Here is a 140,675-nt window from a genome sequence, read left to right as displayed (position 1 = left end):
GAGGTCTCTTCCTGAAAGGAAGTCTCCTTGGTGCCTGGAGGCACCATCACCCTTGACTCTGTCTATACCACTCTGGACAGGAAGGGGCTGTGGCTGAGGGCCAAGCTACAAGTGACGAATGACACTTGAATGGCAAGTGAACAGACTCACATCTGGCAAGTGGAGGGCAAGTGAACAGGGAGGAATACATGTGAGGGCCAAGCTACAAGTGACAAATGACACTTGAACGGCAAGTGAACAGACTCACATCTGGCAAGTGGAGGGCAAGTGAACAGGGAGGAATACATGTGAGGGCCAAGCTACAAGTGACAAATGACACTTGAACGGCAAGTGGATCGAGTGGAGGGCAAGTGAACGGAGGAATACCCTTGCTGTTCAAGTGTCATTCGTCACTTGTAGTTTGGCCCTGAGTCTGTTCACTTGCCGTTCAAGTGTCATTCGTCACTTGTAGCTTGGCCCTCAGTGGAACAGCCTCTGCTTTGCATGCAGAAGGTCCCAGGTTTATTTCTTGGCATCTTCAGCTGTTCCACCAGGCGTTCGGTGGTTGAAGGGGGCGGCGCCATGTCGGCCTCCCACCTTGGGGGGGTGGGGTTCTCCCCACCATTGCACTTGGTTAATTTATTTCATTATTGTTTTGTATATTGATTTTAGTATTGTTGTTTTCTTGTTTTTATTGATTTTAAACTGTTCACTGCCCAGAGCCCCTGGGGATGGGCGGTATATAAATTGAAATATAAATAAAAAAATAAAATAAATAAAAGAGTGGACAATACTGATCTCGATGGCTTGATTCGGTATAAGGCAGTTTTGTGTGTATGTGCATGTGAATTCCTGGCTCTCTTGTGCCTATGACAGCTTGCATGGTTGGCTCCCGAAGTAAATCAGAATTCCTGTCGCCAGTAAATCATTCTGAGGATAGTGATCTTTGTTACCCAGCATTGCAAGATGTGCTACGCTCAAAAGGTCTGGTCTGCTTCACAGCCGTGAGATGAATACTGAGTTTTGGCAGCAGCTCTGCAGGCCGGCGAACAGGTGCCGTGGCACCTGCATCTGTCGAGACATTGCCGAAGTTAGCAGGCTGAGCCTTTTTTTTTTAAATAGGCTCAAAGCATTCTTCCAGAGTAATAAATTACAAGTCCACGTCACCTGATGAAAATGGCAGGTTTTATGGACTCAGCAGCATTCTGAGGCATTCTGCCTTCTGCCTTTCCAGGTGTGCTCAACAGTGCCCACTACCTACAAAGATCTCTCCTTGGATGACGACGAAGACCTGCTGCTAGGGAATTGAGTATACTCCTGCCTGGGCAATTAGACTATATAGTGAAAGTGATAAGAGGAAGAGGCGGTGGTGGTCTTCGGGCTACTTAATGTTTTGCAAACCATAGCTCCATGCTCTGGATGCTCAGCAACTGGAGAGCCTTTTCTCTGAAGCAACCAAGAGCGTTCACAGCCGCAAACTGCCTTGCTCACAGAGAATGAGGCTGTTTTTACCTGGAGGGGCGGCCAGGACTCCGTCTCCTGGCATCATGCCACGTTCATGCAGCAATTGAATGGCTCTTCTGCTGGTCGTAGGTGGTCCAAGTGATCCATTGGCAGAAGGGGGCATAAATGAGACTACACATATAGAGGCATTTGCACGAGCGGTGGAGTATCTACACGTACATTCTGTACACACTTTCCTTCATCAGCTGCCATTTCCCCTGTATTTCCCCCTCTCCCATTGCACCACTGGGAGGGTTGGGGAGGGGGCTTTTAAAGTCAGTAATTACTATTTTGCTATAACACAATAGCAATATATTGAAAGCAATATATTTAAGAAAAAACTACGTCTTTAACCCTTTTCCTTGCAAAGACCTCCTTATATCTCAACAACTGGAAGGGCTGCAGACTTGCATTTTTTTTCTCAAAAAAAAATGAAAGTTGGGAATTCGAACTAGTAGATTGTAGCAACAGATGGTTATTGTTAGCTTGAGCTGGCTGTGCACAAGGGGAGGGGGGGCTGCCTTAAGATAAAGTCCGCATGAAGCTTGTTGCCTGAAGAAAGGAGAGGATATTCTTCATTAGTAAAGAAATCTATCTAGTAGTAGGAAAGGTGAGGGATGCCTTTGAATTACCTGTCTAATTAGAGATGCAGAAAGCACATGTTGGTGATGGGAAGGGAGGAGAGAAGAGCAGCAGCAGCTGGACTCGAGTTGCCCACATCCAGGCAGGGCATGGTGAGCTGGAACTGCAACTGCTTTCCAGACTACAGAACACAGTTTCCCTGAAGACGGCGGATTTGGAGGGTGGACTCAGTGGTGTTTCACTCTGCTGATGTCCTTCCCCAAATCTCCAGGAGTGTCATAGCCTGCAGTTGGCAGCCATAGAGCTGCACCAGTCAAGAGAATCACCAGTCAAAGTTGTGCAACTCTTTCTTGGGAGCAACCCTCCCCCTGGTATTAGCATGGCACCAGTTATTTGTTCCCTGGATCATTATTTCAGCGGCTGGCTAAAAATAAAATCTCCTCCTCCTGGCAGGCCTGAGGCCCTCCTACCCCCTCCTCAAGCATCTCTACCCCCAGGATCTTGCCGCTCAAGCTTTGCCCCGTGTCCTGCTGCTCTCTAATGACGATGAAGGTCAAATATAGGCAGCGCTTTGCCGGTTCTGGAAAGGGATGAAAACAGGTGAGATCTGGTCCCCATGCAGCCCTCATATTCTAAATAAATGAAACTGCATTGCTTGATGTTTTATTAGTTACAGGGGGTGGGGGGAGAGCCAGGCCAATAAAGACCTTATTTTCCAAAGTATTGCATTACATGAAATATTTCTCATTTAAGAGGAATGCTGCAGCTCTTCCCTCTAATCTCACCACCACTGCTTGCTGTGCCCCGGGCACTGTGGCCTCTACTTTTTCGGCTTTGGTCGAGGAACTTGGAAGGCTCCGATGCTGCTTTTCTCTTCCTCTGAGATCTTTGCCCCCTTATTAGAATCTAACAGTTTCAGGATACAAGAGGCGAAGGGAGGGGAATTGGCTTTTGCACATTCATAGTGAGATCTGGAACACACAAGTGAGAGAAAACATGGAAAGTGTCAGCTGAAAGGAGAAAGAAGCCGTGGCACTCCCTATTGCCCAAAGCAGGGGGTAGCTCAGCTTTTTTGGGGGGGGGGGTGCAAGTTGCCTCTTGTTGCGAAATAGATAAACCCAGACACTGGTGAATAAAGCTGGCGTCTATAGAACTAGTATGTTCCCCTACATGCTTTGGGAGCTTCACCATCTCTTTTCCTCTGAGAGCTTTGTTCTTTCTGGCTTGTGCATGGAGTTCTCACCAAGAATGTGCAATAGCCCAATTCCCCACTCCTTGTATCCTGCAACTGGCAGATTCTAAGGGGACAAAGAGAATTAGACAGCTTCAGTTTGTGATACAAACAGCATTTTCTCCACTGGGTTCTTGGGCAGGGTCAACAGAACACTGTAGTACACAAACACTCTTAAAGCCCTCACTATGGCGCACCAACAAAGCCAGCTACAAACAGAAACCATGCAGAAGCCAGGACAGTCAGTCCAAACACGAAGGGATTGACTTGCTGGCAAGATTAATTTTTGGATGTCAAAGTGACCAGGACGGGGCGGGGGAGGGGGGATGCGGTTTGCACAGTTGGGACCTTTTCTCAGCCGCAGCTGATATTTTGAGGACAGCTCACAACTCCTGAATGGAAACAAATGTAAAAAATTATAGGTACATTTGTAACTTATTACTGCCCTGCTTTTATGAAACCCTAAACGTCCTGGCAGGAGAAGGGAGAGGGCAGCTGCCCAACTATTTCCTTTTAAACGAGAGGACGTCAATTCAGATCCATTCCATGCTTATGCAGCTGCCTCTTCCACTGAAATTGAAAACAAAGCTTGCGCTGCCCACAAACTGATCTCATCACTCTCACGCCAGGCAGAGGCCAGCCTCTCTGCCAGAAAAGCGGCAGCCGCGTCTTCCTGAAAATGTCAGGGCATGGGGTGTGCCCCGAGAGGGGAGGGGTGTCATCTTCTCACATTTGGCCAAAGTGACCTGTTAGCAAACAAACAAGGGGCAGAACTGGTTGGCCAACATAAAGGGGGCTTGGGGGGGGCTGCCTGTTACCCTTCTCCTGCTGAACACTGCCTTCCCAGCCCTGGTTGCTAGGGAGGCTGCCCAGGGATTGTGTCTGCCAAGCTGCAACGCTAACCACCCACCCAGTGCCATGCTACATGGTGACGCATGGAGTGGAGGGAGCACGGGGCAGTGAAATATGTTGAACTTGTGGGCCATGTTTGTATTGTTGGCCCTCCTACAGGATCTAAGGTCAGCTGACGAGGAAGTGCCTCTTCAGCCTGTCTTGGACCCCCTGAAAGCAGCAGCATGGCAGGTAACAGCAGGCACAGCTCACATCAGCCTTCACCTCCCATGTTACTGCTCCCTGCCACTTGGCTACCTCAAGTGGTCACTTGGGTCAGAGTCAAAGCTCCCTTCATCAGATACAAACAGAAATGGAGAAAGCTGAGCCTTTATATCCCACCCAGAAGGTGGGAGATGTATTGCAGAGAAGAGAGTCAGGGTGCAAAGGTATAATGTAGCTTGATTAGGTGGGAGGCTGTGTTATACCTTTGTAGCCTAGCACCCTTCCTTGCAACACACACAAACAAGGCTGGGATAAAAAGGCTCATTTATCTCCATTCCTACTTGCATCTGATGAAGGAAACTTGACTTTCAAAAGTTTCTATGCTGGAAATCTTGTTGGTCTTTAAGGTGCTACTGGACTTGAATCTTGCTGTTCTACTGCAGACCAACACTACCTGTCTGAAAATATATTTAGTGTCCTTTCAGAAATAAAATGCAATTGTCTTGTTACCTAACTCAGGGGCTCTTTACAGGTGCACTGAACACTAGTTGGATTGGGGGAAAGCCCAACTCAACTCGCTTTTAACATCTGCACCAAAGCTCACCTTTTAAAACAGGTGTATGGGGGGGGGTGCAAACTGGCTCCTGTGAACACACAGAGGCAGAAGTATCACCTTCATTCCCTCTTTCCCACCCCATGCGCTTTAACTAGCAGAGTAGGGCCCTGGGGGGAGGGCTGTTTGTCTCACTGTCGGTTCTGCGCGTCTGCCCAGGGAGATTAGACTCTGCGGGCAGATCCTGAGCAGATGCGTGGAAACGACAGTCATAGTACCCTTTTGTCGGCCAGCCATGGTACGCGACCTTCTTCCAGGCTGCAGGCTCCACCCTTCTACCTGATCAGGAGCACATGCAAGGCTATGCCAATGGGGCCATTTTCACTTCCCAGGCTGCCCCTGGAGATGACTTTATTAACATACCTCCTTGCACCCCCTCCCGCCCCCGCTGGATCCCCTGGGGCGTGCTCAAGACAGCCCAGCTTGAGTGTCTTGCAAGAGTTCTGATGAAAGGCGTATTTATTGTACTCCATTGCGGCAAGTAGTTTCAGATGTTTCCAATTCGTTGACTGGTTTGGACATCTGTTCCTGGTTGGATCAAAAAAGGCTTAACTTGCAGGGAAAAGTGTTTATTTTGGAAACATTTAAGACCTTCTCCATAATCTTAATAACTTGTCCGTTATCGCTAGTGGGCAGGTGGGCGACAGTGAAAGCCTAGGAATATTACGACGAGGGTCCTAATTTTAAGCTGTTTTTGATCTGCATCCTCTTCCAGCTGAAGGGGAAACTGCCTTGGCCTTTGTTACCTATCACCCCAGAAGCATCAGTAACATTGGTAGGGTTTCCAATATTTGTATTTATTTAATCGACATAAAGCTTTTGTTTGCAGCTTTTCTGCTAATTAGGGCCTTCAAAGCAGCAAAGAATCAAAGAGACTTTTTAAAATCAACTTTTAAAAATAGCATATAACGAACAATTAAAAGCAAACAAGAAGGAGGTTCCATGAAGGAATGCCAGATGAAATAATAATAATAATAATAATAATAATAATAATAATAATAATTGATTTATATACTGCTCTTCAGGACAACTTAACACCCACTCAGAGCGGTTTACAAAGTGTGTTATTATCATCCCCACAACAATCACCTTGAGAGGTGGGTGGGGGCTGAGAGAGCTTTAAGAGAACTGTGATGGACCCACGGTCATCCAGCTGGCTTCAAGCGGAGGAGTGGGGAATCAAACCTGCTTGTCCAGATTAGAGCCCTGCCGCTCTTAATCACTATACCAAACTGGTGTAGAAATAACAAAGCCTTCATCTGCTGGTGTGAGACAGTGATGGAAGGGGCCAAACGATTCTCCCTGGGGACGGATTCCATAATTTTGGTGCCTTTCTAGAGTTGACACTAGGGTTACCATCTCTGGGTTGGAAAATTCCTGGAGATTTTGGGAGTGGAGCCTGGGGAAGGTGGGGTTTGGGGAGGGGAGGAACCTCCGCAGGGTATAATGCCATAGAGCCCACCCTCCAAAGCAGCCCTTTACTTTGTTGCATGGAGATCAGTTGTAAATCCTGGAGATTTCCAGCTCCCACCGGGAGGTTGCCATACAGGGACAGAATCACTGTAAAAGGCTAAACCAACAAAGATATATGTATCCACTGTGATAATCTAATTTAAATGATGAATGAAAAGAACACCTGTCCAAACAAATATGCACAATTTATGTATACATACAAAGAGTTAAAGTTATCAACGACTTTCCAATAACTTTAACTCTGTATTTTTTCCATAAATTGTGCATATATTTTTTGACAGATTTTTTTTCATTTATCATTTAGTTAGGTTATCACAATGGGTACATATATCATTGTTTGTTCTTACCGCCTAGAAGTTGGCAACGCTAATATTCTATTCACCTTTCTAGCCTCAGGTGATGGAGGTGCCGAAAGCAGGGCTGCAGGGGGTAACTGTAGCAATTTGTACAGGAGTGGGTGGTCTCGATGGTAGCACATGGCCCCTCTATACATTGATAAAACTTGTGGGGATGGAGTGCAGGAGCAAGAACCCGTATCACCTCTGCCTCCAAATAAGCACTGGAACATCTGCACAGTGTGACAGCACTGAGGAAGTGTCCACAAATATTCTCCCTCCCCATTATTGAGGGTGCAGCTTTCCAGTCACTGCTGATCGCGGACAGGGACTGTGCACACAGTCACTGCATCCATACAGAGGCGACGTTTTCCTGAGCCAGAGATCATGCGGGGCTGGGGAGGGGGGAAACATTCATGTCCATTGTCCCTCACCATATGTTCAGTCAATGCACAGAAAGGCAGTATATACAGGTCTATTTTCTCCCCGTATCTTCATAAGCCAAACCTAGGCTTGCCAATCTCTAGATGAGGCCTTGAAGTCTCCCAGAATCACAACTGATCTCCAGATGACAAAGACCAGTTCCCCTGGAGAAAATAGCTGTGTTGGAGGGTGCTTTCTATGGCATTATGTGTAGCTGAGGTTCCTTCCCTCCCTAAACCCTACTGCCCCCAGGCTCTGCCCCTGTATCCCCAGGTATTTCCCAAACTTGACTTGGCAACCCTAGACAAAGTCCTGCTTTGCTTACCATTTACCTAGGCAATCTGAACCTCTGTTGCTAAAGCAGAGCCTTAACAGCTCTGGTTCTGAGGCTGTGGAATAAGCTCCCTTGGAACTGAGGAAGTGCTCTGCTGTGCCTTCATCCGGGAAAAGCTGCAAATCTTCCCCACCCCCGCCATTGGGCATTTGGGATTTCCTTTCCAGAGACTTTTGACTAACACATTTTTAGTTATTTTATTACATTTTTAATTCTGTTCTTTCGATTTTATACAGCAGTATGTCCATTTTATTTATTTATTTCATTTATACATTGCCTTTCTCCCCAAAGCAGCTTACATCGTTCTCCTCTTCTTCATTTTAACTTTACAACAACTCTGTGAGGTAGGTTAAGCTGAGAGTGTGACTGGCCCAAGGTCACCCAGCAAACTTCTAGGGAAGAGTGGGGATTTGAACCTGGATCTCCCAGATCTTAGTCCAGCACTCTTAACAATTACTTTCTGGTTGTAATCCATTTTGAACAGATGATAGGGAAACATACATTTACCCAGTACTTAAGCTTAAAATAAATAAGGAAATATGTTGGGGAAGGGAGTGAGGTTGAGGTCTGTCACTCACACTTTTCATTTTGCACCTGTGTCCGGGCTCCAGCCTTTTGGAGCAGACACGGCTCGGGCATTGCAGAATCCTCCTGGCTCCACTTCCTGCCCCTCTCAAGCATCCCGGCACTTGCTGTAGCTGCCGTGTTGCTTCCAATTAGTGCACATCTGTTACAGTTCCAGTGCCCCCCCAGCACCCCTCCCGCAGAGAGCTCAGCCGCCTGCAAGTGATTTCATGTGGCAATAACGGGAATCACGAAACCCAAAAAGAATCTAAACAAGAGAATCCATTCCAATTAACCTTAACCTTTGAAAAGCTGGGCCACACCCACTGCTAATTAGGCTGCAGGATGATTTCAAGGAGCTACAGGGATGGGAGTCTGGCACGTGAAGGTATCTGATCCCAAATTGCTGTCCACACCATCACCCCTCAAAGCATCACGGGCAGATTGTGAAACTGAAGTGGTTGCAAAACCAAAACCAAACTGCCATGACAGATGGGCCAAACGGCCACAATCCCCTTCCGCTCTTTCCCATAGCCCAGATGTTCCTCCAATTAGAAGAGCCAGCGTTCACCGCAGATTCTTGAAGGATACCCAGGCGCCCTGCTTTAGGTTACATGAGGAACTAGTGACACATTGAGCGTTTCCAAAGATTCCTCGTTGTTTTGCAAACAATGTTCTTTCTTGAGAAAATAAGGACACAAAAAAGTTTATGAAAATTCCAGTGAGAACTGGTTTTTGGGGGGGGGGAATGTTTCATGTTTTGGATCAGTAGAAGTGCTGATTTTAAAAAATGGCAAATCCAAACTTCTGTCCAAGCCCAGCCAGATTTCAAAGGACAGGAGCTACTTCTTGTCATCATTTACTCCTCTTTCTCCCTCAATCTGATGGCAAATACTGGGAGTTCTGTGTCCAGACGGCTCCCAACATTTTGCAAAATGCAATGATCAAATATTCAGGGCCCTGGCTGGGGTTTGGACCATACTGAGAAGGAAGGGGGTGTTATTCCTTCCCCCCCTTGCCATTTTGCTGATTCAAATGTCCCCAGAGAGCTAGTAAACATACAGCATGGACTGTAAATGAGCTTGTGTGTCAAAATGGTCGAGATGCACCTCATAGGTATTTACAGCTGTTCACCTGTAGAAATAATGGAGTCTGCTCAGAGCCGCTAGGCAAGCTAGAGAGGATGCTGGGGCTTGCTGTTGCCACGCCTCTCCCCTGACACAGGGTGCAGAGGCCACACTGGGTAATGCAGAAATGTGGCAGGACATGCAACATTTCCCTTCAACTCTGTCACAGCCCATAGCAGCAGACAACACACTCTGCAGCATCAGAAGCCTCAAGAAATTTGGCTTCTGGCAGAAGTAATGGAAGTGCAGGGTAGTTCACATAATAATAATAGTAATAATAATAACAATTGTGCTTATATACCACTCTTCTGGACAGATTAGTGCTCCACCCAGAGTGGTGAATAAAGTCAGTGTTGTGATCCCCGCAATACAGCAATACAGCTGGGGCTGACAGGAGTGGCTTACCCAAGGCCACCTGCTGAGCTCATGGCAGTAGTGGGATTCGAACCAGCAGACTGCTAATTTGCAACCCAGCCACATAACCTCTATGCAATAAAGTTGGACTAAGAGCCAAGCTATAAGTAACGAATGACAGACTCATGTGTATTCCTCCCTGTTCACTTGCCATTCACTTGCGCTCCACTTGATCAAGGCTGTTTCTGCACGGCTTACCTGAACCCAGAACGCTGCACAACATGCTGAAAAAACATGGAAGATCGCGTTTTCTCACGCAAGTTTTGCGCGATGTGCAACATCGCGCAAAACTCACGTGAGAAAACGCGATATTCTGCGTTTTTTTCGGCATGTTGCGCAGTGTTCAGGGTTTAGGTAAGCCGTGCAGAAACGGCCCAAGTGGAGAGCAAGTGACTGGCAAGTGAACAAGGAGGAATACACGTGAGTCTGTTTACTTGCCAGGCAAGTGTCATTTGTCACTTGTAGCTTGGCTCTAAGAAAGAATCTTCTTTAGAGATCTGCAAGAGCCAACATCAGCAGCATTAGGCTAGAGGATGTGGGAGCCAGACACCCATTTCTGTTTCTTTCATCCACCTGAATTGCATTTGCCTGTTGATGGATTTATATTGTGCTTCATTTGGGACTAAAAGTAAACTCCACTTCAATGTGGGATCTGTTGTGGACATACCTAAATAATTGTAGTTCATCCCTCCATTTGTCAATGAGTGGCTTTTAAGTATCCTCCGATACTCCTAGCCATATCCACATCCAAAGTCAGACAAAGAAACCAATTTGCCTTTGAGCAGCCATCGCCGATACTTCCAGTTATATCTGCAAGGAGTTCATGCACGAACACTCTTCAGTACTGTAGGAAAGGTTGTGTTTTGCCTTTCCGTGGCATAAATTAAAAATAGCGTTTGAGTATTTCTTGATGATATGTTAATAAAATGTTAATTGAATGGTGCAGGGAACAAAAAAGAGGGGGGAAACCTCATTGAAACAGATGTGGTGAAGAAAAACAAACAAAAGCACACCCATGTGTTTCTTGTCAGCCACAAGGCTCATCAAATTGAAACATCACTAGCAAGGAGAATGCAGATATTGACTAATCATTCCATGTGATGAGCCGCCAGAGGGAACCCACCTGACTGCTGGCAGCAATGAGGAATTTGGGGACACTCCCAGTAGCAGCCATGGAGGAGCCAGGTAATCAGGGGCCAGGTGTGGGCCAGGCAGGCCTGCACCATTGCCAGCTGGCTCGGGGGTGGGGGGGGCAGCATTGGTCAGTCACTCCATTCAGCTCCAGCTCCACACAGATGGGGCTACAAGGTCAGCTTCAGGGGGTAGCAGAGTTGGTCTGCAGCAGAAGAGTAAGATTCCAGTCCAGCAGCACCTTAAAGTCCAAGATTTCCAAGGTATAAGCTGCTGAGAGTCAAAGTTCCCTTCATCAGATACAAGTAGGATGGAGATCCCTGAGCCCAGTGAGAAGGCGAGAAGGGTGTTGCAAAGAAGGGAGTCAGGATGCAAAGATACAATGCAAAAGGTATTCAGCTTGGTGACAATGGAGAGAGCAAAGACAAGGGATTTCAGAAGACAGAGGGAGAAAGGGGAGAAGACCGAGGGAGAAGGAGAGGAGAAGCAGAAAGGGGAGAAGAAATACTGAAAGAGGGCTAGAGGTAGACTGCAGCCAGATGGCCACAGCGGGAGGTAGCACTGGAAAGCGATGGGGAAAGAAAAGAGGAGGATGCAGAAGCCGCAGTCCAGGGCAAGGCAGAAGGCAACAAGGGGGACATCTGCAAGGAAATTCCTTAGGGGGAGTTCTAGTGGTCAGGAATGAAGGGCCTCGCTGCCTTGAGCAGAGGAGGAAAGAATCAGCTGAATATGAAGCCCTGAAGAAATCATGTGCTGGACTGAAACAAATGTCTTAGGTGGGCGTGGTTGGTGGAGCAGCAAATGAGGCTGCTGCTAAGCTGGGCCTTTTCTTCGGCCTCCTCATGGTTGTCTATTTTATGAATATCATTCATATTCATGTTGTTCGATGCTGTTTTTATGCCCCTGGCTTATTTTTATGTCTTATTTTTTTATTACCAATAATTCCCTCCTAGACTCAGCTGATTCATGCTTCCCTAATGCCTTAAATAGACTTCTGTAACACATTGTATGTGGATCTTCCCCTAGCAGACAATTCAGAAGCATCAGTGAACATGAACACATGAAACTGCCTTATACTGAACCAGGCCATCAGTCCACCTGTCTTCTCAGATGCCAGGGTCTCAGGCAGAGGACTTTCACATCACCTGCTACCCGATCCTTTTAACTGGAGATGCGGGGGATTGAACCTGGGACCTTCTGCATGCCAAGCAGATACTCCACCACAGAGCCACAGCCCCTGCCCAGTGCAAAACCAATACTTTACCATTTGGCAGGTATTAGGTGGTATGTGCACAGTTCATGCTGAAACTGTGGAATTGTCCTCTGATTTGTTTTGGGGTTCAGTTAGAGATTATAGTTGTTACCTCTAAAGACTTTCACAGCTCAGGATGTGCCTCTCACAATAAGGGGAAGTCAGATGCCACCTGAGTTCATCCCAGAAGGGGATCTGCTAGGGAGAATCACCCAGCCTCAATGAGAAAGGAAGCATTCCCCAGGAATCCCCTTCTGTGGAACACCGTCCCTGAGGAAGCTTGCAGAGATGCTGCTTAGCATTTTAGAGGCCCGTAAAACAGCTTCACTTTCAATGGCCTTTTTTCATCTGGCATGGTGTGGATTATTTGGAGTTTTGCTGTACTGGGAGGACAAGAAGTTTCAGGTATAGGACAATTTGTGTGTGATTTTCCGCTATAGCAATTGGTAGTTTTGTATTCCTTTGTTTTTAAGGTTATTGTTGTGCACCCCCATTAGCAGATGCTGGAAAGTCAGGATATCCTTTTAAAGGAAGTAAGTAAACACATGCCCTAGCCAGGATGGCCCAGGCTAGCCTGATCTCACAGATCTCAGAAACTAAACAGGGTCAGCCCTGGTAAGTACTTGGATAGGAGACCACCAAGGAAGTTTAAGGTTGCTACGCAAATGCAGGCAATGGCAAACTACTTCTGTTTGTCTCTTGTGTTGAAAACCCTGTGAGGACACCATAAGACAAGGCAAGCAATAGCAGACCTCCTCCATTTGTCTCTTGCCTTTAAAACCCTATGGAGCGTTTTTTTGCAGATGAGCAATTCCTGGTGGTTCCCAGCCCGATGGACATCCGTCTGGCCTCAACCACAGCCAGGGCTTTTTCTGCCCTGGCCTGGTGGAACACTTTCCTGCTGGAAATCTGGGCCCTGCGGGACTTGCTACAGTTCTGCAGGGCCTGTAAAATGGAGATGTTCCGCTGGGCCTTTGGCTGAGGACCAGCGGGTATCCCCTTCCCTTCCACCTAAGACCACCACTTTTTCTGTGACTGCCGTCGGCCATGTGTTATGCCCATATGTTATGGCCCATATGCAGACTTGCTATATATAAAGCGCCTGGACGATTTTAATGACTGTTTTAAGATTGCTACTGATTTTATAGTTTTTATAATTAATTTATTGTATTGTATGCATGTTGTCAGCCACCCCGAGCCCGTTCGTGGGGAGGGCGGGATATAAATAAAATAATAAATAAAATAAATAAATAAGTCTGCTGCGATTTGACGGCACTTTACACACACAAGTAAGTGCATAAATAAACCTTTAAAATAGTTTATTTTACCCTGACTGGTTGATTTATGGTGTGCTGGGCAGGGAGGAGGGCTGGATTCCTTTTAATGTTGATTCTGGCTTCCCATTTTTATATTTTATCTGCAATCTCACTCTCTTCATTAAAGAGATTTTTGGGAGTTGAGGTATAATTCTTCACATTGGCATTGTTAGATTGCTATTTCTCTAGTGTTTCTCTTAATGATTTGTTGTATTTTTAAATTATTATTGTAAACTGCCTCAAAACATTTTTAGCCTGAGAGGCAGGATATAATTTTTTTAAACTCAATAAATAAAGGAACCGATCAATAAGTAAATGTTCATTGCGTGAACAGGAATTGTGTTAGAACCTGAAATCCCTCACAGCAGCCAAGCAATGTTCCCTTTTTGTTCCTACTAAAAAACCTTGGGCGAGAAAGGGAGTCAGCTCTATAAAATAAACAAATGAATAAAAGGCGATTTTTTCTACAATACAAAACTGATCAAAGTACCTCATAGGTCATAAGTCATTTATAATATCGCAAAGCTTTCCCGGCTATCTGGTGTCTTTGTAGAAATCCAGTAGAAATAGTTATCCTAAGAACAACAAAAATACCATTATTGTGTTTTCCAGCTGTGAGGACCTAAAATTTGGATGTCTGGGGGAAAAAAATTTAAGCCACAGTGGATGCACAAGGAGAAGATATCTGGGCCTCTTGCAATAGATGCACACTTTTGGAAGACGCTGTCTGAACTCTGTGTAAGGAATGGCTGCTCGCCATGATAGCTAAGTAGAACCTCCATGTTCAGAGGCAGTATGTCCCTGAGAAAACAGATGCTGGGAATAAACAACAGAAAAGAACTGTTGCCTTCACTCTCTGCTTCCCAAAAGCATCTGGTTGACCAGTGAGAGGAAACAGGATGCTGTCAGATCCAACAGGGCTCATTTTATGTTCCTTGTACATTCCAAATCCCAAAAAGGAGAGGCTAGTTTATTTTAATGTAAAATCACTTTTATTTGTACTATATATTTTTCTCCCAGGCACTTATGTTTTTTGAATCTGTAGGTGTCACTTGTAGGTATGCCAACAGGGTTGGAGAAAATGCCGTATCCCTGTGATGGAGGCCTACAATATAGAAATGGGCCACTAAAGACAGTGAAGTAAAGAATATCACTTGGTAAATAACATCCACTAAGCCTTATTAAAGGGACTGGACTTACTTTCTTTCTTTCTTTCTTTCTTTCTTTCTTTCTTTCTTTCTTTCTTTCTTTCTTTCTTTCTTTCTTTCTTTCTTTCTTTCTTTCTTTCTTTCTTTCGTTCGTTCGTTCGTTCGTTCGTTCGTTCGTTCGTTCGTTCTTTCCCTGCCTGCCTGCCTGCCTGCCTGCCTGCCTGCCTGCCTGCAATCCTAGGCACTTGGGATCGATCTGCTACAGAAAAGAACTTTGCATTTATTTTTGTGCTGCTGCCACACTAACAGTTGCTTTGAAATTATTTGTTTGCTCTGTTGAATCCAGGCAACATGCCACTGTTTCCCTTGTTATTCCTCCCTCTTCTTAAAGACTCGGTTGGTGGCGATGTTTCTGACTTTAAATGCAATTGCAGCACCTTGCTTTCCAGTGCAGACTGGTAAAGTACCTCTGATGCGTATGGTGGGAGGAGTAGTCCAAAAGGCAGGTGGGATCGCTATGGCTGCAAAGAGGGAACTAATTAAAAAGCCAATCAGTGTTTGAGTTGAACATCGTGGATGTTTCTTGAACCTGTTCAGGAGCACAGACAATAAGCAATTAATAGGCTGGTTTTGGGCATGGTTAGTAGAGGAGACAGATTGAAGGCTATGGTCATATGGTACTTATTTCTGAGTAAACATATACACAATGAGGAGACCATTTTGACACAGCCAGTGTTTTTTTTTTGTTTTTTAAAAAAGGGCTGGTACTCATATATAAGGTTTCATTAATTTCTACCAATTCTCCCAACAGGGAGAGCACCCCTGCAAAGGTGCCAGTACCGGTGAGTAGCACCACCATTACCACCACCCCGAAAAAAGCTCTGGTTATGGGACATATCCTGCTATGATGTAAATTCTGCTTCTAGTAGATTGAAGAATAGCAATGCTCAGCGGCAGTATGGAAGCATCTACGCAGAAAGAACCTCTGCCTCGCTGGACTGGGAAACGGGAAATGCAGAAGCTCAGTATGTTTATTGTTCACTCTTTGTTTCTATGCTGCCAACCAGCAGCCAGAACTGGAGAATTCAGTGCTTCTCAGGGGTGGATATTGGCCCAGGCTGGGCAAGTTAGTTAAGATTCAGGCTTCCGCTTCCAGCCCTTAGGCAAAGCACCTGACATTGATTAAGTTGCCATTCTGTTCCTTTTAATGTTGTCAGAAGGCGCAGATTTGTACGCAGGGTGAGAACTTGAAGAGTGATCTGGGACCATCCCTGTCCCAGCCAGGCTTGGTAGATGTAGAACGGCATACTTCAAATCATCATGGCCAAGGCGCAGGGGATGGTTAGAGGCTGCAGTTCAGAACCAGACTTAAGTGGAAGCTCTGGGTTCAGGGTTGACCATTTACGGACTTATCCTGAGTGTATTTACTCACAAATAATGTTAACTGAGTTCAGTGCAATTTACTCTGCAGTAAGTGAGTTTAGGACTGCAGCCTTTCAGTGCAGTCGTATGAAGGATTACTCAGAATTAAGTCCCACTGAATTCAGTGGGGCTTATTCCAGGTAAATGCACCTGGAATTCCAGGTAAATGCGCTGCTGGGCCCTTTCAAGGAGCGGAGGCCAAGTTCTTCAGGCAAAACTGAAATTGGACCACACAGGCATATCCAATAGAACAGTCAGTGCAATTCTAACCAGTGTTATGCTCTTGTAAGGCTATTGGAATCAATGGGGTGAGAAGGGTGTAAGTTAGCCAAGGGGGGAGGCTAAAATACTTGAAGGAAAAATCTGTTTATTTTTTTTAAAGGGAGTTGTAAACATATGTCCAACATCTTAAAAATAAGGAGAACATATGAATACATTCCAAAACCATATCATTCTGTTTTCCACATAGGGTTACCAGTCTCCAAGTGGGTTCTGGAGATCTCCTGGAATTACAACTGATTTCCAAAAATCAGTTCCTTTGGATAAAATGGCTGCTTTGGAGGGTGAACTGTATGTCACTGTACCTCACTCAGGTCTCTCCATCCCACAAATACTGCCCTCCTCAGGCTCCACCCCCAAATCTCCAGGAATTCCCAACCCAGAGTTGGCAACTCTATTTCCATGTCCTCCATGACCTGGATGTTGGCAAACAAAACTAGCACAAACACTAAAAAGACAGGTTTCTGTAATGTTGTTTTAAGCTGTGTTAAGGAACTTAAACAGAGCAAAAAAATAAACTGTAGTATACGATTTTGTAGATAATGATCTTAATGAGTCCCAGGCTCTAATGAAATCTTGCCTGCAGGAGATGCACAAGTTCAGATGTGGATGAGTCCCTAGAAGGAAGGACCCCCACCCCACCTAGGGTTGCCAGGTCCAGGTTGGGAAATTCCTGGAGGTTTGGGGGGCGTAGCCTGAAGTGGGTGGGGTTTAGGGAGGGGAGGGGCCTCGGTGGGGTATAATTCCATAGAGTTCACCCTTCAAAGCAGCCATTTGCTCCAGGGGAACTGGTCTCTGTTGCCTGGAGATCAGTTGTAATTCTGGGAGATCTCCAGCTATCACCTGGAGGTGTTGCCAAGTAGGCCCCCTCTCCTGCTTTAATATGGCCTGCCATGGACTGTGTTAAAGTTTCCTGCGTTGCTGTTTCACTGTTGCACCAAAGATTGCCCTGCACCTGTGTGCTCTGATACACGTGTCAGTTTCCTGACTGCGTGTTAATTACCTTGCTGCTCCAATAGACTGTGTTAGTTTCCTGACACCATGCCTGGATAACTGCACAAAGGACTCTCTTCCTGGGCAGCCCTGCCTAGACCTATATCTGGACCTCCCAGTGTGTGTTTGGACTTTATTACAAGTGTGCCCCGTGCCTACCTTGCCATCTGCCACGGACTGCGCCTGTTCCCTGCTATGGACTGTGATTTACGTGCTGTTCCCCCTGCCTCCATGGAAGCTTGCCTCATCTGGGCCCAAGCCGCTGCTAGCAGCCGGGCGCCTGCCGGGGAAACCTCCAGCGAGCCTGGCCAGGCGCTCCCTAGTCAGTTCCTTCTTGGAGCCTCCCGCGGGTCGGTCCCCGAGCTTGCCCCCGCTACCGGGCAACCTGCAAACCAGCCTCCGCCATGCCCAGCCGGCGACCATGTTCTTAGGCAGCCAGAAGACCGAGGGAAGAAGCCTGCTTTGAGAAGCCATTTCGGCGAAGCGGACACACCACGTCTGCAGCGAGAGTACCTCGCCCCTCTCTGCATATCTTAGGAGCTGCCCCGGAGAAGAAGCTAAGTGCCGACCATCCCAGGCACTTAGAGAATGCATCTCAAAGAAACCTCCGCATTCCAGGGCTGATGACATCAGGGCAAGCCCTGTCCGCTGGAACATCCATTCAGCCCACTTGGATTTCCCCCTCCCTCCTTTGTCCCCTCTTCCTGAGGTGTCACTATAACACAATCAGATTCCTAAAGTGGCCCATCCAAGGCATTCAGTAACCCATTGAAGCCTTTGTTTTAATCTGTGAGAACCACCAAGTACAGCACCAGCCCCAAGGTACGTTTTGGGGTATTTAAGCTGGTCCCTCAGACCACATGGTGCGTACGCCATTCCTATCCAGACCCCCTTGCTGTCCCTTTGTGGATCCATTGCTGGCATTGGACCACCTCGCTGTCGTGTCTCTGCTCCACTTCAGGATTGTGAGTATTTCCCTTATCATCGTGGGTACCTGCTCAAGCGACCGTCTCTGTATTTCTTACTCTGTATTTCCTAGTCCTTGTATGCTCTCTTGTGTGTATGTGCAAGTTCAGGCTTACGCCACACTATTAGTAAATACACGTGTTTATTGAACCTATTTGTAGTCTGCCTCTGTCACTAGAGTGTCTGGAATCGGGACCTCCGTAAACGTTGGTTAAGATCCGCGCTAATTTTAGTTCCTGGCTGCTAAGCTAATTTCCCCATTATAAAAAGCAGTTCTGGTAACAGAGGCTGGCAAGCCTAGCCCCAGCCCAGAATTCACCTCTGTGTTCCTGAAACCACTCAGGGTTTTCCTGATCAACTGTAGACAGAAAAGAGGCAGGAATAGGCCCCCTATGGCAAAACAGTATTTTGCCCAGCAGGTGGAAGGCATCTGTCAGCATGAGTGAGATACTCTTCATGCCGAACAGCCGTTGATCATGGATTCCAGAGCTTCTTCTGGATTCAGCTCTGCTCAGTGCCTGAAGTTAGCCAGGGACGTGTGTAGGGTTGCCATCCTCCATGTGGAGCCTGGAGATCTCCCAGAATTACAACTAATAAGTTTTCCCAGACAAAATGGCAGTTTTGGAGGGTAGACTTTATGGCATTATACCTGGCAGAGGTGTCTCCTCTCCCCTAATCCTGTGCTCGCCAGGATCCACCCCCAAATATCCAGGAATTTCTCAGTCCAGAGTTGGCATCCTTTGATGTGTAGATGTCGATTCTTTTAATGCTCCATCATCTGTATACTTTTCAGGTGGCTTGCCAAAGCCGCCTCCTATGCACAGTGGGACCAGCTCACCATAGGCTGGGATTCAACATGCACAGAGATTTCAAGGGGACTTCCACTAAAGGTTTTCAGCAGTTAAGGTAGGCCCAGAGGCTCTTTAAACTGGGCCCTAGGAATGCCAGTTCAGTCCGAAACGTGACTCTAGGGCAGCAGTTCCCAACATGGTGCCCATGGGCACCATAGCACCTGTCAACACCTTTCCTGGCACTTGCCAAGCATTTTTAGAAAGTGGGTGGGCCAGGGGGCTTTCCCCCCCTCAAAGTTTCTGATTAGAGTTCCCAGGTGCCTGCCAGTGGTGGGCAAACTCCCGGGGGTTTGCCACCTTGGCTGTCAACCAGCCAGTGTTCGGTGGGAGGTGGCAAACTCCCAGAGATTTCCTGCCACTGGCAGGCACCCCAGGAACACACCCCATGCGTGTGCACTCCCAAGAGGTGTGAGAGCATTCCCGCTCTTCGTTTGGAGCCAATTTGGGCCCCAAACAGGCTGAAGGCCCTGCATGGAGCATGGGAGCACTCCCGTGGGCAGCATGACGATGTCACTTCCGGCAGTGACATCATTGTGCAGGCATCAGAGACTTCACTGCCAGCACGAGATAAGTGACAGGTCTCCCCCCTCAGTGAAAGGACAAAGGGACCTGGCAACCCTATTTCTGATAGGCCATTGGAAATTTGATTGGCTGTTTTTAAAACTTTGCTTTGGCAGCAGCTGCCACCACGGCACAAGGATCTTCGCTATGTGACTGAAGGTAAGTTTCACTACTCACCACCAGCCATTTTGTGGCGGGCTCCACCTCCTAAGACAGCCATTTTATGGCAGCCATTTTGTGGCTGGCTTCACCTCCTAAGGCAGCCATTTTATGACAGTCATTTTGTGGCTAGCTCCACTTCCTGAGGCAGCACTCACCAAGGTGTGTCAGAATTTCAAAGGCTCGGGGTCTCACCACACGGGACAAAATACACTCAAATTACATGGGTAATTCGAGTGTATTTTGCATCTCAAGTATATTTGAGTGTAATTTAAGTTTATTTTGTCTTGTGTGGTTTGATCCTCAGAAAGGTTGGGGATCCCTGTACGATTGCCATGTTTCCTGTTGCTTGTTGGATATAGAGAGCCACTGATGATCCTGCCACCCTCCTGTTCTAATTCCTCAGGCCCCAAAGCTTCGTCTTTGTGGTTACCACAATGTGGTATGAATGATTTTTTAAAAAATGACTGCCTTACCTGCTGCATTTCTTTCCTTGAAATAATCTGTCACAGGCACTGAAACGGTCTGAAGAACAATTTAGATTCCAAAGTGGTACCAATTTAGGGTGTCACTACTGAGGCGATGTCTCAGACGGTTGTTCCAAAAGCTGTTTGCTCCAGAACTGAAAAGCTGAATGAAACTGATACAGTCTTTCCTACCCAGAAAAGGGTGGTTTGTGCACTTTGTGCTGTGCCTGTGGGCAAGACCTGGTTAAGCCTGAGAGGTGGTGCCTGCCTCAGCAACAGACCAGAAAGCAGCATTCTGTGCCTGGCACCAGTAGGGTGTCCTCCACGAACAGCAGCGATTTCAGCTCGCAGCCTGGAAGTTACACACCCCACGAAAGCCTTAAGGAGCTTTTCAAGCACAGAGGCCAGTGCTTGGGAATTTGATTCCTAAGGTAGAACAGCCGTTGTGCTTTAATAGCCCTTGGATACAACCTGAAACCGGCTCTGTACCAAATGTGGTTTGTCAGCGTAAGACCTTCTGACTGCATCTTAGGGCTACAAACAAACTGCAAACTGTAATAACCCTCGGTTTCAGCATTTACTGTCGTAAGTGATGGAGGGATTCTAGAAGGACAGAGCCTGAAATGAGGAATGAGGGGAAAGACAACTGGAGAAAGATAGGAGGAAAGAGAAGTCGATACGAAGGAGTAAGATGAAGAGAGCTGTGGTTCTCAACAGCTTACGCTATAAATTTGGTTAGTCTTAAAGGTGCTACTGGACTCTACTATTTTGCAAGTTCAGACTAACATGGCTAACTCCTCTGGATTTATGCTTAATTGTATTCTTGCTGATGTTATGTTAAATGTTTAACATCAAAAGTACCATCCAGGATGCCTCTGCCTTCTCTACGTATTCACACACACTGTGCAAATTCTGAACCTTGGCAGGCATTCCTATCAAATTGCCTATAATTGTGTGGAGGTTTTAGGATTACGCTAGTGTTGCTTTTAAATTTGTTTCCAACGGCCTACCACTGCTGCCAGTGGTGTCAGTGTGGAAGTCCTTCAGAAGATGTGATAAACTAGTTGTGCAGACTCCACAGTGAGGGGGAAATACTTTGCATAGAACAGAATATCTTCATTCCTGTTCGACATGCTGAAACTGAACTGAAAACTGGGTCTGGGACTATGACCATTCTAAAGGGAGTCCACTGGTCTACCAGTGAGTCACTGGCCAATTCCTCCTGTTTCCTGAGATTCTTGCACAGAATTCTGGGCTGTTTCCACATGGCTTATCTTGTTCGGGAAAACAGCGAAATCTCGCAAGAAGACGCTGTTATCGCATCTTATCGTGCGATAACAGCATCTTCTCGCGAGATTTTGCTGTTTTCCGGAACAAGGTAAGCCATGTGGAAATGGCCCTAGAATAGGAACAGGGCCGGCCCGCCCATTGAGGCCGGTGAGGCAGCCGCCTCAGGGCGCTAAGGTACTGGAGGGGCGCCAGCCCGGGGGCAGGGGTGCACACCATGGAGCTGCCGCCCCTGCCACCAGCCAGGAGCACGTGCTGGCGGAGGCAGTGTGGGGCAGCTGAGTGGGCAGCCTCCCGTACAGTTGCTCTGCAGGCCAGGCACAGCCGGTGGCCAGGACAGCCAGCTGCACCTGCCCTGCAGAGCAACTGAATGGGAGGGCTGGAAGGCCCCCCCCCCGTGCGCGCATCCAGCCCTGCGTTACGACGTCACATGCAGTGGCATGATCATGCAGTCTGGTGTGCGCGTGTGCGTGCGCATGTGCGCACACAGAGGCAGCCCTTAAGCTGCCTCAGGTGCTGGCGACTCTGAAGCCGACCCTGACTAGGAAGTGGACCAAGAACTGATCCTTCACAGCACTTCTTGTGTTTTTAAGCAAGAGTACGGGCAGTGGACTACTTAATACTGCTGATCCAGACTACTCTTACTTTCTAAATTTGAAATGTATCACTGTTCTGTGGGGATTTTACTTTTTTAAAAAAGATTATGTAAGAACCCTTGGATTAACATAGTTCTAGAGGGCTTGAGGTTTACCTCAAAAATTTGGCAGTTGTCATAGCTGAGGACATTTTCTCTCTGCTTGTAGAGTTAGGCTCTACTTTCTCCCTATTTATAGTGACCCTCTAACCCCCCCCCCCCCACTGTTATGGCCTGAGCCTTGCCCCTTCAGTCCTTGAATTCCTCTACCACTGGCACTTGCCAAAGGTCTACTCGCAAACAAGAGCAGCAGAAAGGGAGGCAACTTCACTAGGAAGCCAGTCTTAGATTTTGACCAGCTTTTTCTTCTGCATGGCTGATGCCTCCTTGGTCTTTCTGCCCAGCAGCTGCGAAATGTGGCAGCCATATGTTGGCAGAGACTGAATCCTGGGCACGTTTTTTTCCCTCCACACAGCCTTTAAGCTGTGGGAAGCATTTCAAAGGAAACCATTCCCCCCATAACATGCTTGTGATCTGAAGATGGCTATTTAGAAGGCAGCCCGGCATTAATTTAGCAATCCACTACAAAGTTTGGCGTGAGGTTGAAAGCACTAAAATAAATTGTGGTGAAGTTGTTTCCCTCAAACCAGATTGTGTGGTTTACATTATTTGTCAAAGTTAAGTACAACTGGCAGGTTTGTATCATTCATCTGCAGCAGAAAAGCCTGGGGCCAGGTAGGACGTTGGAATCGTCAACGCTCCCCTTGAGACGTGGCTTGCTGGAATACTGTATGCAGTGGGGTCATCTGGGGGCCAGCTCCATGTGTCTTTAGCTCACATAAGAGCAAACATCCACCTCCTGGGATTAAGTCACCATTTTGGTTTTGAAAAGAAGGAGTCCAGTGATGGTGGTGCACACAGACACTCCATCAGAACGACGCTGGAGGGTGCTAAGAGGGAACTCAAGAATGCAGGGCGCTCCCCTAGTCATACCCATGCACACATATAAAATCAGTTCTCTTAAGACCAGACCAGGCCAATACAATTTTTAAAAAGTATTACCTTATTATTTTTTAGACTGTTATCCAAAGAACCATTCATTAATGAACCTGAGGGACTGTCTCTTCCCATATACTCCCTGGAGGGTGCTGAGATCAGCCGGTAAGCACCTACTGGTGGTCCCTGGCCCCAGGGAGGCTCGATTGGCCTCAACCAGGGCCAGGGCCTTTTCAGTCCTGGCCCCAACCTGGTGGAACTCTCTGTCTAAGGACACCCGGGTCCGCCAAAATCTTGTCTCCTTCAGGTGGGCCTGTAAGACAGAGATGTTCCGCCAGGCGTATGGTTGAGGCCATCAGGGTTTCCACCAAATGAGCCTCTCTCCTGGTCTCCTCTATGTCTGCAGCGGGTATTGACCATCTACCCCCTATATATGAGCGACCACACATGGGTCATTTCCACACAGCTTACCTTTTGCCGGAACACAGCGTGTTCTCGTGCAAAATAGCGCGATAACAGCGTGTTCTCGCACGAAATCGCATGATAACAGCGTCTTCCTGGTGCAATTTTGCTCACGAAGACGCTGTGTTCTGGCAAAAGGTAAGCCATGTGGAAATGGCCACGGTTAAGCCACAGCTCCACCTCCATCAGATGTTATATGGTTTTTATATGGTGAGCAGGTGTTTTATTAGAAAGCTGTGTTAATTTATTGTGATTTTATCTTGTATATTTTATCTTCTGTTGTAACCCACCCTGAGCCCGCTTGCGGGGAGGGCAGGATGATGAAGATAATAATAATAATAATAATAATAATAATAATAATAATAATACTTGATGTAACACAGAGGACAGGCAAGGACATCTGTCCACTGCTTTTCATAATCACAGTAAATCTCCATGGTAAATTACTGACCTGTGGTAGGTAATGTCTGTGCAAATATCACATAGGTTACTATTAGACCCTTAGATGTGTTACCTCCCCCCACCCCAGTTACAAAATTCTACATGGCAAAACTATCAACCAGCAAAAGGACATACAGAATGTGGTTTCTTCTTTCTAACGAGCAGCCTAGTTAGAAAACCAGAAAAAGACTATAAACAGCAATACAAAAGGACAATCTCTTCTTGCAGTTCAGAGAAGCAGTAACCAATTGGATCCCCCTGTAGTTTCTCTCGACTCTGTTTCAAGAATCTCAGCTTAATTTAATATTAATCTTCTTGAGCACATCCAAGAGAATGTACATGCAACTGACGAAACACAAGAACGCTGTGGGGTTCGTCTTTCTGTGATAACAGTGGGTTTATTTATTTTTATTTACTTCATTTCTACCCCACCTGTATCCCCAATGCAGATTCTAAGCTGCTTTCATCATTCTATCCTCCATTTTATCCTCAAAACAACCCTATAAGGTAGGCTAGGCTGAGAGTGTGTGCCTGTCCAAAGGTCACCCAGTGAGCTTCCATGGCACAGTGAGGATTCAAACCTAGGGCTTCCAGGTCTTAGTGTGACACTCTAACCACCACACCATGCATGAGTCCCACTGGAGCCCAGAAGGAGATCAAAGAGAAATCATTTTGCTTGGCCCCAGTAGCAATGGTCACCTTGAGTTGCTCCAGAGTTAACTTGAAATGGGAACTTTACATTTAAGCAGAAGGACTGGGCGTGTGTTTGGATCCCTCATAAGTGTAACAGTGCTCACCAAGTGCACACCTGCTAGCTTAGCTCACCTTTGCAGAAAGGGAGAAGACAACTGCAGCATGGCAGGAGCAAACAGAAACTGGTCTTGCATCTGGGCCGTTTCCACACAGCTTACCTTATTCAGCAAAATCTCGCGCGAAATCTTGCGAGAAGACGCTTTCAAATGATAAGTGATAATATTCCCCTCTCCTCAGTCAGGAGCTCAGGGTTATAGAGTAAGCATTTTTATTTATTTATTTTATATTATTTTATTTTTATGTAAGTTTGTGTCTGCCTTTCTCACTGAGACTCACACACAATGTAAGTCAATATGTTCTATAGCTAGGACATTCAATAAGCAATACAAATATGACTGACAGCACTCCATAAGATGTGGCACTAGTGCATGCCAATTGCGTGGTTAAAAAGATATAAGTCCATCTTGAGTTAAAACCAGGGCTTTTTTTCAGCAGGAACACGGGGGAACGGAGTTCCGGAACCTCTTGAAAATGGTCACATGGCTGGTGGCCCCGCCTCCTGATCTCCAGACAGAGGGGAGTTTAGATTGCCCTCCGCGCCGCTGAGCAGCGCGGAAGGCAATCTAAACTCCCCTCTGTCTGGAGATCAGGGGGTGGGGCCACCAGCTATGCGACCATTTTCTCCAAGGGCAACCCACTGAGTTCCGCCACCTCTTTTCCCAGAAAAAAAGCCCTGGTTAAAACATTTCTCATGTCCTCATAATACAGGAATTAGACTGCAAACATAGAATTGTTAGATGAATCATTCTGTATACAAGTTATCAGAAGGAGCTCAAATCCGCTCCAAGTTGCTGAGCTGGAACCAAACCAAGCACAACGAGAGAGGGTTGTCCACTTTCCCTGGAGGCAGCACAGAGCCTGCCCTGGCCCCAGAAAGCAGATCTGGCACTGTCTCCCTCCCAAAAGAATCGGCAGCGACCACCGATTTTCTTTCATTGTTGCAATGGACCGGCCTTTGGATTTTCACACGAAAAATCAAAACATGGAAAGTTTTCACCAAGGCCTTTTTCCTGAACATTTTAAAACTCCTCCCCAATCCTGCCAATTTTCTAAGCAGTTCTGCATTGGGTGTCTGGGAAGTTTGATTGTGAAATACAGAAAGATGGGAGAGTGGAAATGCTTTTGGTTTCCCAAGGTCCCAAATTGCTGCTTTGATTTTTCTGCTCCCCACAGAAGAGATTTTGTTACACTAGGCAAGCCTCATGTGTTGCAGGCAGCTTCCAAATTTTGTTCCTGGCCAATACACATTAGATATTTTGCTCCTCGGGGTCGGCTGGTGGTTTGTCAGGAGAATGGCGAGTATTCCAGGGGTGGTAATATCAGTTAGACAGCTACCACAGGCATGAAGGCATGCAGCCTCTGGAGCCATTCCGCTTCCAATTACTTTCCTGCATTGCAGCATTTCAGATTTCGCCTGGAAACGAGGCTGCCCCCATCAGACAAGAGTCACCAAGGGCCAAGCTAGAAGTGACAAATGACACTTGAACGGCAAGTGAACAGACCCACGGGTATCCTGCAAGACGGAGCTGTTCCGCCAGGCATACGGTTGATGCTAGGCTGTGCCCCCCCCTTTGGTGGGGAGGTTAAAATTTTATGCCCTCCCGCCCAATGTTACCTCTTGTCCTGCACATAGTTGCTGTAAAATGCTCACGTGCTGCCATGTTCTCTGTTTTTACACTTGTATTTATATACTTGTAGTATATATTTTAAATTGAATGATATGTCTTATTTATGCTTTTAATGGTGATGTGATTAGTTGTGTGGTGTATTTTAAGTCTGTTGTGATCCGCCCTGAACCCACTTGTGTGGGGAGGGCGGACTATAAATTGAAGAAAACAAAATAATAAAATAAAATATTCCTCCCTGTTCACTTGCGCTCCGCTTGCACTCCACTCGGTCACGTAGTGCAAGTAGAGCGCAATTGAACAGGGAGGAACACGTGTGAGTCTGTTCACTTGCCGTTCAGGGGCCATTTCTGCACATTTTACCTTGTTTCGGAAAACAGCGAAATATCGCGCGAAGATGCTGTTATCACGTCTTCTCGCATGATAACAGCATCTTCGCGTGAGATTTTGCTGTTTTCCGGAACAAGGTAAGCCGTGTGGAAACGGCCCAAGTGTCATTCGTCACTTGTAGCTTGGCCCCAAGAAGCAGCCACTTCTGCTGTCGCTGGGGCAGTCTGCAGTTCACCTGTCTGCAAGGAGGTCATGATAACCACCGCAGCTTACTCTAAATACGAGCATTTATTTGTACTGGGTCTAGAAGGTACATTTTGTTGTCCAGATTTCTCCTCTGCTATGCCTCTCTTGATGGAATCAGCTGCCAATTTCTTAACTCAAGCCATGTTAAGGGGCACGTTGCGAAACGAATGGCAAGGAAAACACCACATCAAGATGGTTCTGCTTTCATCCTAATTTCAGGCGTGCTGATCTTATACCTCATAAGGTAAAAACGCCCAGAGGCCAAAACTGTTTGCAGACATTCAGCCACGTGGCTTTCTACAAGGGCAACCAGTCTGCCATGACAGACCAGATGGAGACTGAATGGATGGGAAGAAATAGGAGGGAGAGACAGGCAGGGCCCGTGACTGATTGTGACTCAGGGCCAAACTAGACAATACCATGTCCCTTGGTCTGTTTAGGCTCTTGAAAACTGCATGGGGGGGGGGAGCTCCCATCTCCTCCCTCTGCAGTATCCAGCAGGATCAGGCTCCAGCAGCATTTTGAAAAGGAAAACGTGGGGCTCTGAAATGGTGCCATGTCCCCACTGCGGAATCAGGGATGCAGTTTTGTTTCGTTTGGCCCTCTTGTCGCTAGCAGAAGCGGTTCAGTGCCTCTCTGCCTCTGTGGTGCTTGAGATGGATTTAGCAGACGTGGACACTTTTGCTTAATTTGGATTTGAGCATCAACCTAGCACAAAACCAAACTGGGGGGGGGGGGCTTTTCCTGCTCTCTTTTTGGGGCTGTCCCTGCACCTCAACAAACCATCTAGATTGAGGCCCAGACCCTCTCCAGGGGCTACCTGCTTTCTCTCCAGCACCCTCCAATCCTTTTTGAGTGAGGACCTCACTGTCGGCCTTGGGGGTTTCTGCCATAGGAATCCCCCTTCTCGCCCAGCTACAAGCTGATATCTTGTTTGTGAAAGAGCATTCTTGTTGGCCAGACCCCTTCAGAAAGACCCTGAATATTTGCTGTCTGCAAACGGAGATAACACCGAGATGGATATGGAAGGTTCCTGGGGTTAACTGGAGGGAGGAGAAGGAGGGAATGTAAAGGCAAGGAGCAGAGTGTGCGGTCTCTTCCTCTCCCTTTCAAAAAGTGATGGGTGGTCAGTGCAGGGAAGAAGGGTACTCTGTGGGGAGAGGAGGGGAGGAGAGGGACTGTGTTGTCCTCCTCGCTGTAATATATTGCCTTCTTCATCTTTGCCTCTCTGTGGCTAAGGTATTTTTTTTCTGTACAGATGACTGCAGGCTAGGCCCAGTCTCAGCCTCACTAAAACCAGTGTCCCACTTCCAGTACACTTGCTAGGATTGCCAACTTTGGGTTGGGTTGCCAGGGCCAGGGTGAGAAATTCCTGGAGATTTTGGGGGTGGAGCCTGGACACAGCTGGATTTGGGAAGGCAAGAGGCCTCAGCAAGCCATAATGTCATGCAGCCCACCTTCCGGGGCAGCCACTTTCTCTATGGGAACTGATCTCTATTGCCTGGAGATCAGTTGTAATTCAGGGAGCTCTCCAGCCACCATCTGGAGGCTGGCCTGGCACCCTAGTTGGGGAATACCTGGAGATTTGGGGGTGGATTGATGGGAGGCAGGATTTGGAGAGGGGAGAGTATAATGTCACAGACTCCACTCTCCAAAGCAGCCATTTTCTCCAGGGGAACTGCAGTCTGGAGATCAGCTGTAATTTTGGGAAATGTCTAGGGCTCACCTGGAGGTTGGTAACCCTAGCACTGGTAGGACCCCTCCTATGTTCCAACACTCTAAGAGAATTCTGACCAGAGAGAGTTCTGCAGTGTTTCATAGGACAACTGCAGCCTGCTTGAGGCTCCTGGAAAACAAATGGATGTCAATAAAGCAAGGCCACATGGAAGCATCCCTCTGTGCTACTGAGTCATCCCCGAAACCCCTCCGTCATCTCTGCCGTCGAAGGCAGTTGCCGATTGATCTCAGCAGCCAAGGGAAATGAGTCCAGTTTTGTGTCTTGTCCAGCCTCCCGTCTGCTTCTTCCCCATCACTGTTTAGCTCCTGGGCTGGCCGACAGATGCAGGCAGAGCGGCCTGCTTGCGTTCCCTTCCAAAGCTGCATTACGGAACTTCCGATGCTGCCTTCCTCACAGCAGGAGTCTCGTCAGCTGATTCCGCACATCATTGGAATAATATAATAGGGGATCAGGCTGCTGCCCAGACATGTTAATCCCGCAGCAATTGTGTGGTGTTCCTGGTGGTGTTAGAAAGCTCAATGCAGGCTTTGCAACCGTGGCACAAACGGTAATCTATGCAGAAGGAAACAAATTAGGTCCTCCATTTTTTTCATCCTGGAGGGTTGGTGACAAAATAGGATAGTGTTTTGTGACAGTGGATAGAAAATAAATATTCTCCAAGATGTGAAATCACAGTGGGCCTGTGGGGTCTTTGCTCATGAGGGTCTTTGACCCTGAATTACGATGCTGTTGTATGCTCCCTCCTCTCTAAACGTCCCAGCTGCAGTGCTGCCCTGGTTTGGTTTCCACTGAGAGCCAAACTACAAGTGATGCCTGACACAGGTTGGACACTTGTCAGCTTCCCTCAAGTATTGATGGGAAATGTAGGCATCCTGGTCTTGCAGCTGTAATGGAGAGCCAAGCTGTAAAACCAGGATGCCTACAGTTCCTATATAATTGGTGTTCCAGCCAATGGCTTCATCAATCCACTGCTCCCCCGTTCTTCCTCATCTTGGCACCATTTTTATAAGACCTGATTTTTGTGTGCATGAGATATTGAGAGGGAAGGCAGAACGGTATAGCCTGATCCTGGAAGCTAAGCAGGGTGAGTACTTGGATGGGAGACCACCGAGAAGGGCTCTGAAGAGTAAGATAATGGCAAACCACTTCTCCTTTTGACTTGCCTTGAACGCCTCTTGCTGGGGTCACCATAAGATAGCTGCCACGTAAGTATGTAATTTGTTGTGGTATAGCCCTCTTTCATTCCTTATTCCTGGCACCTGCATCACTTTCTTCCCAGAAAGAAAGAAATCTCAGATGTGATGCTAGAGAGTGCCTTGGAGCCACTCTCACTCAATTTGTGCCATGTTGCTTCTGCGGAAGAAAAAAATCAAAAGAGTGCAGAGGAGTCTTTTCGTTCATGTGAGTTACTTGCTCACAAACCAGTTTAAACCTTAAACCACACCTGAACAAACCCTGTGGTTTGTTCGGGTGTGGACTTACCCTGCTGGAACCAGAGCCCATCCTTGGTAAGAGAAAGATGGTCCCCTTTCTGTCCCACCCGTTAGGTCTCACTGCAGGAAGGCCATAGGGCTTGAACAGCAGCCATACTTTCATGGCACCACCAGGCCGGCCAGCTAGGAACGGCACAAGGAAGGGATAAATGCCTTCCCACTCAAGGCTCTCCTGTACACTTCAGAAGCAACAGTCTGCGGTAATTGGGGCTCAGGACTGCTTGGCAGAAGGCTGTCTCTTTTTGGCGCGGTATGTCCTCAACACACACCAGCTGAAAGGGAAAATTCACATGCAGCGTTCAAGGTCTCTGATCACGAGCCTAGAGGCATCGGTATCTTGGCTTTTGCCCCACTTCTAACACATGCCCAGAGTTCAGTCTGTGCACAGGGAGCCCAAAGTTATGACTGCACGATGTATCCTTGGAGAAGAGCAATGGCAGGTAGGCCAGTTTCATTTCTGGTGCCTCCTGTTTCCTTCCATCCGCTACTGTCAGCAGTTGCTCCAGATGGCTTTGCTCTGCCCGCACGGTTATTTAAAGTCATCTGGACACTTTGGTATTTATTTTTGATGGAACATCCACTTAAGCAGAAGCTGTAAGTCTTCTCTAATGAGCAGCAGCCAATTTCTGCCTCTGGGGCTGGTGGTGACCTAATGCTGAGGCCAAGCTTGGTGAGTCACCCCTCGCACAGGGAAAGGAACAAAGCTGGAAGGGGAGGGGTGTGGTTCCCAAGAGGTGGTGGGGCTGATGAACTGCAGACAGCTGGCCATTTGTACCTTATCCCTCCCATCTGCCTAATGACTAGAGTTGCCAACTTCAGGTTAGGAATTTCATGGAGGTTTGGGGGTAGAGCCTGGAGAGGACAGGATTTGGGAAGGGAAGCGATCTCAGCAGGGGATAATGCCATAAAAGTCTGCCCTTCCAAGCACTCATTTTCTCCAGGAGAACTGATCTCTGTAGTTGTAGCAGTTGTAATTCTGGGAGATCTCCAGGCCACACCTGGATGTTGGTAACCATAAGTGGCTAATGCTCTGATGGTCAAAGATTGCCTTGAGCAATATCTTGACAGCTAGGATGCCCAGATGTATACAGTCTAGGGAGTCAGCTGGACGGGAAGCAGGAGGCCAAAGTCTCCAGGGCAATCAGCAGACGTCAGATCCTGAAGTACCTAAACTAAGAACCAGATCTTGGAGCCAGGAAGAGTGTTGTCCAGGCAAAGCTCAGGTCTACCCCAGACACATTTCAGTCCATTCTGGGGGAAGAGGTGAACTTACTCTGAAGCGAAGGAGGGCAGGTTGTATAACGCTGAGAAGGGTTTCCTGTGCGGCCCTGAGGGCAAGCCACTTGGGAGTTTTCCCAAACTGAGCCCCACACGTTGCCTGGCCTGGGGGAGAGGCCTGAAAGACCGGCAAGTCTCGCTTCCTTTGTAACCTGGAAAAGCATTTATTTTTCACAAAGTTGCGTGTATGTTTGACCTGCACGTGCACTTCAAATTCCACCTGTCAGGCTCTGAAAGCAACGCAGTCCTCCTCCTCCTCTTTATTAGTCAGTGCCAAACACAGTTTGGCTGCATGGAGGGACAACTCAGCTCGTTTTGCCTCGTAAGACAGATTTGACAATTTGCTGTCCAGCTCCTGGCACTCACAGAGATCCCCTTGTAACTTCTCATAATTGTGAGTAACTTAAAATCTTTTAAAATAATATACATCATACTGATTGGATTATCCTATCATTTGCACTCTTCTCTACACTATTAATTAATAGTTTCCCAAGAAAAGCCATGAGGGAGTTGAGGTATCCTACTGTTTGCCTCTTCCCTTTGCCTCCTTTTAGGGTTGCCAGGTCCAGCTTGGGAAATTCCTGGAGATTTTGGGGGTGGATCCTGGAGAGGGGCCTCAGAATGGTATAATACCCTAGAGTCCACCCTCTAAAGCAGCCATTTTCTCCAGGGAAACTAACCTCTGCTACTTGGAGATCAATTGTAATTCCGAGAGATCTCCAGCCACCACCTGGAGGTTGGCAACCCTACCTCCTTTCTTGGTGCCTGATGTAGCTGAAATGCAACAGATTCAAGTCCTGCTGATATCAACAGGTGAACAAAGCGAGCAAAGATCACACTGATGGTGTTGATTTCTGATCTCTTTTGACTTTTTAAAGGGAGGTGTTTAGAAAGTTCTTTTTAAAACGTCTGTTAAAACCTCAGTTACCCTTTTACAGAGGCAAGGAAAGCTGCTGTAGACTAGTAGTTAAGTGGTTGGGCTGCAAATCAGCACTCTGCTGGTTCGAATCCCACTACTGCCATGACCTCAGCCTTGGGTAAGCCACCTCGCAGCACCAGTTCCTCAGCTGTATTGTGGGGATAATGATAACACTGACTTTGTTCACTGCACTGCACTAATTGATCTAGAAGAGTGGTAAATAAATACAGTTATTATTAAATACAGAATAAACTATTAGTTTAGTGGGGCACTAATCTGTCTAAGAGATATGTAAGTGCTATTGTTGTTGTTGTTATTTACAGAATAAACCATCAGTTTGCAACTGGAAAGTTACGAGCCTCCTCTTTCTGAGAGAGCAGCAGATACTCCAGATGACCAGACGCTCACATCCTATTTTGCCCTGACTCCATGGTGCAGAAGAGTTTATATCTGGACAGAGGCAGAAGCAAGGATCCCCCTGTTACCTGCCTAGGCAACACACCCTCTAAACTTCACCTTCCAAAGCAGCCATTTTCTCCCAGGGAACTGATCCCTGTCATTTGGAGATCTGTTGTAATTTTGGGAGACCTCCAGTCCCTAACTGGACGTTGGCAATTCTTGGTGCTCCAGCACGCTGATAACTCCCTCTCACGAGCCTCCTCAGGTTGAGGGGCTGTTTTAAAGTATGACTCTTTCTGTTTGTCTCTTTTTCACTACTGGGACTCTCTACACGATACTGTATTACATGAAGACACTCAGGTGAAAGGAGAGCAATGTTAGCCGGGACTGGTAGTTTAAAAAGACAGAAGGGAGGGCTCTGTCATTTTCCCTTCTCTACAAGAGGATAGTTTAAAAAGAAAGCCAGCAGAGATGCTCCTTGGAGAGTTCGTTAACTAGATGCAATTAACAAACCCTTTGAGGAGCAATGGGGCCCTGTCTTTTCAATCTACCCTCCTGTGGAGAGAGGAAATTGATAGAGCCTTCGGCTTCTAAACTACTCTTCCTGGCTCCATTGCGCCTCACTTCACTTGAGCGTCCTCGCGTAAGAGGTATCATATACAGAGACTCTCAAAAATCCAGGGATTTGTTTGGAATCAGGAAATAATGTGAGGTAAAACCAAATCTTTCTATAAAGTTGGGTCGATAAAACAGAAGGAAAGCAGAATTTGTTTTTAAAAGCCACTACAAAATTTAGATTATAATTGAGTTACACAGAGCACATTTTTCACACATTGAAAAACTCCTACAAGCTATATGAATTGTTATTACCGAACAGGAACCAGAAGAGGGCATTTGTAATGCAAATTGGCATTCTAGCCAATGTAGAACAGCAGGATTGGAGTCTAGTGGCATCTTAGGGTCAAGCTACAAGTGACGAATGACACTTGCCTGGCAAGTGAACAGACTCACGTGTATTCTTCCTTGTTCACTTGCCATTCACTTGCGCTCCACTTGATCAAGTGGAGTGCAAGTGGAGCGCAAGTGAACAGGGAGGAATACACGTGAGTCTGTTCACTTGCCAGGCAAGTGTCATTCGTCACTTGTAGCTTGGCCCTTAGAGACCAGTAAAATTTTCAGAGTCTAAGCTTTCAAGAGTCAGAGCTCCCTTCTTCAGATACTGTTGCCAATGTAGGTTTTATATTCACATTACAAAGCAATTAGTGATGAGGGAGGGGGAAGAATGATGGGAGCCTCATGCAGCAAATCCCCCCAAAAGCCGGGGGTGGGGAGATCAGAATTTTTTTTTTGCTACTGAGCTCATTCCTGAGCTTGGCAGAGCTTGGCAGCAAGCAGAATTAGCCACACTCAATAGTTGGATTGGAGACCACCAAGGAAGACTTGTGGTGCTATGTGGAGGAAGGCAATGGCAAACCACCTCTCCTCATTTCTCTATGCTGATTGTGACATGGTGGCGGCACATGCTTCTTCACACAAATGATGGGCTTCTTCACATCTCCATCTTGTGCATCACATATGCAGCTGTGCCAGGATGGGCCACAGCTAAATCTCCCACCCTTCTTTATCAAAGTCGATATATAGAGTTGACGTGAAGGGCCAGCAGCTCAGCCACTGGCTAAGTGGGGCTTGCCTGGCTCTCTGCTGGCGCTGAGTCCTTTTTCAGCTGGTCTGAAGTGCATGCTTGCAAAGGGCAATAAGGATGTGATTTTGCTACTCGATACCTCCGTTTCTTCAGGCAACTTGTGGGTTGTACAGATAGCTCTCTCTCACACACAAGGCGATTAAATGTCAAGAGATGTGGAATGTTGGTGGGTAGCCCGCTAAACATTCTCTCCACTTTGTTACCATTTAAGAAGTTGATGTGGTGAGATTTATTGGCCACTATGCTAAAGTAAATCCTTTCCTCACACTATAAACATTTTAAAATCCTTTGTCTGAAAAGAACTCAGCTTGTATGTCCCACTTGCATTGGAATGTCAACTTGCCTGTTGCTTGTTCTTCCTGTTTAACACCCCTGTCCTCCTCTGGTTCTGTGGAGTTGAAGATTATTGTTCACCGCATTATGGTCAGAGGCACAGGCTGCCCAGAAAGCTTGAGAGATATTCATCTTTTCCAGGGCTCATTTCGAGGGGGAACGCGCCAGAACGCAGTTCCCCAAAGAGGTCACATGTCAGGCGGCCCTGCTCACCTGACTCTTGGCCATTTTGGGCCTGTTTCAGCCTGGATTGGGGCCGAAATGGCCTTGATCGATCCTCTGACAGGTGGTGGATCACTCTCCCACTCAGCAGCGGCCCAATCCTGACCATTTTGGGCCTCTTTCCGGCCATTTTCAGCCCCTTTTTGCAATTTTGGGCCCAATTTCAGCCCTGAATGGCCAGGATTGGGTCCAAAACAGCCAGGATAGGTGATGGCAAGGGGTGTGGCATATGAAAATCAGTTATGCTAATGACACACTTCCAGTGCTGGCAAGGGGTGTGGCATATGCTAATGAGTTATGCTAATGAGTTCCTCCAGCTCTTTTTCTATGAAATGACCCCTGACCTTTTCCCAACTCCCTCTCCCAGATCTGCCTGTTTCTCAGGGCCAAGCTACACATGACGAATGACACTTGAACGGCAAGTGGATTGAGTGGAGGACAAGTGAACAGGGAGAAATACACTTGCTGTTCAAGTGTCATTCGTCATGTGTAGCTTGGCCCTCAGTCTTGCCTTCTGCTTCTAGTCTCTGCAGCCCTGCCTGCCTTCCAGCAAGTGCAAGAAACGCCTTTGCCTCATCCTCCGCAGGGCAGGGCAAAGGGGCTTTCTGCTGATTATGAGGGGAAGCTCTAGCTTCCGCTTTGATCCTTCTCTCACTTTTCAGTCATGTAGACTTTTGTGGATGTGGTGGTGGTGGAAAGAACTGTGAAATCACAGCCAACTTATGATGACCCATTGGGTTCTCAAGGCAAGAGATATTCAGAGGTAGTTTGCTATTGCCTGCCTCTGCGTGACAACTATGGCCTTCCTTGGTAGTCTCCCATCCAAATACTGACCAGGGCTGACCCTACTTAACTTCCGAGGTGTGATGAGATCAGGCTACCTGGACCATCCAAGTCAGGGCGTTGTGGATGTGAAGAAGAGTTAAACCTTCTGACTCTTGTCTCTTTCTCAATCTTTCTGCCAGTGCGCACAAGCAAGTTTTTAAGTTGTTTCAGCAGGCATGCAAAACAAAATGGCCCCTTCAAATAGAACCCAGGTGCTCACAGAGAAATAGAAAGCCTACCCAAAGGCAATGAAATAATGGCTTCATCCAACCGTTCATGCACAGAAAGATCACAGAACTTTCCCATGTTCCTTTCCATGACTGCAGACCCAGCTATAGGATCATTTGGGGGCTGGAATGCAGAGGGGAGAGGGGATTTGGGAATATTCTTCTGCATGGGTTCTTCAACCCCAGACTTGATCTTTCCAGGGCTCAGAATGGCAGTGAGAATGGAGAGGAATGCAGGCAAACACCACGTTCCATGCACTGATGGCTCGATACAGGCCCACACAATGACTAGTAGAAAGTAGAAGCTCTTTAAGGAAATGCTAATCAGAAAAATTGTGTTTGGCAAGACGACTGGCAAGCTATTCTCATTGGATGACATCCCAGTCTTCTCCCCTGGATGCCCCTCCTGCCTTCCACTGCCTGGGAAAATGAAATCAGTCAGTGAGGTGCCAGAATAAACAGCAGCTGGGAGTCAGTACTGGATGATGCCTGAGATAACACTTGCCCACCAAAAGGAGAGCACAGTGCTATGCTGGTTTGCACCCCACCTGTGTGAGGGGACGCAGGGGGTACAAATGCAGTCTGGGACAGCTGCCAGCCTCCCTGCTGCAATCCCAAAATCCCATGATCGATCAGAGCTCCTTGAAGACAGAGAGTGCAGACAGTTCTACTGCATCCACCTCCTATAGGATGGGTAAGCGTGGTCCTAAAGGCTACACTGTGTCTCCTGATGGAGGTATCCCACCTGCAAGAGAAACACAGGCAGGACTCAGGGGCCCTCCTGCTGAGCACTGGTGCTTCTGAACACACTACACCTCATGTCTCTTCTGTCTCCTTGCAGGCAGTCATTCAACAGAGGAAGAGACCAGGGTAGATTTCAACTCCATTCGCAATGCAATGCCAACCACTTGCTTGGCCTACAATACAAACCACCCCAATACAAGCTATAGCGGGATACCACCTGCCTCCACTTAACAGGGCAGTGGGGGAGAATGGGGGTGGCAGTGTTGCACCAATGTGCAACATCACTTCCAGCACAAAACTGAAAGTGACACCATTGCTTTCGGGTGATGCTCAAGGATTCACGCAAAACTCTATGGTTAACCTAGAATGACATCCCAGTGCAATGACATTACTTCTGTGATGTCACTCATTGGCACAACACCAAATCACTTGGCCCTGTTCCCTGATTTCTCCCATCAAGGTGCCAGCTGGCAGACATACTTGTGATGGGCAATGTGAGTCTATGAAGTTGCAGTGCTAGTACTAATTCTGGGTGATCCATGGTAGCGCACCCCTTGCCGTGTTTGTGGGTTTTACGTCACCCTTGTTGGAATAGCCTTGGCAGGACTGTCTCCCTGGCTTGCCCTTGAGGAGGTGCTGGCCATTTTGTGGACCTCTGCCTTACCTGGTTCATCTCATCAGCCTATCCCAGTTTTCTGTTCCTGTCTGTTCCTGCCTTTCGTGCTTTACTCACCTGGAATTTGATTTCTCTCTGATTCTGATTTTGAGTTACTGATTTCTTCCAGCGGTTAGGCAACTTGGCAGAACCTGATCAATGAGAATGGACTCCTGGCCTTCCTGGCTACCCTGGCATCTTACTTGGAATCCATTCCCCTTGATTTGGCTTCTACCCTGCATGGAGTACCAGTTCTGGCACAGTGCCTCCCAAGTAGAAAGAGAAGGTGCCATCACATCCTAAGACAGAAAGGCATTGACTGTCTTGGGTACAAGCCAGGCAAAGGAACAATAAAGACAACCTGACAATCAAATCTCCACCTCATGCAACAGGGTGATATCAATTAATTAAATACCATTGTGATAACAAAGTGACGCCTTCACAAATGCCTCTTGGGCTTTTCTGTGCAATTAATCTGACACCAGATCCCCCGCAGCAACATCCCAAACGGGAACAAATGAGTTGGCCAGACACCTACTAAAAGCCCCAACACAAGACTTCTGTTATTCCGAGAACCAGCAATCTGGGGTGTGCTCCAAAATCCATATCAATTAGATTGCATGCGCTCCCTGTTACGGTGTGGTTATATCCACATTCCTATTCAAACGAGATGTTTTTGACAATTTGTTTTGAACTAGTTAAGAGGTCTTGTGCCAAAAAAAATGAATGAATAGCTAGATGAAGGAAGACAGAAGAGACATCATTCCAGGAACTGGGGAATAGGGAGAGGAGGTAAGAATTAAATTCCTCTGCCTTCATTTTTTTCATGGACATCCTTCATGCTTTGGGGTTTTTTTTATTTTAAAAAGTCCATTTGCAATTCAGACACACCCTGTACCTCTGCATTCTACATAAATAATTGGAAAGGCTTAGCTGGATCTTTTACCTTTTACCTAGCTGGGTCAGACTATTAAATTTAGCATCTTCCTTCCAGCAGCAACCAAGCAGACGGTCCAGTGAGGACCCCACAGTCAGGACATGGCAGCAACACCCCTTTGTTTGCCTCCAGAATCTGATATCTGCTACCAGGGCTCATTTTGAGGGGGAACGCACAGGAACGTAGTTCCAGCAGTTCCCCAAAGAGGTCACATGTCAGGTGGTCACATGTCAGGTGGCCCCAAACTGACTCTCGGCCAGTTTGGGCCCATTTCGTCCTGGATTGGGGCCAAAACGGCCCGGATCAGGCCTCTGATGGGTGGTGGATCATTCTTCTTCTCAGCAGCGGCCCGATCTTGACCATTTTGGGCTCCTTTTCAGGCATTTTCTTCCCCTTTTTGCCATTTGGGGCCCAATTTTGGCCATGAATGGCCAGGATTGGGTCCAAAACAGCCAAGACAGGTGATGCCAGGGGGTGTGGCATATGCAAATCAGTTATGGTAATGAAACATTTCCAGTGATGTCAAGGGGTGTGGCATATACTGGTGAGTTATGCTAATGAGTTCCTCCAGCTCTTTTTCTACGAAATGACCCCTATCTGCTACACAGGAGATGCCCATCCCATCTATGTGTATAAATACTTTATATCCCACTTTTCTCACAGACAACAGTGACTCGCCAATAATCACTTGGACTGTATTGCATTTAAAACCTTTTTAAAAAATCATGTGCCAACTAACAACGATCCTGCAGCTGCAGAGATGTATTTGCCCACCGTCAAAGGCTCTTTTGGAAGTGGGCCATTGAAAGTGGGTATTCCAGACCTCCTTAGCAGGTCATTCCTGAGGGCTGGTTCCACAGCCAAGAAAGACCAAGCAAGCTGTGGGGCAAATGAGGTGATTGGTCTGAGGGAGGGAACAGATAGGAAGGATCTCCAAGGATCTCACATAGGTTCCTACCAGGAGAGGGAGCTTCCCAAATATGTAGGTCCTAGAATTCAAAATTAACCTAGAAGCATCTGGGGAATCAATATCATTGTTTACACTGGGGAATGACACAGGTCTTTCCCCGTTTTCCTGCTTCTGTGGTGGACCTTTCTGCATTCTTTACAAAACTTTTTTTTTTAGAGAGATCACAGAAAAACAAAGTATCTACTGAATGGATGGGAATGTTTGGAAATTTTTTTTTGGTTCTATTTTCCCTGTCCTAAATCCCTGCAGTGGCAATTCCCTTCCCCACAACACTGGGGAAACTTTTTTTCAAAATTGGCAATCACTACATTGCAGATAATTTATCTGCTAGGTCCTCTGGTTTCCTAGCTATGATTTTTTTAAATTAAAATAGGTCTCAAGCCCCTTTGGTTGGCTAAAGGCATATAACCACAACAAAAAGGGATATAGACTTAGAAAGAAAGAATTCAGAGGATCTTGTAGATAGATGATAAAAACATCATAATGATATATGACGTGGCAATTGCCTATTTAATAAAAAACACAAAAGCCTCTCCCAGGTGGCTGAGGAGGGGTAAATAAATGACTTGGACTGGGACAAGGAAAATGTGAAGAATCCTTTCACGTGGAAGCCCTGTTGTTGCTGCACTTAATTGGCAGCCACACCAGCATGGAGAAATTGTTGCCCTGTGCTGTGGATTCTTCATAGTCGCACTTGCAGGCTCCAGTCAACAGGTTTTGTACCATTTGAAGCTTTTGGGTCATCTTCAAGGACAGGCCCACAGAGAATACATGACAGTAATCAAGTCCCAAGTTTCCAAATGTATGATAAGCCTGCCTAGATGAACAGAGACTTAGAAGGAAGGCAGTTGCCACATAAGATAAGTCTCTCAAAGGGACAGCATCTTACAAATTCTGCAGAGGCTTTACTTACCTATTGCATTGGGTGGAAGCCACTGCAAAAAAATGCCACAGTTCTCATCAAGGCCAATTGATCCTCCTGGAAGAAAGGAACTTCTTACAGTAACTGTTGGACTGAGCAGAGCTGGGGATTGAGCCAGTGGAGGAAGCCCTTTGAATGAGACTATCTGAATCTTCAGAGTTGATGCTGGCACCTGACCCTGTACTTCTTTATCTGACTCTAGCAAAGCAATTCTAAGAAGAGTTACTCCAGTCTAAGCTCACTGAAGTCAATGGGTTTAGACTGGAGTAACTCTGCTTAGGAATCAGAGGAGTTAGCCGTGTACATTGGACAAACCAGCTAACCTCTATGCAAAAGAATAAATGGACACAAATCTGACATTAGAAATGGAAACGTCCAAAAACCAGTGGGAGAACACTTCAATCTACCAGGACATTCCACCAAAGACTTAAAGGTCACTGTGTTTCAATAGAAACCTTTCAAAAACAAATTCCAATGGGAGGCTGCTGAATTGGAATTCATATGCAAATTTGACTCTGTCAAGCTGGGACTGAATAGAGACTATGAATGGTTATCACATTATCACAGGTAACAGATTTCCTTTACAGCGGCGTGGTCTGGGGGAGCCCAGTGGCACCTGGTGTGGGCTTTCGGGGATCACAGTTCTCTTTGTCAGATGCATCTGGCAGGGAGAGCTGTGGTTATCGAAGGCTTATACTACATAGGAATTGGATGCTTTTACTGCTGCAAACTAACACGGCAAACTGACTCCACACCAAAAGGAGATGTTTACGTTTACTAGCAAAGGAATGTTTTGGTTGCCTCCCCGCTAATTGCATCCTGTCCCCTTCTGATATATGTCCCCTTCTCTCCCCTCTCCACCCTCCTCTTCTGTATTTGACCAGTTTGTATCATGCATCTGACGAAGAGAACTTGATTCTCAAAAGCTTATGCTACAATAAAATTGGTTAGTCTTAAAGGTGCTACTGGACTCTTTTTGATTCTGCTTAGGAATGCACTGTAGGTGTATTGTTTTCTCATTTTTAAAAAATCCTATAACAGTATCACCTGCCCTTAAGATTTTTATCGTTTTCTGCACCGAGTAGTAAATATAACAACAAACCTTATTTAAGTGTGGGTCAGTGTGGTCAGGTCAGCAGAGAGGAAAATGTCTTAGTTAAGGTAAGACTGACAGAATGCATTGTTAGCAACTCTGCCAATCTGTTGTTCAAAAAACAAGAACTCTTCACCCATTTCAATTACTCATCCTGATCTAATGATCCCAGGTAGCCCAGAAGGGATGGGGGATCCCCTGCTCTGACTCTCCACCCCCACCCCCACTCACCTAACTGGTGGGAGGGGGAAGAAGGCAGAGGAATAGGTCTCCTGGGTGTGCTCTTACAGGAGAGCTCCCGGCTCCTGCACGATGATGTCACTTCCTGGAAGTGATGTCGTGCCAATTTGGGCTCCAGCCCCCATTTGGGGCCTAAATTGGCTTGCTGTGAAGCTCAGGACTGCTCCTGGCCCCTATGTGATGATGTCACTTCCTGGAAGTGATGTCATCCTGCCATTCTGGGAGTACTCCCGCATTTTTCACATGTGAAAACGTTAAAAAATTGAGTGCCAGGTCTCCCTGGCAACCCTACTGACCCTATCTAGAATGAGTGGGTCCATCCCCCAGGCCTTCCTGATCAATATCACAACTGTCTTGTCTAGATTCAGTTTCAGCTTGTTTATTCTAATTCAAACAGTGGATCGGAACAGAGACACTAGCATCTGTCTGTCTACAGTCCACCTTTCTCGCTGAGACTTGATGGATTACAAAAGAATGCCATAAGAATGGTAAAAGAGAAACAACAAAGTGTGGGGAGGAAGGTGGGGAGAGGATTTTGTTTGTTGTTATATTTACTATTTGGTGCAGAAAACAATAAAAATCTTAAGGGTAGATGATACTGTTATAAGATAGGATTTTTTAAAAATGAGAAAACAATACACCTACTGCACATTCCTAAGCAGAGTTACTCCAGTCTAAACCCATTGACTTCAGTGAGCTTAGACAGGAGTAACTCTTCTCAGGATTGCATTGCTAGAGTCAGATAAAGAAATACAGGGTCAGGTGGCAGCATCAACTCTGAAGATTCAGTCTCATCCAAAGGGCTCCCATAAATACTGAAGAGCGTTGGCCTGAGCACTGGCCTTATGGACACCACATGATAGTTCTTGAACAACCTCTCCCAGGGAAACCTTTTGCTACCAATGTGTCCAGCAGGGAAAAGGAGTCACAGAGCAGAGACTCCTGATTTGGTTTCCCACTCTGCCGAGACTGCTTTATTTTGTACTCCGCAGCTGACCTTCAGTTAACAGGCCATTTGAACATGAAACACCTGCATACGAACATTAGGGCGATAGCAGTAGCTGGGTCAAGATAGGGCTGCGGCCTTCCACGTCAGGCCATTGCGCTTCCAGGCCTGCCCCTGAGCTGAGCTCCCAGGCTACTTTGCCAAGGATCTCTTCCCTTTGCAAGCACGAACCAATCTCTTCTAGCAAGCCACACTGCTCTGGGCTGTCTCTCTCCCTTCCTCCCAAGGAGGTAACAAGCTTCGTTTAACATGTGACATGTTTATTAACAATTGCAGCTGTAGCCACAGTGGACCGTCTGTGCTGGTTACTTCTGAAATATTAGCATCCACCACTTGGCAAGAGCTCTGTCTAAGGAAGCCAGTCCCAAAGGGGACGCCCGCCCCCCATCTCTCTGTGGAGATTGACTGAGTTCTTGCTGGCTCTGGGCAGAACTTTGCAAGCTCCAGTCCAGGTTTTGCAACAGTCGCAATATTTTGGCAGGATATTGTCTTAGGAGGTGGTACGAGTGGGGTGGGATTCCCTTCTGCTGGAGTTTGCACGGGATGCCTGCTTTGCAAAGCGGGATAAGAGATATGTATGAAGGAATGATAACAGAGATGCAAGGACAGCTGCCCAGGTGAACAGAAACCGGGGATTCTGTAGCACTGCAGCCGGCAGTTTGTGAATGTACAAATGGCTCAGATATGATCACATTCTTGTTTGGCTCAGCATACACAGAGAGCAGTGTGGGCTGATGGAGTACAAACGAGCCCAGACAGTCTTTGCAAGCTGCAATCCAGCAGATCGGAGACGGGATCTCACGTCTGTCTGCAAAATTGGGGGAAACCTTTAGCTGCCTGGCTTGGGAAGGCAAAAGGCGAATGGTTTTTTTAAGCAAAGCTGAAGGTACAAAAACGAGCAGAGAAGAAATCTTGGTAGTGCTGAGTAACTTTTTTTCAGGAGGAGGAGAGGAGGATTATGTTGGCCGTGGGATTTGGAGGCTAACCAGAGTAGCCGAGAGGGTTCTTCAGGCAGCCGTGAACAACTGACAGCTCAGAGGTAAGGGTTTCGTAATGCACTCTTGTTTGGAGGGGACTGATGCAATCAGGCTGACAGAGGTGTGCGCTTAAGGGGAGCATGCCTTCAGAAACAGGGATCACACCTCTGGCAGGAGTGAGAAGCAGCTGTGCTGCAAGGTCCAGCCTCTTGCAATTCAACTGGGAGAGGTTTTTGCGATCCAACTGGGAGAGAGATTTTCTGATAGGAAACGATAGGGAAATCTCATCCATGCTCCTAGAGGATGTTTTGCCAGTGGGAACCCAATGAGAGCCAGTGTGGTGGAGTGTTTAGAGTGTCTGACTGTGGGTTTGAATCCCTATTCTTCCATGAAAACTTGCTGAGTGACAAGTCGCACACTCTTAGCCTATTGCATCTGACGAAGAGAACTGTGATTCTCGAAAGCTTACGCTACAGTAAAGTTGGTTGGTCTTAAAGGTGCTACTGGACTCTTTTCGATTTTACCCTTAGCCTAACCTACCTCACAGGATCATTGTGATGATAACATAGAGGAGAGGAGAACAATAGAAGCCGCTTTGGGTTCCCATTGGGAAGAACGGTGTAATATAAATGAAACAAACAAACCCAAATAAAAACCATGTAAAGAAACTATACTTTCCAGGGTTAGCGGCTGTTACATGCTTGATCCACTTTGCTTATCTAAGGAACACATGTATCTTTAGATTTGTACGTTGAACTGCTGGTAATTACATCTTGTATCTAATTAAATTCTCCACACTGACCCTCCCCCTCCTCAAATTTGGGGCTGACATTTTGGAAAGGTTCCTTTTATCTCTCAAGCTAAGGCTGGCGCAACTGGTTGCCATCAGACAATTGTTTGGAAGAGAACATAAAGTGGCTCTCAGAGCAGAGATTCGCTTTTCTTCGATTAAACTCACCGTCACTGGAGTGAGATGATTGTATTCCTCACTCCTACCCCCCTGTCCTCATCCACAATGACTCCAACAGGCCACTGTCCGCTTCCTCCAGATGAAGGAGAGAGCCAAAGGTGGGCAGGGAAGCATGCTTCCCCAAGGGGGTGACGCTTGTTTCTGTACTTCCCCTGTGGTTGAAGAGGTTTTGTAGGATCAGGCCGGTGGAAGAACGTACACACACCCCAAGTACTGATGCTGCTCTGCCTGCCTTCTCTCTCTCAAAAAAAATCTATCCTGTGTCTCTAGTCCAGGAGCAACTGGACAGAGTCTTGAAACAAATACCGTATGGCTCCCTCGGGCTGCAAACGAGAAGGCAGGCAGCATGGCGAAAAGCTACGGTACAAATATTGGGCTTTGCTGCCTTCTGAAAAACCACCAAATCTGTGCTGGCAGATGGAGTGTGAATCATCTAATGTGAAAGAGACACTTCTGCCCTCGGAGGAGCAGCAGGTGTTGCCTGGCACCAACGACCCAGCTCAACCTCTTCCCCAAGGGCTGATCTCGAGAAGGATCTCCATGCATGCCCACCTGCTGCATCCTCGAACCCAGGGTGATGAGTGAGGGCAGGATCCAGCCCTGCAGCAAAACCTTCCACACCCAAAGAACCACACCTTTGAATCTGGGGGCGGATGGCGAAATAGCAGCAGGAACGGTTTGCAGTCCCACAAGACTTTTCACGCAGGGATTCTCCATCTGTCTGGAAAGAGGCAGTCCGACATTAGGATTGGGGATCGGGAGACCCCAGGGAATGTGGGAGGGTACCTAATAATAAGAACAATCAGTGGAAAGGAAAGGATAGTTGCTGGGGGCATACAGGGAGAATGAACCGTTTTATTTCTTTTTTAAAAAGCCAAGCCTAATTCTCAGTATCGGGGAGCTTCGAAATCGGTGTAAGGTTTCCTTAAAGCCTATAGATGCGTTTTGGCCCCCATCTTATGGAATGGCCTGCTGGTTGAGGTTAGGAAGGCTCCCAACTCTCTTGGCTTCCTGCAAACTAAGCAAAGCGGAATTATTCAAGAGGGCTTTTCTACGCAGAATGTAGAATGGTTTAAAAAACTACTTGGGTAAAACGTTGAGGGACTATGGTCTATCGATAATACTGTGTGTCGCTCGTACTGCCTGTTGCTGTAAGGAGGATCCTCCTATGTGATTTCTGCATTGATTAACGTGTTGTGTTAATACTTATGCTTTGCTTCGGTTCCGTTCTCAGATTTCTGGCTGGCTCCATATTTCTACAATACAACTCCTATTGCATTGTTTATTTGACTTCTCATTCTCTTCATTGTACTGACTGCCACTGTGTGATCTGCCTTGAGTCCCAGTGAGAAAGGCGGACTATAGATAATGTAAATAAAATAAATGAAACAGGATAAATGTATTAACAGACAGTCCCCTCCCCTGCCAGGCCTCGAATTCGAGCCAGTGGAGTCCACCCCACTCATCCAACAACACTAAGCACAAACTAGCTGTAAACGCTTAACCAGAGAGAACATTCCCCTTCCACCCACAGCATCCTTTCCTCAGAGCCAGCACCTTTCAAGATGAATTTCCTGTTGATTTAGTCATGAGCTAGCCTTGTGAACCCTGCAGTACATCCTCAGATCACTGCGCACAGGGCTTTTTTTCAGCTGGAACACGGTGGAATGGAGTTCCGGCACCTCTTGAAAATGGTCACACGGCTAGTGGCCCCGCCCCTGATCTCCAGACAGAGAGGAGGGCAATCTAAACTCCCCTCTGTCTGGAGATCAGGAGGCGGGGCCACCGGCCATGTGACCATTTTTGCTGAGAGCAATTTAAACTTTAAAAACTCCCCCCTTGTTCCAGTGGACCCAAAGTGACGTCATTGTGTGGTACTGAGTTCCACCACCTCTTTTCCCAGGAAAAAAAGCCCTGACTGTGCACCATACAGCAAGAATCTCTTCACAAGAGCAGTTCGACCCCACCCCTCCCTCTGCTGAATGTGTAAACCAGTCATTGAGCCAAAGTATCGCTGTTCTAGCACTGCTGTGCTCATGTAGCTACACTGGGCAGCTGCCTCCTGTGAGAGATTTAAGAACAGTTGATCAGAGCCATTTGCCATAATTGTACTAGGAATCTGGACAGATTTTTCACTGCGCCTCTCTGTAATCTTAGAGCACCAAGCGTGGGTTTGGCAGCCAATTCCTTTGCTGCTGGTGGAAGGCAAAAAGGAGCAGGTGACTGCCCCAGAGTTCTCAGCCCTTTCTTCTTTTGCACATCTGCCTGGAATCACAGCTGGAAAGGGGAAGATGTGCCTGGAGTGATGTATAACTATGGATTTGAGAAAGGAAGCAGGACCTACTAGGACTCCTCATAGGACCCTGGAAAAAGAATATGGTGGCTCTGTTTCTTTTGGTTACTGTACAATGTCCAATCACTTTAAAATTGCTTCCCATGGTCATAGATACAGAGGCGTTAGCTGTGTTAGTCTGTAGTTGCAAAACAGTAAAGAGTCCAGTAGCACCTTTAAGACTAAGCAACTTTATTGTAGCATAAGCTTTTGAGAACTACAGCTCTCTTTGTCAGCTTGCATGCCTGTTCTATCAGGCAGAGGAGGACACAGCTGTTATGCATACCCAATGCATCAACAGGTGAGGAACCACTGACTAGAGAAAGTACCTGGTGGCAGCTTTTGTCCTTTTTTTGTGATGTTGTGCATATTTGTGGTATCAAGCCCCCCTCCCCCACCACCCCAAGAAGAAGTACTGAGAAGGCGAAGACAGAGCTGTTTCAGATAGGATTGCCAACCTCCAGGTGGGGCCTGGAGATCTCCTGGAATTACAGCTGATCTCCAGATGACGGAGATCAGTTCCCCTGGAGAAAATGGCAGCTACAGAGGGTGGACTCTATTGCATTATATCCCGCTGAGGTTCTTCCTCTTTCTAAACCTTATCCTTCCCTGGGTCCACCCTCAAATCTCCAGCAATTTCCCAACCCAGAGTTAGCAATCCTAACTTCAGAATGGAGTGGCAAGCAAGGCAAAAGCCACAGAAGCCAAGAGATCTTTTTTTGACACAGGGAAGGGCACAGCCTTCTTTTTTTCCTGTTTTATTTTATGGCTCAGGGCTTTACCAGGCTCTGCTCCTACTGAAACCAAATGTACATCCTGTGGGTAGGAAGCCCAACCGCTCCCTGATAGGTTTTATTGCTTGGAGGATGAAGGGCTTTGGCTTCATAGACATGTGAAGAGGAGGCCTTCCAGCATGTTGCTTTTTCACTGGTGTCCGTGGCCTCATGCACCAATGGGGGCAGGAAGAAAGAGCCCATCCATTGCGGTACTTTCTGCATTGCAAGATCACCCCATAGCAGGATGGGAGTGATCTGCCAGAGGGGACGAGATGGGGACAATTTGAACCTGGTGCAAAGATGGATGCTTTAAAGCCTTTAGGGCAAGTGCAGTCTAGGCTGGGAGGGGGGCATGAAGCACCCTCCCCTTCATCAAGCTCAAAGGTACTGCCACCATCCCTGCTGTGCAGACTCCTTATTTAAGAGAGTTCAGCAGAGTATCCATGTTTGTCTGCAGTAGTACAGCAAGATTTACATCCAGTGGCACATTAAAGACCAACAAGATTTCCAGGAGTGAGGACCTAGTCCAGGAGCACCTTAAAGACCAGCTAGATCTCCAAGGTATGAGCTTCTGAGAGTCAAAGCTCCCTTTGTTAAATGTCCAGGGTGTTTAAAGACTGAGGTAATGTGACTTAAGAGTTTCTTGAAGTCTTACCTTCCTCCCCTTGGAATCTTTCTTCTCCAAATCCACAGCAGAATGGAGATGACCTGCCAGAGGAGAGGAAATGTCAACCTGAGTGCAGGAGGGAAAAAATGGTTCCTCTGAGAACGGAAATGCACTTTGCGCACCCTCAGATAAACCCTTTGCCTTTTAATTACTTAGCATCATATGCCAGGGCTGGAAAGGGACTCTGGCGCTTAGCCTGGGCACACATTAAATCCTGGGATTAATCAGCACAGACTGTCCGCAGTTGTCACATGGGTGGCTTGCAAGGATCAGCTGTATCAGCACATCAGAGCCTTCCCCCCCCCCCCCGGCCTATCACTGTGGGGACGTGCCCTGAAGTGCCCCAGCTCTCCCCAGCAATAAACCCAAGGGCTTCTTCTCTGCTTCTTGGCCTCAGGGTTGGGAACAACACTTCGTGGTGCATGGCTAGTGACAGAGCCCTGGGGGTCTTGTGCCTGCTTGCAAGCCACCTTCTCCCTCATCAAACAGTGATGTGTTTGTTTGTGTGTGCTTGTGTGTGTTGTACCGACCAGGGACCTGCCCTCCCTTTGTGAGTGGGAGAGCAAAGCAAAGGGGAACTTTGCTGCCTGTAAACAAGGGATGAATCATCCTGTGAAGCTGGCCGGGAGCTTGTTTAGTTTGCGAGAATTTATTGAAATTTCTATTTATGAAGGGTTTATTTACTGATACTGAGGACAGGGCTATTTTGGCAGGAGAAGCGTCATGTGTTTGCACCAGATCTGCTTTCTAGGCAACGATCCCTGTAAGAGGCCATATGCTGCAATTCTGGGGCTGCATGGAAACTCAGGGAGCAGCCAGGCCACCAGTGCGAAAGTCAAAGCATCTGGCAAAAGTGAGGCAGGGCCTGTATCTCTAGGGACTGCTCAGCAGCCTCAAGTTGGGTTCTGAATGGTTTCGGGGTCCTCTAAGCATCTCTGTTTGTGTTTCTCAAAGAAATGGAGGGCCATTCATTTACTTCTTGGGCCAACCACCTTGGGGATCACCTGCTGTCTTTTGCATTTGCTCCTTCTAGTAGGGTAGCCAATAGGGAAAGCCAGTTTGGTGTAGTGGTTAAGAGCGCAGGACTCTAATCTGGAGAGCCAGGTTTGATTCCCCACTCCTCCACTTGAAGCCGGCTGGGGGACCTTGGGCTAGTCACGGCTCTCTGGAGCTCTCTCAGCCCCGCTCACCTCACAGGGTGTTTTATTGTGGGGATAATAGTGACATACTTTGTAAACCGCTCTGAGTGGGTGTTAAGTTGTCCTGAAGGGCAGTATATCAATCGAATGTTGTTGTTGTTGTTATTACTGGGGTTGGGAAATCTGGAGATTTTGAGAATGGAGAGGTTTTCAGAAGGGAGGGACCTCTGCAGAGTATAACGTTATGGAGTTCACACTCCAAAGCAGCTATTTTCTCCAGGTTTTGAGTCCGGTGGCACCTTAGAGACCAACAAGATTTTCAGGGTGTAATCTTTCGCGAGTCAGAGCTCCCTTCTTCATACATGAGTAAGAATGGAGATCTCTGAGTTCTTCTGACTCTCAAAAGCTTACACCTTGAAAATCTTGTTGGTCTCTAAGGTGCCACTGGACTCATATCCTGCTGTTCTACTGCAGACCAACATGGCTTCAGGGGAACTGATCTATGTAGTCTGGACTCTGGAGATTAGCTGTAATTCCAGGAGATCTCCAGGTCCCATGTGGAGGCTGGCAACCCTAGGGTGGGATTTCATGGCTAGATAATCCCATTGAGAAAGGAGTCTAGGATGGGTGGGACTTTCTGAAAAGGAGTTAGGAAAAGCACCTTCACGAACCATACTGATGCCAAAGAAAAACAGGAGACCTCTAAAGAAGCTGATGTGACTACACAGAAAGCCAAGGGGGGAACTGAGCATCAGAAAGGAACTCCCTAGGAAATGGACTCAGTGAGAGAAATCACATGATAGATAGAGCTTGGAGTGGGACCACAAGTGACGCCTGACACAGGTTGGACACTTGCCAGCTTCCCTCAAGTTTTGATGGGAAATGTAGGCAGCTTGGCGGAATGTTGGACAAGTGACAGTTGAAAAGTCCATTGGACAGCAGTCAGAGAGCCAAGCTGCAAGACCAGGACGCCTACACTTCCCATCAAAACTTGAGGGAAGCTGACTAGTGTCCAACCTGTGTCAGGTGTCACTTGTGGTCCCGCTCTTAGGCACAAAGGAAGAGGAAGGAAAGAGAGTGTGCTCATTGAAGATGGTGAAATGTTAACAGGTGAGAAAAAAGGCAGAAGTTCTCCTTTCCTGGTTTTGCCTCCATCTTACCCTGCAAGAGGAACTGTGTGCAGCTAAGCAAAAGTGGGCGTACAGGATTCCAGCTCAGGATTGAGAAGGAGTTGGTCAGGAAATACTTAAATGAGTTCAGGGCTGGATGACTGACATCCTAGGGCAATTAAAGGAACTTTATGATATACTCTCATAATATGATATACTATCATATTTCAGAAATTCTGGAAGGCTAGGCAGAGAAACAGGCAAGTGTCCTGATCTTCACAAAGGGGGATCTGAGAAACTACAGACATGACAGTCTGGCTTTGATGCCAGGTGATGTAGTAGAACAGATGATAAAGCTGTCAGTCTGTAAGCGTCTTGATATCTGATTGGAAGAAGCCAGCGTGGATTTGTCAAGAATAAATCATGCAAGATGAATCTTATCATGTTTTGCATCTGGTTACTAGCCTTAGTAGATCATGGAATACTGTGAAGTAATATTTCTTGATTTCTGCAAGCCATTTGACAAAGTTCCCCTGAAACCTTGCAGTAATACATATGAAAAGGATCTCCAGTGTGGGCCTCCCTTTAAATGCACAGCAGCTCCATATCTGTTAAAATCATGGGGAGATAGGGGGAAAGTAGGAATATCCCTGTAGGATACTTCTCTTACACATTGAAATAAGTGACATTTACAAGAAAAGCTTAGAGTTGAGATACATTTCCAGATGTCAATTTTATTAATTGTGTGCCCATGTTAAAAGTGTCTGTAAAAGTCCACGTAAGTACAGATGTGCATTGGGTTCTCCTGATTTAGCTGTCTTCTCGTGTCTTTCTGCCTAATATTCTCCTTTGCCTTTCCCTTAATGGTGCAAACTCCAAACTTTCAAAAGAAAATTCCTTTGGCAATGCCTGCTCAGATTTCTGTATGCATAAACCACCTACCCTTTCTTGTTTTACGTCATCACGAAGCAGGGAAGGCCAAAGATGTTTAAGCATTTGATAGCGTTTGCAACACAGGGTGCCTCAAACAGCTTTCCAAATCAAAAGCCAGGCAGGATTCAATTTATGCAAGCAGCTCCTTGTTTATTTGAGTCTATACACACACACCAAACACACCAGTTGAATGATGTAGTGTCACCCTAAGTGCAAACACATGCTCGATACCAACTGAGTGCGGCAGCCTTAGCAACTGCCTGAGCAGAGATGGCAGAGGAAAAGGATCCATGCCCTCAATTGGATGGTCCATGCCGGCAATGGCCCTGCTTGGCCTGCAGCTTTCCCTATCAACATATACTGGGGATGTATATGGATGTCGCATGTCACTGTTGGGCCAGCACACCGCTGAAAATCGGGGCTCTCCAGCTTGTTGCTCCTGGCAGCCCTGCTGGAGAAGCACAGGCTGTGCGAGCAGCAGGTGTTTCAGTTTTAGCACTTATAGACAGGAGACCCCGTCCCATCAGTCAAGGAAACTGTTCAACCTGCAGAGAAGATCAGCTGCCCTCTGCTCTTATCCTTGCCTTTTCTCACTACAGTCCTAGGCATGTCTCACTTGAATGATTCTTTAATAGGTGCACTTAGGGTTGCAGCCTCTCTCTCATGTAGCATAACTAGAATTGTCATGTCCGGGATGGGAAATTCCTGGAGATTTGAGACTAGAGCTGGGAGATGGTGGAGGTTGAGGAGGGGAGGGACTTCAGCAGGGTATAATGCCATAGAGTCCACTCTCCAAAGCAGCCATTTCCTCCAGGGGAACTGATCTCTGTAGTCTGGAGATGAGTTGTAATTCTGGGAGATCTCCAGGCCCCATCTGGGGGTTGGCAACTTTAACACAGATGCCCAGTCACAGCTGCAGCAATATGATTTGAGAGCTCATTGTTTGCACAAAAGGCAACTCTCCAAACAGTCCCAGCAGGAAGCAAACTAGGGATATAGAGCAGCGGAGAGGGAAGGATGGGGAACCGCGGTTTAACTTTCACACTAACCGACTTTCTGTTTCCCTTCCAGCTCCTTCGGGCAAGTGGAGAAGCTCCATGCAACTCTGTGCTCACTGTGCGTTGGCTCCCAAATGGGACTTTTACTTGCAAGTTCTCAGACTCCTTATGAGGACTGCGACCTAAGACTGCCGTGGCTGAGATCTTGGCTTGGGAAGATGGTCTCTTACCAGGTGTCATGTACAGACTTCTGCTTCTGATCCAGCCCCAAAGACATTAGGGAAAGGGGTGAGACCCCCCCCCTCTCCCATTTCTGGACCAGAGTCTGCCAATCACCCTGCCTTCGAAGGCTCAAGCTGCTGGGAAGTTACTATGCAGCTTGGACTATTTTTAGTGGTGGTTTTTCTAAACGCAGTGGATTTCACAGGCAGCAGTGGCGGCAAAGCACTGAAAGGCAAGAGGCAAAGGCGAAGTACGTATGAGAGCCCCTTTGAATGGCAAGCTGCTCTGAAACAGGCCTGTGCTATGCTGTCCTTCTCACAATACATTTGCAGGCATCTTAAGAGTCAGGGGTGACAGAAGATACATGGAGGTCAGCAAGCAACAGAGAATCTACCTTGTGCTCTATTGTATGGATTGGTATCAAGGCCGGGAGGGGAAGGCAAGAGGGCTCTTTGGGAAGCCAGCCAGCCCATTTTTTCTTTTTCTAAATGAGTGGCCTTCTTGTCCTTTAGACTAACCCAAGTCTTGTTCTCCTAAATTTTAATGTAACCAGGTTTTTAGTGTTTGGCCCTTCACTTGCTGGTGGGGGAGGAAAGCATGGGTTTAATATTGCAGTGAGAAGCACCAGGCTTAACAACAACAACAACAACAACAACAACATTTGATTTCTATACTGCCCTTCAGGACAACTTAACACCCACTCAGAGTGGTTTACAAAGTGTGTTATTATTATCTTCACAACAATCACCCTGTGAGGTGGGTGGGGCTGACAGAGCTCCGAGAAGCTGTGACTGATCCAAGGTCACCCAGCTGGCTTCAAGTGGAGGAGTGGGGAATCAAACCCAGCTCTCCAGATTAGAGACCTGTTGCGTTTAACCACTATACCAAATTGGCTCTCAAACTGGATAACTTTCCTTAGGATGATGCTCATAAATCAAAAGGGGCTCTGTGTCTTGTGTATGGAGCATACAGGTGAGGGAGGCAGTGTGCGCGCATGCATGTGCATGCACATGCACAGGGAGTAGCCACAGTTGGACTAGGGTTGCCAGCCTCTGGGGAAGGCAGTGGAGATCTCCTGGAATTACAACTGATCTCCAGACCACAGTGATCAGTTCCCCTGGAGAAAAAGGGTGCTTTGGAGGATGGACTCTATGGCATTATACCCTGCTGAGGTCCCTTTGCTCCCACAACTTCACCTTCCCCATGCTCCACCCCCAAATCTCCTGGAATTTTCCGATCCAGAGTTGGCAACCTTATCCAGGCCATGATTTTAAAGGCCTTTTCTTGCCAGCATCCCTTCCTGCATTGTCACTGTCTAGAAATACCTTTACATTCTTTTAAAAACAATAGTGAAATATCCTATCAGCATACAGCAGCTGGATAATTTGCTCTTTCCCCCAGAACTATTGGCTAGATCTGCCCTTGTGCAGTAATTGCACAGCATGGGAAGATTTTTAACATACACACACACACCGCTAAAAGTTCACAACATGACAAAAGCATTGCTGCCGGCTTAGGGCTCCTTGCCATGCAGGACAAGTACATCCTCCTTGCAGTGCAACCCTCCCAGACAAAATTCACATCAGCGCTGAGCAGAAGCCTCTTTTTTTCTTCAGGTGCAAAAGGGTTGTGTTTTGAGTGCTCAGAAACTAAGGGGTAACCTGAATTATGTCTGGGTGTAAAAATGGCAGGGAACGGTGGTTGTTGAGCAAAAAAAGGAAAAAAATGTGGACAGACTGAAAAATCTGCAAGGAGAAAGGGGAGCAAGCAGGGCAGATTTCAGGTTGATATGTGGAATTGTTTCTTTAAAACCTGAATCTATACCATTAATGTCCAAAATAGCCCTGAGTTGGGAGGAGCACCGAGTCCCACAGCTGTGGAACTAGTGCCTGGTTTGTAATCTGTGTTGCCAAACTTCAGGTGGGGCGTACAGATCTCCTAGAATTACAACTGATCTCCAGATGACAGGGATCAGTTCCCCTAGAGAAATTGGAGGGTTGACTGTAGGCAGGGCTTTTTTTCTGGAAAAAGAGGTGGTGGAACTCAGTGGGTTGCCCTCGGAGAAAATGGTCACATGGCTGGTGGCCCCGCCCCCTGATCTCCAGACAGAGGGGAGTTGAGATTGCCCTCTGTGCTGGCACAGAGGGCAATCTCAACTCCCCTCTGTCTGGAGATCAGGGGGCAGGGCCACCAGCCATGTGACCATTTTCAAGAGGTTCCAGAACTCCGTTCCACCGCTTTCCAACTGAAAAAAAGCCCTGACTGTAGGGCATTATACCCAACTGAGCTCTCTCCCCTCCCAAAACCTTGCCCTCCACAGACAGGACCCACCCCAAATCTCTAGGAATTTTCCTATCCAGAGTTGGCATTTTCTGCTTGTGATGTTATCCACTGGGACTGAGCTGGTAATCGGTGCTGCCCCCAAAATGGCACGTCATGGAAGCCCTCGGTAGCCTTTGCCCCCAGCAGGATTCCTGTCCCCTCCCTCCCCTCTAAAAGAAATCCCTCTTCGACTCTCAGGAATGTCCAAGCACTTGCTTTAGAGGAAGAATAAATAATGTGTTTAAAATAAAGTCAAAAAGATGTTGACTTGCTATAAACAAGAGGCAAAGCTTGCATAATTAACCAGTATAAATAACCTGAGACAGTTTGTTTAAAAACCAGGCTCAGTTGTCTGTGGTAATTGATACCAGAAAGCAATGCAGACGTAGGACTGGATGTTTTGGTTGGCCGAAACAGAAAGGCCCGGAGTGAGTCTATGCCCAGAACTGGCCTTGTGCCCCAAGGAAGAGAGGTTGGAGTGCGAAGCAGGACAGGAGAGAGTGATGTTATGGCCGCACAGCCTGCGTCTGAAAGGGCCTCTCAGCTCTTGTGACCCAAACTTTTGTGGAGTTGACTGATCTGAGACTGAGGGACCTCACAAGGGCTCTGCGGTCAGCTCAGTTCCCTTCCTTGTACAACATTTGCTCTTTCTGGCCCAGCCACACAATTTCTCCCCCTCTCCCATCTTAGGGCCAAGCTACAAGTGACGAGTTACACTTGAATGGCAAGTGAACAGACTCACATGTATTCCTCCCTGTTCACTTGTGCTCCACTTGCGCTCCACTCGATCACAAGCCGAAACAGACGAGATGCCTGATGTGTGGAGGACACTCATCAGTTTCCCGCAAGGGACCATAGAAAGTGTAGCAAGAAAGAACCTCTGCCAGCTGACCCCAGCAGTAAAGGATGAGAAGTTGCCTCTTCCTTGCTGGGTAGTGAAAGGGATGGCCTGGGGTTCAGCAGAGGCCTTGGCAAGCCACCCTGAGTTCCTGGTGCACGGTTGCACTGCGGTGGAGCCGCATCTCCCCAGAGGTCCTCGAAATACAACAGTAAGAAAGCCTACTAACTGCAGGGGTGTCTACTGTGCAAGCGCTATTCCCTTGGGCCCACCTAGAAGCAAATACTACTAAGAAGGATAGGATGTGGCTGGTCTCGAATCCCAATCTCTACTTCCTGTAGTCACAGGATGCTGTTGGAGCATTTATGTGCATGATGATGATGGAGTCGCATGGAGCACTTAAATGCTCCTTACCCGGCCTCCAGTGAAAAACAGACAGGAAGCTGGTGTGCTTGTGTTGGCTTTTTGGAGTGATTGGTGGCCTTGCAGTGAGGCAGATAGATTCCCAGTTACATCCTAACCTCCCTATGCATTCCTCATATGTGGGATGACTAAGAGTGGAAATACACAGTGTGAAATATCTGGGGATGCTCAAGTGCAGAATTTTATGTGTGGTCCTCAATTCACATGCAGGCTGTTCTTGCTCGGTGCACTTGAATGCAGCTTTCACTGGAACTCCCTTTGTGTGATTACATCTGCAAGTGAATTCCAGAAGGCAAAGCCTCAGTTCAGCTCTGTTTCCCTTGCAAGAATAAGTACTGTAGGCTTGCCAATTTGCATTTATTTAAGAGTTGAGAAAGTGTCAAGATTTGCATTTCAATGAATGGATGAGGGAGGTGTGTGTGTGTGGGGGGGGGGAACTGGGATACTTTTAGCAGTTGAGGAAGAACTGATATTGAACTTGTGAATATGTTCACACAGAGCAAAGTGCGACTGTGCAAGTGAGTACATGGAAAGTTGGAGGGGAGACATGTGAAATGAGGTTCACTTGAGTACCCTAGGTACTCAGTAATGTGTATTTCCACCCAATAAGAATTGATGGCCTGCAAAGCACTCATGGATAGAGCTGAAGAGTAGTGATCATGGGGGCAAGTTCAAGTCAGTCCTCCATCTGAGGACTTGGTTGGGCACAAGCTTTTCTGGCTGAAACTGACTGTACCTCTCTGCATGACAGCCAGTTTGGTGTAGTGGTTAAGAGCGCGGGACTCTAATCTGGAGAGCTGGGTTTAATTCCCCGCTCCTCCACCTGAAGCCAGCTGGGGGACCTTGGGTCAGTCACAGCTTCTAGGAGCTCTCAGCCCCACCTACCTGGCAGGGTGATTGTTTTTCTGGGGACAATAGGAACATACTCTGAGTGGGCATTAAGTCATCCTGAAGGGCGGTATATAAATCGAATGTTATTATAAGGCTCTGAATCACTTTATTCTACGCAATGAATAAAAGGCCAAGTCTCCCCAGAGACAGAAACTTTCAGACTCGTTTCAGGTGGGCAACCATGCTGGTTTGCAGTAGAAGAGCAAGATTCGAGTCCAATAGCATGTTAAAGACCAACTAGATTTCCAGGGTATGAGCTTTCGAGAGCCAAAACTCTCAAGTTATCTGATGAAGACAGACTCTTGGAAGCTTATCCCCTGGAAATCTTGTTTGTCTTTAAGGTGCTACTGGACTCGAATCTTGCTCATTTAGGTCTATGGGTGATCAGCCACTGACAGAGAGAGGCTGTTTTCTAGACATGAAATTCTGATGTTGATAAGAAGGTGCTATGTTCCCAAGAAGACGGCAGGTGATCTTGGTCTGTAGTGCTAACACATCTTTCAATCTCTCTCTTTCTTTCTCTTCCAGTCAGCACAGAGATGAGCCAGGGTTGTGCCAAAGGCTGTGAGCTGTGCTCTGAATTCAATGGGTGCCTCAAGTGTTCACCAAAACTTTTCATCCTTCTGGAGAGGAATGATATCCGGCAGACGGGAATTTGCCTGCCCTCTTGTCCCCTGGGCTACTTTGATGTGCGCAATCCAGACATGAACAAATGCATCAGTGAGTGGCAAGGGGGAGTTGGGGGGGGGGACTGGCATTTAAGCCTCACAAGAAAAGCTGGTGGGAAAAGTCCAAAGCAAGATCATTTTCTTCTAAAAGCTTTGAAGTCAGACCTTTCCTATTACTAATAGCTTCCTATTGTTCAGGTTATGTTTTCAATGTGACTGCAGAAACCAAAGAGACATCCCTATGTTTGCCATTTATTTTCACTTAAAATCACCTTTTTGAAATTCCAATGGAATACAAAAAAAAAAAGTCTGGGGGCTGTCCATGAGTTCCTTTCAACCACTTTTCTTCCTGTAAGATAGGGTTGCCAACTCTGGTTTGGAAATTTGGAACATTCCTGGAGACTTTTGGAGGTGGAACCTTGGGAGAGGAGGGACTTGGACGGGATGTAATGCTACCACCTTCCAAAACACCCATTTTCGCCAGGGGAAATGCTCTGTTGCCTGGAGATCAATTGTAATTGATCAATTGTAATTGATCAATTGTAATCTCCCTCTGTAGTGTGGCATCCCTGTGACCACATAACAGGGCTAAAATCCACCAGAGTAGCAGTTCTTCCACCTAGGAGTATCTAGCACTCAATTTTCCTTCCTAAACTGTTTTCTGGTCCTGTGCCCTTCAGCACTGACTTCATCAGACTTCTTCCTCCAGCGAAGTCATCAACATGGAGGAGAGGTGCCACCTGGAGCAAATGCTGCATGTCCTAAATAGGCAGGGGAGAAAGCTAATAAGGACCTCTTTCTCTTCTCTGGTTCTGGGATGGCCCAATGTGAAATGAGGAGTGTGTGGGGTCCAGGGAATTCTCTTGGCCACCTAACTACAGGCACTGGGGAAGAAAATGTTGCATTTGAAGGGATTCATTTGAGCTCTTTTTTTCTTCCCCTCCCATTGGACACAGAATGCAAAATTGAGAACTGTGAAGACTGCTTCAGCAGAAGCTTTTGCACCAAATGTAAGGAAGGCTTGTTCTTGCACAAAGGGAAGTGTTATACAGCCTGTCCTGAAGGCTCCTCTGCTGCCAATGGCACTGTAGAATGCAGTGGTCCTGGTGAGTCATGGGCTCAGGCTGGGGAGGGGCTGTGGCTCAGTGGTAGAAGCCTCTGCTTTGCATGCAGAAGGTCCCAGGTTCAATCCCTGGCATCTTCAGTTAAAAAGACCAGGCAGTAAATGATGTGAAGGACCACTGCCTCTGGAGAGGCCAGACCCTTGAGAGCTGCTGCTAGTTTGAGTACATGTAGACCTTGATGGACCAAGGGTTTGATTCACTATTTTATTTATAGTCCACCTTTCTCACCTTTCTCATGCAGGGCCAAGGCAGATTACAACAGTGCAAGTGAAAATACAATATAATCAACAGTTAGGATATTCACTGAGCAAAGTATAATACTGAAGAACAGTTAAGACATTCAGGGAAACAGATACAATAAGGAATATTAGCAGACAGGTTTTTTAAATAAGCATAAAGCTCAGCACAGAGATGAAATCTATCTGAAACAAAGCATGACTAATTTACATGGCATGTTTAACAGTGTGGAAACTCACTAGTATGCGCATACCTACATCAGCAGACAGTATCCAATAGCAAAGCGTTCAGTCCTCGTCCCTACCAAGGTATCTCTCTGAGCTATTTCTTATGATATGGTCCTGTAATCTGAGTAGAAAGCACTACTGAATAATTCAATTTTGCATAGTTTGTGGAAGGCCTGGAAAGTAGGGGCTTTCCTGACCACCTCAGACAGGTCATTCCATAAGGTGGGAGCTACCATAGAGAAAGCATGTGTGCGGGCAGCTGTTGATTTTGCCCAACTGTAGGATGGTATCTTCAGAAGACCCTGTTCATACGGGTGAAGATGCTGTGGTGGAACATGGGGGAGTATTGATTGCACAGATATGAGGGGCCAAGGCCATGAAGGGCTTTGAATGTGATAGTCATGACCTTGAATTGTGCCCAGTAACTGATGGGAAGCCAATGAAGTGACTGCCGAATGGGAGTAATATGCATGCTCCGTCAACCTCCTGAGAGTAAACAAGTTACAGCGTTCTGCACCAACTGAAGTTTCTGAGCTGACTTTGAGGGGAGACCAATGTAGAGTGTGTTACAGTTACTGTGCTATGAATCCAGGTGACCAGATCAGCTGTATCAAAGGCCATCTTCCAGGCCAGTCTGAGTTATGAGAAGGCCTTGTTTACAGCTGCATTTACTGTCTTCTCTAGCATTATTGCTGGGTTTAATATAACCTCTAGGCTCTTAAATGAGGGACAAGCTACAAGTGGAGCGCAAGTGAACAGGGAGGAATACCAGGGTAAACTGAACCCCATCAAAGGTCGGAAACACATTATGTCGGTAACCTAATGGTCCAGCTTCATGTGTGTTCATATGTGATGAAAGAGAATATCTGTTGTTTGGGCCGTGGCTCAAGCCCATTTTTTTTGGGAGGCAGAAGAGAAGAATGAGGTACTTTTACTGGACTCCCCTCCCCTCTCTGTCCCCTGCAAAGAAACATTTGTTTAGGCAGATTTTTCTGGACTGAATTTTTTCGGAACAGAGGTGGCTCAACAAGATTGTGAATTTCCTGAAGCAGGCCTTGCTGAAGACCAAAGCAAACTCCAGATGGGCTTAGGGTTGCTGCTTCTAGCTTGGGGCTGGAGGTTTGGGGGTGGCGCCTGGGGAGGGATCTCAGTGGGGAGAGGTTGCCATAAAATTCAGCCTCCTGCCGTTATCTCCAGCAGAACTGACCTCTGTAATCTGGAGATCAGTTGTAATTCCAGGAGAACTCCAGGTCCTACCTGGAGGCTGTTGACTCTAGATGAGGGGCGCGGCATTGGCAGCGTCATTCACAGTGGATCCTCAGCTCAATCAAAGTCCTTGGTGTGGATTTTAGTTCCCCTAACAGGAAAAAGTAAAACATTTTCCAAAGCCCTGGAATTTCTGAGAATGAAGTATCCCACACACTTGGGGGATTTTGACTATTCGTATCTGAAATGTATTTTATTTATTTTTTATTTAATTTAATTTTATCCTGCTTTTGTCCCCAGTGGGGACCAAAAGTGGCATATAATACAAAAAATAAAATAGAGATAAACATGAGGAAGAGGGGAGGCAGAGCTCTCTCCCTTTCCTGACCGGTTTTCCTGCCAGCTTGAGACTAAGAGCTAAAGATGAGACAGGAGGTCAGGCCTCTGGGCATGCCTGAACTTTAAATACCTGTGCAACAGGAGAACAAAGTCAGCCAGATGTTATACAGCTGTTGCTAGCCAAGCCAGCAATCAGGTGCTTCCCCGTTTCTTCCCCTGCCATGTTGATGTTCCACTACCCACATTTAGATGAATATCAGTAACATGGAGGGAGGCATACTTCTAATTTCTCAGAAACCTCATGCCTCCCCAGACTTTTATTCAAACCGAGACGGGCAGGGCAGTCAGAGCCCATAAAGCATATCAGGGCTCCAGAACAGGAGTAGCAGTGTGCTACTATTTGAGGCAATTGTTAGTTCTTGCAAGCGAGCAGGCTGCAATGGAGACATACTTTTTCTTATCTTCTTTGGGATAGCACAATGTGAAATGAGTGAGTGGGGTCCCTGGGGCCCTTGCTCTAAGAGAAGAAAACGGTGTGGCTTCCGGAGGGGCAACGAAGGGCGTTCCCGCAAGATCCTCCAGGCCCCCAGTGGGGATGTGTCCTTGTGTCCAGCCACCACAGAGTTCCGGAGATGCACGGTGCAGAGGACCCAGTGCCCAGAAGGTAATTTCCCATCTAACCTCACTTAACTGGCAGGAACACTCAGTCAGTCCATTTCTGTTTGTTTTCCCCATTATTAACTCATACTTTAAAGTCTGGTATATTTTGAAAATGGGTTTAAAAATGCACACTCACAATAGGCAGTGGTCTCCGACCTTTCTGAGCCTGTGCATACCTTTGGAATTCTGACACAGTGTGGTGGAGGCAGCCAACAGGAGGTAGAGCCAGCCACAGCTTTCCTTCAGTCACACAGTGAAGAGCCTTGTGCTGCGCTGGCAGCTGCTGCCAAAGCAACTTCTTAAAAAATCTACACAGCCAATCAAATCTCCAATGGCCAATCAGAAGTCTTGCTGGACAAAAGCCCCAACTGGCCCCCACCCACTTTCTAAAAACACCATGTTGCAGACCATGTTTAAGACACAGGTGAGCACCAGAGAACAATTTTGGCCCTTATAGAAAAGAATGGAGGAGACTGTCTCTGTGTGGTGCATGTTGGCAGGATTACAGGTAGGGTTTCCATATCCCCTCACCCTCCTGGCGGAAAGGGGGGGGATCCGGCACTCACCTTTTGAGGTTCTTTGTATGTGCATGCTCCCAGCACTGCACAATGACATCGCTTCCGGGAGTGACATCATCATACCTGGCGGTGGGCATGCTCCCACCTTCACAGGGGCCCATATTGGCCCCTTTGAAGGGCGGGAGCATGCCCACTGCCAGGTATGATGACATCACTCTTGGAAGCGATGTCATCATACCTGTGGAAAGTGCATCCACTGAGTGCTGGCAAGTTTTTTGCCTCCTAGGCCTGTTTCCCCCACACTGGCCAGGTGAGTGGCAGTGGGGGGCAGAGGCTGGAAGCAGGGAATCCCCCACCCTGAATGGGGGACTGGCAGCCCTAGTTACAGGCTACACCATAGGCCACACCATAGGATGCTGACTCCACAGTATTTCAGAATCCCGAATATTCTCCAGCTGAGCAGCAGGGTTCCCTCCCTTCAACCAGTGGGGTTCATCTGCCTCTTTCCCTTTGTTACAGGACAGAAAAAGAAAAAAGAAGGCAAGCGAGACAATGAGGACAGAAACCAAAAAGACGCCAAAGACAGCAGGTCCAGCGGCAAGAGGAAAAAAGGGCAGCTAAGGGGCACAGTTGTGCCGGTGACTTCTGCCCTGTAGCTGTCCCTCCACAGCTACATGATGGCAAAACTTCATTGCTGCTATGTACATGAAAGCTTTATTGAACTAGGACGCTGCACCACACCACCACAGGACACAGCTGGACTCCGCACACAGGCCCAGGCCCATATGTATTCCACGTATATCTGAAACATGCCCATTCTTTGGGAGAGCAACGAAGGACTCTCCCGGGTGACATGAAAGCCCTTCCGCCTGAGACCCCGGAGAGCTGCTGCCAGTCTGAGTAGACAAGACTGACTTCGATAGACCAAAGGTCTGGTTCAGTATAAGGCAAACTCATGGGAGTGTCACAGACTTTCTGCGGGGACCTTAAAGCCAGGAAATGAACATTTCCATCAAGATGGACCCTTGAGACGGAGCATTCCCCAGCTGAAGTGACTGGGGGCAGAAGACAGTTTCTGATGCAGAGGAGGAGACTGGAAGCAACTTGTTCAAAATCTGGAATGGCACGAAGATTGCCTTTGTGTCTCAAGCTCTGTCGTTGATAATATATTTTAATTGTTTGTGATAAACATTCAAATTTCAGAATTAAAAAAAAAAGTGAAGTTCCTATGTCGGTAGATCCTCTTCTAAGGCGCAACTCGGAAAAGGGTATTTACAGAAATCAGGAGACCAGGAAGGGAGTGACCTGAACTATTTTCTCATGAGGAGATCCAGAAAGGCTGAAATAAAAGTTGAGTGGAGAATTGCTTGAAGGTTTTTTAAAAAGAAGGATCACGATACCTGTCTAAGTAGCGACATTCAGTTATATGTGTGTGTGTGTGGGGGGGGGGGTCATTTTCAAGAACCACAGCATCTTCCTGTGGCAAACACCATGAATCTCAAATCTGGTGAGATTCAGGCCGTTTCCACATGGCTTACCTTTTGCAGGAACACAGCGTGTTCTTGCGCGAAATCGCGTGATAACAGCGTCTTCCTGGCACGATTTCGCGCATGAAGATGCTGTGTTCCGGCAAAAGGTAAGCCGTGTGGAAACGGCCTCAGAGAAGGGTCAGAAATAATCTGAATGACAACCACAGCAAGTGTTATGTAGCAGCTACAGTGACTGATCAGGAGCTTGGAGACTCTGGTTGGAATCCCCACTCTGCCACAGAAGCTCGCCGGGTGGGTGACCTTGGACTGATTGCCAGATGGTCGCTACAAAAATACTAGACATGGGAAACAGGGAGCAGTACTCCCATGAGGCATTATCTTTGTGCGTGTGCAAAATGCTTGCATGCTCCTGACTCTGGTATGATGATATCACTTCTGGAAGTACATCACTGTGCCTCCCGCAGCTATTGACGCCACTGGGCAGGGGCCTTGCTGTGCTGGAAGCACAAGTTGGGTTGCCAGGTGTCTGGAGCTGAGATAAAATACCAGGTATATAAATGACCAGTATTTTTGTGGGGGTGGGGGAGGAGCAGCTGGCTGCTAGTGTAACTTCTCTTTTCATGGGTTCTATGGGGCTTAGGAAGCAACTTTCACACAATTTTAAGAAAGAATTTTGCTTTTTTTTTCCTTTTAAATTTTTTAACAATTAATAAACTACAACTTTTTTAAAAAACTAACTCATAACTGCAAACAGACAGAAAACTTTAAATCAACGGTTTTTGAAAAGGTAAAACAGTTCAACATTCCACGAAGTGGTGAGTCCTTTTTCATTAATTTGAAGCAACTGTATCCCAGGCTTCTGTCTTCTTTTGGGGGAATTACAGCCCTTATTCAAGGTGATAAGAGCCTATAAATTATTACGCTCCCACTGGGCTAAACCAATTAACCTCATAGGGGTTACAGTAGCGTTCAAGGGCTGGAGGCAGCGTTAGCAAGCTTTCCTGTGCTGCCTCCATCTCCTCCTCTTCCTCCTCCCTCCTGAGTCCTGCATGCTGGGGAAGTGGCCAGCCCGCCCACATGCTGAGGAAGGCAAGTGCCTGGCCGGCTTGCCAACCTGCCTCCATGCTTGGTAAAGGAAGCAGCCGGCTGGCCTCCTGAGCGCCAATGATGATGTCACTCCCAGAAGTGATGTCATCACACCTGGGTGAGGAGCAGAGCTGCCAGTTCGCCCCTGGGAGGGGGACAGGGGATCCCTCACTCCTAGCATCTGCCCCATGCTGCCACTCATCCGGTCAGCAGATGGGAAAGGCCCTGGGGAATGGGCCTGCAAGGCAAAAAAACTCCCAGGCCAGTGCACAAGGAACAACGTGATGTTATCACACCCATCGCACTGTCAGGTGTGATGACATCACCTATGGAAGTGATATCATCGCACCTGCCAGGAGCCTGCGTGCACAAGGCACATGCATAAGGTCACCAGGAAGATAAGTGCCAGGTCCCCCCTTTCCACCAAGAGGGTAAGGAGATCTGACAACCCTACCCAAGAGCACGCGCACAATTACATAGTCAAAGTTACTGCTTGTCCAGTTTTTTTTACACGCCATCTGGCAACCCTAAGCACAGGCAGAGGGGAGAGGATGCAGGAGGGGGCCCTCCCACGATCAACTTTCCAAGCCAGGAATTCAGAGAAACTGATAAGAGATTTGCACAACATGGGCAGTGCAATCCTAAGTCTTGGCTTGCTGCTGTCATGGGGCCACCTGCCAATTTCCAACACTGCTTGGTCTCTCCCAAAGGACTTTTGTGAGGGTGCAACGCTGGCGTGCCAAGCCTTGCCAAGTGCGTCCAAGCGCAGTCAGGAGAAGACGCTCTGTAGTTGCCCCAGTAATGCTGGCAGAATCCACCAATTGCAGGGCAGCTGCTGTTGACGACACAGTGAGTGGCAGCTCACCCAGCCCCCATTGCTGACAAGGGCCAGGCTAGCAGCTGAACTACTGCTTGCTTGTAAATTCCCCCCATCCCTCACAGCTCTGAGAAACATGCTCCCCCTCTCCCGGAAAAGTAAAACCAGAAAGGCTGCGGGAATCTGCAAGGGTCATACCCGCAGCCCCGGTGCTAAGAATCAGCCCCCCGAGTCTCAGAGGGCCAGCTCCTTAGAGACGAGACATTCTGAAACAAATGATATGAATGCCTATTGGAAACAACGGGAGAAGCTGGAAGGCCCATTGGATATGATGCAAACCACGAAAGCCCATCAACGTGCAGTGGCTCCATTTAAATACATTACTGCATTGAAAAAATGCAAGGCAAGTGCAGGGTGGACCTCGGGAGTTGTGCTCTGGTGCTGGAATGATGGCCCATGGGACCAGAGGAACTGATCTGGGGGCAGTTATCCCATCCCCAGAGCAAGATTCTTGAAGTCTGCCCCTTCCTCCACAAACAGCAAAAGGGGTCTGGCCCTGTAGAGGAAGAGCTCCAGAGATCCCTGGACATTGCTCCACACACACCCCACATCCCGGCATCAACCTTGCCCCCCACATGTAGCAGTCTTCTGTCTGGCTTATCAGACACCGGCAGTGCTGTCGGAGAACGAGAGTCCTCCATGGTGTCCTCCCCCCCGCCAGACACACACAGGCAACACTCCAAGTCCCACCCCGGTGCCTGCAGTGAATCTGATGGGGAGAAGTGGGGAGGGAAGCTAAGTGGGGCTGGAGCCTCCCAAGTGCCGTTGGATGCCCACTAGTTTTGGCTGCAGAGCCACACAAGGGTGTGGATGCACCTGTAGCCTCTTCATGGCTACCCCATCCTTATCAGCCGTGGCCCAGAGACTGCCCTCTGGGATGTGTGAAAGGGCTGCCCTATGGGGAAGTGAGGGGGGGGAACTACTGACATCCACAGGCAAGCAGATAGGGAGGGAGTTGCTGTTCGACACAGACTTTATTGAACTGCCAGAAGTGAAGAGGATGTCTGGATGCGTGTTGTCAACTTCCCTTCCCTGGGAAGGGAACTCTGTATGACAATTAATTAATAATTAAGTGCCATCAAGTCACAACCAACTAATGATGACCACTCGTGGGGGTTTCAAGGCAAGAGATGAGCAGAAGTGGTTTACTGTTGCCTTCCTCTGGAAGGCTTTTCTGGGCTATGCAGATTGCTATGCTGTCAATTAGTGCTCTTTTTAAAAAAAACCTTGAAAAAAGCGCATTGGTGGGATTGGGTCAAGGCGGAGAAATCTGCCATGTGGAAGTCCTATTGTTGCTGTGCTGTATTGAAAACACCCATGACAAGCCAGCTGCAAGGAATGAAAGGCCCACACTAGTGCTCTGGGTTCCAGCAGGGACCCAGTCCAGGCTAAAGGACCAACAGAAGCAGCAGACCAACAGGCCTGACTGAACTAGCTCTTTGCTTTTCTTAGGGAGGGGTTGTGGCTTAGTTGCAGAGTATCTGCTTTGCATGTAGAAGGTCCCAAGTTCAATCCAATCCAAAGCACCAGGTAGTAGGTGATGGGAAATACCTACGTCCCTGGAGAGCTGCTGCCAGTCAAACTGACCAGTGCTGACCTGAAATAACCAATGGCCTGGCTTAGGACAAGGCAGCTTCATTTTGGGAGCGGCCCAAGGACAGAGCATCTGCTTTGCATGCAGAAAATCCCAGTGGTCTGGCTCAGTAGGAGGCCGTTTTAGGCGCCATCTGAAGTATCCAAGGATAATGATGCCTCCTCTTCATTGCATCTGAGCGGCCTCTTTGGCTCTCTTGGTGTAAGAGGGTCATCCACCCCATGAAGGAGGCTAGACATCACACAGGCACAGAGATGCCTGCTGAGTCAAGCAAAAGCTAGTTTGGCCATCTAACTAAAAATTTCTGGGCTTGCTCCTTTTCACAGCCAAGGGGTTTGGCAGTTGTAGCATTAGGAAAGACCAACAAAATGATCTTCCTGGTGCCCCTGGGGGTAGGAGCCGTGTAGCTGCCTCAGTGCCAAAGCTACGCAAAAGATCCCTAGTACTCCTCGCTCCACAAAGGGCTGCCAGACCCATCATCCACTTTGCACCTAAGTAAACATTGCACTCTGATATCTTTCAGAGGAGATTCCATTGCGGCACAATGATGAATGGAGCAGCATACCAGGCCACAAGTGGGCAAGGGCTCCTCCGAGTTCAGCCTCTGTAGTTCAATCGTGTTGAATGGAAAACTGAAGGATCTCTCCCTAGCTCAGGCGTGAGCCTCTCCCTGCTGGGATGAAGAGATAAGTAGCTGAACTCAGCAGCAGGCCTTGGCCCTTCAGAACGTTCAGCCACCACCTTTGCTTGCGTAGAGGGGTTGGCAAACTGCTGGAACAAGAATTCGAGGAAGGGATTGCCTCTGGCAGTTCTGGTGCAAAAGACCACGCTGGCTTTGCAAGGCCATGATACCAACACTGACATCAGATGGGCCAGCTCACTTACTGCCAGTGAAGAATCCACATGTAGCGTGTGCAAAAGAGGCAAGAGGAGGCAGTAGAGCTGTCTGGTAGAACCCTTGGAGGCTAGAACCCTCGGAGACATCAGAATCCTAAACCCAACATTTTATGTTTCTAAACCACCTTGATTTTTAACAAAAAAAAACCCTTGAATAAATGAATAAATGCACTTCCTTCTCCCCCTTTTAGACTTCCCAGCCACAACCAGAGAGGAGCCAAACATTAGGCATGTCGCTGAGATGACCCAACAGCATCCCAGAGCTCTTGTTCAACCCGGGGCCAAGGGCAAGATCCTTCTATCTCATTTTTCTCATATTTATGTAACATGTAGTTCAAAAGCAAAGTCAGACTGAAGTAGGTTCACCAGGATTAGGGAAAAACACACAGGAAAAGGAGCACAATTCAAGCCCAGTGGCACCTTAAAGACCAACAAGATTTCCAAGGCACAAGCTTTTGAGAGTCAAAGCTCCCTTTGTCACGTACCCATGAAGCATATGAAAAGGAAGATTTGAGTCCTGAAAACTTATACTGCAGAAATCTCGCTGGCCTTTAAGGTGCTTCTGGATTTGAGTCGTATTCTTCTACTGTAGACCAATACGGTTGCCTACTTGATACTATGCAGGTAAAACAATACAAGAACAGCAATGGCTAGAAAAAGAGACATTGTGTAGTGCTCAGCACCTCACACTTGCTTCAGTGTAACCTACTCAGTAGTTCCGCTCAGCGTTCAGCCGCTGCTCTCTCATCCACTCCCAACAGTGACGGATGGAAAGGATTAGCCCGTCTCTCTCGTTTCATATAAATCCCAACTTTTACCCACTCTGCTGGCAAGCCAGGGTTAACATGCTTGCATACAGCCTCCCAATAATAATTTACTAGTCTTCTGCTTCCATAGCAACAGAGGAAATGTATATACCTTGCTCACTTATGTTTACATTAAAATGAATTTTCACTCTGAAGAAATCTGTTTATACAGTAAGAGGGCCAAGGGCTCCTTCTCTCAGTGGCCTCACCCAAGGGCACCGGAGAAACACACACACACACACACAAGATGAGGAAGAAGGAATTCCTTTAAAATATCCAAGATCACAGCTTTGTACAAGAAATCACCCCAAATGAATTACTCTGATGGTATTTACAGACAGAATAAATACAATGGACCATGCAAATGGCTTACTCAGTTACAGAGAAACAGACCTCAGCCTGCTCTCAGGAGCAAGGAGAGGGGGGAGGGAGAAGAGACCCTTCAGCTGGAGGCAGGCATTTGTTTTTTTAGGAAAGCTGGCAGTGGTTTGAGAGGGACTTTGCCTCCAGGGTGCACACATGTATTGCTTTTCCACTGCTTGCATTGCAAATAATACAAGTTCACCAGAGACAAAAGTGCACGAGTAAAAACACATCACAGCCAGAGAAAGGACTTCAAACTGCCCACAGCACCTCCTCAACTTCTTGGGCAGGGCTGCTCCTTATCCAGCAGGCACAGGGAAGGTAAGCAGGGCAGGGATGTTGGCATCCTAGCAGCGTCCAGCTTGCTTGGCCTTTGGCTCTGCCTAAACAAATCTCCTAAGATTCATTCCAAGTTACATTTCTTACATATTTTCCTCACACCAGCCGAGTCCTGGGGTCACTAAGAAAATACACCAGCCTCCTCTAATGCTCTGTAACAGAGTAACTCAGGTCCAGAGTGAGGTAAATTGGAAACAAACTGGGAATTCACAAGCACATTTCCCACTACAGGCCAGAAAAGGAGCTGGTGATGGGGCACAAAGCTTCAAAGGGGGGTCTGGCACACACAAGACACTATCTCTGCAATCTAGACACAGGACACTGTGTCCACATCACCGATGGGTCCCTGTTCCCCATTACTGGCTTCCTTTGCAGCCAAGAGCGGGGGCCTAGCTGCTCCTGGTTAGTTTACCATTCGCCACACTCTGGATTGAGTTATGTGGTTATAGAGCAGAAAGAGGTGGGGCTGTGGTGCCCCACGGATCAACCTGGAGCACTCTCCAAGCAGCCCCACTAGTCACTAATTGCTGGGAAATCACTTCCATTTGCTGAGAGGAGGAACAAAGAAGAGGATGGAGGAAAAGAGACGTGGCTTCAGGAACAGGCAAGAGGAAGTAAAGGAGGCAGACTGGACACTTCTGGGCCAAGGAAACATGTCCGCAGTACTTTCAGGAGCACAAGCTGGTGCTTTTGCTATGAGTGCCCTGCCCCTGATCCTAACCCCAGCTGCTGCAGGCAGCAGAAAGGAATGACTGGTCATCTCCTAGGATTGGCAACCTGGGTGGGAAGAGTTGCCAACCTCCAGTTAGTATCTGGAAATCTGGAATTACAACTTTTCTCCAAATAGGGATCCTGGTTTAACTGCTTGTGCGCTGGTTGCTGGCTACCAGCAGGTTTTTGGCCACCTGGAAATCACGTCACCAGCAGGCACCCCAGGAAGATGTGTGGCCTGTGTACTCTCAGTGGACGCAACATCACTTCCAGAAGTGACATCATTGCACCGGCTGCGGGAGTGATCCTGCGCTTTGTTTGGGGTTGATTCTCAAAGAATTGGCTTTGTGTAGAATGCTCCTGCAGTTGGTGTGATGTCACTTCCCAGAAGTGACATCTTCACGCAAGCACCGGGAGCGGGTATGTGAAAGCAAGCACACAGAAGGCACGAAGTAAATGCCTGGTCTCCTGCCAGGAGGGTAAGGAGACCTAGCAACCCTATCTACAGATGACAGAAATCAGTCTCTTCAGAGAAAATGGTTGCTTTGGGTGGGGGGGGACTCCATGGCATTATACGGTATAATGTCATGGAGTCCACCCTCCAAAGCAGCTCCACAGAGGTCCCTCCCCAAACCCCGCCCACCGCAGACTCCACCCCCAATCTCCAGGAATTTCCAGACCTGGAGTTAGCAACCCTACGAACGGGCAGGGCGCCCAACGGCCTCTTCGGCGCGCACCGGGCGGGCCTGCCTCGGAGGAGGCTGGGTTAGGGGCTCCAACCAGGCTCCTGGCCTGGAGAAGCGAGCGCTGCTCGCCGGCTGGGGGGTAAGGTACAGAGTGGGTAGCGGCGCTGGGAGGAGCGCACGTTCCCTGACAGCAAGCCAGGCAGCCCACCGCGCCCCATTAGGAGACTGGTCCGGTCTGCCAGAGGAAGCGGACGCGTGACGTCACCACCCTTCCTCCCTGCGCGGCCTCGTTGCCATGACGCCCCTGCCGGCGGCCCGGACGACCGAGAGGGCTGGTCGGAAGTGCGTCACCGCGTCGCAGGAAGTTTCTCTCACGTTCTTTCTGGACTTGCTGCGGACTGTGGGGAGCGCCGGTGCTTGATCTGCCGCCGCCACCATGGTGAAGCCACGCTTCAAGGGTCGCGCCAGCCTCAACCCCTCGCGGGCCAGCACCAACCCCGGTAAGTGGAGGCCCCGTGCTGCCTCGCTTGTCCTCTTCCTTCGCTGGGCCGCGGCCCGCTTCATTCTCCTCTTTCTCTCCTCCCCACTTCAGACCGGCCGGCGGAGTCGGGAGGCCGCAACATGAGGGACCGGGCCACCATCCGGCGGCTGAACATGTACCGGCAGAAGGAGCGCAGGTGAGAGAAAGGAGCGGGTGGCGGGTTACCCTTCGCGGGCCCGTCTTGCTTCTGATGGAGGAGAACCGAGCAGCTGATCTCGGACGGGGAACGCCTTTCTGATGACTGGAGGCCCTCGCACCGGGAACGGGCGATCCGAAAGCGACGGGCAAGAAGCCTCGCCGGCTAGGCCATGCACTCCCCTCGCCTACTGCACGGGCCGGGTTGAAATGGAGCTTCTGAAGGCAACAGCAAGAGGCTGGGCAGGCAGTTGCAGACGCCCTTTTTGCTGGAGCAAATGACTGCTTCGCTGTCAGAAACAGCTCCCTCCGCCCTCCCTTCCTTGTAGAGGTGCCAGACTCCACGCTGCCCTTGGGAGCTTGACCCCAGCCCTGACCTGGTCTCTTTCTGAGTTGCCCTTGAGTGTAACTGAAGAGTAATTAAACATCCTCACGCGGGATGCCTTAGAAGGCACTTAATGCTAAATCCTGCAGAAGTATTTTCTGTTTTTCTGAGTGTGTTTGGCCTCTGCTTTAAAACTCTGACTTCCCCAGAAAGCTAATTAGATGAGGGGGGTTTGGGATTGCCAGGATTCTGACCCCAAACCCTTGAGATTCTCTAAAGCTGTCTCTGGATGATTGTTTTGGTTGTTTCACTTACTCTTCCTCAGCTCCCATGGCCTAGAGCTGGCTGACAGGCACAGGCTAATGGGACAGCTGGAACAGGGGTGACAAGAGGGGCTCTAGTGTTGCTCAGTTGTGAGAGTGAGGTTGCCACCTGTTATCCAAAAGCTTGGGTGCTGCTTCCCTCCTGTCTGTAAACAGGTTGTTTTCATGCCTCCTTGGGTGCAGGCATGTGCTGTGTACACACAAGCAGGTATTAAATGGAAGCAGCTTTCCGTGTTTTCTAAAACCTCTGAAAAGGGGCCAGCTGTGAAATGTGGAACCTCTTAGCAGTGTGTTTTTCAGCGGCTGTGCTCCATCACTTGGCACAGCCTGCAGGGAAAAAAATCAGCCCTGAATAACAGGCATTTTTGCCTTCACCTCTGGGACATGTTGCCCTTTTACCTTATGTCGAGCCAAGGAACCTTCATTACTTCCAGTTGTTCATGCAGAGGTGCTCTGCTTCTAGCACGCTCTGGATAGTAACTGTGCTCTGTTTTGTTTGCTATGTTGGGTGAATGGGATATACATCCCTGTCTCTCAGTATTCACTTACATGAGTTGCAGAACATTCTGTTTGTGGTTGGGAGGCTCTCCCACATCCTTTCTTGTGTCCCCAGTAACAAATCTGGTAGCTGTTAACCTGCCAAGCAAATTTCCTTCCTGACCCACCTGCGTCCATAGGAGGATGAGAGTGAATGAAACTTCTTTTGCTATCTCCCAAGTTCTAACCTGAAACTGAAGATTTAATTATGAAACTATTTTATCGTATTTTTATGTCCGCTTCTTGAGAGTAGCTGCTGTTGTTCTACGTAGAAAAACGTAGTGATGTTTATTTTGCCAAAAACATAATTAATTTAATTATGAATTAATTATGATCAAAAACAGAAAACTGTGTGCAAACTTTTGAGTATGCTGGTACTGTTTATCAATCCGGATGTTAAAAGAAAGTAAAGTGGTGGGGTGAAGATAGAAAGCTGCTTCAGACTATGATCTTAAGACCCCTTGTCTGATCCTCTCGGAGAGACCTGCAGAATTAGGAGGCACTGGAGGCAGCGTTGGTGTTGAGCACCTTCAACCTTGTGGGGCAGACCAATGTCAAGCCTCATGCAAATCTTTTGGAAGACTTGGAAACTGCCATAATAGAGTGTGCTACAAGGATTTTGTTTTCAGATTTTTCTTTTGACCATTGTAGCTACTTGAATCTTCTTTACTTTGCTGGCTTGGATCTTGAGCTTATGTCTTCTGGATCCAAGGCTTGCTCTTTTTTATCCTTAGGAACAATCGTGGGAAAGTGATCCGGCCGCTCCAGTTCCAGTCCACAGTGGCACCAGGCACAGTGGCCAGAGTGGAGCCCAACATCAAGTGGTTTGGTGAGTTTGCCTGCAGTCTTCCTGTCTGCTGGTTTCCCTGTTTCTGAGGGGCATTGGGCAGCCTACAGTGTCCCTTAGCTGACTTGGGAGAGGGTGGAATGGTCAGCCAGCAAGAAGGACCACCTGGAAGGCTTGTAGAGCTGGAGAGTATCTGCTTTTGTGACTGTTTCTCTTACTGAGCCAGGGAGCAGTGGATGCTAGAATGGCTCTGAGGTTTACCTATTTATGACTCTTGCTCAATGCAGGAAACACTCGTGTGATCAAGCAGTCATCCCTCCAGAAGTTCCAAGAAGAGATGGAGACTGTGATGAAGGACCCCTACAGAGTGATCATGAAGAAGAGCCGGCTGCCTATATCTCTCCTTCATGACCGAATTAAGCCTCATGTGAGTTCTCTAGGCATTATTTGAAGCTACTGACTGTGCCATATTTCAATAATATCCAAAGATTGGGCTTTATCTGAAAAGGACTGTGTCTGTCCTGGGGAAAGCCTCCTGGATGTACAAGCGGGCAGGAATGCCCACTTGCTCTGAATCAGTGAAGATATGTGCCTTGGCTTTGCAAAGGAAGAAATGTGCTCTAGTTTTGCTGCTTAGCTACATTTGTGGCCTGAAGGAGAAAAATAATCAGTTCTATAAAGCTTCATTGCATGAAGGAGAGGCAGAATTTTCATGTATGGCTGGGCAAGTCACAAGATTGTTGCCAACCCGCTTTTCCAGTACAGCTCTTTAGAGCAATGTGCCATCAAAGTGCCTGGCTTTTCACAGGCCCCAGTGTGGTTTGGTTTTTGGTGAACCTTTTTTGAGGCTCTTCCCTGAGCTTTCCCAGGACTTGGTTGCTGTTATCTTTGAGAAGCAAGCTAGGGAAGCTGTCGGTGCTGCAGGAAGTACTGGGTGACTTCTTTGCTTGAGTCATTATTTATCTATCATACATCTCTCCCACCTCTCTGCACTGCAGTATTAAAGGCAAATCCAAAATACATGTTGCAGATGTGACTGTGTTTATGGATTTCTCGGTGCAAATAGAGCTGTGATGTGGCTGTCCTCCCTAGTCCTGCAGCTATATCCTTGCCAGGTTGGGTAGCCCTTGGTACTCGCCTGGTCTTGAGACTAACAGTGCGATCGTAAACAGAGTTACTCCAGTCTAAGCCCATTGATTTCAGTGGGCTTAGACTGGAGTAACTTTGCTTAGAATTGCACTGTATGTCCCCCAGATTGCCTTTGAGTTGGTTGCCAACAGTGTGCATTTGGAGGAGATTCACTTCCATCAGAGCTGTGTTGTTTCATTGGCAAAGAGTCCCAGCAGGGTTTGTCTCTAAATTTCCCTCAGGCATTAAAGGTGGGGCATGCTGGTTTTGCTAGATCCAGCCCCCAATTATTTGTGTTTTGCTGTATCTTGGGTTTCTTTTCCTTTAATTTTTTTCTTGAAGTATCACTGGATGCCTTTGTTTTCTCAGGAGTTTCCATATGTCTCTAATAAAACAAAAACATCCCAAATTAAGAAAAGAGGTCTCTGTAACTCAAGCGCACATCACAAAACAAAGCTAGATGTAGAAGATGGCAGTTCCAAGAAAAGCACTGGCATTTGCAGCTGGCTTTTCAAAGAAAAATTCCAAATGCAAGCCAGATTATCCTTGACAAATCTGAATTTTGGCAGCATCTGGATCCCTGTTTATGAAACAGAGGAGCAGGCAGAGATAACAGTCGAATGTTCATTGCGTAGATTTAATGTTTTTGGACTGGGTTAATAATAAGCAGAGCAGGGCTGCCTGGCAGGTGGGGCCTGGTTTGGGTTTGCTGTGCACTGAAGGCCCTCTGGCATGGAAGTTCCAAGGTTATAATTGGACCCATTGTCCTGATGCAGTGAGTGCGAGAGGAACGGCGTGCAACTTCTCCCTACCTCTCTCTGCTTTCAGAATTCCAAGGTTCACATTCTTGATACTGAAACCTTTGAAACAACATTTGGCCCCAAATCGTTACGGAAGCGGCCAAATCTCTCAGCGAGTGATGTGCAGTCGCTGGTGGAAAATGCTGCTGCTGAGGCTGGCAGCTATGACAAAGACAAGGACCGGGATTTAGTGGTGGAGGATACTGGAGTGAGGTAAGGAACTGGAGAAGCAGACCTCTTGCCCTAGCCTCTGTCGACTGATTTGCAGGTTTGCTATGGCTTGAGCTGGTGACGGTGCTCAAGGAAACGCAGCATTTTGCCCTAGGAGTGAATCTTAATCTTATTTAGCACAGTGGATTTTGTGTGCTCCGGGGTTAGGGTGCATCATTTCCTTCCAAAGGCTAATCTGCCTTCTTCTCAAAGACATTTTGCTCAGCCCCCTTTTCTGCCATTACACAGCCTTCGGCTCCACTCTGTGCAGCCAGTTGTGCAGAGATGGACAGCCCTGAGTGGAAACATGTTTTGAGCATGTATGTGTTCAGCCACATCTCCAAGGCAGTATTTATTGCTCTATGTGTCTCACACCCCCAGTCTTACTCTGGGAGAATTCTAGTTTTCCCCACGTGGATGTCATGTCCTATCGGTGCTGCCAGGTGGGAGAGGTGTATCACATCCAAAGGACGATTTAGTTGACCTGTCCTCCAGCAGATGTGACATGGAAAGAGATGTCAAGGCCTGGAAAAATACAGGCAAATTTTTTGCCTGAGGATCTTTTTCAGTTTTTTTCTGATGGGAAATTTGGGAGGAGCTCTGGAGAAAAAATCCTTTTAAATGAGTGAAATCTTTTAAAGACTCTTTTATTCACTCATTGTGTAACATGAAGATGTATGAAGGCCCCCCCCCTTTTTTTCATTTGAAATTTGAGGGGAACGCTGAACAAATGTTACGCACACATGTTCAGTTATCTCTGAAGTGCACATGTAACCTGACTTGTGGAATTACTAAATGATGCATTTGATGTTGTTAAAGCAGCAAAATAGGTTTAGGTTTGATAGGAAAGTAAGAATTGCATATATGTCAATTTCCCCCAAATCTATTTTTCCCCCTTGCGGCTTCAACTTTTCCGGAAATCTTTACATCTCTAGGCATGTGGGAGTGTGTATGTGTGTGTGTGTGTATTTTGAACTACTGATCTTTCCATTTGCCCCCTTGTAGGGAGGAAGCACAAGAAGATATATACAAGAAGGGGCAGTCTAAGCGAATCTGGGGAGAGCTTTACAAGGTAGGCACATGCAGTGGGGCGGGGGCTGAATAGTTCTCTACTTCCCTAATGTTTTGCTCAATGTAATACTGCAGTTGTTGCTTTGATCATCCTGAATAGCTTCTGGAAAGACCTGCTGTGGTCTGTTCTGCTATGGTGGTCTATATTCTGCTGCTTTACCCTTTTTATTAAGGCAATAAATAGCTGGCTTCCTGGATTGTCGGGAGAGGTATGTTAGTGTCTGTGTCAGCAATAGCCTATTAGGAAGAAGCATGGCTGCTGGGCATCCATGGGCCCATTCAGGCACTCCATCTTCTGAACAGTTACTGCTTCCCTTCTGTTGCTTCCCCCTCTTGCTCTGCATGTAGAGGCTACTGTCGGAGCATGGAGGCACAGACATAGTGCTGAAAGGAACACATCCACTGGGACAGGAACATGGGCAGGTGCAAAGACCAGGGGAGAGATGACCTGGGCTTCTCTGTAGTGAAGTGTGACCCACTTTTTTTCTGGGCATCTTCATGGAAAGAAGTTAGGACACTTGTTTTTAGGAAGCTGCTGGCTGGGTTTTCTATCTGGGAAGCTCAGCGCTCGATGCAGCCGGGCTGTCTATTCCAACACTCTTGCATCCCCCTCCCTTTATTTGCTTTCAAGCTACTGGACCATGGCTACTCTTTTTGGAGAGCTGCTTGTTGGAAGTCTGTGATCATGATAAAACAGCTTGAGCAGCTCTGCTGTCAAGACTGCATATCATGGCATGAAGCCCAGCCCAGAGAACCAGGAGGCTGTTCTTTCCTATCCCTTTCCTGTTAATATGCAGCATGAACTTGTTTTGCTGTAATGCTGCTGTGGCTGCAACGTGAGGGAGATGAGGCTGGCTGCACTATAGGACAGACAGAGCAGTTGACTCGGCCCCTTGCAGTGGGAGAGGAGAGATGCATGTGCCGCCTGTCTTCTGCAGAGTTCTGCCTGGCATGCTGAAGGGCAAGCTTCCTCTCCCTTTCTCTCTCAACTGCCAGGTGATCGATTCATCGGATGTGGTGGTGCAAGTGCTGGACGCCAGAGACCCAATGGGGACCCGCTCCCCACATGTGGAGAGCTACCTGAAAAAAGAGAAGCCATGGAAACATCTCATTTTTGTCTTGAACAAATGTGACCTTGTGCCTACATGGGCCACGGTGAGTCTCCTGTGCCTAGTGATAGAGGCAGGATGTTTGCTTCTGCAATTGCTGCTGCTCCCAGGAAAACATTGAGGGCTTCATGGCCTGTCTGCCCGGAGCAGCTCTATGGAGCTGTATGAAGGGTGTGAAGCCCTAGCTGGAATGGTTGCTATGAACTAGAATGAATGGCCTTGGCAGCAGTTTTGTTACTGCTGCTGCACCCTCTGCAGCCTGAACTGCAGCCTCCCTGGGTTGAAGGGCTATGTTAAAGCTCTTGACTGGCAGGCTTTGCTCTCTTCCAGAGACGCTGGGTGGCCCTTCTCTCCCGGGAGTATCCCACCTTGGCCTTCCATGCAAGCCTCACAAACCCCTTTGGAAAAGGAGCCTTCATCCAACTCCTGAGACAGTTTGGCAAGGTATGGTATGTTTCTGTGGTGTTGAGGTGCAAGCTCTTCTAGGAAATCTTACAGCCAGTTTAGTGTAGTGGTTAAAAGCGGCTGGACTCTAATCTGGAGAACTGGGTTTGATTCCTCACTCCTCCACTTGAAGCCAGCTGGGTGACCTTGGGTCAGTTACAGCTTCTAGTGCTCTCAGCCTCACCCACCTCACAGGGTGTTTTGTTGTGGGGATAATAATGACGTACTTTGTAAACCACTCTGAGTGGGTGTTAAGTCATCCTGAAGGGCGGTATATAAATCGAATGTTATTAATTTGTGGAGGGGTGGCCTGAATCTCCTGTTGAGACATGGGGAAGAAGTGTGTACACTTCCAAGGCTGGGCACCAGTTAGCAGATATGGAGCACTAGTTGCTGGCATTGGGAGCCTGACTGGGGGCCTGTTAAACCAAGGGAGAAAGTCGCCAGGCCCCCAGCTCAGTAGCTGAACCACTTCTGCTCATAAGCAGGAGGAGGGAGCACCAGATGTGTGCATCACCTGACTGGTTGCGCTCCTATCGCCAAGCCCCTGAAGCCTTCCCAGACTTCCCTTCTCCTCCCACTGCCAGTGCCCCAGGAGCACCAGCATCTCCTCTTCTGTTTGGTGTGCAGTGCAGCAGTGTCACATGCAAACAGCTACTGCTGCTCACTTGCTAACAGGCATTCTGCTTGAGCTGGGTATAGAATAATCTGAGCTGATTCACAAAACAAGCTTTCTCTCCTGTCTTTTTCTGTCTTCCCGTGGAACATGGCAGTTTGAAGAGCTCAGGACATGAAGCATGTAAGAAATTTACAGTGGAGAGGAGCCACTAGGTCTTGGGCTCCTTTCAGAAAACCCAACTTTATATACTGCTTCCCTTGACACTGCATTCTAGGGAGAAACTGATTGATCTGAAAGTACCCTCATTTCTCTTTAACCTTTTTTTACCCTTCAAAGTGGCATGTATGGCTTTCTTCCTCATCCACCTCTTTATCTTCACAACAACTTCCACACTTGTGGAAGTAAATCAGTGGAGAGAGAGACTGGCCCAAGATGAGCAAGTGGACTTCATGGTTGAGGAGGGATTTGAACTCAGATCTCCCTGGCTGTAATCCAACACTAGGCACTCCTCATCTGAGATGCTTATGGCAAGCCTACTGTTCAGGTCTGTTTCTTTGTACGTAACAGCTGCATGTGGACAAGAAACAGATTAGCGTGGGCTTCATTGGCTACCCCAATGTGGGAAAGAGCTCGGTGATAAATACACTCCGCTCCAAGAAGGTCTGCAAAGTGGCTCCCATCGCTGGCGAAACCAAGGTAGGTCTGTTAGGCAAGCCTCACCCCAGCGGGGTCAGGCTTAATCTCTGACATGACCTGTGCTAAGATGGTGTAGCTATGGGTTGGGGGTGGTATTGGTCTGAGAGGTCCTGGTGCATCTGGTGGTTATCAGGTCATCCTGCAGGGCACTGGGTGTTCCATCCTTCTCAAATTCTCGCTCCCAAGTGTGAGAGGACCATGCAAATGAGCTTGGCATGGACAGACAGAAGAATTAGCCCATGATAGGAAGCAATCTCTCCCCTCTAGTTGAGAGCAAGTGACAATATATCTGTAACTTAAAGCCTTGTGAATGAGTAAATCAGGCTGTAAGACGTTGTGTGACATAGGTGGGCTCTTGCTGAGGTTTACCTGCCCACCTTTCTCTCTCTCCTTAAAGTATCCAGGCTTCCTCTTGGCTGTGTCCTTCCTAGTTTAAGGGACCTTTTCCTTCCTGCCAGCTAAATCTTATTCTTTCCTCCACAGGTGTGGCAGTACATCACCTTGATGCGCCGCATATTCCTCATTGATTGCCCAGGAGTGGTGTATCCCTCAGGAGACACGGAAACCGAAATTGTGTTGAAGGGAGTGGTGAGTGTTCAGGCAAACCTTTGAGGCTCAGAACCCACCTCACATGGTTCAGGGCGAAGATGGTGGCGAAACCAGAGTGCTTGTGCAGTCTTTACACAGATCTTTTGTCATTTGATCCAGCACGTTGCCATGGCAAGTGATGGAGGAGGCCTATAAGACACCTGCCCCTCTCCAATCCATTCTTGCCACTGCAGCTGTTCGTGAGTGGATTTTCTCTACCAGAGCTTGTGGAGAGGGAGGGCGCTATGTAATTTCCTGGTTCTTTCCAGGTTCAAGTTGAAAAAATCAAGACTCCAGAAGATCATATTGCCACAGTGCTGGAGCGAGCCAAGCCAGAGTACATCAGCAAAACATACAAAGTGGACTCCTGGCAAAATGCAGAGGATTTCCTTGAGAAGCTGTCCATCAAGACTGGGAAGCTGCTCAAGGTGAAGGAGCCAGCCTTTCCTTCTGGAGGTGTGATGTGAAAGGACTGCCATGGAGGAGGGGGAGTCTGCTGTGAGGTCAATCAGAGTGGGCTGGAGTGATGCTTAGGGGTAGGCAATTCAGTGGAGGGAAAGGAGAAGAGAATGCAGGCAGGCATTCTCTGAAGTGAGAGTTGGGCTGGTTCTAGGAATCTAGTGAAGTTGCTAGCCAAAACTATGGAGGTGATCTTGGAGAAGAATCCACCCACCCACCCCGCTGCCCGTGGACTCACGATCCTGTAATCATGGCTTGCAGCCTTGCTGGATTCATGGAACCCGAGTGGGATTCCATTTCCTGTGTTTGCTCTTCTGCTGTTGCTCCTTGCTGTGGCTATTGGCCTAGTGGGCTTGAAAGCGTGCTCCTGTTGTTTTAGGGGGGAGAGCCCGATGTGCGCACAGTGAGCAAGATGGTGCTGAACGACTGGCAGAGGGGCCGTATTCCCTTCTTCGTGAAGCCCCCAAATATGGAGCAGGGCCCTCAGGTAAGATGGTGCATGCAAATGAAGGAATTGCATATTTCAGTGATTAGAATTGTGCATGTAGCTGATGATATTAAAGCAACAGGAGTAGGATCCATTTAATGGCAAACGACGTTTGAGCAAATAAAACAAGCCCTGGCAACAACCGGGATGGCATACAGGTGACCGCTGGGCAGTGACTCTTCTGGAGATAAGGGTAAGGGTTTGAATAAGGACAGGACAAGAAGACAATGATTAAAGATTTATACTGCTACCAGCCTGGTCCCTCTTCCTTGCTGTCAAAGTACTCCTACTTCAAAAGCCACAATAGAAGTGGCTTGAGGTCTTCTGTAATAGTTATCTTAGCTTTAGCAATCTGAGAGCCTTTTTTTCGCAGATCTGTAAGTCCTCCCTTTCTCTGTAGGCCAGACTGCTACTTTTTGAAGTGCATATAGCAAGTTATGCATGCCTCTTTCCTCCTACGTCCTCAGAACAATACAATGAGAGCTGTATTGGCTGCATTTTAAAACTCAGAACTTTCAGAGTTGCTCAGAGAAAAAGACTAGCATTATTTTTGGTATTCAGCTGAAAACTCTCATTATTAATTACTGTCTCTGTGGATGCAGAGTGGTATCGCTTTCTGCTTTGATATCCTTTGCAGTGGCTTAATTCAGTTTCATCTCTACGTTGACTGCATTGGGAACGTATGTCTTTGGTGCCACTCAGCCAGTTAGTGTTCTTGGTGACTAATCAGCATGTTTTCTAGTGCTCTCTGACATGATCTGGAAGCTTAATAGCTGTGGATAATGGCAACTCAAGTTCTCACCTTTTAAAAAGGAGGAAGATTCCGTCCTGTCCCTGCCTAGAAAATTGACAGGGCTGTGCATTAGCCAGGGGGACTTTCCTTATCCTAACAAGGGAATATGGGCACCCTAGAGTGTTCTTGCCACACCCCCAGGGGGACATGGATCTTGGATGGAGAAGTGCCGACCTGATAGAAGTATTTTCAGTTGGTTACATTCCTGGATAGTTATTATTTATCACCAACCACAGCCACAGAAAAGATTGGGAGAACTCGGTCCACCTTTGTCAGAGATGTGATTGACAGCCTTGTGTTTAGAAAGACCGTGGACTGCTTTCTAAATAGAAGCGTCAGTTTATGGGCTGGGCTGAAACCCCACCCACCAATCTGAAATCCCTGACCTCTAGGAGAGGATACTACGTCAGTGACAAAGAAAATGAGTTTAGCACCTGAGAAACTCTTTGATCAGACTGCAGATTCCGGAGAAATGATCAGTCGGATTTAGGCGAGCTTCATTTCAGATTAATCCCTGGTTAAAGACATCTCAAACTGTGCCAAGAACATTTGGAGTGGAACAAGCATGGTAGGGGGGCGGGGCATGCTTCGATTATCATGAATTTCAGAGAGATTTCCTTTCCACCTTGCAGCCCAGAGAGGATGCCTCAACCACAAGCCAGTGTAAGGAGTCTGAGGACACCACAGAGTCACTCGAAGAGCAGGCTGTGAATGATGACCACCCCAATACGATGTGGCCTTTGTCCCACGTGCGGCAGAACTTTGGGCAGATCCATGTTGTTCCTCATTTCTCACAAGAGGACTTGATCCCTGTGGATGTGTCAGATGGCAGTGAAACAGACGATGACCCAGAGGAGGATGGTCAGCTTCATGAGGCAGACGATGGCCCTTTGAACAAAGCAGACAGTGGGCAGGATTCCAAAGCAGTACTAAAGGCTCTGGACGAGAAGATTTCCAAGTATAAGAGATTCTTGGAGAAGGCCAAAGCTAAGCGCTTCTCTGCAATAAGGTAATCCCTTCTGGAGATGGAGGGGACTTGGTTGAGCTTTGACGTCTTGGCTGGAAGAGTCTTTGAGAACAAGGCTACCTTTCTACCACAATTATAGAGCTGTCCAGTACTCTGTGTGCCCTTGTCCCTCCCTGCTCCCAGTTTCATTTGTGGCCATCAAGATCACAAGCTATGTGCAGTAGTCAGGTAGCTCCCAGTAGCTTGAGAACCTGGGCCAAGCCACATGCTGCAGAAGAGGCTACGTTTCAGTCTGGGGCCACAGTGTGGCTCTGTGTCACTTGGCAAAAGTGTATGAGTCCAAACACTGCAGAGCCATAGTTTGGTTTCTGTTATACCTGGCTGTCATGCAAGCAGACTGTCTGAGACTCAAGGTGGATTACACCAGTGTATGGCAATGCAATCACCAGGTTGGGGGGGCAGGACTGAACACATTGTGCCTGGGCGGGGGACAGCAGCATTTGGCAAGTCTTCCAAAGCTTCATTTGCTTGTGTTGCAGAATCCCCAAAGGGCTGAGTGAAAAAGTCTTTGCAAAGTCTCAGTCGAATGCTGCGACTGCTTCATGTGGTGATACCAGAGGTGAGAGGGGTTCGAGGACCTGGATGGTTTGGGAGGGCCTCGCTCTGCAGTCAACCTGTGTTTTGACCACAACGCTTTTGGCAACAAGCACCAAAAGGAGGAAAAGAGAACAGAACTGTGTGCGTCAAAGTTGATTTGGGCAGAGAGGTGGGTCCCAAACGGTGCAGCTATTTTCAAAAGAGCTATTGATCTCAAATGCATCTTAATAAGCACCTTTAAGCAGCCTTTTAACCTTCTGTAAATGGTTCTGGGATCAGCAGATGCTGTAAAGGAGGAGGGCGAAGCTTCTCGTGTTGTATACTTGGGTTGTCATAGCATAAGCAATTGATTTGATGTGTCACAGATTAGTGGACATGTGAGGCTGATAGTTGCTGCTTGGCACATAGCGCCATTATCCTGACATGTCTGATCTGGGCTGGTGCTTTGGAAGTCTGCCAAACAAAGTTCTTGAAATACTTCTTTTAGAGAGTCAGAGGAAAGCTGAGAAAAGGAGGGTAGAAGAAGATGAAGAGGAGGCCGACACTCATCAGGTTAAGAAGCCTTGCAAGAAACTAAGTTCTAAGGAGGTAAGAGGCGACAACCACATTAAAAGCCCATAACACAGGCTTTTTACTACTACCCTTCTAGCGCAAATAAGCAATTTTGGCTTTGGGGAGGGCTTCAATGCATGCATGTCACTCTGCAAATAAGCCTTTCCTTTTCCTACTAGGCAGCGCTGGGGGAGGTACTCCTTTTTGTGCATTTGCAGCAGCCCAGTTTTTTTATTGTTTCTTTCAATTAAGCTTTCTGAATTCAATGTTTGACTTTACTCTTACAGCGGAGAGCACAGCAGCGGCAGCAGCATTCCAAGAAAACTGGTGTCCGTTATTATGACACTCACAATGTCAAAAATAAAAACCGGAACAAGAAGAAACACAATGAAGAAGGTCAGAAACCAAAAATGAAGAGAAATAAATACAAGCATTAGTTTTTTTCCTTTTTGAACAGAGTGAAGTATCTGTTGGGCTTTGCCAGAACTGTGCTGTGTAAACAGCTGTACCTCACCTGGTCTCTCTGACTTCCCCCCGGCATGCTAGGCTGAAGGAATTGGAACTCTTTCTGAGCCTAACCACTGCTGGAGAGTTGGGACATTCCTATTGACTCAGTGCCAGAACGAATCCTTCACTTATACTAATCCGGCAGCCATCTTACATTTTGCCTAAATCGTCAGCTTTTTGGCACGGGCCCCAATTAGGTGCTCCTGAAACCAGCACAAGGCCCCCTACAGAAAACAAAAAGATAACTTTACTATGGGGTGGGAGCTTTTGTAAATCAACCCAGAATGTGGAAAACAGCATAGTAAGAATTGCACACACTGTTGAGGCATAGGGGCACAGAGGGATAAATTGGTTGAGAGGAGTTGGAGTGGGGCGCTTCAAATCCTCCCCCCATGAGTATTTCCAGTTAAGATTTACTATATACTAGGTGGTAACTCCACAGGTGCCCACTTCTGTGCTCCTATTTTATAGCGGGATAGTCTTACGGCCCTAACAGAAAAGCTAGAATTATCTATGAAATCAGTACTTTCCCCCAAAACTCTTCAAGACAATGTGTGTCTTAACTCATCCTGCAGTCATCTACTAAAACTCACAGAGGGAAAAACAAGTAGAACCAGAAAGCAGCCTGGAGAACTGGATGCACTTCGTAGCACTGTAGCTAATTCCTAGCTGCAGCAAAGAGCACCCGCATAGCAGGACAGGTAGAGATCTTTGAGGGGAGTATCTGTGTTCCAAAGGAAGCCTGGAATAGGCAATGCCAACTAAGCCTCATATCATATCAGAATTTTTATTCTTTTACGAATCTAGACAGGCCCTTTGCCTAGGTGTTGGGGCTGAGACCTGCCCAGCACTTTGCCAAAAAAATAGTATATGAAACATCTCCAGTTGTTGTGTTCTGGAACACACCAGAACCATAAGAAGCCTTGCTTTTTGCTTGAGAGATGGTGGAAAGGTTTACTTCTTTGGAGCAATGATGCCTTCGAGCTGGGCCTGAATTACAGAATGAAAAACAAAAATTTGTTAGGGACTTGCTCAAACATGTGCAACTAGTTGCTGTAGTCCTTGGGAAAAGCATGAGCCAGGGGACCATGCTGATTCTTACATTCCTCCTCCCATGTTTAAAAAAAATCAGCTGCTCTCATTCTTGGCATGTAGTTGTTTCATTACGAGAAGCAAGTAGGAAATTGGCAGAGTTTCCTGGCAGTGAAAGGCGTTTTGAAAAGTAAAGCAGTAAAAAGGAAATCAAATCACAGTTGCTGAAATAGTGGTTTGCATTCCCTAATTTTAGGCCTGGCTGTGAAATGATTTCCTGGGCAGGGGCTGGGAGCAGCAAGCGGCAACTCAGGGACTGCAACAACTTGAAGCCCAGTCAGTGAAAAAAGAAACTAGTGGCTGCTGTGCAAGACAGCAGCTATTAAATATCAAGTATCTTATTAAGCTCTTTAATTTAGAGCTGCAGAAAAGGTGGTCCTGGTATTGCAATAAAATAAACCCAGCTCTTTCCTACAAGCAAGCCTTTTCTCAGCAGAAAACACCAAGGGCAGCAGCCAATCTGATCTGGGAAAAACAATCCCCTCCTTAAGTGCACATGCCACTCTGCCAGACCTAGCAGGTGAACAGAAACCATCATGTGCTGGTAGTCCCTGAGTGAAACATGTCTTAGGCCTCTGAGCCCTCCCCTGCCTCCCTCATGGCTTGAAAATACTAGTCTTCCTTCCCAAAGTGAAAACCTGAGAGCTCTCCTAAGTAAAGAGTAAAAAGAGGTCTTCCCATACATACGTTATCCTCTCTTTCACTAACCTTCAACTGCTGATTGGTCCGCTTAAGGAATTGGACTTCCTCAGTGTGTTTCTTCTCCTCCACTTGCCGCCTTTCAAGCTCCCGTTTTTCAATGGCTTCACATTTGGCTTTCTGCTCATTTACTTGCCTCTCCAGATCTTTCTTCTCATCCTCTAACTCTAGAATCTTGAACAGAAAATAATGTTTTATCAGTCTATTAACCACCAACATGAAGTGTGATTACCGCCATCTACTCCAAGCAGGCTGAATGAGGCTGCAATTCTGATCAAAGCTGTTCCCATTGTTTTATCAAGCTTGGCAGTTCAGCTTTTTACAATTAGAGCTAGTAGCTTTTTCTTGCCAAAATTGCTGGGGAAAAGACGTCTGTGTGTATCTTAGGTAATTAAAAGAATATAAAATTGTTCTGTGAAAGTCATATACAAGGAGATAGGAAAACATAACAAAGCTTCAAATGATATAGTTGTTTAGATTTGTGCAAAAAATACCCCATTCCTAGACATGAATTGCTAAGAGGAGGCAGTTGCATCCAAGTCCCGAACTGGATGTGCAATACTGAGGAAAAAATGAGCCCTGATGATAATGTCATCAATGTTGGATACAATTTTCAGCAGTGTAAATTATGTCTCAGACATGGCAACTTACCAAATTCAACTAACTGCAGGGGTCAGAACGTGGGGGGGGGGGGGGGTCTCCAGGACTCATCTGGGTCAAGTTTCAACTCGGGGTTAGCTGCCATCTAGTTTGTTTTCATGTCTTACTGTACATAGTGTTCACAAAGTAGTTTCACTATGTTACCTTTAGCTGCGTACAATGTTAATTTTTTTTCCTTTGGGCCCTTTTTCTTATTTTTGTGTTGTTTGTATTAAGAGCCTGTTCCCTTTTTGTTACTTGAAATGTACAAACACACACAGCTGCTTAGTTCCTGGGCAACAGCAGAATTTGGCTTTCTGAGTGCTTTCCTCAAAGCGCATGGCCCATTATGCCTTTACCTAGCCCCCTTGCTGTAGATGGACCCACTTACTCTTCTTTCCATATCCGACTTGCCCTGCTCAGCCTGCAGTGCCTTCCTCATGCCAAAGGCAACGCTGCTCTCATACAGGGTCTGGTAGGCAGCAATAGTCATCCGGATCTCATCCCGCACACGCAGCAGCAGCAGCCCGCGCTCGGCACAGTTGATAGTCACCTCCCGTATCAGCTCATCTGGAAGTGGAGAGCTAGGGGTTGTCCTCTCTCTCATGCCTTCTCTTCCATTAAGTAAAGCTTAGGGGATTCTCACAGCCCAAGAATACTTCATTCAAGAGGGGTGCATATCTCTTGTGAGCAAAGTTCACAAGAACTTTGGTTTCCAGTGCTGTGGTTTCCACTGGTTTCCATGCTACTGTGCATACTTCAAGGCTGTGCTTGCGGGAGAAAGGCAAAGAAGCCTTTACAGACCCGTTTCACCTCAAGGTCTTCACACCAGGAGAAGGGAGTAAAGAGAATTAGCACCCTCTCCTCTCTTGAAGGGGTACCCTGAAACAAGGAAGGTGCACCTGGCCCTGCTGCCCTCACCGAAACACTGCGAGTAGAGCTCTCGCCGCACAGGGCAGATGCCTGTCTCTCGTGCCTGGCGTTGCTGGAGCTTGAGGTCCAACTGCTCCTGCAGATGCACCACATCCATGCGTGTGCTGGGGGTGCTCGACACCTGCTGGATCCACAGCTGGTTCTCCTCTACCCATTCTCTGCACAGAAGCAAGCAGACAGAGGGCTCATGCATGATAGCTGCATTGGACCCTGGCCTCAGCTAGTTTTGCCAACCTCCAGGTGGTGGTTAGAGAGCTCATTCCCTGCAGGTGGTTATGATCCCCAGGCTACAGTTCCCTCGGAGAAAATGGCTTCTTTGGAGGGTGGACTCTCCAGCATTACACCCTGCTGAGGTCCTCCCCAGGCTCCCTCCCCAAATCTCCAGGAACTAGGCCCCCATTCCCTGCTCAACCCGTCTCCCTTCGCCCCTCTCGCCCGCCCTGGGGCTCACCTAGGCGGCAGGATGGCATTGAGGATTTCCTCCGCTTGCTTGCCAGGATCGACGGTGGGTGACGGCACCTTGGGCTTGGCGGGCGGGACGGGCCCGGTGGGCACCGACAGCTGCGGGCTGGCCTTCAGCGGCCGGGCCTAGGGAGAGGCGGCAGAGACTGTGAAGTCTCCGGGACGACGCTCGCTCCCATTCTCCCTCCCAGTCTCGGCCGGCTTCCCACCTACCTTCGGAGACCGCTTCTCGGTGTTGCGGCTCACCAGCACCGGCGTCTCGTAGCGGAGCAGCGAGTCCGCGGGCGGGATCATCACGGCGGCTCCGGCGTCGCTCCTGCAGGGCCCGGTCCTCGCCGCGGGGCCTGTTGTCCTGCCGCTGCCATGGCGACGGGGACGCTCCGCCGGAATCGCCCGACAACGGGAGTTCTTCGCGCATGCGCACTAGAAGACCGCCAGGAAAGCGCGCGCGATCTCGGGCTTGCCGGCGGCAATCACGTGACCCCCGTCATGGGGGCGCAGGGGATGAGCCGAGCCTACCCTGCAAGGTTATCGGACAACGGCTCTGTTCTTATATCTCGCCCACGGCCCATTTTTTCATCCTTGATTCCGCGGACTTCCTCCCACCTGCAAAACAACCGCTGCGACAAGAAAACCCGACTGACTAGGAAGTCCCGCCTCCAAACGCTGGAAGTGCCTTCCTTGGCTTCGCTCAGAACGCGTCATAGAGACGCGGAAGTAGAGCGGCCCCCCCATCGAGGTCAGAAGTGCTTCCGTTTAGCGACGGAAGGTGAAGTGAGGCTCGAGGAAGAAGACGGCGAGCGGACCGGGCGGGCGCTATGGAGGAACCACAGCGCCGGCGGCGGAGGAAGCGGAGCCCCCGCGGAAGCCGCTCGCCAGAGGCCGCCAAGTGAGCCTTCCCTTTTTCTTCGTCCTCCTCTCCGGCAGGCCTGAGCCTCACGGCCCGGCCTCTGACCCCCCTCCCCTTCAGCGGGCCGCGAGAGTCGCCTGGTTAGCGGCTGATAGGCCCTCGATCCACGTCCCGGCCCGCGGGCTGCGCCTTTCTTCTCTGCCCTCGGTGCCGGGCCTCAGCCCCTTGGGGCTCCCGTTTGCTGATGCCTCCCTTCGCCCCCGTTGTGATTGTTTTCTTTTCTGCTCTAGTGAATCAGTGGTCTGTTTCTTTACAGGCTGGCTTCCAAGAAGAAGAGCAAGTCCTCGGCTAAAAGAAGCAAGAGAAGCCGGAGCCCACGTCCCGTGATAGGCAAAGTGAAGCAGGTGAGTGGCTCTCCTGGAGGATGCTGAGGGAGTGAGCTGGGATCCTGGCGGGCCCTTCCTAGTCTTAGGTTAGCTCTACGGAAAGAGGAAGAGAAGCGGGGAGAGACGCAAACACAAGTATAAGTCCAACGGCACCTCAACAGTTGTGCCACAGATTTTATTTACATTGTAGCTTGCCTTCTTCACTGAGACTCAGGGCAGATTACACAGTGTGACTTAGTAATGTCAGTTTTAAGGACGCTTTATTAAACAACATAATAGGATATATTGCAAATTTAAAACCAGCAGAAATCCATTACGAAATTGAAGAAATGCTGAACTAGAGCACAAGCAATTATAATAGTGATATATTAAATACATAGAACTGCCTGGTGAGATCATATTCGAAGCAACAGATAGTACATACTAGTAAAGTTTCTGGTCCTCATTTCTATACTGATGTATTTCTTTGAGACCATTTCCTTACAGCATAGCTCTCCTATATGAGTAAACAGCTCTCGAATGCAATGAAAAGAAATTGTTTTCCTTGTTTTTAATTATTAGAATTACAGGAAGGGAGGTGAGAAAGGGAGGAGTTGGGGGTAGAGAGAGGTCTAGTGGCATAAATCAGGTCTCTCTATAAGGAACTGGAACAGATTAGGATTAGGTTGTTATACCTAATGATTAAGTTGTTAGACCTAATGGATGATGAGTGAGGTCAAAGAATCTAGCTCTTTTCTCTTGAAGTGAAGCTGCCTTTCACCTGGATCAAAGTCTACCGGTCACTAAAGTGACCATCAGAGGAGGAGCAAGTAGCCAGCTGAAGCTTCTCTAGGAATGCTCTTACTTAATTTGTTATTGTTCTCTGAATTGCTTTGTTTTTATTTATGTTTTTTATTTTTATTCTTCTCTGAACTGTTTTAGAAGCTGAAAAACAGGGAGAAAAAAAACTAGCAAAACTAATAATTAGTTTACAGTGCAGAGCTGCTGAAAATACTGCAACAAAATATTATACAGCAAATATTTTGAACACCAAGTTGTTTAATGAGTGTTAAATGTTACTGCTATACAGCAGAAAATAATTGATATTTAAAACTGTATATTGAGCTATTCATATTATTGGCAAACTAATTAATTTGCTTACAGCATAATTCTGAGGCCTGCCGGCGGCTGCACACCCACGTAACTGCAGTGCCGCCAGTCCTCTCCCTAAGGACTTTGGCAGGAGAACAGCACAAGCAGCCGAGCCTAGCAAGGCACGGCCGGGAGAGAATGCATCCTATTTGTCCAGGCAGCACTGGCAGAATCCACCAGTTGCAGGGTGGCTGCAGTTGACAGCACTGCGAGTGGAAAGGAGAGGCATAGCCAGATTGTGAGCTGGGCTGTGTTTGTTATCACCAGCTGCTAATGCTATTTTGTGCCCTGCTGAGAGTGGGTGCACAGGGCAGAAAGACCCCCATGATCGGGCTCACTGCACCCTAACAGAGGCGCCTTCCATGGGGGGAAGTTACACTGAAGGTGTGCCTGCCCACCGACCTGCTTGCCAGGCTGGCAGCTGAAGCACCACTCCTTGCAATCTTATCCCCCCTCTGCTTCTGCTGCTCTGAGAAATATGCATCCCGTCCTTGAAAAGTAAGACCAGAAAGGCAGCAAGACCAAGCGAGAGTTGCACCCACAGCCCTCGACACTCAGGATGAGCCCCCCAAGTCTTGGAGAAGCAGCTCCTTAGGGCAAGCTGGGGGTGGGTGGGTTCTGAAACGAAGGGCGAGAATGCCCATTGGAAATAACAGGAGAGGCTGGAAGGCCCATTGGATATGATGGGAGCCATGAATGTCCATTGATGTGCAGTGCCTCCATTGAAATACATCATTGCATTGAAAAGATGCAAGGAGGCTGCGTGATGGACCGCGAGAGCCGTGCTGGGGTGATGGCTCCCGGAGTGGAAGGATAACTTCTAGGATGAGAGGAACTGCTCTGGGCGCCATCATCCTGTCTCCCAAAGTCCATCCCTGCCTCTGCAAACAGCAAAAGGGAGGACGGTCTGGCCTTGTAGGGGAAGAGCCCCGGAGATCCCAGGATGTTGCTTGCCCCCCTCCACATCCCAGTATCAGCCTTGTTCTCCGCATACAGTAGTCTTTTGCTGGACCTACTGAATGCCAGCAGTGCTGTTGGGGAGAGAGAGTCCTCCATGGCCCCCCTTCCCCGCCAGACACACGTAGGCAGCACTACAAGTCCCACCCCATTGCCTGCAGTGAATTTGACAGGGAGAAGGGGGGAAGCTGGGAAGGTCTGGAGCCACCTCATCCGTACCAGAGATGATTTGTCGGGCTGTTTGCAAGGGCAGTCTTATGGGGAAGTGGGGAGGGGGCTACTGTCATGCACAGGCAACAGACAGGCAAACAGACAGGAAGGGAGTTGTTCAACACAGACTTTACTGAACTGCTAAAAGAGGAGGATGTCTGGACCCCTCACCTGGGTAGGGAGCTGCACCTGTTAGCCTGGTGGTCAGGGCCAGGAGAACCAATTATTGTGCAGTTGGCAGCGTTTGGGGGGGAGCAGGTAAGGGGAGAGGGGATGCTGGTATGCACAAGCAAGCTAGGGTAGTCACCTCCCCAGTTCCTTCTTACCTGCCTGTGGTCCCTCACCTCTCTCTAAGCCAGGACTCAGGAGATGGGTAATCTGCAAGGGAACATGGGTGGTAGTTGTTAGTCAGACAGTCTGGACATGGCTTTCCTTCCATAGGTGAATGTGAGGTATGCCCCAAATTTCACAAGATCCCCCCGGTACACTTCTGCCCCACCGCTGCGAGCAGCCTCTCCTGCCTTGCACTCTTAAGTCCCCACAGGGCTCTTGGGCAGAGCCCTGGCCATCTCCCTACTTACCTGCTGCAAAACTGAGTCATGGGCACCCTGGCTAGAGGTTATGTAGGGTGACCAAGGTGCTGATTGGATGTGGGCGAAGGGGCTTGGCCACCGAGGGGGCATGAGTGGATTGGTCCCAGTGATTGGGCAGGGCAGGGAGGATATTGACTTTTTGTATGTTGGGTGCCTTATGGGATGCTGTTGTTTTACATGGTGTAACTTTTTGCCACTTCTGCGGACGTTCCCAGGCCTAAAACAGCTTAGGGAACTAACTCACGCCCCACCCCCCGGCATGCCAGTGCATTGACTTACGCCGCATCTGGATGTTGGTGGAGGGCCGGGGTGGAGCGCTGACAGAGATGGGTATGCCGGCGTAACACCTAGTTGGCTCCCTGAGCGCTTTTGTGCCCCCTTCTCAGGCTTGCGCTGTCATTTATTTATTATTTTTATTTATTTATAGCCTTCCTTTTTCACTGAGATCCGTGGTGGATTTCACAGTGCAAGTGAAAATACAATATAATCAACAGCTAGGACAGTAACTGAGCAGAGTACAATAATGAACAACAATTAGGCTGTTGAGTGCAAGAGATACAGTAAGGTATGGTAACAGAAAATTTGAAAAACAAGCATAAATATTTTGTCAACATTTCAGGAGTCTTTCAAGAATCTAGAATGAAGGTGATAGTGTTTTATGCATTGTTTGGACAGAGAAAAAGATGTTGTTTATCAGTCTTGTGCAGTGTCCCACACTTTAGGTCCTCTTGGGACCAGTTGGTTCATAGCGATTTCTGATTAAAGCCAATATAAGGATTAATTAATTATTTTCCACTTGATAACACACCAGTGCAATTAATAATTCGATTGTGCAATCCTAGGAAGCATGTATTTGTATTCCTGTATTGTATTTTGTATTTTGTTTTTGTTGCAGGAGCGACAGGATCATCCCCGAAGAGGGCATGAAGAACGTCAGCATCGGGATCATTCTGAATTGGAGCACAGGTCGGGGAGAAGCGGAGATAGAGAGAGACACCGGGACCATTCAAGCCGACGGAAACCCCATAGAGAACGTCCTGGGAGCCATGAAAGGGAAGCTGATCATCTCCACGAGCAGCAGGCGCAGAGAGAGTTGTATAATGAACGACGGCGAGAACATCGTCAGCAGATGGAAGTAAGTGGTGATGAGGAGAATCGAAACGCGGGAAGGCCTGGTAGCAAGAACACAGAAAAAGAACCAGTGAATAAAGAAAAACCAAGCTTCGAACTGTCTGGTGCGCTTTTGGAGGACTCCAACACCTTCCGTGGAGTGGTGATCAAATACACTGAGCCCCCTGAAGCACGTATTCCAAAGAAGCGGTGGCGTCTGTATCCTTTTAAGAATGATGAGGTTCTTCCGGTCATGTACATTCACAGGCAGAGTGCCTATCTGCTGGGCAGACACAGACGCATTGCTGATATTCCCATTGACCATCCTTCCTGTTCTAAACAGCATGCTGTCTTTCAGTACCGGTAAGTCTTGTGGCTCATGTGGTTGAGGGTGAACTATAAGTGACAATTTCAAATCAACTGCTTAGCATGCCCTGCTTGTTGACAGGAACATAAAGGGAACAATGAAAGGGGGTAGTCTAGAACTTTCGTATCTTACATCTCACCAATCACTGTCAAAGATCCTGGGTCCCACCATGGTAGAAACAAAAAGGCCACTTTTTCCAAAAAAGACATCTCCATATTTACAGGCATTCCGTTACTATATCATTTAGGGTAAATTTTAAGAACACAAGAAGTATAGAAGCATAATGGATAGTCCTTGGTAGGTAGGATTGGCAGGAAGTGGCACATCAAAGACTCTTGCTGGTGGGTGGAGGGAATGTGGGATGAGGAGAAACACTGAATGTCCAAGGTTACTACCAGCCTTCCAGAACATCACAGATGGATAATTCATGGCAGATAGAATTGCCCAGAGTTGGCATGTCACGCTTGCAGGTGGACATGGAGATGGAGGGGGGAGAGCAAAGTGCTTATTTGGAATCCTGCCTTACTGAGTGTCATGAGAATAGTCCTTCCTTAAAAACTTTTTGCCTGTGACATGTCATGTCATGCCCCTTTAAAGCAGTTTTGATTCCCTCAACTAGTTGTTTGCCTGTTTTATTTCTTTTTGTGCAGTTGGAGGACTGGATGGTGGCTGGGGTGTAACCATAATAGTGTATACAAAAGCTGTGATTCACTTAAACGGGGCAAACATCACTCCTAGATGGGATGTTGGCCCCATCCTGGGCACGTTGGGAAACAGCTGTTCGGTATCTTTGCAATTCACATAACGTGAATGTTCTTTAACATACAAAAGGGAGATTAGGCCTCACAAGCCCATATTGCTTCAGGAGGCTCTAGGAACAGGGAGGTGTCCAGTGTTTCAGAGGAGTGTGGCACAGCTGTGCCTCCAGTATTTGTGCTGCTAATCATTGTGAATCTGTTTTGGGCCAGGCTCGTGGAGTATACTCGCCCTGACGGCACAGCAGGTCGGAAGGTAAAGCCCTACATCATTGATCTTGGCTCAGGCAACGGTACATTTCTGAACAACCAGCGCATTGAGCCTCAGCGCTACTATGAACTGAAAGAGAAGGATGTCCTGAAATTTGGGTTTAGCAGCAGAGAGTATGTCCTTCTACATGAATCATCAGACACCTCGGAGGTGGACCAGAAGAAGGAGGAAGATGAGGAGGAAGATGAAGAATCGACATGACAATAGGTTGGAAAGGTGGACTGAACTTTTTTCCTGCGGCGGAGCTCGCATCCTCATTGTGATGCTGGAGTCTTGCTGCTCTTCTGTCTTTCACTGCCTTAAAGTCTGCTGTCTCTTGACTTTCTTTTGGGAGCTCCTCATGCACATGTGGCTTTTGTGGTGCTGGACTTTGGGTAGTAAAGAAAACCACTGCTTTTAAGGTGGCACTTGTTAAAAGGTGTTTTTGATGTCCACGTGGTCTGGCAGCTCTTCAATGAATGATTTTAAAATAAAACTTAAGCAACAAACCCTTATGTACAGCAGAGCTGCTGCTTCTTTCTGTTCCCCAAAGCCCCAAATAACTAATGCGTTTTTTCTTTTTCTTCCGAACTGTTAAAAAAAAACACATGCTACTTATTTTTTTAAGTAGGGTCATAACGAAGAGAGCCAGATGTTGTTCTGTAATGTTTATGGTTGTTTGATTTATTCATATGCTAAAGTTAGGTGTTTGTCTGTATTTTTATGCTCTGTATAGGCAATTGGTATCAGGATAAGTTTTCAAGAATTGAGTTTGCAGATCCCGGGCACTGCTGTGTATGTATTAAGTGTCCTGTCATAGTCTCTCTGGATTTTTATCGTCAAAGTTGAAGGGGTTTGAGCTGGTTTCTGAGACTCCTGTTCAGTTTATGGACATCAGATAGGATGGTGAGTATTTTCCAGCAAAACATTGATAGTAGATTCCTTTGTTTATGTTTTTTGGATGTTAATTTCTTTGTGTCCAGTTTTAGCAGGAGGCGAATGGTGTATTATGATCTGGAGACAGGAAGCAAGTTTATTTCAGTGACTCGTTTTGTGCCCTGAAACCACTCATTGCACAAATGCAACTTGATGTGCTTGGTTAGTAACTTTCCTTGCTACCCACATTTTCCAAGAGCACTTTCCATTTGCCTAGACATGTTGTATACATAGGTCCAGAACTAGGATGTTACAGCGGGTGCATTTCTTAAATGACAGCTGAGAGGGACACTTTGAGACAGCAGCATCTTCTTTACTATGGTTCCTCTTTTATTTGAAATAAAAGATTTGTAAATTTAACTTGAATGTATTTCTTCTGGGTTTTTATTTCTTCCTAAAGTGGATTAAAAACCTCTCCTACTTCTCTAAAATGCAGCTAATAAAAATGCGGGAAAGAAGCCATGGAGTGGGGTTGGCAAGCGACACTTTTTTTTCAGATCTGCGTTTTACAAAAAGCAGCAAGGTGCATGACAATCCTAGTTTTACAGTTAGTACAGGAGGGCTCTTCACTATTCCGTTTTCTAGGCAGGTAAATGCACTTTTGGAAGTCAAAATCTGTCTTTTCCATGTAGCAGTATTGTGACGGGGGGAGAGTGGCTGCACCGTTTGGAAACTGCTTGTCGACTACAAGAATTGTTGGTCTGAACTCGGAAGAGAGTTCATTAGGAGTAACGTTTTGCCATACTCAGGGTGGCGCTTGGCTGGGCCCTCCTCAGTGGCAATTATACAACATAATTCACATACTCTGGATGTATGGGTACGGACTGCCATATGTGATCTGTCACCGTTGCATGGTTGGTATGCAGTTAAGACTGCATATTCCCTATAGCCTTCCCTTCAAGAAACAAAACTTTTGTTTTGAAGATATTACCATGCAGGATAAGACAAAAAGCTGCAGAGCTGCAAGTGCTTTCCTCCCACAAAGGGCACTACCTTTCAAAATGTATTTTTCATTTGTTTCTCTTGCTCAGGCCAATGGATGTGGTTCTCTATCCCCCACAACAATCCTGTGAGGTAGGTTGGAGAGACAGAATGAGTAGTCCAAGTATTTCAAGACATGTAGGAATCTAAACATGGGTTTCCCCAGCCCTATACCACACCAACTCACAATATTGCAGGCATTTGACTTGCTGATACACAAAGTCTTTTGAATAGTTTTTTTAAAATGTCTAGTTCAACTACTCCCACCCTAACATGCTATGCAATCCATGTCACAATGTGCTCCAATCCTCCCATTTTACTGTTGTCCATTCTAACTGCTGGAAAAGCCTAGGACAGAACTGCTTCTCTTCATGGAGCAACATCTGGGGTCCGGAGGGACAGCCCCCCCCCCCAAACAGTGGTTCACTGGAAACAGTTTCCTTGGGATACCTCCTTAGTAGCAATTAGGAGCGAAGTTAACATCTTCCTACTGTGTGGCTTTTAAAATGTTTTTAAATTTATGTCTGCTTTTAATGGTACTATTTTAATTTTGATTGTAAATCATCTCAAGTTTTTTTTAAAACCAGGGGTGTGATTAATTTTATAAATAACATAGTGATGCTTGAGTGAGAAAGTAAGTGGTGGAAGAAGATGGTAGAGAAAGAAAGGTCAGTGGGTAGTTTCCATTTTACTTCTGAAGAAGGCAAAGTTTTGAACGAAGAACAAAGTGATGAGCACCAATCATGAATTGGTGCTGACAGTCTATAGGGTGCTGTAATGTTGCTTAGCAAGTTTCCCCTACTCACCAATAGAAGGGGGTGGGGGCTTAATAGAAATAAAAAGGAAGTCAGACAGGCCAGACAAACGAGCTAGGAGCAGGGCTGAAGTTGGGACAGTTCTGGAGCCGGAAGGAGACCACAGGCCCAGCAGTCCTACTTCATGCATCCCATGGTTCTATGGTGCTTGACCCCCCCCCCTACCATGGTTCCAAGTAGCCTAGGGTGGAGAACTAAGGTAGCCAGCTCCTGGTTGGAAATTTCTGGAGAATTGTGGGTAGAGCCTGGGGCGAGGAGAGACCTCCGGAGTGTATAATGCCATAGATTCCACCCTCCAAAGCAGCCATTTTCTCCAGGGGAACGGATCTCTGTTGCCTAGAGATCAATTGTAATTCCAGGAGATCTGCAGCCACTGCCTGGAGGTTGGCAACTCTATGGAGAATCCGTTTGCAGCCCAGTAAGGCCACTGGAGCTTGGCAGGAGTGGTCCATGCTGTGTCCCTGCAATGGCGGCACACCTTTTGGTGGGGATAGAGAGCAACTTCTGAGTCATCTCCACAGGAGGACGAGGCTTGAAGATGGGGAAAGCCTCAACGTTGCTGCACATGCTCTCTTTAACGATGCGCGTCCAGGGCTAGGGTCGTCCATGTGCTCTGGACACCCAGCTGTACTTTCCTCCGCCGGCCTGCCCCAAGAACCCCTTGGCGTGGGGGCTGTGCTCCAAATGGTGCATTGTGGCAGTGACTCGTCGGGGCGGGGGGAGAGGTGAGAAAGCAGATGACAGGAGCGAGGGTTGCTAATCTTCAGCAGGGGCCTGGAGATCTCCCGGAATGATAACGGATCTCCTGCCGCAGGGCTCGGTCCCCCTGGAGCAAACGGCTGCTCTGGAAGGCGGGCTCTGCAGCATTATGCCCTACCGAGCGCCTTCCCCTCCCGGAGCTGGCAACCCCAGCTGAGGCGGCCTCCGCGCAGGGTCCAGCCCAGCGAAGGCGAGGCGAGGCCGGCTGCCGCTTGGCCCCTCTCGCCGCTCTCGCGGCCCTGCGGGCGGCTCCTTCCCGGCAGGGCGCCCCTGGCGCCCGGAGGCCGCGGGGCGGAAGCGGGCCGGGCGAGGGCTGGGTCGGCGGGCTTGGTGGCGGCTGCGGCGCGGCTGAGGCTGCTGCCCCCGGCGGCGTGCCTGGGCATCGCCACTCCCGCGAGAGGCTCCGGTCGGGCCGGCCATGGCGGCGCTTCACGGGGCGGCTGCCAAGGCCGGCGCCCCGCCGCAGATCCCCGACACCCGCCGGGAGCTGGCCGAGCTGGTCAAGCGCAAGCAGGAGCTGGCGGTGGGTGGATGGGCGGGCGGGCGGCGGGGAGGCCTGGTGCGGCGCTCGGCAGGGTGGGCTAGGCCAGGCCGGGGTGGCTGGGCCTGGTGCGGAGGGGAGGCTCCCTGCGGCCGCTGAGGCTCCCTTCTCTCTTCCCGCCGGCAGGAGACGCTGGCCAACCTGGAGCGGCAGATCTACGCCTTCGAGGGCAGCTACCTGGAGGACACGCAGATGTACGGCAACATCATCCGAGGCTGGGACCGATACCTCACCAACCAAAAGTGAGCGCCGTTGCCAACCCCGGGCGGGGGGGATTCCTGGAGATTTGGGGAGGGCCTCAGGGGGGTGTAAAGTCCATCCCAAAACCCATTTTTCCCAGGGGAACTGATCTCTGTGGCCTGGAGAGCAGTTGTCATTCTGGGAGGTATCCAGGCCCCCACCTGGAGGGTGGCAGCCTTAGCAGGCCGGCAGGGAAACAAGGGAGTGTGGCAGGGAGGACTTGCCTCTTCCAACCCAACCCCCCCATGTTGTGCTCCCCCCTTCACTCCTGAGCAGGGGTTAGCCCAGCCCCAGGAACCCCCTAACCCCAAGGATCAAGCCTTGCCCAGGAGCTGGTTCTCTGCCAGAGGGCCAAGGGTGGGACCCGCTTAGGGTTGCCAGTTCCAACTTGGGAAATTCTTGGAGATCTGCGGGGTAAAATCCGGAGAAACCTGGAGAAAGTGGGGTTTGGGGAGGGAAAGGACCTTGGCGTGGCATAATTCCATAGATTCTACCTCCAAAGTAGCCATTTTCTCCAGGTGAACTGATCTCTGTGGCCTGGAGATCGGTTGTAATTCCGGGACATCTCCAGCCACTACCTGGAGGCTGGCAACCCTAGACCCGCTCCCCCCAAGGGGTCCTTGCACAGCATCATGGCACGTGGTGCAAGGGCTCTCCCTTCCTCAGCTCGATCCTCTGTTCACAGCGGTGCTCTCTCTGTCCAGGAATTCCAACAGCAAGAATGATCGGCGGAACAGGAAGTTCAAAGAAGCTGAGCGCCTCTTCAGCAAATCCTCGGTCACCTCGGCCGCTGTGAGTACCTCGCATCCACATGTGCCGTCATCCTCATCGCTTCAGCTTGTGCACAGGACACAATAGTCCATGCTGTGTCATGCCATGGCTGATGATGCTACTCATGCCCATACAAGGCTGTCAGTGTCAGAGAAAGTAGCAGGTTGCACACCCCAACCTCTACATCGTCCTCCTGGGACTGCTCTAGTAGAGGCAGGTTCTGTGACACTGGCAGGAAAGAACAAAGACAAACAAGGAGGCTCCTTCCAACTACTGCAATCACTCTAAGGGCGAAAAACCACACGTGGAAGGTGGCAAAAATAAGCATCACTCAATAAAGTAAGAGATGATGGTTATAGAGTAAAGAATTATGAATTATGAGTATATTGTGTGAAAATGTTATAAGTATATTACTAAGCTAACATCAACTACTATATATGTGTGTCCGTCTTTGACTTATTGACTCGTGGTGCTGTAAGAAGTCTTGTTACATTGGTATGGTGGATCAAGTCTTCGTCCCTGAGGAGGGGATATAACGAAACATCAGGTTCCAGCCAGCCCTGAATGTCAGGCAATTTGGGAGTGTTTATTGACGTCCAGTCGTACCATCTTTAAGGACAAAAGAAAGCTTGAAAGACATTTACATATGTATTCAGCAGTATTTATCATATGTATTTAGCAGTACTTACCTTGAGTCGTCACATATCACTTTGTGGAAACTTACCTGTTGAATGTCTTCCCAGACTATACCTGTTGATTTGCTATTACTTATTCTACACTGTTTTTGAATTGTTTATGTGATGTTAGTTTAGTAATATACTTACAACATTTTCACATAATATACTCATAATTCATAATTCTTTACTCTATAACCATCATCTCTTACTTCTTTGAGTGACACTTATTTTTGCCACCTTCCGCATGCGGTTTTCCACCCTTAGAGTGACTGGCAGGAAAGAAGCATTGAACTTAAACATCTTTGGGGCCAAGTCAGGATTCTGCACTCTGTCTCCATGTGCACAGGCAGTGAACCTTTCAAACTTCTGCTCAGTGGCAGCATCGGGGCAAGGCTTTGGCCTCTGTGCCCTGTTTGTTTGGCCCTCCGGGGTAATTGACTCTTCAGGATTGTGGACTAGATGGACTTCTTCTCTGAACCAGCAGGCTTGTTCTCATGTCTAGTCGCAGGAAGTTCCACCTGTCTGTATCATGTGGCTTTTGGACTGGCATTGGCTACTGCCTTACTTATATTCTGTTGTTATTTCTCCATTCTCCATGACTAATTGCTTCTGCATTGGCCAAGCGATATATATTGTGCTTGTCTAGAGCACCAAGCACATAGATGTACCTGCTCTCCCAGTAAATGACCGAAGAAATTCTAATTCTCCTGCAGTCCTTCCCTGGGAGGGTTGCGGGGGGGGGGGGGGGAATGAACGGAGCCAAAATTCTGAGGACACTAAATTTTGTGCCAGGAAGCAATTGCTACACTTGTATATTACAGTTGCAGAGTATAATTAATGTTGTGTGTTGTTAGTTATATACTGTTTTTTATTTGTAGCTCAAGGTAACTGGCAACTAAAACAAGGCAAAATGTGCCATAATCATAAAAGTCACCATAAAAACCAACAGCAGTTAAAACCAACACAGCACAAAACCACTGCAACTAAAACTTGGGAACAAAACCTCTTGTCTGCTCCAAGGTTTTCTGGAAGTTGTCTCTGGAAGGCTTCTGGTTCCAGGGGAGAGTTCCAAAGCTTGGGGATAACAGCTCATTGCTTTGGTTGGTGTATCTGAGACAGAGCAGGTTACTGCAACATGGCTCTCATGGCTGAAGATCTCTGAGGGCCGCAACTGATGGAGCAGAGCTGTTAAGGACGTTAACTGTCAAATCTAGCCTGGAAGCCTCTGTAGTTGGTATAGGACATAACTGGCGCTAGCTGCAATGAATATTTTAAGATTCTGGCTGCTGTGCTCTAGCCCAGTTTTCAAGGCAGGTTTGAACTTGGGTTCCTTTAAGAGAACTGTCATGGCGGGCTGAATTTATTGGGAAATCTCCTAGTTCTCACTCAGGTCTTTTCTGGTTTCCTAGGCAGTCAGTGCTCTGGCAGGAGTTCAAGACCAGCTCATCGAAAAACGTAAGTTGGGTTCCCTATCACCACAACCCAGTCATGCCCCTGGTGGGCTGCTCTTCCACACTGTACAGTTCTAAGGGTGGAGTCAGAATGCCTGCAGGTCTGTGCAGCTGCAATGACACGCAGCTGGTGAGCTCTCCAATGCCAACCCTCTCCATATTTACTCCCTATTTGACCCTAACCGATTACTTAAATGCGAGTAGGAGATGCACTGTTTGCTCTGCTTTGGACTTGGTGTGGATGATGGGACTGCTCTGTTAGGAGGGCTTATGGAAGAAGAGTTCTGTGTCCTGAGCTATACTTACCTGGCTTTGTCCCATTCCAGGGGAGCCTGGGAGCGGGACTGAGAGTGACACTTCCCCAGATTTCCACAACCAGGAAAATGAACCAAGTCAGGAGGAAGCGGAAGAGCTGGACGGCTCTGTTCAGGGTGTCAAGCCCCAGAAAGCTGCTTCTTCCACTTCCTCGGGCAGCCACCACAGTAGCCACAAAAAACGGAAGAACAAAAACCGACACAGGTGAGCCAGTCAGGCGGGTGTGGAGTGGAAAGAGACAGGGTGGTAGTCCTGGGAAGGAGTCTTCCTTTAGAGGGTGCTGGCTGCTTTTTCTCTTGGTCCTAGAGGTGGGTGTTGAGGAAAGCTCTGCTGGTGTAAGAGGAGGGACCTGAAGTGTAAAAAGTGGTCAGGGTGGAAAAAACGCAACCCCAGGGGCAGGATGAGCTCGCAGCAACGTTGGTTCGGAGACCCTGTGCTAGAGACAGAGAGCTTTTTCCTTTTAACTTCAATCATTGAAACTGAGTATAAAAATGTAACCATAGGGATAAAATGGCAGCTGACAAGATACGAGTTAAATTCTTCACCGTTTATATAAATTTAGAATAACCGGTGACAGGTGTGGAAATCATCATGGTAGGAAACAAACTTGGCTTAGATCGAAACAAAGCATGAAAAGGGAAAAGGTATTTTTGAAGGCGTGTTGAGGCCTTCATGCCTGCAGTGGTGGGAGGCAGATGGGAAACTGCAAGCAGTTGGGCCAGTCTGTTTCTGCAGTATCTGGATCTGACCGTTTTTAAGGTCCGGGCCCTTTAGCTATCCCACAAGGCCAAGGTGTGCTTGATGTTTCCAGTCATGTGCTCTGCCACCTTCGAAGGGTGGGCTGATCAGGATCGGGCTCAGGCTTGCTTGTCTGCTGCCAAACTACTGATGAGTAAAGGAGTCACCTCTGGAGTAGGTCCAGAATTTTATTCTCTTCAGCAGTTGCACAGCCCTGAAGTTAAGATCTGGCAACCTCCGTGCAAATTTTGCCTGCAATTTTGAAAGATGTTTTCTCCTTGCTTCCCTTCTCCTCCTTACGGGTCTTGCTGAGTTTGACTTTTCTGTCTTGATTTCCCCCTAAAAATTATCCGGATGCTTCCTTAAACATTTTCAAATTCACACATGGCCAAATTGGCCCGTTGCTTTCTCTGTGGGCTTGTGGCTTTAAAATCACTCCTTGGTGGCATTGCTGATTCCTGCTACCCCTGCAGGTTTTTTCCCCACTTTGCCGTCTCCTCAGTGTCCAGGGTGTCAAAAGAGAGGGGTTCTTCAGGCTGGCGGTGGGCTGACAGATTCTGGGGGTCAAATTGTGTAGCACTTTGTCACTCGGCTGTCTTTTTATTTTGGAATAATCTCACTAGGGTGGCTAATCAACTAATTGATTTAATTCCTTAGTCAATTAATTTCTGTTGCTTTCTTCCTTTCAAATGCTGCCACTCAGTCCGTCTGGCATGTTTGATTATGACTTTGAGTAAGTTTGACTCGACTTCGCTTTTTGTGCTGTGTTATTAGTATGCAGAGCCTCTCCCCACCCCTCCTTCAACTTCTCCCTTGTCAAAACTATTCTAACCCATAGTTTATCTGTTTAATTGTAGGTATGTATATTAGGTTAGGCTGACACGTTTTTTAAAAAACAGACAAAAGCATAACGGAGGTAATATTTTATTTAATAACTTTGGCAAAAAAATTTCAGTCGGCTTCACTCTTCCGCTTCTTTACATCATTTTAAAAAGCAGATAAACTTTGATCCGGTTTTTAAAAACTGGATCTTCCTGCTTTGCTTTCTAAAGTTGATTAGCTATGCGGACATGGTGATTTCCTCCCTCCCCCCTTGCAAAGCATACCAGCCCCCCCCTTGGGTGACTGCGAGTGTATCGAAATCTTCTTTAATGCTGATACCCAATAAATAACCAGTCCTCTCCTCAGAGCTGCATCTTTAACACGCTAACCTAGTGCATGACTTGTTCTCTGCCTGATTGTGTTTGTGTGGGTGGAATCTGCATTTTTGTGCAGGGCCGGGGTGGGAAGTTCTGCTTTGGCCTGGCTGTGTTGGTGAGTGGGGATGAACTAACCAACTGTCCTGAGCAGCTGCCAGGGTGTTGGAGCCGGCTTGGACCGCAGTCTTGGCTGAACCTTCTTCTCTTCTCTCTTCCCTTGCAGGATTGATCTCAAGTTGAACAAAAAGCCCCGTGCTGTAAGTATCAGCCTGCATCTTCAATATTTGGGGCCCTTCTTCTATCTCTGGTCATTTTTTCTGGCTTTCTGTCCCAGGCTGCAACACCAGAACCAATGTCAGTGGCAGCAAACTGCTGGGCTGGGGACTAAACACGACTTAAATTTGTTAGAAAACAGTTTCCGTAAGGAAAAATGCTGTAGTTTGTCCTTGAAATTTCCTTTCATGAGTGGAGGGCAGCATAGAATCATAGGGTGGTATCTCCGGGGTCATCTAGTCCAACCCCCTGCACAGTGCAGGGAATTCACAACTACCTTCCTCCACATCATTAAGACCTGTGCTATATTTCCCAACTGCTCTGCTCTGCCAAACTTCCCTTTCCTCTTTATTTTTAATAACAACACTGTGCTTATATACTGCCCTTCTGGACAGATTAGTGCCCCACTCAAAGCAGTGAACAAAGTCAGTGTTATATTATCCCCACAATACCGCTGGGGAGCTGAGGCTGAGAGGAGTGGCTTGCCCAAGGCCACCTGCTGAGCTCATGGCAATAGTGGGTTTCGAACCAGCAAGATGCCCATTTGCAGTCCAGCCAGTTACCCACGGTGCTATACCCGCCTTAGACTGGAAGAAGGGAGTGAGAGGATAAAGCTAGCTTGTTGTGTGACATCCTGCCTTCTCTTCTCACCACAGGACTACTAAGTGCATCCATGGCAAAACTTCCAGGAGTGGTTCCCCCTTCTCCCCACCCCAGTAATCCAGGCCAAGAGACTGAATAAGCACAATGCCAACTTCCTCCAAGACTGCACACCTTCTGTTGCTTGTAGCCCAGATCTGGTGGTGACAATCCCTGGCTCCTGGTGCATCTTGCTTCCTTGCTGATTGGAAATAGAAGACCTCCACACTTAGTGTTTCACCATATGTACACGAACCGTTGAGAGATGCTCCTGTCAATGTTTCCTCGTGCCACTTACTGCCTCCTGATAATTTTTTTTTGTCTCTTGTATGTTTGGTGGTCCTTGTGCCACTTCTTGCCCCTTGGTTGATTTTTTTTTGTCTCATGTATGTTGGGTGGTTGTTGGTTGTCTTTTTAAAATAAATCTTGGTATTTAATTTTCCATTTTTAAAAATAATTGATCCAAACTTTACAGGCGAAGAAAAGGATTTGAACAGGAAGGTACTTGGTTCTCTGTATTTGACTGCCCTGGGGCATTTGCTTAAAACTAGAGAGGGGTGGGTGGGGTGGGGGTGACAGTATTTGGCTGAGCCGTTCTCTATTCCATTTGCCTCCCTTTTGGAAATAAAACACTAAAGCATCCCTCTACTCTGAGCTGGAGGTGAATCTTCTCCCTGTGACAACCAAGCCTAGAAATGCGTATGTAAACTGTGAGGCTGGTCAAAGCAGCAGTGCTCCCCTGTGGGACGCCACTTGCACAGCCCCACATGGAAGCTGGGCTTCTAGCCACACAAAGCAGCTGCGCAAGTCACTGTGTGTGTGCAGAGTCAGTCGACCTGGTTTTGTTTTGGCCTCGCCTGCTCAGATCATGCCTTCATTTTGAACCTCTGCTGCTCTTTAAGCCACTGAAGCTTCCAGGAATTGCTCTCCCACTCCGGGCCAGGCCAGTTGACCTCTGCCGTTCCACCCTTTGAGATCTTCAAGGGCAGCTGAGAACTCTGGTGGCACAGGCAAGCCCTATGCAAGGGGGTGTCGAAGTATAGAATTGGGGGAAACCTTACTTATTTTATTATTTTATCACATTTCTAGACCGCCCTCCCCGTCAAACAGGCTCAGGGCGGTTTAACAGTTTAAAACATTAAAAACATTTTAAAAACATTAAAACATTATATTGGCGGGTATAAAATATTAAAATACAGCATTTTTCTGCATGGGTGGTGGAAGGTCTTCAGTGGTATCCCCAGCGAGAGGACAGCCTAGCCCCCACCAAATGCCTGGCGGAACATCTCCGTCTTGCAGGCCCGGTGGAAAGATAACAAATCCTGCCGGGCCCTAGTTTCCTCAGACAGAGAGTTCCACCAGGTCGGAGCCAGGACCAAAAAGGCCCTGGCTCTGGTACAGGCCAGGCGGACCTCCCTGGGGCCAGGGACCATCAGCAAGTGCTTAGTGGCTGATCGAAGCGACCTCCGGGGGACATATGGGGAGAGGCGGTCCTCCATAATTATCCATTATGGATGGGAAATTCTGGAATGGCCCCAGTACAGTGGAACTGAGTTATATGTGCAAAGGGTCAGGTTGGTCCAGTTGCCTCTGGGATCACCTCTGCTGTGCATTTCCAGTGTTGGGCTCCTGTAGGTTAAGTTTTTCTCACTTGGAGGGAGAGGTTTCCCTTTGGGTGAAGAGCTTCTGTGTTTCCCCTGAGTCAGTAGGCACTTGCCTGTAGTCTGAATTGAGTGGTGGTGGGATGGAGATGGTATGTGATTTTGGCAAGGAGTTGGAGAAAACAGCCTTCCCAGTCCGTGTCTGCTGTTGAGGGCAACATCCAGGGCAGCTGCGAAAATGGCTGTTCCTGATACGGCGAAGGGAGATCTGCTTATTTTTTCCAGCACTACCAGCATGCCCACTCTGAACCCTTGAAACTTTGTATGGAGATCCTTCACAGGACAAAAACCACCCCCCTAGTGAAACTGCCTGTTTCTGGATGCAAGTTTTCCATTTGTATAGGATGCCCCTGCAGGGTGCATAAAAACAAAAAGCCAAAATCTGTGCCAAGGATATGAAACTTCCCTAGCTGGTGCCATTTCTACTGACCCTCATTAGCCAGATGCAAAGTGCAAAGTCAACCAAAACTCCAATGGACCAAATAGACAATAATGTGAAGGCTTCGAGTTTGACACGCCCTCTCGCTTACCTTCTGTGTTGTGTCTTCGTTGTGTGCGTGTGTGTGTGTGAGAGAGAGGCATGGGGCTGATCAGGCTACTAAGCCTTAAGTTCCAGTCTGTTTTCGGTTTGCCACAGATGACCTAGGACGCCCCCAAGGCCAGAATCCAGGAAGGGGGGCGCATAGGAGAAGAAAAGCTACTGTGGTTTTAACATACAGGCAGGGGGTAATCTCCTTGCCTTTCCTGCTACATTGATCCTCTTGGTCAAACAAGTTTATTCCTCTTAGGGCAGCTGGCCAGGCAGGGAAGCTGCAAACCCAGCCAGACCTGCTGCAGCCCGATAGCAGCTTGCTGAAAGGAGCCAAGCAGGTAGGGGTGAGCAGCTGCTGTTGCAGACCAGAGGGGAACCTCTGTTCTGACTTGCCTGTGGGGCGGCAGTAGCAGGCCCCATTCAGTTCTCTGGAGCCAGCTCTGTCTGGGAATACATCTCTGAAGCAAAAGGGATCAAGAGAGGGGTGTCTTCTGTATCCTGGCATCTTCCACATGGTTTTAATGAAATCCAAGAGTCCCACTGGAAGGCTGGACATCTGCTTATAGGGAGTGGGGTGTGAAGCCCACTAGGGGAAAGTGGATTGGTTGAAAACAGTTCCTATGGTCAGAGCTGATGCTGCCCTGCAAACGTGCTTTCCTCCTCCAGTTCTGCTCTATTTGTACTCGTTCTGCTCAGAGATGCTCAGAGGAAGGCCTGGTCGAAGCCTGAAGCCCCCCTTGAGAGTACCTACTCCCTTGGCTTGGGGCAGGATGCTTTTAGACCTGTTGAGGAAAGCCCTGGATGGACTCTGCTTTGGCAGACAGCATGGGTTAGTGAGATGGCCACGGGCTGGCTGTCAAAAATGGGTTGGGAGTAGGAAGGGGAGGGCCTTTTTGGTGTGGGACTGATGTAAATTTGCCAGCCTCCGGTGGGGCTTGGGGATATCTTTAAATTTCAAGTGATCTCCAGACTACAGAGATCAGGTCCCTGGGAGAAAATGGCTACTTTGGAGGGTGGACCCCGTGGCATTATACCCTCCCCTCCCCAAACTCCACCCTCAAGCAGCACTCACAAATCTCCAGGAATTTCCCAACCCATAGTTGGCATCCCTGTTGTTTTTGAGTCCCGGGACTGGGTGATATCAAAGTTTTTTTTCCAGAGAGGATGAGGTCAGAGTAAGGTAGAGAATATTCGGGGTCCTGGGAATTTTGTCTCTAAACTGATGAGCAGACAACATTCCTGACCTCTCAGATACTATGCAGGAATTCCTTGACCGATGCCCCCTCCCCAATCCAAATTGTGAATTAACAAGTGCCTGCTGAAAACAAACAGCTTATGCTTTTCCAGCTCCCAAGAACATCAAACACTTGTATTAAAAACTCTTCTGGGGAAAAGAGATAATTGTTACCTATTTGCAACAAAAGGGAAGCACATATTTGTAACTAGCAACAAAGCACGTTGTGTTTAACCATACAATGGGGTCTAGCGGGGCCTTGTGAGGGCATGCGCTGCCCCAGCAGCATTCCTACGCTCTGCAGTGGGCCAATTTTGGCCTCAAATGGGCGGAAATTGGGCCAGTGCAGAACGCAGGAGCACTCCAGGGCCCCGTACACTGCCCTGGCAGCAATCTTGTACCCTGCACTGGCCCGATTCACCCTCAAATGGGCGGAAATCAGGCTGGTGCATTTGAGGCGGGGGGTGGCAGTGCAAGCGAGCCAGGCATCCCCACTGCCACCCCCAAGCCAGGCTTTGGGGGGATGGCATGGGCAAGCCAGGCAGGCCTGCCATGCCCCCTTGCCGCCACCCTCAATCCAGGCTTGTGGGGAGGGCAACACAGGCAAGCCAGGCAGGCGCACCACCAGCCCTGGCTGTATCGGAGCTGGGGAGGGCAGAGCCAAACTGCTGCAGGTCCTTCTGAGGCTGCAAAGACTTGAGAGGACTGAGCCTGTGCCAGGCTAAAAGGTGAGTCATCGCCAATACAGCTCACCTTTTATATAGTAAGATTGGCTTGACTTGATGAATCTTGTATATTAAAAATTTTTTAAAAAGAAAGCAAAGTATACATATGTTTAAACTTTTACACTTTGAATCTGTGTGGAAGAGGATTTAAAAAACTAGTCTGGGAAGAGCAAGATTTGAGTCTAGTGGCACCTTAAAGACCAACTAGATTTCCAGGGTATGAGCTTTTAAGAGTCAAAGCTCTCGTCGTGACGAAGAGAACTTTGACTTTCAAAAACTCATACCTTGGAAATATAAGTGGTCTTTAAGGTGCTACTGCACCTGAATCTTGCTCTTCTACTACAGACCGGCATGGCTACACACCTGAAACTTGTCTTGGGAGATCTATTATTTCTCAAACTACAAGTGTGTGTACCCCAAAGACATAAATCACACCCTATGTGTATTGTAGAGGTAGAATTAGAGGAATGTGGAGTATCCTTGGGGCATTTCTACACCATAACATTAAACTAGTTTAATTATTGTCGAATTCCAGTATTTCTGTCCTGTCTCTCTATATGGCTGTTCTCTTGTCTTACAGAAGGCCAGGAACTATAGGGGGGCAGGAAGAACATGGCTTTCTAGCAAGTAAACTTTCATCAAACCACAGAAAAAGCAAAATCATTCAATGGATTTGAAATCGTACATGTTTGTAGTATACACAACATTTTCAGCCATGGCTGTAGAAAGACAGCTTTGTGGTGGGATTTCCGTTCTCGTTGTGTTTTCTTAACACCCTCCAGGTGATCTTGTTCTGTTACAAACTTTGCTGGGAAATGGTCTTCCATCTTGCACAGGAGGTAACGGCCCTGAACCCTGTGAGAGAGATGCACAAACTTCTTCTTGCTGCCTCCTGTTCATCAGAGTATTTGTAGTGGTTTGTGTGCATGAATGTGTCTCATCTGAACTTCATGGGAAGGAGCAGAGAGAAGGTTCCCTTCTTAAGACTGTGCTGGTGGCTTAAAAACCTTGAAACCCTCATTGTGAAAATGTAGGAGAGAGCTGCAGCTGATGCAAGAGTCATGATGCAGAGAGAGAGAGAGAGAGAGGGTAGGGGGACTGCGTAATGTGGGTGCCGTCTGAGAGTGGGGGGTGCTTGAGGAACACCATTGCTAAAGTGAAACATCTGGAGCTGTGCAGAATGGTTTCAGCAAACAGGCAGTGCTGAGGCCTGGTGCTAGAGAGCGGTGAAAAAGACAAAGGTGGGGAGGGAGTCCACACTAGCAGCCCAGCTCCATTTGAGTTGAGGGTGAGCTCTGGAAAGTGTCTTGAGTTTCCTCGGGCTCAGTCTTGAAGCTGTGGACCGTCCCTCTTTCTCTTTGGGGCATCTCCTCTTTGCTTTTCATCTCCATCCTAGGCTTGCACCTCAATGATTTCATGGATGGAGGGCATCGCTGAAGTCTACCAGAAAGATGGCCTCTCCCCAGATTTGAATCCTTGGTCCCCACAGGAAAGGTCTGTAGCATGATGGTGAGATGCAAAAGAAGGGGAGGATTGGATGGGGGAGGACATGGGAGGTGGAGGCAAAGGCATAGATTCCCCCCCCCCCGCCTTGGGCATTAGACTTGTGTGGCCACTTAATGCACCAAATAGGTACCATGTTTATGGTGCATCAAGTAGGGGTTTGAACCCAGGTATACTGTATTTAAATCTCAGCCACCCTGCCTCATGGACCTTGAGGCTGTTAGATGTAGGGTGCAATGTGGGCTGTCTTAATATGCTTTTTATTTCTGTATTTATATAATTGCTGCCAGAGTTTTATTTGTTTTATTATATGTATTTGTATGTTGTTAATCCGCTCTGAGCCCACGAGCAGGGAGAGCAGACAATAAATTAAACAATAACGTTAATTTAACATATACACCACTGCACTGGCTGTGTTCATCTGTAGCAAAACAAACTCCCATGGCCACTGTAGTCCTCATTATCCCCCATTAAGTGTGTTATTGGCTATCATCACAGACTGAGTGGATGGAAATCCCAACACAGGGATTATCCATACAAGTTTGAGTTTTGGCCCTGAGAATGAGGCCTGCAGCTGAGTGGAAGTCCAGGGATATCCTCTGCTTTGTGCAGTTACAGAGATGGGACCAGACCCTGTGGCTGCAGGATGTGGAAGGGGCCAATGGATGCATCGCAGGAGGTGGCCTGAGGGCTCTGATGACCGCTGGTGAGAATCTCCAGTAAAATGCTTGTCAGCTTCTCAGAAGCAGAATTGCTTGCTCCTGGAATCTGCGCAAATGTGGCAAGGGGTGGAGGCCCACCCAGGGGAGTGGCCAGTAGGGTCAAGGGTTGTAGGCCATATAGTATAGCAGTCCCCAATGTGGTGCCCACCAACACCTTTCCTAGAGTCTGCCAATTGTTCTTAGAAAGTAGGTGGGGCCAGGTGGGGCTTTTATCCAGCAGGGCTTCTGATTGACCATTGGAGATTTGATTGACTGTGCAGATCTTACGGCATTATAACCGAGATCAGTTCCCCTGGAGAAAATGGTTGCTTTGGAAGGTGGAATCTTTGGCATCCTCCTCCACTTAGGTCCTTCCTCTCCCTAAACTTTGCCCTCTTTAGGCTCCACCCCCAAATCTTCAGGAATTTCTCAACCCAGAGTTGACAACCCTACTAGCAAAAGGGAAGTTGCTGCAAAGGTGGTTTCACTGCTTGTGCAGAATCCATTGGGGGCCTGTGGCACTCTGTATTGTTACAGTTATCTCTGGTTCTTTCGTGCTGCAGGGATCCTGCCAGTAGGGGGCAGCCACATTTTGTTCCAAATCTTCAATCTGATTCCTAATAAGCAACTGGAGAGTAGGTTAGGCAACCTCATACTGTGAGGGTTGCTGACCAGCCTGCTTGCCTGCCTCTGGAGAAAGGGAGGGGGAGGCTGATATTTTCTTCTTTGCATGCATGGCAGATTCTGAACATTTTGCATTTAAAGTCTGGAGGAGAGAAAGAAAGAGAGAACAAAAGGGGCTTAATTATCCTGCACCGGCAAGCTGCTCTGCTTCCTCCAATCAGCTTGATTTCAATTCTGGATAGTTTGGAATCAATTTGCACTGTGAAGTTGGATTTTGGAAAGAAATTAAAAATTGGAAAATCTTTGAGCAAACATTAAAATGATGTTTGTAATATCCAGCAGCGTACAAATATTGTTGTAAGGATAAATCAAATGCACATAGAAAAGCTCTGTGCAAATGACAAGCAATAGGTCAGAAATGGGACAAGAATGAAACCACGGTGCATCCCTGAAAGGGGTAGGAAGTTGTTTATATGATGAAAGATGGTCTGACTTCCGGTACTATCTCCAAAGGATGTCTGAGGCAGATGGAAGGTGGTCCCTCGGTGTGTGGAAGGCACCTCTCTGGGAGAGGTTTTGACAATCAGAGCAAAAGTTCACATCAGACAGCACTGACCACATGCCAAAAGTGGCCCAATAGATTTTCTTTTGCAACCACAGAATCTAAGATTGGATAGTTGGTGTGGGAACATTCATTCCAATTAGTCCTGTCACATGACACTTTCTCTGATCTGAGCATATGGCCATTCTAGCCTGCTGTGCCTAGCAGAACCCCGGAGACCTAAAAAAACCCATCTGTACTTGTGGTCTTCACTGCATCTTGTGAATATGTTCCACAGATTAGCTAAGCATTGCCTTAAGTTTGCTGTCCATCCCTTTCAAGGGACGACTGCCAGATTTCATATTTTGATAAAACTTCACATGCCCATTCTTCCACAGACACAGACTTCCTGTGCCAGTCAGAACTTGCTTGCTATGGGGAAGAATGCTTGAGACTGGCAGACTCAGCCAACACAGAGCGAACTGGCAAAAAGACCAAAACTCTCCACTGGGACTGCAGCAGGTCGGAGCAGCTGGGCCCTCTTCTACTGCAATTCCCAGCTGGGGGGCAGGAGCCAGACAGGGAGAGAAAATTACTCCACGTGCCGAAACCAGGCCCCAGGGAGGATAAGATAAATACCAGAGGAAAGGCCAAAAAGGTATAGCGCTTAGTGTGTCAGTCTTAGATCTGAGAAATCTGAATTCAATTTCCCCACTCTGCTAGGGAAGCCCACTGGTAACCTTAAGCCAGTCTCTCTCAAAGCGTAGTTGTGAAGATAAAGGCTACTTTCACACACGCTATATAATGCCGTTTGTAACTGGATTTTACTATGTGACACAGGAAAATCACTTGCAAATGACTGAAAGTACATTATTCAGCATGTGTGAAAGCAAAGTCAAGGGGAGAATGATGTTGAAAGCTGCTTTGGGTACCCACTTTGGAGGGCGGAGAAGTGGAATGTGACTATCTAAAGAAAACCATTAACAGGGAAATGACAAAAGGCATATTTACTCATGTACTGATTGTGCTTCGTAGCAATGCAGGTATTTATTTCATCTATATTCATTTATTTAGTTATTATATGCAATAATATTAAGCAAGACTTTTTTTCTCACACCCAGGGTTATGCCTAAAATGGATGCTTTGTGAACAAAGAACACAATTCAGCCTAAATGAAGAATGTTTAAAAAGTCCAGCCCTGTAGACTTCTATGGAAGAGAGTCAATCACTTAGCTTACCTCTCTTCCATTAAAATGCATAGAACTTTAACTGAGGTTAATTTGGGTGCATCATTCCTGAAATTGTCCCTGCAGGGCATTACGCTCTGCAGACAAGCAACTCCTGGTGGTCCCTCGCCTGAAGGACACCTGTTTGGCCTCAACCAATCCGTTTGGCCTGGTGGAACGCTCTCCTGCTGGAGATTCAGGCCCTGTGGGACGTGTTACAATTCCGCAGGGCCTGTAAAATGGAGATGTTCCACCGGGCCTTTGGCTGAGGACCAGTGGGTATCCCTCTCCCCCCTTTCACTTAAGACAACCACCTTTTTTGTGACTGTCCTCAGCTATGTGTTATGCCCATATTTCATGGCTCATATACGGACTGCTGATTGTCTATCTAAATAGCCTATACATAAAAGGCGTCTGAACTATTTTAATAACTTTTTAAATTGCTACTGATTTTATAGCTTTTTATGACTAATTTATTGTATTGTATCCATGTTGTGAGCTGCCCTGAGCCCATTTGTGGGGAGGGCAGGGTATAAATCAAATCAAATAAATAATAAATAAAATACATAGGTCCATAGCAGGCAGAACTGTTGGTGGAATAATGCTGTTAAGACAATGGTCAAAACTTTGTAAATAAATATTACTGTGTTATGGGATGGAATGTCTATCAGGTATGCTATATACAATGTTATGTGGGTCCCATGAAAAGTAAATGTTCATCTAAAAGTATTAGGTTTATTTTTCCATTATAGACTTTTTGCATGAAATGGGTAACAAGGATTTGATGACATCTGGATTTATGGATTCAGAAACATGAATAGAAAAAAAGGGGGGGGTTGTGACTAAGTGGGAATCTAGAAATGATATATTATACTTGTTGTGGAGAAAATCGGAACTCAACTTGTAGTGTAATTTAGGGTTTTTTTGTTTTCTTTTTTCTTTTCCTTTTAATTTTATAGATATATGTATTGCTAGTGTGTCATGTTTAGAATTGTGTGTTTTTTCTTATTCTCTCTGTTTATTGCCTATTGTGCTATGGTGTACAGTTTATAGTTTAAATAAAGAAAATTCAAACTACAAGTATTAGGTTTATTTTTATAAATCACATTTACAGGATTATGTTCAGAAAACGTTACTGGTAAAATCTCAACCTTAGAAACCTTAGCCACTAACGAGACTTCCGGTTTGGGATTCATGGAGGTCTAACGCAGCTCCATTTGTGGAGCTGACCGGGTTGCCGTTTTAACCGGCCGGAGGGGTGAAAATAACCCGCGGCCGACTGCTCTCAGGCGGGGAGCAGGCAAAGAACGCTCAAGACCCTAGGGTGAGTTAGATCTCGGACGAGGGGGGGCTCTACACAAGGAGTCTCCCCCTCGATCCTTGAGGTCCCACCTTGCCACGGGTCGGCTATAATCTCTGCGGCAATTTTGGGGCCAATTCGGCTGGCATAAGACCTACATACCCAAGCTTCGATCGGGGAGGGAAGTCGAGAGGAGAATTTAAGATCGAAACAGCGATTACAACCCGAGAAAGCTGGAGAGAAGGTAAAGATCGCTATCTCTTGAAACGGGACAGATTGACAAAAACAGAGAGGAAAGAAAGTAGACTTTTAAACTGCAACAGACTAGCGAAAAGGAGGTGAAGACTTGGCAGGAGTTGTATTTTAAAAGAGACTAAGTTTAAAGAAGTTATTACAAAATTCGGACTATTGTTTTGAATACCTGTGGTTTTGGAGCTGTGGGAAAAAGACACCATCGCGAGACCTGCTGTGGGAAGACGGGAGACAGGAAGTGCGTAACAACAATAGAGTGGCTGGAGGGAAGCGGCCCTTGCCAAAGGACAGGAAGTGGGGAATCGCCATCTTTGAAAGTGGAAGGGTCGTGGCTTCAGCGGAAGAGGAAGTAGGCCATCTTGGATTATAATAACATAGAGAAACCATAGAGAAAAGACGCCCGACATTTTGGATATAAAAAATTAATTTTGGCAAAGATTGGGACATTTAAAAAAAAGGAAAACGTTTAATTATACGCCACGGAGCTGAGGAAGAGAGCAGATTCGTGGGAGCGAGCTAAAGCAAGCCCCACGATGTCGAAAAAAGAGTGGCAATCGGCAATAGAAAACTTGGACAAAAAACTTATAGACATGATGAAAGAACTTAAGGACACGAAATTGGAGCTTATTAAAGAGGTCAAGGAAGTTACACAGACAGTAAAGTCGGAGCTGTCAGAAGTGAAAAAAGGTGTGGAAACGATTAGCAGTGAATTACAAGGAACGCAGCAGAGAGTTAAAACAGTAGAAGACGCGATGGAGAATTTAATAGACACGCAACAAACAGAGATGAGGCTGGTGAAGGGGAGGATGTCAGTTGCAGAAACTAAACACATGGAGAAGCAGCTTCGTTTTCGCGGTCTGCCAGAAGTGGAAGGGAAGTCAGCGCAAGAACAGATGACTGAGGTGTTGGCTGATTACCTGGGGAAGGAGGAGGAGGAAATTGTGGCTATCCTAGATGTGGCGTATCGTGTGAACTCGAGAATTGCAACCCAGAGGAAACTACCAAGGGATGTGATTGTGCAGTTTACAACTAGAAATATGAAAGAGAGGATTGTGACCAAACAATTTCAAGATCCATTGGAGATTGATGGCAAGACGATTATTATAATGAAGGAACTGCCCAGATCAGTGTTATTGGACAGGAAAAAATATAGAGTGCTAATTCAGACTTTGAAGGACATGAATATCAGATACAGATGGGAGTTACCGGAAGGAGTGTCCTTTGAGTTTGGAGGGGCAAAAAAACGCATCAGATCTGAGCGGGAGATGGAGAGATTTATCAAGGACAATGAAAAAGACTTACCAACAAAACCATGAATATGGAGTGTAAAGTATTATCTTGGAATGTAAATGGACTAAACTCACCGAATAAGAGAAAAAATATTTTTCATTGGCTACTAAAACAAAAATGTGATATTGTTTGTTTGCAGGAGACCCACATTAGAAAACAGGATGTAAAATATTTAAAATCTGGAAAATTGGGCAAAGAATTTGTAGCGGCTTCCAACAAGAAAAAAAGAGGAGTGGTGTTGTATATAAAAGAGGAGCTGCAGCCAAAATTTATTATGAGAGATGTGGAAGCTAGATTTGTAGCAGTGGAATGTAATTGGAACTTAAAGAGAGTGTTGGTAGTCGGACTTTATGCACCTAACGGTGCAAAGGAAAGCTTCTTTGAGGACTTAAGGAAGCACCTAGACGATCTTGTATATGACCAGATAATTCTTGCTGGAGATTTCAATGGAGTGACAGATTTGGAATTAGACAAAAAGACCACAAAAGCACAAAAGAAAAGAGGACTATTGCCAAAGCTTTTTTTTGAGCTGATTCAACAAGAGACTCTCGAAGACGTATGGAGGAGAGAATATCCTAAAACCAAACAGTTTACTTTTTATTCTGCAAGGCATCTTACATTATCAAGAATTGATATGATCTGGGCCTCAAAGGACTTAGCGCTATGGACTAAGGAGGTAGAAATAATGCCGATGGTAGGCTCAGATCACAACCCAATTATGTGGAAATTTGGAAAAAGGAGAAAAAGGAAAGCCTGGAGAATAAATGAGGACCTGTTACAGGAAAGTGAGAATATGGAAACACTGAGAAGAGAGACTAAGTTTTTTATACAATACAACGTGAATAAAGAAGTACCAACCAGTAAAGTTTGGGACGCGTACAAGGCGGTTGTAAGGGGCATACTAATGGACTTAAATGGTAGAGCAAGGAAAAAGAAAGAGGAGAAAAGACAAGAGATTGAGGAGAAAATAAAGGCCAAAGAAGTACAGTTAAAAAAGAGACCAGGGAAAAAGAAAATACATCAGGAAATCAAAATTCTTCAAGAACAGTTAACAGCAATGAGTAACAAAGAATTGGAGTGGAACCTTAAAAGACTGAATCAAAAAGCTTTTGAGGGTGCTAATAAACCTGGGAAATATTTGGCATGGCAATTAAAGAAGAAAAGGGAAAAGAAAATAATAAATAAAATTTGTGAAGAAAACAAAACGTATTTGGAGCAGACTACCATTAGCAGAGCCTTTTATAAATTTTACGCTAAGCTGTATAATAACAAAGAAGTAAACAAAGAATCAATAGCATCATATTTGGAGAAAACCAAACTTCCAGAGATCTCGGAAGCTTGGAGAAATAAGCTGAACAGTAAAGTAACTGATGAGGAAATAAATATGGCAATACAATCCGCAAATCTAGGAAAGGCGCCAGGGCCAGATGGACTTACGGCTAAATTTTATAAGACAATGGCCAATGAACTGGCACCATTCCTAAAAGAGGTGATGAACGGAGTTTTTAGGGATCAAAGAATTCCAGACACTTGGAGCGAAGCGAATATATCATTGATCCCAAAAGAGGGCCAAGATCTGACTAGCGTGAAAAATTATAGGCCTATATCACTACTCAATAATGACTATAAAATTTTTGCGAAGATATTGGCGGAGAGATTGAAGGGGTGGCTCTCGGAAGTCATAGAGGAGGAACAAGCAGGCTTTTTGCCAGACAGACAAATAAGAGACAACTTAAGGACAGTGATCAATGCTATTGAATACTACGATAAGCGTTGTGACAAAGAGGTTGGTTTCTTCTTTGTAGACGCTGAAAAAGCGTTTGACAATTTAAACTGGGACTTTATGTTTGCCACTATGGAAAAGCTACAACTGGGAGAAAGATTCGTCAGAGCAATCAAGGAAATCTATAGAGACCAGACTGCAGCAATTGTAGTGAATGATGAATTGACCAAAAAATTGACGATTAGTAAAGGAACAAGACAAGGTTGCCCGTTATCTCCATTGTTGTTCATTTTAGTATTGGAGATTCTGATGATACAAATTCGACAAGATGAGGAAATACGAGGAATAAAAATAAAGGACTATTCATATAAGGTCAGAGCATTTGCAGACGACATAATGTTAATTGTAGAAGACCCACTGGAGAACATGCCAAAAGTGATAGACAAGATCAAGGAGTTTGGAGATTTGGCAGGTTTCTTCATTAACAAAAAGAAGTCAAAGATATTATGCAAAAACATGACTAAGCAGAAACAACAATTGTTAATGGAAACAACGGATTGTGAAGTAACTAGTAAGGTGAAATACTTGGGAGTTGAGCTGACTGCAAAAAATATAGATTTGTTCAAGAATAATTATGAAAAATTATGGACTCAGATAGAGAGAGACTTGATCAAATGGAATAGATTGAACCTGTCATGGTTGGGCAGGATTGCAGCAGTTAAGATGAATGTGTTACCAAGAGTAATGTTTTTGTTACAGACAATACCAATCATCAGAGACTCTAAACAATTTGAAAAATGGCAGAGGAAAATATCAGATTTTGTTTGGGCAGGCAAGAAGCCTCGAGTGAAAGTAAAAGTTTTACAAGATGCAAAGGAGAGAGGCGGAATGCAACTGCCCAATCTGAGACTTTACCATGATGCAATCTGCCTAGTTTGGCTAAAAGAGTGGATGATATTAAAGAATAAGAAACTATTAGCCCTAGAGGGATATAAAAAAATTTTTGGATGGCACGCATACCTATGGCATGACAAAGTAAAGGTCAACTCGATGTTCCTGCATCATTTTGTAAGGAGAAGTCTATTTACAATCTGGAAGAAGTATAGAACTTACCTACAAGAAGGAACCCCCTTGTGGGTGGTTCCATATGAGGTGATAGATCCGAGAGCTGTGGATAATGAACAACAATGTTTAACGTACAAAGAAATAACTAAGATTGAAGTATCTAAACTTAGAATAAAGACGCAAGAGGAACTATCACCTAACTATGATTGGTTTCAGTATAGACAGATTAGAGACTTATACAACTCAGACTTTGCAAAAGGGGGCATACGAACAGAGAACTCGGAACTAGAGCAGACCCTTCTTAAAGAAGACAAGAAAAGAATATCCAAGGTATACCAAGTATTGCTGAAATGGTATACTGAGGATGAGATAGTTAAAACACAGATGGTGAAATGGGCTATAAATTTCAATAAAGAAATAACAATGGAGGCATGGGAATACTTGTGGAAAACTACAATGAAGACAACGACATGTATCAATATTAAAGAGAACATTTTCAAAATGATCTATCGTTGGTACATGACACCAAAGAAGATTGCGCTAGGGAATTTGAATACTTCTAATAAATGCTGGAAATGTAAGAAACATGAGGGCTCCCTCTATCATATGTGGTGGTCGTGTGAGGTAGCTAGGCAGTTCTGGGGGGAAATAATAAGAGAAATGAGTGAAATTTTACAGTTTCAAATAAATAAGAACCCAGAACTCCTGCTGCTAAACTTGGGAATGGAGGGAATTCCAGCCCATCATAGGACGTTGATTTTTTATATGACTGCAGCAGCTAGACTTTTGTATGCGCAGAAATGGAAAGTACAAGAAGTACCAACTATTGAAGATTGGATCTACAAATTGCTGTATATGGCTGAAATGGACAAGATGACAAGAAAACTGAGAGATCTGGACTCAGGGCAGTTCAACACAGACTGGGAGAAGCTGAAACAATACCTGGAGAAGAAATGGGAGGTGGGAGGAAAACTGTGGCAGTTTGAGAACTACTGAAATATAATAAAAGTATAAAAGAGAGGGGTGACTTTACCGGGGGAGGAAGAGAAATGTGAATTTATAAGCAGTTAGATTAATTGATTGAGATATATATAGATATGTATAGGTCAACTGATAGAGAATAATTAATGATAAGGTTTAAACATGAGGATTGACTAACTAACAATATTTTCTTTCTTTGACAAGATTTATATGCACCAAACTGAATGTATAGAAGAGTTAAATTGATTGAGTATCTGAGGAGTTATATAGAATTACCATAAAAAGTTGAAATGAGTAATATATAGAGAATAAATCAAATTGTTTGATTTAAATGTGGGAAATTTTTATGGTTTATATATTTTTATAGGTTTATATAGAATTATTCAAAACTGGAAAATGGGATAAATTGTTTATCTAAAGACGTATAGTTTGGGTGTATAATAATTAAAGGAGTTAATGATGCACTGCTTAATATAATGGAGAATGTATATCTGTTTTAGACAGAGGAATTTAATAGAAGTAAGGGAAAAGGGACAGAGGGGGGGAAAGCTGTTGGAAGTCAACAAAAGGGGGGGAAAGGGAGGGGGTTAGAAACGAAAAATTAGGGGAAAATTGATTGTAATGTAAAAATAAAAATGTTCTAACCCAATAAAAAATTTTTCAAAAAAAAAAAAAAGAAACCTTAGCCACTAACAGTGCAATCCTAAGCAAAGTTACACCAGTCTAAGCCCATTGATTTCAATGGGCTTAGACTGGTGTAACTCTGCTTAGGATTGCTCTGTTAGTCTCTAGACATCCAAACCATGTCAATTCTTGAAAAAGATCTATGCCTCTTTGTGTGTGTGTGGGGGGGGGGAGTAAATTCTCTAGAATTTCTACTCTTCCGTCACCTTACATCCACCGAACCCAAATTATTCATCATATATAAAAAAAAATTAGTAATTTACTTTTTGTACTTTTAATATTTTTCTCAGAGTATCAATTTGTGGAGAAATGAAACCATTCCAGTTCCCCATCAAACACTAATTTTCATAGGAAAGATCCAACAAGTCTGTAGTGGTTATTGGTTCCCCAAACTATTTATTTATTTTGTTCTATTTATACCCCACCCTCCCTGCAAGCAGGCTCAGGGCGGGTCACAGCATCATAAAAACCACAATAAAATACAATAAATAGTTTAACACATTAAAAAAATAATAAAATCCACAGACCTCATTACAAAGTGGAGCGGAACAAAGGGAAACAGGCAATGGACGAGCAGGATAGTTTGCCAGCTCCTCAACTACCCTCATAGGCCTGGCAAAACATCTCCATTTTATCCCGTGGTGGATATCTAAGGGGACTCACCACCTCAAACAGGATTCCCTCCCCTCCTGTCACATTCAATTTCCTGCCCACCCCACTGCTCTGGGATCCCCACAGGGAAATTAAAAATAATATAGAATGGGTTTGAAAGGGTAACTTCCAGGCCTGAATATAAACCACCCAAGCCTGGAACAATCACTGAGGTAAAAAGAACCGGTATGATGGTTTCTTCTTGAAAACAAACAAGAACAAATTTTGAAAAACAAACATCAAGACAAACATTAACACTTCTGTTAATATAACCCTCATAACCTAACCTCTTTTCTGCCTCTCCCTCCCCCTTCTCCCCGCCAGTCCCAAACTCCCCCAGTTCAACCCTCTTGGTGGATTCAGAGAGCTGCTCTCATCACCTGCTTTGCCTCTAGGGCACCTTTCTTAGCTCTACCTGTTTCATACACACCACCAGCCCCATTCTAAGAAAGGAGGAAATGTAGCTCTTCTCATGCCTGGGTCATCCAAAGCAGAAAAGCAGGGCAGGAGGCAACCTACTGGCAGCTGCCTCCTCTAGGCCCGTAACAAGTGAGTCATGAGCAAGGGCATGAAGTATCTCGTTCTGTGGGTGGCTGCTGAGAATGGGATGATCTCCAGGTCCAGTAAGCAGGACGGTGATGCTGACAGGGCTGTGCTGGCCTTGGGCAAAATTATGACATGGAGTCATCAGGCACTGAGTGGAGCCTGCAGATCTCCTGGAATTACAACTGATTTCCAGACAACAGTGATCAGTTCCCCGGGAGAAAATGGCTGCTTTGGAGGGTGGTATTAGACTCCATTGACTTCCCTTCTTTTCCTGAACACTGCCTTTCCCAGGCTCCACCTCTAGATGTCCAGGAATTTCCCAGTCTGGAGTTGTCAACCCTACTGTGATGGTCTAACTTAACTGCAACAGGCATGGCAGGGGGAGTGGCGTCACCAGTGGCCCATCTCTGGTTGGCACACTGCCTTGTGCGATTGTGGCTGTGCAGCATGCTGGATTTGAATGACCCACCAGAGTGTCACTTGCCTAGGCAGCCTCAACAGGGCCCGGCTCCAACAGCCTGTCTTGCCTCGTTGGGCTTCAATCCCTTCCCTTCAGCTGGAGTGAACTGTGTGTGACATCTTCCCATTTTGTTCTCACCATTTTCAATGACTATGTTTCAACCTTTTCAGTAACTGGCTTTGCTCCTGGTTTTGCACCCTTTCTGAGGGTCACCCGCTCCCAGATACACACAACCTGCCTGAAATCCAGAGTCGCACTTCTCGTTCATAGCCTTGGACACAGACAGCTTGAACACAGCTCCAGCAAACCACATCTCCAGAAGCCCAACCCTGGCTCCCACCCACGCATCCGCCTTCAGGAAGTTGCTTCTTAGTCAGGTGATTTCTGCTGTTGGGAAAACCCCTGGCAAGGTTCAAGTGAAAGTTCAGTCGCAGCAAGAGGTCCCTGTGAGGCCCTGTGAAGGGATAGAGCTGCCAAACCAACACTAGAGGAGGAGACAATATAACGCAGAATAAGAGTTTCTCACTGGATACACGCGCCAGCACGCGCACACACTAGAGAGCCAGATCTCGTTCTCCCTCTGGGGTAAACCCTGTACAAAGTCATACCACTCTCTCAACCCTGATCATTCACGCCTTGTTCTCTTAACCCCCTAGCAGGAGGGCTACATTAGAAACTTGCAATTATAATTATCAGCAGGAAACCCAAGACAGAACTGTGCAAAATGGTATTAAATAGTCCCTGCCGGCAGGCAAAGCACATTGGAGGGTCTCCCAGCTTCCCAAAGAGGGTGGGAGAATCAGAATCAGTCTTGCCCTTTTAGAAACCCCCTGTCCGTTCTGGGTTACCCATAAAGCAAAATTCCTTCGATTGTTTTTGGATTGGGGAAAAAAATCTTTATGAAACTGAGTTGGTAAAAAGACTTTTTCCCAACTGCCTTCTTCTGGTTATAGGAACAAGACCCACCTCCCCATTTTCAAACTCTGACTCTTCCTGCTATTGGGGGTGGGGGTGGGGACAGGAAAAGAGTGAGGAGGCAAAGCAAGAACAAGCTCTACTTGCAGGTAGAACATCATCATCATCTGATTCATATACTGCCCTTCAGGACAACTTAATGTCCAGAGTGGTTTACAAAGTATGTCATTATTATCCCTACAACAATCACCCTGTGAGGTGGGTGGGGCTGAGAGAGCTCCAGAGAGCTGTGAGTAGCCCAAGGTCACCCAGCTGGCTTCAAGTGGAGACGTGGGGAAAACTATAAGGATGCTTTACTCACCCCTCACCCAAGGCTGGCTGTCACACAAGAAAGGTACAGAGGGCAAGGTCCAGAACCTCCAAGCACAATGCAGGAAGCAAAAACACAAACAAGGTAGATCTTCCAGTCCTGCTCTCCGACTCAAAAGTCTCTTGGTGACAGGAACATCTGATGGCATATTGTTATTTCTTTCAATTCTCTGAGATCAAAGAGTCTTAGCCAATCTTGGTTTGGATTCTCATGTTTTTATTAAGAGACCAGCGTCCAGCAAGATTAAGCATCTGCGTTGGCAGTTCATTCTGATTTTTCTAACTGAATACTTGACATCTAGGAATTCTGTGATACTTAAAAGCTCTGATGCCTCAGAGACTTTACCAGCTCCAATACCAGAGCTGGCATATAATTTATCAAGCTCCCTCATTTTTGTTGCAAATATATGCCCCTCTGCACAAGCAGAGACCTGAAAACAGGCCAGTCTGGCTCCTGGCACCCCCTGTGCACACCTGGGGGCAGGGGACTAACCAGCCGAGCAACTGCTTGAAAGCTCCAACTTATAGTGACTTGTCATTTCAAATTTGAGAGCCTCTGGTGGCACCCCTGACTGCCCGGAGGCAGTGCAAACAGCTGTTGGGCAAGGAAGCCTTCACAGACCTCCATGCTCATAGATTCCCTGGAGTTCTGCCCAAACACTTCTCTGTCTGCCAGAAGAGTTCTCTTCCTAATCAGAGTCCAAGCAGCGATGTGAAGTTCCTGGCGGCAATGAGACGACAACAACGTGCCCCCTTCTTCAGGGTGGAGTCATCTCCTCAACTATGTCAGTAAGTCCCACTGCAGAACAAAAGGCCCAGCACACAATATCAGCAACCAGCATCGTTTATTTTTGCAACACAATCATCATTGCTTTGGAGAGAGACCAAAGTCTTTTTTATAAAAGAAAATATACGGCAAGCTTCAAGATACGTCCCATTGCTCTCGTGTGTTTTTTTTAAAAAAAAATTATTCAAAGCAGCCTCCAGTTGCTAGACAGCAGCCCTGAACTGGTGTGAGTTCGGCTAGGTACAGTCAAGTCCAGAAGAAGACCAAACACCACCAAGGCAGCTTTTTGTATATAATACAATACCAGTAAAAACCAATCTCTTCTGTAATTTACAAAAAAGGTGCAAAGTTAACAAGGTTACAATTAAAAAGCATTTTGCTTACTACCATGAAACATCACAGTTCTGTGGTGTATCATACTTAACCAGGCATACAGGGTTTCGATGTCCGTGCGAATCCTGCAGCACACAGTGCTAGCATGGCTGATCACTGACCCTTGGCGCAGAGCAGAGGGAAAGGGCAGGATGGCTCAGGCAGCACCCCACATCCTGGATCTAAGAAAAGCACGTTCCACTCTTCCCATCTCTCTGCACCACCTGGGACAGTTTCAGCTTAGACTGTAAGACGGACCTTTTAAGAGAATACGTAACGTATACAAAGGGATACAATATGCATCAACAAATCAACTGCTCCTGGCCTGCATGTGAATTAGACATTTTTTAAAAAGGCAGGAACCAGAATCAATTGCTAGTAAGTCATTACCAAAAAAATGATACCTATAACTGTTAGTATTGGACTTACCAGTCATCAAGACTGAGCCAACAAGAGCAGTATAAACTAAATCCAGCCAGCCACCCCAAGTAGAGAGGCACCTTTCTACAGTACTGGAGAATATCTGAGGTGGAGTGGCTTTGGAGGAGACAGGACCTTTCTTGGGATCAAGAGTCCTTGGTGGGCCTCCCAGTTTCCTGCTCTTGGGACAAGTCCAAGAATGCCCGATTTGCACGGCGTTCCAGATGCAAAACCGTTTTTATCCCCTTGATATCATTCAAGGGCCTCTCATCATTGTCTTTTGCCAGCTACACTGTTGCTAGGATGCTCCAGAGAGTGCGCCTTCCAAAGGGTTTTGCAGAGAACATCCCACATTTCACTTCTCTTCAGCTGTGCTGGACGCCTGGAGGGCTCTTAAGGCAAGTTAAGGCAAGTTTCTTAGCAGAAACTTTGTTATAAGGAAGGAACTTTATGAAGAACGGAGTTCAGAGAAGGCAATGAGACGCCGGCCGTCCACATTCAGTGCAAGAGGAACAGATGCTAGAAACTGGGCAGTTTGCTTTGCATAAACTGATGCTAGCGATGGGGAAGATACAAGAAGCTATGCAGAGCATTACAGCTCCACAACCCTGAGCATGTGTGCGCGCACAGGTGCATGCGAGGAAGTCTCACCAGGCACTTTCAAGCATATATTCTTCTGTAAATATAGGGCCAGAAACTGATGTTTTTTACTTTATGGGAAAAACTGAGATTCTTGAGATTTTGAATTTCTGTGCACTGAATTCAAATTCTGTGCTTTGCCAAGTTCAAGCCCAAATGCACGTTGCCTGGCTGATTTTGGCAAGGAGAGACCGGCCTGAGAGCCAGAAGCAAGGAACCTGCTGTCTCAAAGCCCCTCTTCTGGTATTTCACAGAGATACCATCTACTTCCTAACTTCTCCACAGCCATGACGACTAGAAGCTTGAACTGGAAAAGTCAGCTTAAATCCAGGCCTTGAATGCACAGCGCACCATCTGCAATGCACAGCACGCACAAGAGGTCACATAAGATCTGGCCACACGTGGCAATTGTCAATGATTTCCTAATAAGGCCAGCATTTTAAACAAGGTCACATCCTCCCCACCTATGACAGGAGTTGACCTCTTTCCCTCTATTGTGAGAGCGAGTTCATGGTCTGCTTTCCACAAAGGAACTCATCTCAGTAACCGCAGCAGGCTGATAAAGGGACTGGAGATGTTCCTTAGGAGACGTTCACTAGGGTAGAGCCTTCCCATCCTTCCTAACCCACAGACAGGCTGGGACCTCCCACGGCCGTCATGTCAGGCAGCTCACTGCTGTATCCCAGAGCAGAACGGGGCAGTTACCCATCCCCAAAGGCCATTCGTCTCCCAAGAACTCTGGTGCGGCAGGAACCATTCCCTGGAACATTGGACATCCCTCCTTGAGAGACGCTGCCTCTTCAGCACATCACACCCGGTGGTTCTGGGACTTGTAAGTGAGAATTTCGGCAGCCAGCTGCTGTGGGTCCAACAGCTGTGGGAAGCGGCTCATGACAGCATCCACCAGATGTGGCTGGAAGATCCCACACAGCTTCACATGCACGTTGGCACGCTCTTCGGCAAAGCGATCTGGTGAGGCCCACTGGCAGGAGTCACTGTAGGCCAGCTGGGAGGCTCTTGGGAGATCTCGGGATGCTGCGGGGGGAGGCTGGTAAGGCTCAGACCAATACTTCCGCCCTGGGCCTAGAGAAGTACTGGAGTCGGGAGGTGCACCATAATTGGGGAAAGAGTGAGCTGCTCTGGTGTGCGAGAAATCGGCACTATACTGCAAGAAGCTGGTGTTGGAGCCAGCTGCCAGGGCGGGCTTGGGATAGCCAGGGGGCTGGTAGTGGCTGTAGCTATTTGACTCTGGGCCAGGAGGTCGGGGGTAGGCCGGACTCTGGCCCCGGTGGGTTGTCATCCCCGGGTGCTCTGGGTGGGAATGCTTGCCGTGGCCAGCCAAAGGGCTGGGCCACATCTCGGACAGCTGGCTCTCCAGGGAGCCGATGCCAGAGTCAAAGCAGTCCTGAGACACATAGGCCAGGGAGTCCATGTGGGCAGAGACAGGGGGTGGCTGGTACCACTCGGAAGGCCGGTAGCTGCTACCTGCAACAGGGCTTCCCCCTGTGCTGGTCCCCGCTTTAAGCAAGTGGGGTGGCACATCTCCATGCTTTGTTTTAGAGGCCAAGCTTTTCTTCTCAACGGAGGCTTTCAGCAAGATCTTGTCACTCTCATGGGGCACAGAGCCTAGGAATTCAGCCTGGGAAGGGTGTCGGCTTGGCCCCTCCTCTTTGGCAGCGCTCCTGGTTGGGGACAACCTCGCGTTGGCTCGCAGCTCATCGGCCACGGAGCGCTGCTGGTGGTTAAGGCGCTCAGGGTGATAAAACCTGCACTTGATCCCGTAAGTGCATTTCTTACCTGCAAGGAAAAGAGAAAGGGCAGAATGTGAGACAGGAGCCCTCTGGCCGCCCCAATGAGGCCTCTATGGCCTGGAAATCCCCCCCCCCCCAAACCTAATGGAAGCTGCTCAGCCTTACCATAGGGGCACTGCTGCTTTCTGAGTTCAGGCAGCACTGGCATCTTTCGCAGAAAGTTGTCCAGGCTGGGGCCGTGGCGTCCAAGTGGGTCATCAGGAGGCATGAACCTAAAGGAAGATAGCAAGATCCCCGTTAGATAGCCAGTCCCATGGGCCACTGATCCACCCTGCTAGCACTTTGACTCTGTTGTCCCCATGCGTGCCACCAATCCTACAGATATCAAGGTCAGAACAGTAACCACAACGGAGAGTCAGGAAGAAATTTCAAACGAGCTAGTGACTTGGGGAGGCAGGCCCTGCCTTCCCTTAGATGATCAAAGTGACCTGGAATCATCTGCTATAGAACTTCTTTACTCTCCGCTCATTGGACTGCACAGGCTGATGAAGAAGGGCTAAATAAGTCCAAGAGGGGTGTGTGCATGCATGTATGTAAGCGAAGAAACCCAAGGGTGCAGAGCACCAAACACCCTGGACACCTCTTGAACTGGCTCACCTCCACTCCCCCTAGTCTAGTTTGGGAGATTAACAGGAACCGCCTACACACTACCAAGTTTGAAATCCTCCCTCCTCTGCTCCGGCTAAATGAAAACAGATTCTCAGGACGCTCTTTGCTGTCTCTCCCACCCACACAGACATACTTGTCATTGACAAAGGAATACATCAGCAAGCGTTCTTCGATGAACTTCTTCCACTCGGGGCGCTCGGTCTGCAGGTCTCGGTAAGTGTCATTGGACACGATGATGCCGTCCGACTCATAGGCCAGCTTCACGATGAAGCGGTCATCGTAGCAGACCACTCGCTTGCCCCCCACCCTCCGGGAAGGCGTGAAGACAAGGATCTTCTTCTTCTCAAGGTCACGCAGGATGTGCTGATCTGCAACAAGAGGCACCCGAGTCACCGCCCGGCCCAAGTCCTTTAAACGTCGGATATTTACACAGCAAACAAAGCCTCTAGGCAGGCGCCTTGGAGAAGAACCAGTTGCCAGAACCACAGGGAGTGGAAAACCAAGCAAAATAACCTGGCCCAGCGGAGGGGGGCCGTCAACACACCCAAACAACGCCTCCTTTCATGCCCCCCCCACTGTGAACGTTCTCTCCCTCGACATTCTCTCTGAGAATCATCACATCTTTGCAGCTTTCTTTTCTTTTATCTACATTTCTAACCCTTCCTGTTCTTCTGCCTTGAAGTGGAGAACATTGAAAACAAAACCAGAAGATACACCCATTAAAAAAATGAATCCACCAATTGTACTGAAGTAAGTCTTCTGCAATTCTGGCCAGTATAACCTACCCTATCGGGGTTGGGAGGAAGCACCCCCCCCCCATCCTCTGGAAAGGGTACAAGCTCAAACACTGCCTAGCTTTTAGAGAGAGGGAGTTTTGCAGGTGTGGCACAACACCTGGCAGTATTCCCTCCACACAATATTCTCCTAATCTAAATAGCAGCAAGTGAGATATTGGAGGTCACTGTGACCATGACTGGAGGAGGCCATTTGGCAAACACATCATGGATGGGTAAGAAATTTGCTGTAAACATGCCAGAGGGCTGTGATACGTCACAGAGCAGCCATTGCCTCAAAGACAAATTCAAATGGACAGGCCACCCTCTTTGCTATTGCCCTCAGTCATATGAATCCACTTAGTGAATCTGCTGGATTGTCCAGCCCCATGAAGCAGAAGGCTGGAGCTTTACCTGTGATGGGAACATCTGGCCTTGACTGCTCCTTTCTCCAGGATGGCACGAAGATGGTGATATCCGTGTGACCTCGGTCAAGAAACCAATTCACAGACAGCAGAATGCCTCGGCAAGAGAAGACATCTTTATCCCCGTGGCTGCGAAGGTAAGAAAGTTCACAGGCTCAGTGCTCAGGTGCCGACTGGAGTGGCTTTAACATGGACACAGACTCACAACAGGAAACTTCATGCCGGGTGGCGGGGGGTGGCGGGGAGAGATACACTACTCTCCAAAGAAGGCCCACCTGGAAAGCACCATATTCAGCCACCTACAGGCTACAAACCCAAATCCTCAATTATTTTGTCAAATGTTATTTATGTCATTTATTTATGAGGAGGTAAGGGTTCAACCCTACCTCACTGGCCAACACTCCTAGCCTCTGCACACATGTGCAGCCTCCCCCATTACCACAGAGAGCATGCAGCCTGTCCAGTCTCTGGGGCTGTTGTGAGATTGCGGCTCAGCCTGCTTCTTCCTCTTGGGTGATGCCAATCTGTGCTCCTCAGGCTGCTGTACTCCCCATCCAAGCTTACTGGGCCTACATTCTTGGAGCTCCTTTGGTCAACCATGGTGTTTAGCAGACGCTGCTCTCTCACTGCCAGCGGCACAATCCATTCTTTCCCTTAGCTAGAAGCTAGCCACTGCTGGGCAACCCAGTTACCCTCCATGCATGCCCACACATGAAATGTTCCCTCCCAACTGCCTATTCCATAATCATGAAATGCAGCATCTCCAGCAAGGAGGCCTGGACACTTGGGTATTTCAAGGGGTGGCCCTTGGTTACAGCTCTCTCCCCTCCGCAGCGCCCTGCCCTGGCTAAATTGTTCTCCCCAAACCCTTGCAGCTGATTTTCTATTTGCATCTCCAGAAAGGCTTCCACAAGGGGCGGAGGGAAAGAAGGGGCCCATACCTAGTGAATAGCCAAGTAACAGAAGACAGACCTGAGCTGCTCCCACACTATGGGGACAATCAGCCTCTTATGTCAGAAAGGGAAAACAGCATAACTGGAGAAGTGCTAAGTTATTCTTTCATGTGTTAATGACCACTGTAAAGATATTGCCTTATTCCTAGCCAGGGTTTGCTTGTGGTTTAAAAGAGAGAATGAATCACCCACAGCTCAGCCTGTCTTTTATGAGAGGGGATTGTTAGAAGTGCCTCTGCAAATGTGTGTTTTTAAGTTTTTTTAGAAAGATAGTGCATTATTTTTATGCAGCATTACCCATTCTTGTAAAAAAACCAAAACCTCACACCCTAAACAAAGTGGGCGGAGAATTTTGAGGGTCACATGAGAACATGGGGTGGGGCTTTCAATCAGGTGGTTAAAAATTGAGAGAAAATTGATTATTTTGGGCTGTATGAAATATCCATTGCAAAGGCGATTTCACAGAATTGCATCAGCAACCAGACAACCGCAAAAAAATCTCCGTGGTATGGAAGCACCCTTGGAGACTTGAGAATGGGTGACCACAGAGCTTATCTTTCAAAGAGTGTCCAAGATCTGATATTCATTCTCTTCCCTCTTGGCTATCAGACATGCACCCAAATCTATTAATTTAACAATATCAACTTTTGAACAAAAAAATTCAGGATGCCCTCCTGTTTATGACCAAAGGCCAGCCAACCGAGCACTGCTTCTTCATGGCTTCTCATTACTAGCGTCAGCAAACACCAATTTTCACCCTCATATATGCCAACCTTCCCCTCTGGTCTCTTGTTTCTCACCGCACCCCCAACCACTTCCAGTTAATGGGCAACATTTGTGCCAATAAGCTGGTAGGCTTGGAGAAGTTTGGTGTTGTGACTGATCTGCCTTGGAAGGTCAGGTCAGCTCCGGACAGATTCTCTTTTTGCTCAGAGTGACAGCAACCAATACATTCTTCCTCACACTCAGATACATTTTGGATCAGTGAGCAGAACTTCCAGATTTCTGAGTTTTTTAAAAAAAGGAAGCTGGATCAGAAGCTCATTTGGGTAATTATCCTGTGCCGGGAAAATTAAAATTCCCCTTGCAATTTCATCAGAGGGCGAAATTCATTTCCTGTTCTCAGCTTCTATGCAACGGCGACATGCGCCAATAGTAAAGTGTCACCGCCACCCACGCCACGGAGGCTTGCCAAGCAACAGTGCTCATGACAAGAGAGGCAAATTAAGAGTCTCCTCCTTGACACACAATTAAGGACACTGCCCCCCCTTGAAGTGTGGATTAAATTTCCTCACTTCTAGTGAGGGAAATGCGGGTTGTAGATTTCGGCTTTGGAATCACCCTCATTCCAAAAGGCTTTAAGGAAAGGGACAGAACAGCAGTTCAGAATGTGTCTTTTCTTAACTGAAGGAAAATGAATACATTTCATTTATATCCTGCCTTTCTCCCCAGAGGGGAACCAAATCAGCTTACATCATTCTTCTCTCCTTTTTTGCTACTACAGACTAACAAGGCAAACTCCTTTGAACCTTTACACAAGCAAACTGATCCCCACACCAAAATGAGCTGTCTGCATCTCCATATCAAAGGAGTTGTTTACATCCTCCCTCTCCTTCCCCCTCCCCTCCCCTTTCCTCCTCTATATTTGACCAGTTTCCTTCTGCCCTCCATGCATCTGACGAAGAGAACGTGATTCTCAAAAGCTTATGCTACAATAAAATTGGTTAGTCTTAAAGGTGCTCCTGGACTCTTTTTGATTTTGCTACTACAGACTAACACGGCTAACTCCTCTGGATCTACAACAAACCCTGTGAGGTAAATTAGGTTGAGAATGCATGACTGTCCCAAATAGGGTTGCCAGGTCCAAGTTGGGAAATTCCTGGAAATTTGGGGGGTGAAACCTGGAGAAAGTGGGGTTTGGGGAAGGAAAGGACCTTGGAATGGCATAATTCCATAGAGTCCACCCCCCAAAGTAGCCATTTTCTCCAGGTGAACTGATCTCTGTGGCCTGGAGATCGGTTGCAACTCCGGGAGATCTCCAGCCGCTACCTGGAGGCTGGCAACCCTAGTCCCAAGGTCACCCAGCGAGCTTCCATGGTACAGCAGGGAACTGAACCGGGCCCCCCAAATCCTAGTCCATCACTGCAGCCATTACACCATGCTGTATGTGTATGGAGTGAATATTTTATGATCCTATGACCGGTTGATCAGTAGATGCCGAGGCCTTTCTAGAGCTTTTCAGTTCAACTGTGACTTGCCCTTTGAAACAAAAGGAAAGCCAAAGGCCTACTGGAAGCCAAAACCTCTACTGTCTTAGTTTCTAATCCCTGGTGAGCCAGGATTATCAGAGACCTGTGCCATGGGAAGACAGACGGGCAAGGAATGAGTGCCCTTCATAGTCGATCAGCGGGGCGTTTAAGCAACTCAAGCGCCAGCCCCCCCGACCTTGCGCAAGCCAGCCAAAGTTCAGAGAGACACTTTTCAAAAGCAGGCAATTTCACTGTCTTGTAGTGACAAGACTTCCAACTCTTCTGTCTGTCTTGAAGTGACAGACTGAAACTCATTCAGAAACCACTGCTTGTGACCTGCTAATCTGCCACCAGAGAGGTGGCACCTTGTTCAGCTACCCAGGCGTGACTGAACATAGCCGGCAGCACTCCTTGCATCCGAACGGGTTATGAGACACTGTCCCTGGGGAATCCCATCTCAAAATTAACATTGCTTTTTAAAAAAAAAAATTGGCAGAAAGCCACATCCAGCTCCCGCAAACCCTACTGTGCTTTGACAGCACAACAGCAGTCTAGCTCATTGCAGGCTGCTCCATTCCAGAATGGCTGCCACCCACTTTTACCTGCTAGCTGTAACACACATGGGGAGGAAGTAGTGGGCCATCCTTCCTTGGCTCAGAAACCACAGAAAGGGACTTGAACTCTGGCTGAAAGAACAGTTCTGCTCCACCTATGATGCTTCACCCACTTTCCCTTCTGTGCAGCAACCAGGTACTACTGACAATGTGCACCACAGCTCCTTCCTTCCTAAGTTCATTCACAGGCACACAGTCGTAATGAGTCTCTTTGGGGTAGATTAAATTTGCTGCAGAGAGGCTTAATGTAAGATGGACCTCGTCTCAAGCATGTGGAACCAAAGGAGAATCAGATGTGCAGACTGCCTGCCACCCTCACCCCAAGAGTTCTCACAACTCTTAAACAGCTTCAGTCCAAATCTCAGCCTTCCTCATTTTGGAAATAAGCCTGCAAAGCAACTCCAGGAGGATCCACTTGAAATGTATGTTTGTCTCTTAAGATCTGTGGACTGGATTATTTTTTTAGGGCCATTAATTATTATTTAGAGCCAGTTTGGTGTAGTGGTCAAGAGCGGCAGGACTCTAATCTGGAGAACCGGGTTTAATTCCCCATTCCTCCGCTTGAAGCCAGCTGGGTGACCTTGGGTCAGTCGCAGTTCTCTGGAGTTCTCTCAGCCCCATCCACCTCACAGGGTGATTGTTGTTGTAGGGATAATAATAACATACTTTGTAAACCGCTCTGGGTGGGCAGTATATAAACTGAATGATGATGTTGTTGTTATTATTTACTAACTTCATCATTTATATCCTGCCTTGCTTCCCAATGGGGACCCAAACTAGCTTACATTGTTCTCCCTTCCGCCATTTTTTTCCTCACGACAACCCTGCAAGTAGGCTAGGCTGAGAACGTGTGACTAGCCCGAGGCCAACCAGCAAGCTTCATAGCAGAGCAGGGATTCAAACCTGCAGATCCTAGTATGACCACTCTAACCACTACATCAAACCTGCACTGTTCTGGGCAGGGCTCCAATCAGCCCTACTGCCTTTTCCCCATTTTGTGAAATTGGTATTTTAGTTCCCATTGTACAACTCAGGCCAAAGAGGGTTCATCTGCTACTAGTGCTAAACAGCCATGCAGGGGCAGAGGCATGCACCCCCAGAAAGTGGGGCGCTGCCTTACTCGCCCCTCAGTCTGAGGTTGCTCAGGGCAGGAATAGAAGCAGACATGCCCTCATCCACTGAAATTGGAACAGTCCCTCTTCTCCACCCAGAAAGCAAGACTGTTTCCTTTGCAGGCAATGCAGCAGGCAAAGACTGACCCACAGGCAGGAAGTCAAGCCTCAGCTCAGCCCTGAACTCAGCAGCAGGGTTGCAGACTTTTGTTTCAACAGACTGACCGCTTCTGTACTTTAAAAGCAGTCCAAAGTGAAGCAATAAGGCAGATGAAGTGTCCCCTCTCACCTCCCCTCTATGCTAGGCAAAAAAGTTTCACCCACTTAACTTCTACAGCCAGGCGCAGGGCCAACAACACCCCCCTTCCCAGGCCTATCAAGAAGTTAGTTTAAAGATAGACTTGCTTGTAAGTTAGGCTTAGAACTACTAGAAAAAACAGTAGTTGTACTCACTGAATTCACTGACTGGAGACACATTGCCCTTTGTCTATACCAAAGCTGTTTGTAGCCATGCTGGTCCAAAAACAAAAACAAGCCACAGTCCACTTAACACTTTGTCAATTGTGGTTTGCAACAATACCAGCCTACCTTACAGAGCCATAGGAAGCTTAGCGCATTCATGTGAAGCACTTAGGCAAAGTACTAGACTAAACTGTGACACCAAAATTGACCGGTAAAGAAAAAAAATGCAGCTGAGCTCTACATGGCAGGACAAACCTTCAATGCAACCACAGAGGAGTTAATCTGATAGGGTTGGAAAGGGATCACTCAGAGCCAGCCAGTTCGAAGGGGTGACAATTACCAAGCAAGTACTTGACTACGTATGCCAACAAAACTGGATGAGAGGTTGCCAGAAACTGAACTTAGCCAAGTTTACTTCTCCGATTTAAAACAACAGCTTTCCCGTGTCCCCTCTGCTTCCTCCAACTGTGTGCAAGCAGAACTTCCGGAAAGAGGGGAAACCACTACAGCAAGAGAAACACACACTCTTTTCTGTAGGGCCAAGTACGATCATAATAAACAGGCCTTCCGTTGCCGAAACAAATTCCCCCCTCCCCCAGGCTGATGAAAGGGTTTCTCTCCACCCCGCCCCATCCTTGTGTCTGCCTCTCTCTTTCAGTCTCTCTCGCTCACACGAAGATTTGCATACTCTGCTTTCTACAATTCCCATGGAGCCGCAAGAGAGGAGGTGAACGAGCTCATCTGATGTGGCAACAACTGTGAAAAATTCCCTTAGAAGGAAGTGGAGACCAATTCTCTCCCCACGACACACCCGCCACGATTTGCATGCTGCTGCTGAAGATTATCCCGGGGAATCCAGGCGGTCTCTTCGCTTGCTACACTCATGCAGGAAGTTGCCCAGTAAAATTCCCCTCCCGATCAAAAGGTGAGAAGGGAGCGAGGTTCCTCAGAAAACATCCAGCTGGGCTCCAGATGCAAACTGCAACCTCCAGTATCCCTCTGTTCAAGCAAGAGCCATACCCGGAAGGATCGGGCTGCAAGAACTGTGGATTTAACGGGGCAAAGAATGTCCTCCAGGAAAAAGGGGAAAGAGTCGGTAGCCAAGCCAGCTCCAGAGAAAGAAGATGAACAGTGTCTCAATTTGGGCAGGGCCGGCTCCAGTGCACCTCTGTGCATGCGTGCACGCGCACCAGACTGAGTGTTGACATCACTGTGTGTGATGTCATTACGCAGGGGCTGGCGCACGCACGGGAGGCCTTCCAGCCCTCCCATTCAGTTGCTCTGCGGGCCAGGCGCAGCCGGCCACCCTGGCCACCGGTTGTGCCTGGCCTGCAGAGCAGCTGAATGGGAGGCTGCCCGCTCAGCTGCCCCCAGCACGTGCCCTTGCCCCCGGGCCGGCGCCCCTCTGGCACCTTAGTGCCCTGAGGCGGCGGCCTCAATGGGCGGCTCAGCCCTGAATTTGGGGCAAAATTGGCTTCCCCTACTCATTTCTGGTAAAGCTGGCCACTGCCCAGTACCTGCCCCCATCAGACTCCCGTCCCTAAGCTCAAATTGATCCCCAGCAAGTACAGCACTTGAGACCTCACCAGCAGTTACTCCGTTCGTGGCTGGGGTGACCTATGAGCTCAAACAAACCAGACTACAGTCCCAGAATGAGGGGATGCTGCCCCCTCCACAGCTGTATTTCAAGCTTCTGAGAGCAGAACCACAAGTGACAAAAGGCACAGATTGGACACTTGTCAGCTTCCCTCAAGTTTTGATGGGAAATGTAGGCAGCTTGGCGGAATGTTGGACAAGTGGCAGTTGAAAAGTCCATTGGACAGCAGTTAGAGAGCCAAGCTGCAAGACTAGGATGCCTACATTTCCCATCAAAACTTGAGGGAAGCTGACAAGTGTCCAACCTGTGCCTTTTGTCACTTGTGGTTCTGCTCTACAGAGGCCCTGGATCTTGGCACACAAGGCAGCAGAGAGCACTTCCACCCCTCCCCTTCCAGCAGATTCTTTTCTGACCCCAAATCCAACTCTTGTTCCAGCTCGGGGGGGGGGGGGGGTGTTCAGCTTTTTCTTCCCCAGCATCCCAGAACTTTGTGGTAGGAACTGCATTCCAAAGACTGGTGCATAACTGTGCTGCATGTGATTTTTGCACATCTGTAAGTGCATGGAATCAGAAATATAGCATTTGGCATCTTAGAAAACACAGTTCACTTACAAAAGGAGGGCAACGATTCTCATGATTGCAGAAGCAATTCAGGGGGAGTTTAAAAGAAGCACATGGGGGGGGGGGGGTGCCGAGGCTCAAGTCTATCCAAAAGTCACAGCCTTTAACCCCTGCCTATAATCCCAGACATGCGAGAGCTTAAATTTGGGTTCTCAGTGAAGGAAATTCATTCTGAACACGCTCAGAAATACTTCTTGTATCTTCTTGCCAGTTTGCTGTAGTGGTTAAGAGCAACTGGACTCTAATCTGGAGAACAGAGTTTGATTCCCCACTCCTCCGCTTGAAGCCAGCTGGGTGACCTTGGGTCAGTCACAGCTCTTTCAGAGCTCTACCCACCTCACAGGGTGATTGTTGTGGGGATAATAATAACATACTTTGTAAACTGCTCTGAGAGGGTGTCAAGTTGTCCCAAAGGGCAGTATATAAATCAAATATTATTGTTATTGTTGTTGTTAGGGTGGCCCCTGGGCCACAAAAAAGCTCTGGCACAAAATTAAACTCTGTTTTTAGCTCTTTCCACTTCTTCAGGCTGTTAACCCCTTGCTTAGGGTACCGATATTTTAGAGGAAGCATGACTTCATCTCAAAATGAGGGGTAGGGGGACTGTTTTATATACTCTGTCCTGCCTAGGCTACAGTTAGCTCCATCAAGGCTGCCAAGAGCCCCCAGTTCAAGGTTCCTTCAGGGCCCCTGTTCACAGTCAGAAGCAAACCCCCAAGCAGTATTCACTCCACTCTCCTCCACGCTAACCCAGTTCTGGTAACTGCACTTTTAGGAAATACTAGAGAAACTGGAATGAGATCAAAGACAGTCAATAAAGAGGGTCAGGGGCCTGGAAAATGAGTGTGACAAGGAAAGGTCGAAGGAGAATTCCGATAGGAAAAACGATTGCAGTCTTTGAATACCCGCAGGGCTGACTTCACGGGACATGTGGGCTCTCCCTTGTTAAAGGTTCTCAAAGCAGGTTCTGGGCAGCCAAACGTGCCTGGAATGACCATGCTTTGGATTCTTGCACTGTACACCAATTTTGTATCCTAGCCCCCCACCCCCGCCCCTGGAGGCCATTTTTGGACAGTGCTGTGCCTCTGAAGTCACTACAGAGTAAGTTACTTGCTGCACAAGCTTCCTAGGCTAGAAGTTTCCCATTTAAAATGACCACTGTGGTGGGGGAAAGTTAAGGGCATAAAGTTAAGCGAAGTGGGGGTGGGAGGGAGAACACAGAATTCCTGTTCTATGTAGGAATCCAAACCTCAGCCACTCTGGTTAATTGGCAGCTTATAAAAAGTAAAAATGCTTTGATTCCAGGAAGCCGACAGACCAGTGGGAAGCCCAGTTCTGTTGCATTAATGGAAGGCGATCCTGGATAGACAGTGTTTTGTGTTGTGCATTTTGCAGGTTTGGAAACAGAGCCAGACAAAGCAAAACCATCCAGATTCCCAATTCGAATGCCCACTGCAGAAAGCCAGAGCAGAGCACGAAAGCTAAACTATGGGCCACAGGGCAAGAGAACAATCCTGCTCACCCTGGGCACTACCTACCTTCCCAACAGAGCCTTTGCACTTTTATCCTGCCCTCCTTCCACAGAGCTCTGGGAAAACAGGCCCAATTCAACCTACAATCCTATGAAGCAAGCTGGAATCTGTCTTGATCCAAGTGACCCCAATACAATCCAAGGCAGAGTTACGTCCTTGTAAGTTCTCCAAACTCAATGGGCTCTGAAGGATGCAATTTTGTTTTGGAGTGCACAGCAACTGAGCTGCTTGACAAAGGAAGAATTTGAACCTGGCTCCTCCCTAGAGCGTGTTAAGTGTTTAACCATTACACCATACTGGCTGACTCCTGAATCACTTCTCACATATCATACCCCGTCAAGCCAGGCAGTTCCACTGCACACAGATTGTTTTCCACATATCACACCCCTGCAAGCCAGGCAGTTCCTTTCTACATGGGACTCTGATGGGCAGCAGCAGCAGCAAAACAGAATTAGTACATTGCAGAAAAACCCTTTCTTGCATACAAGCCTTACGACCAAAACTCAGAAGTCCACACTTTGGCAGAGAGGTCGTAACGTTACCAGCCATCTCTGACACTGCCAGCTCCTTTAAAGAACCGGAGTGAAATGACTGGCAAGGCCTCCGCCTCCTCTCAAGTTGCTTCCTTACATAAAAGAGTTTGGCAACAGGGCAGAGTCAAATCAGAAAGTACACCTCTTTCCAGGGTGGGGCAGCTGGAGAACAGAACTGGTGTTGCCGATGTGGTCTATCGCTCTCCGCAAACCACCAATAATGCCAGTCACCAGAGTTGCCAGAGAGAGGCAGTCCAGGGAATCTGAGCTTAGCAAGACAGCCTTTGGGGGAACACCCAACACCAGGCAGAGGGGAGAGGGTTAATGCGCAGGGGAGGCGAGCCAGGTGCGGTCATACCTCATGGCCACGTTGCTTCCATCGATGACAATGGGCCGCAGGTTCTCCCCCTCCTTCCCCTCCGAAGGCACGGCTGGCCCGGGGCTCCTGTGCTGCGGGGCCCGCGGCGCCTCGGGAGTCTCCTGCGAGAGGTCGCCCGGGTCGCGATCCCCCGCCGCCATCCCGTGCTTCACCAGCTCCCCCAGCACCGAGTTGGTGTCCGCGTTCAAGCCCAGCTTTTGGAGGACCACCAAGATCTCC

At 47.5% G+C, this 140,675-nt stretch overlaps 6 protein-coding genes and 1 non-coding gene across 9 annotated transcripts in view; 5 read left to right on the top strand and 2 right to left on the bottom strand.

Moving 5' to 3' along the window:
- The first annotated feature begins 52,827 nt into the window (after window positions 1-52,827).
- RSPO1 (R-spondin 1) lies at window positions 52,828-63,499 on the top strand. Its single transcript, XM_054999639.1, has 5 exons — window positions 52,828-53,089; window positions 57,842-58,033; window positions 58,938-59,087; window positions 61,590-61,778; window positions 62,812-63,499. The coding sequence occupies exons 1-5, from the start codon at window positions 52,990-52,992 to the stop codon at window positions 62,946-62,948; spliced, it is 768 nt and encodes a 255-aa protein (XP_054855614.1). The 5' UTR covers window positions 52,828-52,989; the 3' UTR covers window positions 62,949-63,499.
- TRNAA-UGC (transfer RNA alanine (anticodon UGC)) lies at window positions 59,113-59,185 on the top strand. The gene has a single exon. It is a non-coding gene; the product is annotated as a tRNA-Ala (tRNA).
- Window positions 63,500-71,528: 8,029 nt separating the features above from the next.
- GNL2 (G protein nucleolar 2) lies at window positions 71,529-85,583 on the top strand. Its single transcript, XM_054999483.1, has 16 exons — window positions 71,529-71,641; window positions 71,734-71,818; window positions 73,737-73,831; window positions 74,077-74,216; window positions 75,746-75,930; window positions 76,933-76,999; window positions 77,995-78,153; window positions 78,438-78,551; window positions 79,738-79,866; window positions 80,350-80,454; window positions 80,724-80,882; window positions 81,293-81,400; window positions 82,826-83,202; window positions 83,700-83,779; window positions 84,245-84,345; window positions 84,597-85,583. The coding sequence occupies exons 1-16, from the start codon at window positions 71,578-71,580 to the stop codon at window positions 84,744-84,746; spliced, it is 2,118 nt and encodes a 705-aa protein (XP_054855458.1). The 5' UTR covers window positions 71,529-71,577; the 3' UTR covers window positions 84,747-85,583.
- Window positions 85,584-85,619: 36 nt separating this feature from the next.
- On the bottom strand, window positions 85,620-89,244 carry DNALI1 (dynein axonemal light intermediate chain 1). Its single transcript, XM_054999484.1, has 6 exons — window positions 88,855-89,244; window positions 88,631-88,767; window positions 88,168-88,337; window positions 87,638-87,816; window positions 86,617-86,781; window positions 85,620-85,806 (listed from the first exon to the last, which is right to left on the bottom strand). Exons 1-6 carry the CDS (start codon window positions 88,933-88,935, stop codon window positions 85,771-85,773), a joined length of 768 nt encoding a protein of 255 aa, XP_054855459.1. The 5' UTR covers window positions 88,936-89,244; the 3' UTR covers window positions 85,620-85,770.
- A 152-nt stretch (window positions 89,245-89,396) lies between these two features.
- On the top strand, window positions 89,397-96,552 carry SNIP1 (Smad nuclear interacting protein 1). The gene is made up of 4 exons (XM_054998698.1): window positions 89,397-89,530; window positions 89,808-89,895; window positions 93,664-94,241; window positions 95,214-96,552. Exons 1-4 carry the CDS (start codon window positions 89,460-89,462, stop codon window positions 95,470-95,472), a joined length of 996 nt encoding a protein of 331 aa, XP_054854673.1. The 5' UTR covers window positions 89,397-89,459; the 3' UTR covers window positions 95,473-96,552.
- A 2,527-nt stretch (window positions 96,553-99,079) lies between these two features.
- MEAF6 (MYST/Esa1 associated factor 6) lies at window positions 99,080-106,027 on the top strand. 3 transcript variants are annotated; one of them, XR_008598283.1, is made up of 8 exons: window positions 99,080-99,264; window positions 99,409-99,524; window positions 100,227-100,314; window positions 102,380-102,425; window positions 102,748-102,940; window positions 104,332-104,390; window positions 104,897-104,930; window positions 105,603-106,027. XR_008598283.1 is itself a non-coding variant. In XM_054999305.1 (8 exons), the coding sequence occupies exons 1-8, from the start codon at window positions 99,160-99,162 to the stop codon at window positions 105,609-105,611; spliced, it is 621 nt and encodes a 206-aa protein (XP_054855280.1). In that variant the 5' UTR covers window positions 99,080-99,159; the 3' UTR covers window positions 105,612-106,027. The 3 variants fall into 3 exon arrangements, 2 of the variants coding, with proteins under 2 accessions (XP_054855280.1, XP_054855281.1); XM_054999305.1 differs by lacking the exon at window positions 104,332-104,390 and adding an exon at window positions 104,178-104,207; XM_054999306.1 differs by lacking the exon at window positions 104,332-104,390.
- Window positions 106,028-125,396: 19,369 nt separating this feature from the next.
- ZC3H12A (zinc finger CCCH-type containing 12A) overlaps window positions 125,397-140,675 on the bottom strand; it is a 15,988-nt gene continuing 709 nt past the window's right edge. The window contains exons 2-6 of the mRNA XM_054999795.1: window positions 140,436-140,675; window positions 130,394-130,533; window positions 129,340-129,574; window positions 128,703-128,809; window positions 125,397-128,583 (exon numbers count right to left, since the gene is read on the bottom strand). The exon at window positions 140,436-140,675 is cut by the window's right edge and continues 283 nt beyond it. Coding sequence (XP_054855770.1) covers window positions 127,595-128,583; window positions 128,703-128,809; window positions 129,340-129,574; window positions 130,394-130,533; window positions 140,436-140,675 — 1,711 coding nt within the window. The 3' untranslated portion in view covers window positions 125,397-127,594. The remainder of the gene's footprint in view (window positions 128,584-128,702; window positions 128,810-129,339; window positions 129,575-130,393; window positions 130,534-140,435) is intronic.

Source organism: Eublepharis macularius, chromosome 15 (assembly GCF_028583425.1).
Source record: "Eublepharis macularius isolate TG4126 chromosome 15, MPM_Emac_v1.0, whole genome shotgun sequence".
NCBI lineage: Eukaryota > Metazoa > Chordata > Lepidosauria > Squamata > Eublepharidae > Eublepharis > Eublepharis macularius.
Note: the sequence above shows the minus strand (reverse complement) of the source record. Positions and strands in the feature narration are given on the sequence as shown.

Coding starts and splice junctions, on each gene's coding strand:
- RSPO1 (XM_054999639.1), top strand. CDS start 52,990: ATGCAGCTTGGACTATTTTTAGTGGTGGTTTTTCTAAACGCAGTGGAT. Junction 53,090..57,841: donor AGGCAAGAGGCAAAGGCGAA/GTACGTATGAGA, acceptor TTTCTCTTCCAG/TCAGCACAGAGATGAGCCAG. Junction 58,034..58,937: donor AGACATGAACAAATGCATCA/GTGAGTGGCAAG, acceptor CATTGGACACAG/AATGCAAAATTGAGAACTGT.
- GNL2 (XM_054999483.1), top strand. CDS start 71,578: ATGGTGAAGCCACGCTTCAAGGGTCGCGCCAGCCTCAACCCCTCGCGG. Junction 75,931..76,932: donor GTGGAGGATACTGGAGTGAG/GTAAGGAACTGG, acceptor GCCCCCTTGTAG/GGAGGAAGCACAAGAAGATA. Junction 80,455..80,723: donor AAATTGTGTTGAAGGGAGTG/GTGAGTGTTCAG, acceptor GGTTCTTTCCAG/GTTCAAGTTGAAAAAATCAA.
- DNALI1 (XM_054999484.1), bottom strand. CDS start 88,935: ATGATCCCGCCCGCGGACTCGCTGCTCCGCTACGAGACGCCGGTGCTG. Junction 88,768..88,854: donor CCGAGAAGCGGTCTCCGAAG/GTAGGTGGGAAG, acceptor GCCTCTCCCTAG/GCCCGGCCGCTGAAGGCCAG. Junction 88,338..88,630: donor AATGCCATCCTGCCGCCTAG/GTGAGCCCCAGG, acceptor GCTTCTGTGCAG/AGAATGGGTAGAGGAGAACC.
- SNIP1 (XM_054998698.1), top strand. CDS start 89,460: ATGGAGGAACCACAGCGCCGGCGGCGGAGGAAGCGGAGCCCCCGCGGA. Junction 89,896..93,663: donor TGATAGGCAAAGTGAAGCAG/GTGAGTGGCTCT, acceptor TTTTTGTTGCAG/GAGCGACAGGATCATCCCCG. Junction 94,242..95,213: donor CATGCTGTCTTTCAGTACCG/GTAAGTCTTGTG, acceptor GTTTTGGGCCAG/GCTCGTGGAGTATACTCGCC.
- MEAF6 (XM_054999305.1), top strand. CDS start 99,160: ATGGCGGCGCTTCACGGGGCGGCTGCCAAGGCCGGCGCCCCGCCGCAG. Junction 100,315..102,379: donor CCTCGGTCACCTCGGCCGCT/GTGAGTACCTCG, acceptor CTGGTTTCCTAG/GCAGTCAGTGCTCTGGCAGG. Junction 102,941..104,177: donor AAGAACAAAAACCGACACAG/GTGAGCCAGTCA, acceptor GCTGCCACTCAG/TCCGTCTGGCATGTTTGATT.